Raw genomic sequence first — 144,179 nt, forward strand, 5'->3', positions numbered from 1 at the left:
GTCCTCACAGACACTTTCTCAGGCTGGCCAGATCTTTCCCTTGTAGAACAAATAAAGCTAGAGAAGTTGTTAAAGCTTTAATACAAGAAATTATTCCATGATTTGGGGTACCCTGAGAAACTAATTCTGACAGAGGATCACACTTTGTAGCCCAGGTGGTGCAGAAAGTCAGTCATTTACTAGGCATACACTGGCAGTTACATACACCATACAGGCCTCAGGCAAGTGGACAAGTGGAAAAGATGAATCACTTAATAAAGCAACAATTAGCCAAAATTTGTCAAGAAACTAATCTATACTGGTATCAGGCTCTGCCCATGGCTTTGCTAAGAATTAGGGTAAAACCGAGACTCAAAAAAAATTAAGTCCCTTTGAAATTCTGTATGGAAGGCCCTATGGAACAAACATGAGTCACAATGACAGTGTGGCTCTGGTAGGGCAAAGCTACCTAATACATTATGTAAAGCATTTCGGTCAAAAATTACAATCAATACGCACTACAGTTGTTAATTGTCAACCACCACCACCTGATAAACCCTTTCATAATGTGAAACCAGGGGATTGGGTTTATGTTAAGTCTCTTTCAGGAGATCCACTCCAGGAGAAAATGGGAAGGACCTTATCAACACTGCTGACCACTCATACAGCAATTAAAGTACAAGGAAAACCGACCTGGATCCAGTATACCAGGACCAAACCTGCGCCAAAGCCAAAGTGGGAGGCAAGAAGAACAGGACCTCTGCGCCTTCAGCTACGAAAGATCAACACAACATGATTTGGACCATACTGGTAACATTGATAATTGGGGCAGGTGCATGGGACCAGAATACATACCTTCGATTGCTCAAAGGTGTTGTTGAAAATTTTAATCTAACTGATTGCTGGATATGTTCTCAGCTGCCTGAGAATTTTGCTAGAGGCTTTCCTTTGGTTGGGGCAACATTCCCTAATACAACAGAAATCTATGCTGCACTTAGTACTAACAGGCTTTCACATTATGTCAACATATCCCTAGATCAACTTCAGTGGAAGTTGGAGTTTGAAGAGCCAATACTTGGGTCCTCACCAGTATCCTGTGTGCAGAGGCGCTGGGAAGAATCTGTACCTAAAAATTCAGGAGGGAATAAGACAGACTCCAAATGCGGGAACTTAACATTTATAGGCAGCTACCCCAACTGCTCAGAATTCTGGACCTATGGGGGGGCCAACATGTGGAATAAGAATCAAACAAGACAAGGACCAAAGCCCAAGGGTTGGCCGGTGCCCACAGGGCAGGGTTGGTACTGGATATGTGGTCACAGCGCCTATAAAGTTTTACCCTTAGGATGGCAAGGCCGCTGTGCCATAAGACCGGTATTTCCCCACATTACTGTTGTTTCTCAACTACAAGGCTTGCTCCAAACTTTTATATGGAGGACCAAAAGGACATCAAACCCCTTAATAGATAGGCCCACTAGATTTCACAGCTTTGCCAGATGGTTTATACCGGGACTCGGAGTAAGTGAACTAGAGAAAGCAATAGTGAACCTTTCTGCTACTGTAGAAACCATAATGAATGCCAGTGCAGATGCCATAAGAGCACAGCAAATCGAGATTAAGAGCATCTCACAATTAGCCATACAGAATAGACTTGCATTAGATTTGCTGTATGTCAAGGAAGGAGGAGTATGTACAGTTACAAATACAAGCTGTTGTAGTTATGTCGATTTAGACAAACGAATAGAAACAGATTTGCAGACAATTCTGGAAAAAACACACACACTACATCAGATCACCTTAGATGACACTTCTTGGAGGTTTAAAGAGGTATGGGACAAACTGACATCATGGTTACCCAACTTATCCTGGCTTAAACAATTGTTTGTAATAGCTATTTGTGTTATTGCATTCTTACTTACTGTTTGTATTAGTAGTTACTGTTGTATGATACTATGTACTTGGAATCGCAATGCTTATGCCCAATGGCACAAGCATAAACTTAGAAATAAGATAGAGAAGGGTTCTTACTTTAAAGACATGCAAGATTTGTAAAGAATTACAAATAACCAAAGAAAAGGGGGGATTGAAGAAGGGGCAGTCAATAACTAACTCATGTAAGCACAAGTTAACTATTGGGAGACAGCAAACGTTAGTTCAGACAGAAGATGTTAATTACAAAGCCTGAAAAGCCAAATTCACCCTAATCTTGTCAAGATAGAGGGCACAAGGATCATCTCAGAGACCGCTGAATCATTCCTCAAAGGACTACGCATGCCCAGGGAGAAAGGTGAAAAGTGCACTGTGAGGAAGACTACTGGTTTTCATCAGAAAGACCCCCAAGGAAGAGGAGAGGCCTTCCTCAGCGCGACCACCAGGACACACAGCGCATGCGTGACCCGTATGCTAATGATATTAATGACTTCCGAGAAATAATTTGTATAACCATGCCTGTCCCAAGGAATGTGATGAATATTCATAATTTAACCCTTAATACTGTGTTGTAGAGAGCACCAGGTGTGTGTGTTTGGAGGAGCGATCCCCACACACCCGGCGCGCCGAATAAAGCAAATACCCGCTTCTCTGACTCGGTCTCTGAAGTGTCTCCTGGCCCAGTTGAGGTGTGATTCATTTGTTTCTTAAAAGTAGCAAGAAGCTGGGGAGGGTCATGAGAGATGGGGAGCTCCTCAAAGGCACTAACCTCAGGGCTGCCCCCTCTGGTAGCCTTTCCCCATCTCCTAGAGGTTTTGCCACTTCTGCATGCTGAATTACAAACCCATTTTTTAGGTAAATATAAGATGCAAGGACTGGGTGACAGAAATCATAATCTTTTCTCTGCGTCGTGAACTCATCTAGCCCTCTGGGTATGCAAAGTTACGAATTACATAGGTTAGTACTGCATCAACAGAAGTTCCCTTGAGAAACTACCCTCAATGCCTCAGTCCTGTGTTGCCTGAAGAAGGGCAAGGGCCAGGTTATTCTACATAACAAAGCATAAGAAAAACAGTCTTTTTTTTTTGGCGTGTAAATCACCACTCCCTGAGTCAAGAAGCAAATTGTACTCTCTAATTGCAGGTTGTCAGAAACAAGTATGCTTCCCAGTTCAATGTAATGAGGAATGGTAGTGACTAACTGATCTCACATCTAAAAACATTACTTACTGTCCCCTTTTTCTGACTTTGAGAAGACTGAAAAGCTTGTGTCTTAGTAATATGGCACACTTTTTTAGAAGTACATATTTTTCCAGAATATTTCTTGATTAGATTTCAAGACCACCATAAATCTACATTAGAAAATACCTTGGAAAAAAAGCAGAGATTTGTTTGTACAAAACACTTTTGAGAAATGTTTAGCAATTATGCAGCAAATTTTTTCAAGGACAAAATCAAATCTAATCGAATCAAAAACAATTCACTGGAATTTCCTGGAGGAAAATATAGGCAGCTGGTCTACTTACATGATATCTTTACTCTTTTTAGGATTTTCAGAAGTATGGATGTAACATAGAGATGCTCACACTCCAAAGCCAGAGTGCTTGAAAAAGCCATTTATAACAAAATTTTAATAAGCAAATTGATTACTTAGGAACCTAAATTCCCATTTTAAAAGTGAGGTAGGCACTGACAAGCTCAACTGTTCTAAAAATGTAAGTGACTCAACACCATAATTCCCCAATTCTCATGCACATATCCAGTGTGAATTAAGCTTTTTATCTTTTAAGGAACAGAATTATATCAAATGGCAACTACTTTTTTTTTCTACTGTTACTCAAGCAAATAAAGAGACTGTATACCATCTACAGACTCTATTTTTATGTCTGAATCCAAAGTTATTCCATCTTGAAGTTGGTTAAGGGCAGTTTTTTTCAACCTTCCAATGTGAGAAAGATGTCTTCCATAGCTGTGTGCAATTTGTAGCAGACTGCTCAAAGAACACCAAAACCAAACTAGAAAATACAACTGCTTATGGTGGAAATGTTTATATTAAAAAATATTTTTAGGCAAATATTTTAAAGAGTTATTTCCACCAGAAGGGATTACCAAAAAAGAGAGAAGGTGGCAATACATGTGTTTGCACCTCTTGCTAGCTGGGAAACAGAAAGAAAATTTTAGTTTCTTTCTACAGACCTGTTCTAGGTAGTCTGCCAAAATCTTAGCACAAAAGCCCCATTCCCCTTCTGCCAGCTAAGGGGGCTGCAAGGGAAACAGTGCACCCAAACCCGTGTTTCCTTCCCTTGCTCTCCTGGGTTATAAAAGGTGCAATTTGCAGCTTCCTCAGCCCCAACATAGAGCTGCCTTTTGGGGATTTGCCTTTCAATTTTGCTTTTTTCTTGCATCCAGAAATACCGTCAGTGCCTTAATGTGTCAAAAGGATTTTCTATCAACTGAACATTTTTTGAAATTACCCAGACATTTTCTAACATTCAGCAATCTGCTCAGTTTTGGAAATGATTATTTATTTGAGCACAGATTTTCCATTCTTTTAATTTTTGCACAGTGCTTTGCACAATAGGAGCCTAATTATATTAATGGTCCTCTGCCTCTAAAGTCTGTAACTTATTTCAGAGACTTGGGCATCTCCATTTGTGCCAAGTCTCTAAGAACTTATTATTTTGAAAGAAAAAAACCAATACCCTAAAGCACAACATTTAAGGATCTATCAGATCTCTAAGGATCTACTTGAGACAATGACAGAAATACATTGGCTCACAGAAACCAACCCGGTTCTATGAAATCTCATTTTGTTTCCAGACAGTATCCAATACCTTGTCTAAAAGTACTGCACTCATCCAACCTACACATACATTTATCACACATACACTGTGACAAACTATACCAGCATTCTGGTATAGTTAGAGAGTCATTAGCAACATGAATTTGGAAGATGGAAATTTAAGATACGATGTTTGCAAACTCACCAGGATCACTCAAAGCACTAAGTTACTTGAGGGGAAAAAAATCTCCACAGTATGGGAATTTATACTTCTAAATAAATGTTGAAGAATACTCCTGACAGCAAGTGGGGGGGGGGGGGGGGAGGGGGGGAAACAAAAATGGCTGTCAATAGTGTATTTTAAATCAATGAGCTGTCGCAGTATTGGAATTTGATGATGTTTGTGCCCTTTCTGACAATTAAGTGCTTGCCTGTCTGTGCTTGCTTTCCCTGATGAGAGTCTGTAATCTTTGCTGCTACAATATTTCAGGCTGCTGATGAAACAGCCTGAGGAAGACTGGACATACTTCTTTGAAATACACAGCAGGATTTCTCCAAAATGAACCAACAAAACTTTGAGAGAACTATCCTACAGAACCAAAACCAAGAGAAAACTATGTGTGTTACAAGGGTAAATATAATCTGACATCTGGGAAAGGGTCACATAGGATTAAAATGGAGGGCTAAAAAATAATCAGGTACAGACAAGAGTCCATGCACACATACTGTTCCCTCAACTAAAAATTTTTGTCCTTTATTGTTTTATTCCCCCTAATGTGTATCAATCAAGCTTATACAATGGCAGGACAACTAACCGTGGTTCTTTGCCATGGTCTATATTAGGAGGCATCACATAAATTGATTTGCAGAAAATCACTTGGTGAAAGTGCACATGAAAGTTTTCTGTCTCAGATGAAAGGCTGAAGGTTGGAGTAACAGAAATTGATGATGATCTCAGACTGGTGATTTCATGGCAAGGAGACAAACAGGAATGTAGAGAAATGGCTGAGTGAACAGGGACATGTATACGTGGACAATCCAAGCTATATTAGTGAACTGTCCTTGACTAGGGAAAAAAGAGAAGAGCAACGCTGATGTGGCAAGCCGACAGGATGTTGCGGAGGGGGATGCTGACCATAGAAAGACTTATGTTCGTTAGTCGCGTGCATATGGCTCTGTAACCAATCACTTGCTATTAAAGGCCACGTGAACAGCAGCTGTAACCCAATAGTATGGAGCTTGCTTATGCGTGCTTGAGGAATTAACTATGGGTCTGACAGTAAAATAAACGGAGTTCCATCATATCTCTATGAGAAGCGTGGTTCATCCCGGCAGATCTCTGGCTATTCAGGAAGTCTTCTGTAGCATCATGCTACCAGAAAATTAAGAAATTCTTTCCCACAATGTTTTGCTGATATTTTATTATTGATGAATAACTCTGTGAATACCCTTTGAGCAAAACACAGAGCATTGCACTACAATGCCAGTAATGAAAAGCAATCCCAACTAAAGCTGCTTTCATTTATAGGTAACATGGGAAAAAATTGGAGCAGAAACCTAAACCTCTCCTTTGCTATAATGGAATTTTCTTGCCAAGGATAGTGGTCTAGAATTTTTTCCCTCTTTCTGCCTTTGCCATACCTGTAAAGATTTCTGCCAGCATGCAGCAGTCACTAACCTTGGAAAAGAGATGATGAAAAACCTGCAGTGACAGCAGATAGCTGGAACCAATGATGTAGGCCTGCATTCCTGGCCATAAAGTATTTGAAAAGGAAGCCTTCATATGTTTTACTTATTTTTATATTTACTTAAACAAAAGAAGCTTGAAGTTTCAAGCCTTGTGACCCACATCCCAGAGCTGGATGCCGCACTCCAGATGGGTGTCACATGAGCTGGGCAGATGAGGAGAATCCTCTCCCTCACCCTGCTGCCCACATTGCCTTGGATGCAGCCCAGGACATGGCTGGCTTTTGGGGCTGCAAGGGCAGATAGGTGATCATGTCCAGCCTCTCATCCACCAGCACCCTCAAGTCCCTCTCAGAAGGGCTGTTTATTTTATCACACTAAGCACAAGGCAATCTCCCCTCACAGTCAAGGCGCTGGCATTCCCTGGTGCAAGTATAAATAACCGAGGCCACCGGCAGCACTGCTCACAGCTCTCCTGGAAACAGCACCTGCTCCATAAATGACAGTCAGTGTTCACTCCTCAGGTATAACCATCTCCCTTCTCATCTGAGAAATGTGACAAGATTAGAGGGCTTCTATTAGAATTAGAATTACTCATCATCCTTGAGCCGCCTCAGGCCTTTAAAATACTTTAAACCAAAAAGAAGTGTTTAGCTTTACCCTGCAAAAGGCATTTAATTAGCAGAAAATTTCTCAGAAACCGTTGCGAAGCACTGGCACAGGCTTCCCAGAGAACCAGCAGAGTCACCAGCCCTGGAGGTATTTACCGGGCTAATGGCTGGACTGGATGCTTTCAGAGGACTTTCCAAGCTGAAAGACCCCGTGGCAGTGGCAGCCCGAGCTGGACGTGTCCCATAGGAACGCCCCCCACCACGGTGTCCCAGGGACGGTGCCCCACAGGAACAGCCCCCTCCCGGTGTCCCAGGGACGGCGCACCGCTCCTGCCGCCTCAGCACGAGGCCTTTCCCACCGCGGAGCGCGGGCTGATGGCGCCCCCTGCCGGCTCGCCCCTCACGGCGGCCCACCCACTGTCAAACAGCAGTAAACTCACCGAGGTGCTTTCGGCGTTTTCGCTTTATATACTGTGCTGGTTTCGGCTGGGATAGACTTAATTTTCTTCCTAGTAGCTGTAGAGGGCTGTGTTTTGGATTCAGTATGAGGGTAATGCTAATAACACACTGATGTTTTGATTGTTGCTGAGTAGGGCGTAATGTAAATCAAGCACTTCTCAGAGTGTCATCTCTTCACAAGCCGCCAGGACAGAGCATAGCCAGGACAGCTGACCGCAGCTGGCCAAGGGGATATTTCACACCATGGCCACTATATAAACTGGGGAGTTACTCAGGAGTGGGGCTGATTGTGGTTTGGGGAGGGGTTTGGCATTTATTAGCAGGTGGTGAGTAATGCTATTGTGCATCACTTGTTTTTCTTCAATTTTATCTCTCTCTCCCCCATCCCCCTTTAATCACTATTTTTACTATTATTATATTATACATTTGATTTTACTTTGTTTCAGTTATTAAAGTGAACCCATCGGTTTCACTGGTTTTTTTCGCTAATTCTGCTCCTCCCAACGGGTTTGGGGGGAGAAGTGAGTGAGAGCTCTGTGGTACTTTGTTGCCAGCTGGAGTTAAACCACGACATCTATTCACAGTTTCCTATGTCTGTGCCCACTCCGTGTTTTCCAGTGGCTCCCAGAGCAGCATGTCCATTACCACGTGCATGACCACAGGTGCCAGTGCCAACCATGACAGTGCTCACCCAGCCATGGGAGGGCTGGGTCAGCACCATGCTCTCCCACACTCCTGCAAATGGTGTTTCCTCGCTCGAGTGTTTTGCTTGCGAGGAGAGGGGTTTAAGTAACACCTTATGCATGACTACGGCCGGGGTGCCTGATGGGGATCCTTAGCAGCCAGCCCAGTCCTACCATCCCAGCCAACAGCAGGGCACTGGGGCAGCCCCAGCCTTGGGCATCAGGCACCTCTGTGGGGATGGGCTGAGGCCGGGCTGGGACACAGAATCATAGAATACCTTGGGTTGGATGGGATGTCAAAACTCCTCACACTCCTCTCATTCTAACCCCCTGCCATGGCAGGGACACCTTCCACTAGACCAGGTTGCTCTAAGCCCCATTCAACCTCACCTTGAGCACTTCCAGGGATGGAGCATCCACAATTCCTCTGGACAACCTGTGCCAGTGTTTCATCACCCTCATTGTAAAAAAAATGCACCATTTCTAGGCTACTCTGGTGCCCAACCAAACCCAAAAATGAGCATCTAGTAATCAGAAGTTTTTAGCATTTGTAATCTCATACCCAAATTTATATTGAAAACATATTTTAGTAGTCACATGTAAAACTGTCAGTTTGTTTCCACCACAGATATAATTAAAAAAAAAAAAATATTAACAAATAAAAGCAGGATTATAGGGCAAAACTATGCAATTGGGATTTCGGAAATAGCCCCTTAATTAGTTTATTTAGGTTGATATCAAGCACCTAAAAAATAATACAGTAAAACAAATATTTAAGTCACTGGAAGGTTTGAATTTTGGCAGGACTGCTTTCCCTTATTATAAAAAGAGCAGAACAAATTTCCCAAAATGTTTAATGTCAGTACTTGCAGTTCTTCTTTCACAACAGCAGGAGAAAAAAAAAATTGTCTAATGCCCAAAAATGACATCTGTGAAAAAAAATCTGTACTAACAAGAATTAAAAGAACATCTAGTGTAATTTATTCACAGAAATGCCCTTAATAGACTAAATTTGCATTATAAAATTCTTTTCTAGCCACTTTATATAATAAAGAAAATTACATTATTGATATTAGTGTTAAAGCAGCTTTGCATAGTATAGTAAATCAGACTCATGCTGTGCTCAGCAGATGGACACATTTCTGCTTCGTGTAGGGACTCTATCAGTTAGCCATCTGAGAACATCTTAGCAGCACATTCATCCTTGCCATCTGATTTTAATTTAAGAGCATCACTATCAGTAGTTAGATTTAAAAGGCTGAGAAAGCAATCAGATCACCAGAACACTCTTTTGTTATACAGCCTATCTCAGATAGCCCTTGCTACAGATTTGAGACTGGTGCAGCAGGCAGAAAGCAACAGAGTAAATTCATTCAGAGTAGCAGTCATCTTCCCAGAACAGCATTTGGAATATCACTCGAGAAGGCACATAGAATCAACCAAATTAACATTTTCAGCATTATTGACACTAAAAGATATATTGCTCCCTGTTCAATTTAAAAAGATTCCCTGGGGATATTTTTAAGGGGTGCTTACTTTATCGACTGTTATTGAGTAGGACCATTTGACAGCTTGTAGGGAATGCCTCAATAACAAAAGCCTTGATAGAAAGAGATCAAGAAGCCCCTGGTGACTGATCCGGATGGCATTGATTTGATTTTAGCATGATGCATTTAGTTTCCATTGTTAAAAGAATATCGCAGATTAATTTATAGAATGAATAGTAACTGTAGAGCTGTGACAGAACCTAGAGCCCTACACTGCACAGAGCTCTCGCTCCAGTAAGCAATTAATTTCAGCAAGATTACTATGTACAGCTGGATTACTCTGAGAAGGAAGCACTAGGGCTGAACCCCACAACTTCTACACTTGATATTCACAGAACCACTCCACTAATATATCACAGTGGCTGTGAGGTGAGGAGAGAAGGCAAGATGAAAAGGAAGATTTCTATCACCTTTAAGCTCATGAATAACCTTCTTCCAGCATGAAGAAACCAGGGAACATTCTGGTATAAGCAGGATGTAGAAACAATAGAAGCATTCTGGCAAATATTCACAGGGTGAATTAGAATCAGGTAGTTATGCAATCTAAGATGTATTAAACTAAAAAACACAAGGCTAGCTAACAAGTAACAAAACAAGGTTAAGCACTGATAAGACCAAATCTATTTTTTGCTGAGAAAAACAGAGTCTAAGACAATGGAGACAGGAAAGACTGTAAGTTTAATAAATTCACCCAGACACTAGAGCAGTTATGTAGCTATGTACAGACATCAGCTTCCTTCAATATGCTGAGAAACAGAAATTTTAGAAAAGCAAAAGTGCATCAAGTTTTATGGGATTACATCAGCAGCAGCATTTGCTAATTGCCATAACCCCTAAGTCTCTCATTTAGATGTACTTAGCAGTCAAAAGTTGTATTGCTGCTGACAAAATGGCTTTCCCTTTCCAAAGAAAGCGTTGGTGAATATTCCTGTTACACCAAGAAACAGGTAATGGAGGGACATTATATACTCAGATGCTTGCAGTCATCTTATCTGAAGCTTAAACCAAAAGCTGAAGATTTTTTTAAAAGGCCTTAAATATGCCCTAAATAAAAGTCTCAAAAAGAGTTATTTCAATTTCAGATGAAACTCTCTTTGCTGGCAGGGTAGCAGCTATACATACTCTAGACTGAGAACTGCACTAAGATACTTTTCTACTATGGTTCCAAAAATTCCCTGTTCTCATGTGTTTATTTTCCACTCCCTCGTTCCCTGACAAACATAGAGTTGTGGCAAACTCGTTGATCATCTCTACTATTCCAACCTGCAACCACTGAGAACCTAATATATTACCATATGAAGGAAGCAAAGAGTTTTTATTCAGTCTGTAAGCATTTCAGGGCATATAAAATCTGAACTGTTGAATCCTAGCTGTGTCTTATGTGAATTGATCATTAACCCCACATCTGTGCTACATACTGGTCTTTGGCAAAAAAGTATGCCAGGCAAATATTCACATTATACAAACCAAAGGAAGACTGAAATATCTTTCTCCAAGCACACAAAGGCTATTCAGCAGGAATAGCATGTCTCACTGTTTTTTGACTCATCCACACTTTGCTGTGTACAGCTAGTGTAATTAAACTTAACCCTCTCTGTGTTACATATGCTAATGTAATTTTCTGTAGTGTGCTGTAGTCATCCATAATTCACTCTTGCCATTCTAACAGAAACCTTTATGCCTGTGGGGCTGAAAAACACAGTTGGTTTTCCAATATACCAGATGGATGCCCAAACTGGTGGATTAGAGTCACTTTCCTTAATCTTTACTCTGTTGTCAACAAGTCTGTAGAACAAAACATGTTTAATAGCAAGAGATTCCATGGGGTAGGAGATATTCTCGAGCAATAGCTCTAACTCATCATTTCTGCTGATCTGGCATTTTCTGTTGCCAGGTTAATATCCTTGCCTTACATAATTAACCTTGTGCCAATTCTCTCTTGTTTTGGTCAGAATAGAAGCAATCGTTTTTATAGAACAAAAAAGAGTCTCAAGATCAGCAAACTTCTTACTAAAAGAATCAACTTCAAATGATTGACATCAGCTCTTGAAAATACAGTTGGGCTCCCAGTTTGAATGATATGTCTGTTATTCCAGGTCTGAATCCAAAAAAGTCAGTGACTGTGAATGTCTAAATGGTGGATAAAACACACACAAAAAATATTGCTGGGTGTTCCCCAAATGAGAGCTTTGTGCATCTTTCTAATTAGTTTGTGTCCAGGAGGAACAATTCAAGGGAGCTCCATGAGGTACTGCTGTGCAACTCCATCCCTTCCACACTGCTGTGTGCTGTCAGAGCCAGAAACGAAGCACAAATACTTTTTGGAAAGCATTTACAATGGAGGAAAGGAAGAACACACTTCTTCACATCAAATCAAATCAAAATACCATGTTCCAGACCCTATCTACAGATGACTGAACCTAGCAAATTGGATGATCATGGGTATCATACAGCAACAAGTGTCCTGCAGCCAAGGAGCAGCACCTAAGATGAGCATCAATGAAAGAATGATTGATTGCAAGCAAAGAAGGAAGAAATTACATAGGACAGCATCTTCTTCTGGGGACAGTATTCTTCTTTGTGCTTTTTAAACCCATGACAAAACCTCTGGGAATGTCAGAAGCTAATTTAAAAGAAATGAAAATGATTTCTAACTTGTCATATCAAACCCTTACAGAAAAGCATCTCTGTTCATTGTGCAATGCCTGTAATGCCTAAAGATCTTCTCAATTATATTTGTTTTCCAGTTGATTCTCCTCATCTAAGAAAGAAATGCATTGCTATCTAAAAATAAATGCTTCTGACAAGTTTTTTATCTTTTTCAGTGGCATTATAATAATAACAAAAAAATCTTGAGCCATTAACTTCAGTGAAAATTTTGTCTGAAAAAGGGCAAACTGAACATTTTAGGATTAGGACCATAGAATTTACACCACCATTAGATTCAAATGGATAAATATTTTTTCCCTCTGAATGATATTGTAATACTTCCAAAGGGACCATGCTGGGACCGAAGGATGACAGGATCAGCAACAATCCACAGCAGTCTGATGCTGAAACATTTTATATATTCAAATGTCAAATTTCAAATACTTGCAGACAAAGAGACAGGGGTGCATTCAAAGGTGACATAAAATACTTCCTGATCCCCAGGAGTAAACGCTGGACACCGGGACACTGCTGTGACAGCACCTATCCACTGAACCATCAATCTCAATTTCAGAAAGCAGGAAATCTAGTTTTGCTAGGATGGAAAAGGGAGAATATGTGGCTCTGCAGGAAAAGCAGAAGGCCAGAAGAAGGAAAACCCATTACTGTTACCATGCCCTCATCTCTTTCTTAAGGGAAAAGCACTGGAATTCCAAGAGGAAAATATATTCCAAGCTGGCTGGGAAGAGAATGATAAACAAACATAAGGGTAGGAGGAAAGGCCCATTAGGGGAGGAATGGAAGGAAGGGTGATATCAGGATCCAGTGGAAAGGGAAGGGATCTGGAGGCACGTAAGAAGAGCTAGGCAGCACCAGTGGGATGAGGAGAGAGAACAGAGGTGAAGAAGGCTCTGGGAAGTCGAGTTACATGCCAGAGGAATTATTGGTAAAAATAAGTTTGTGAGTCACTGACATAAAACACTGTACATGATATGGTAGCAAACCTACACGAATTCAGATTATAGATAATTTAACTCTATGTAGATGTCTGAGACTGTAACAGAAAATGAACAAAATAACAGCTGTGAAGTGTGAAGGAAAGTAGAGAGAGAACTTGTTTTCCTCAGATCATATTTTTACATACAGAAAGGAAAATATCTTCATTCTGAAATATTAGGAAAAACAACTAAGAAAAAAAAGTCTCAATTAAAGGAAACTTTTAGATAATATCTTGTTCTGTGGTCTGTCTTTCCCGTCACTTTTCCTTGTTCCAACTACACTTTCAACACCTGAACATGTATTTTAGACGTATATGTTAACAAACCCTAGCTATTAAGTGTGCCCATCACATATAAGAATTACTACCCTGCCAGCTCTGGTATCTAAGTCTCGTTCAGGCTCTGTACTGGAAGATATTTTTATATAAGCCTGTTGCCATCAGAACAAAAGTCTTACTTCTGGTCATGTCGACAACACAGCAGGACAGCTGGAAGGTAGTCTAGAAGCAAAGCTGCTAAAGACCGAGACTGACTACACCACATCAAAGCAGTGCCTTTTGAATTCACAAGAGTGAAAAATCAGAAAAGAATTAGCAGGAGAATAGGTTAGGTTTTTGTATCTGAGTGACATTAAATTGTACATGAGGTAGTTCAGGTTTTAGGATAAGAAGGTACAAATGTAGGTAGGAAGGAAAAACTAAGTTAAGGTCAGGTTACTCTAACAGGAGTTAAATACGTCACTATTACGGACTGTAACATTAAGGCAATTGTAATCCCCTTCCTCTTCATGGTTCCTGCTGGTTATATTGCATTTGAAACAGCAAATCAAGGCCCCAGCCAAGCCATTTGTTTGGATTTGGCTCAGATACGTCTACACCCTGCTGAACCAACTTATTTCACTGGCAAATTGATAGCATCTTGAAATGTATCACTGGAAATAATTTGTTGCACAAAGCCAAGCTCATTTGGCCAAGTTCACAACATGGCATAAAACTGAGGACAGTCTCTGCACATTTTTCATACAGCTCACCCCAGAACCTATTTCCTGACATAGTCCTTACCTGCTAGATAAGCAACTGCTGAAGTGTATTGTGCAAAGACACAGAGCAATATTCCTGTTGTTAATAATTTTATCATTGAAGCTTGAACTGATAGATTATCACTGGACTGTTTCAATCAAATTAATTATGAGTATTGACAAGGGGAACTGTTCTGGAAGAGTAGTTGATGACAATGCTTATCCTGTCACTGTCTGGGCCTGGTTTTTTGTCTGTTTTAAAACCAGTCAGCGTTAGGAATCCACACAGGTAAAGTTTCAAATCCAGCTGCTCACACAGCATGCAGTCATGGTCATTGCACTTGATGCACCACATTATCACAGTGAGGAACATAACTGTGTGTCAAGAGTTTCTTGTGAGAGAAAAGCAATAGAAAGAATTACAAAATTCCAAGCTCTAAAAACAATGAATGACACCAACAAGAAAAAAAATTAAGTGGAAGAATACAGGAGACGTGTTTCTCAAAATGTAAAAAAAGTGCCCATGAAGCAGCATAGGACACTGACCATGCTTCAGGAAAGGACTATATTAAAGTTGCTGGTCTTTGCAGGAGGAAGCTCTCTTGTATGATTTAGTAAGGTGTACCACAGTAAAACAGTACTAATAATCAATTCTCCACTGTCTGATAAGGCTGCTAAAAGGATCAGTGTTAAGAAAGATTGATTAAAGCATGTGCTGCAACTGCTGTTGACTCTGAAAACATATGCAGTTGCACTGTATTAGAAAATATGAGCCCCAATCTAGCAGCAAAGCAGGATCTTGAAAATTAATTCAGAAAAAGATTATCAGATATCTGTAAAAAGCATTATAGCAGAAGAAGAATAAAAGACTTTGAACGTAAGTTCCAGGGCATGCAGATAGAAAAACAATGATGGACTCACAGACCATTAGCATTTATTAAGGGCTGTAGTATGGAGATACTAAAACACAGTCAGAAATATTATTTTAAAATAACATAAATGTTCATAAATACAAGGTAAAGAGAAATGCTCTGCATGTTTCAGCTTTCATTTGAGCGTGACAGTAAATGTGTGGGGAGGATATCAATTTTACAAACAGAAATGGAGGGATGACGCTTAAGAACTTCATTACTTTGTGAAAGTACAAAGGAAATGAAGAAACAAAGGCACAATTAGGCAGGCCAAGGCAAAGTTAGCTGACTCAGATGGTGCCTCGCTTGCTCATGACTGATAACAGCAGCTATTACTGACAGTTCTAAAAAATGTCATTCCATTTTAGTTCTCAATGTGTCAGACTCAGGAAAATTAAATCACATCAGAAGCCACAGACTTATTACTGAAAGGTCAATTTTTATGAAACTTTTCCTCAAAAGTTTTAGTGAAGAGATTAAATAAGCCTACTCCATTAACTTGAGTCAGACAAGTTTTAGGGGAACATCAGGCAAAAATGGGCTAAGAACTATTGTACTTAGAGACACTAAGAGACACAAGGCTTTGCTTCTATTTCCAAAGATTGCTTGGAAATCAAAATGTAAATTGCTTTGAATATTCATCGAATTCAAGACTTTTATCAAAATATGCAGATGTGCTTTGAACTGAAAAATGAGGTAGCATCATTTGCCTTAATTAATGTAGAAATGACTCAGGAAAGCTGGTGTTATCCCTCCTATATAATGTCACATTGACTCCCCTAATGCATCCTTTGGAACAGATGGGGCAGGGGATGAGCAAATTCAGAGCCAGAATCAGCCCACTACAATAGCAAATCTTGATGCTGTAGCTTCTTCAGTAACCCACAGAAAAGCATGAAGGAAAATATGATCACTGACTCCTTGTGCAATTGACTGGTTTTAAAAGCCTGGCCAAAAAGTGCTGTCTGTTTTATACTAGCTCATTTCTTGATCCATGCACAGTTGTAAATTGTGGCGCCCAGACTATGTCTCTGAGAAACTAAGAACCGTGAGAAAACTGAGGTTTGATACAAGAAAATGAAAGGTTATTCTAGACTTAAAGGCCTAGCTTGGGAAAAAACCCAACAGGAGTTCTTGAAAAATAGACCTACTATCATATTTGCAGTACCACAGTTTGTGTACCAGATTACACTTTCTCTCCTTTACAATACATTGGGCTATTAACAAGTACCTGTCTGTTCATCTTTTATGTTTGAAGATAAGGATAAGCCCAGTAATCTCAAGCATTTGACAGGTACACCAATATTTTACACTATTATTACACTACTATTTTAGTAGACTGACTTACCTGAAGATATAACCCAAAGGAAACGATCCAAAAGTATAGGATAAGTAATTAATTCAACAATCACAAAAAATCTTTAACAGTTAACACAATAAGACTCAAGGATTTCAGAATCTCAGAAATTATACAATTAGTAACTACCATGGTATCTTTTGGCCTCTTTTCAGATTTGAACTGGTGTGAAACAGTAGAACTTTTAAAATGAGAGAAACAAAAAATGACGAATGAGACTCTTCCTCATTTATTATGCACTTGAATGGATATCCAAGAAGGAATAGTTAGAATGCCCAACTAGTTTTTCTTCTGCTAAACAATACAATTTACAATTCATGATAAGAACTCATGAATTAATTATGGACAGTTGCAATGATCTCAAGAAAAGAGATTTGACTTTTATTAGAGATACATAGCTCCTGTAATGTATTCAGCCAATTGGCATGAAAGGAGAATTAAGATTCTGAGAGGTAGCCACTGAAAAAATGTTCAAATGGCAAATTGGCTCCACAGATATTACAGAATTATGTGCTGGCCTATTTGTGTTACACTTTGGCTTTCCTATCTGAAGTCAGAGGTAAACAGCAAAAAAATAAACTTTATTGATGGCACTGGTAGGCCTCTTTGAAAGGAGATGAATCACCTTGCATTTTGAGGGCTTTTAGGTATTTCCCTGAAATTTTAAATATATTTCCCAGCCAATAACCATTTAAATTTAATATTACATTTTTCTTATTTATTGCTTCTATTCTTTTTCACTCTGTGCCTCACAGACTCTTCTTTTTTCTGTCTAGAATGTGTACATAAATTATTAGATTATATTGATTTCATCCTACTATTCATACTTCTGATCTTAAAGTACTGATTTTTAGATATTTTTTTTTAATTCGTCACCTTACTTTTTGCTCGATACTTACAATTCTGTTTGATGTGGCTGAGGGTGCTTGTGTGTTTCACGGTTCCTGCTTCTCCTGGATGCTTATCATGTTTGCAGAGCTCACACAACTGATCTGTATGCCCAGGCTGAGCTGTGTACAGGATGGATAGGCCAGCTGGAGCAGCCCTGACAACTCTGCATAATGGTCCCCCTGGGTGGGAAAATAAGTGCTGCATTACTCAGACAGGATCTGGGATAGGGATCAACTATGGCTAGGGACTGGGGAAAGGCTGGAAACCATACAGTCACTGTACCTCACACAGTTGCATGGAGAAATTGTGAAAACAAGAAGGAAACTGAAGGGCTGCAGCAACCAAGACCTGCCACTCCCCAGTTTTATTAGAACTAGAAACAAGACTGTATTGAGTAGAGTGGATCAAGGCTGACATCATCCACTATTTAATTTACCTTCTATGCTGCCTTCCAGCATACTTCAGCGTTTCGACATCCACTGGGGTACAGGCCAGCACAGGCCAGACAACAGCCCCTTGAAGCACACAGCTGTGTTGTGAGATGGTATCAGCCAGTGCACAGGCCCAGGAAGCTGGGAAAACCTGTGTGTTTGGGTAGGGCTGGTTATTGCAGAAACGTATTAGTCACATTCCTTTTTCCCTGTGACCATCCCACAGGCTTCCCTGAGACAGATAGCCCTACACACCTTCATCTTGTTTGCTCTTAGGAATGCTACTTTTCACCTTGTATCTAATCTCCATAGAAAATTGCACTTTTTTTTCCTGGCCCATCTATCTCCACTAATTTCTCATTAGAAGTGTTACCTGTAAACCTATGCCTAGACCACTCTGTAAGATAGAGGCCTTTGCAGCTTCATCTCTCTGCTTTTGCACGGGACAAGGAGAACAGGACTGATGGAAAAGAAGGTCAAAATTGGAAGTTCCATGAGGCTGTAAAGAATGAAAACCTTCAGTCAAGGCATTGGAGTTAAACTGCAGAGTCTACTCAAGAAGATAAGCTGAAAAGAGATATGTAGCTTGATAATTTGATATCCAATACACCAACATGGAAAGGATTTTTCCTTCATTTAAGTTGTTAATAGGAGTGCTATATATGTGCACTGCAGTGAATGGAAGCTTTGCAAACCACATATAGGTCTAACAAATATACAGAATTTAACAGTCATTTATAACAGCAAATGTGAAATATTTTCTTAATGCTCATATTAAAACAATTGCTGTAACTGTCATCTCCTCATGGAGAATGTTATAAACAGCAGAGAAGAACACGGTCACTCAATACTGTCCTTGTGAATAGACAATCATTTGTACTATTATTTCTGTTATTATCACCAGTCTGCCAGCTACATAAGTTGTGCTTGAAAACAGTAAATAGTAACTTACTAATATGCATACTGAGGGCTTTACCTTTTTATAGAATTTTTTACAAAAAAGCTGATCTCTTGATATCATTCAGTACACTTTGTAATAAAATACATAATCAAAGTTTAAAATGAGCATTTATGAGATATGTACAAGTCATTAAAAGCTGTGTACAAGAAATTATAGTTAACAAAAATTTACTTGTGATGACAGAATCTTTGTGTGTATCTCATATGTAACTGCAGGTTTTTCGTTCTCTTGTACTTTTATGGAATCTTTATCACTCAGTTCTGCACTACTGTCTAAGGTGATTACTACACACTGAACGAAACTGATTTTATTAATATTTTTGCTAGAGCTGCTGAGCTTCCCTCATCATTTCAGTGCTCTGGCTTTCACACATCGGCCTCCTTTACTCATTCTACAATCCTCTGTGTTAAAAATAACGTAATTCGACTTTATTTTATCTATTTATCACGTTGGGATAACCAACAGACAACAGATTAAAACGAAAATGAAGCATGAGGTGTCAGCATCCCTATTGTCACAGGAGAAAAGACTATCACCACCAGAGGGCAATAAACCCTGAGAAAGCAAATTGACTATAAAAGGACAAGTGAAAATACTGATGATTTCACCAGGACACAGGAATTTATTAAGATGATGCAATTTCTTATCTTAACATTGTCATTTAAGTGCCAGAACTGATGCAGTGGCCTTTTCCTAACCCCACCCTATTCGGTAATCTGTTCTGTGAGTTTACCTATCAGTGCACAGCCCATTAAAATTAAACGCTGAACTTCACTCGTGTAGTTTAGGAGTAGTATAGCAAAATCAATGGAACTGTGTCCATGGCGACATGACGAGAGCAAAGTATCAAGCCTCACACTTCGTTAGTGAACAGATTTTGTACATATTCAACCATCCTTAAGAGATTATTTCTCTCCACTCCCCAAAACACATAAAAGTATTTTTTTCTTGTAGGATTTTTTTTTTTTTTTGGGGGGGGTGGTTTGGTTTTTGTTTGGGGGGGATTGGTTTGGGGTTTGGGGAGGTTTTGGGGGGTTTCTTTGTGGGATCTTTTGGGAGGGCTGTTTGGTTTTGGTTTTGGTTTTTTTTTTTTTTTTGGGGGGGGTGGTTTCTTTGAATTATCGCTTTAAGAAGGCTTTGATGGCGGCTGTAGACCACGCTATCCAGTTAAGGGAGTGTAACTGCGAGATTAAGAACTAAAATGCCTGTCTGTTCCCGAAAGGGGATCCAGGCTGCCGTTAAGGTTTCCTTGATCTCCAGCAGCTCCCTCCGAGCCGCTGCTGCTCACGCAGAGGGCACAGAGCGGTCCCTGCGTCTCCGCCTTTGCTCGCCCCGCGGTCAGCACGGCTGGGACGCGGCTCGGCTGAGCTGGGACCACGCCCGTGCGCTTTCCTTGGCCTGGGGACAGTGCAAACCGAGTACTTGAGTTTAGTTCTGCTATTGTCAATGTGTCGTAACTGGCCAAGAAAAACACGTATCTGTAAAGTCATCTGTTTGTTTAGACAGCATAGATGCTTATGGCTGTCTGCACTGCATTCCGCAATTTCAGCTGACTGAAAAGTGAAGACAGAAAAAAATGTAGTGACTAATGATGAACTTTTGCATAATTAGTAAAACTTTTTACTTCCTTTAAGAAGTGCTGGCACTCTGCCGCCTCTCAGCACAGCTCTTTATGACACTCCCTTTCCGTTTCCTGATGGCTTTAGGGTAGCAGGCACAAAGGATCAGCTGTCTCTCAAGACACAAATTCACATGCCCATCAGCAAGCCTTGCTGCATTTCTGAGCCTCTGACCATGGTGTTCAAGCAGCCAGGTTTCCCTGAGGAACTGTGTGTAATGGGAAGAGTCAGATCTCAAACAGCCACTGAGTAATGTGCAGAAAGAGTTTGTGGAGCAGAGACTGAAACACTGACAAGCTGCCATCTCCGTTGGGCTTTCTCTTCCAACAGTGGCTATTACATTCTTTTCTTTGCAGCAGCAACCTCCACAGGTGAGCACACAGTACCTCATCCATCCCTGTCTCCTGCCAAGTCGGCTGCTCCCTCCCCACACCTACAGCAGCCCACTGCCTGGTGTAGCAGCCTGACATCAGGAGAGGCTGATCCCCTTCACTCACAGTAGTTGTCCTGTGATCTCCCACTTTAACTGATGTTATTGCCTAGGTGTGTTTGTTTTGCACGACCTGGCTTTTGGTAGGGGAGGGGGGGCCACAAGAGTGGCTTCTGTGAGAAGCTGCTGGAAGCTTACACCATGTCCAGCAAAGCCAATCCCTGATGGCTCTGAAGATAGACATGCCACTGGCCAAGGCTGGCCCAATTAGAGATGATGGTAATGCCTCTGTGATAACATTTTTAACAAAAAAAAATCAAAACAAATAGGAGGCACAGTTTGAATTTGATATAGAGAAGGGGAGGAGGTGAGAACATGTGAGGGAAAACAACAATGGAGACACCAAGGTCAGTGGAGAAGGAGGGGGAGGAGGTGCTCCAGGCACCAGAGCTGAGATTCCTCTGCAGGTTGTGGTCAGGACCATGGTGAAGCAGCTGTGCCCCTGCAGCCCATGGGGATCCACTCAGGATGCTGAGATCCACCCACAGCCCGTGGGGGAGGTGCCCACACCTGAGCAGGTGGATGCCTGGAGGAGGCTGTGATCCAGTGGGAGACACGGTGGAGAGAGAGGGCCCTTGCTCCCAGGCTAGAGCAGCCTGTCCTTGGAGGACTGCACCCTGTGGAAGAGTGACCCACACCACAGCAGTTTTGGGAGGACTGTGTGCCCATGGGAGGGACTCACATTGCAGCAGTTTTGGCAGGACTGCTGTGGCTCGTGAGATTGGAGCCACACTGGAGCAGTTCACAGAGAACTGCCTCCTGTGGGAAGGGACCCCATGGTCTCACAGGGAAAGGACTTCTCTCCCTGAGCAGTGGAAGATCTCAGGTAACGAACTGACCAAAACCCTCATTCCCTGTCCCCTGTGCTGTCAGTGGGAAGGAGGAAGGGGTTGGGGGTAAAAAAAAAGGCATTTTTAAGGGCTTATTTTACTTCTCATTATCCTCATCTGATTTTGTTAGCAATAAATTCACTTTATACTTCTAAGTTGAGCCTGTTTTGCCCTTGGAGTGCTTTCTCCCAGTCCTTATCTCAACTCATGAAGCCTTCATTAAATTTTTTTCTCTCCTTTGCCCAGCTGTGGCAGGGGAGGGCGAGCAAGCAACTTTCGTGGGTGCCTGGCATTTGGCCAGTGTTAAACCATGATAATTTTTTGCGAGAGGTAGCAGGATCAATGCCTGCATTCTGCACGAAAAACTGTCGTGGTTTGACAAGGACAGGCTGCTCCAGCTTGGAAGCAGGAGCCCTCTCTCTCCACCGTGTCTCCCACTGGATCACAGCCTCCTCCAGGCATCCACCTGCTCAGGTGTGGGCACCTCCCCCACGGGCTGTGGGTGGATCTCTGCATCCTGCGTGGATCCCCATGGGCTGCAGGGGCACAGCTGCTTCACCATGGTCCTGACCACAACCTGCAGAGGAATCTCAGCTCTGGTGCCTGGAGCACCTCCTCCCCCTCCTTCTCCACTGACCTTGGTGTCTCCATTGTTGTTTTCCCTCACATGTTCTCACCTCCTCCCCTTCTCTGGCTAGGAGAAAAACTGTGCCCCACTTTGTTTTGATTTCTTCTTAAATCACAGAGGCATTACCATCATCTCTAATTGGGCCAGCCTTGGCCAGTGGCATGTCCATCGTCAGAGCTGTCAGGGATTGACTCTGCTGGACATGGTGTAAGCTTTCAGCAGCTTCTTACAGAAGCCACCTCTGTGGCCCCCCTGCTACCAAAAACCGTGCAAAACAAACACGCTAGGCTATAGAAACTGTGTGCCCTGTGCATTAAAAAAAATCCACACCATAACCCCCCAAAAACAGCAATAAAAAAACCCCAACAAAAAACTGCAAAACAAACAAAAACTATACCCACAAACAAACAAAAAAATCCCACCAAACCCCAAAAATAAGTGAATGGCAGTTTGGGCTATTATAATGATAGATTTGGGTACCTAACTTCCATCTAAGTCTCACTTTACCGTTCTAAGCCTGTTCGATATCAGGCCTCATAGGTGTCCAAATGATTAATTTCTTTCCAAATTACATAATTACTTATATTCTAAAGAGCTAATTGACAGACAGGGGAACAAATAAGTTAGTTCTTCAGCTAGAAATCCTCAACAGCTTTTAACTGGTTGACAAAGCACACTCCTGAAAATATCAGAGGCAGCAACATTAATTTCTGGGATGCACATGTGCTGAAATCTCACAACACAGCAAACACATCCATGGGGTTGTTCAGCCGTCAGTGGAAAAAGAGCAGGTTGAGAAGGCTGGGAAGCAGACACACCACTTCCCTCTTTGCTCCAGTCTCTGTTTCAAACTTATGTTTCAGTATTTCTGATTTGTGTTCACAGTGTGATTTCAAAACTTACTAAATCTCTGAATATATATATAAAACTTGTTAAAGACCTTCTGAAGACTGCAACATGGATATATGACATACATAGCAGAGGGAATCCTGAAAACCTAAGTTATTTGAACAACTTACAGGTAGGTCCACAAGTGGTAAATGCAAAAGGTGTATATATCAGATTCTTTCCTAGAGGACTGATTGTGGTGCTGCAATGTTTTTATTGTATCTTGTATGTTCTTTGTACTCTAATGCAATTAGAATTCGTCCCTACCTTCTCCACTTCTCCTCCCAGTTGGTCTGCCCCAGATCCAAGCCGCTCCCCCGGTGCTCCCAAAAATGGTTATCCCCTCCCCTTGTCCTGGCACTTTCCCTATCAATCACCCAAACCCCTCCCAGAGGTCTGGACTGTTCTGTCTCTGTCACCCAAGCCCTCCCTAATTACCCTAATATGGTCCCCGTCAATCCCCTGAGACCCTGCCCCCTCGGATACCTTCTCTCTTGGAAATCCCCTAAACCTCGACGCCCCATTGGGGCATGTGACCCCTTTCCCTCCACCCCTATTGGACTATTGGTCCGCGTGAATGTCTATCCCGGTCATATCCCTCCCCCAAAGACCCGTATTGGTCCCCTGTCAGGACATACCCACTGCAACACCTCCCTTTATAAGTTGTTGCACGGATCTGGTCTGTGCTTGTGCTCCTTGGACTCCCTCCGGGCCGTAAACCTGAAGCTGTATCCAAAGGCAGGCCTCCCTGCAACTTCTTATCCTCTCCCTCGTTGAGGCTGCTGACGGCCACAGCACCTGGAGCTTCAGCTCCCCTGGGCAGAGCTGAACTCCAGAGGAGCAGCTTTAAAGCCTCGAGCCTTCGGCTGCTCCCCACTCCTGTCGCACACTGCAGGTGCTGGCCGGGCTGAAGAGAGCGGTCACTGCGACAACTGATAAAGAATGAAATTTTTTTTAGAGCATCTAACTGATAGATGCAAAAACTCAATTTTCCACATGATTTAAGACTCAGGTTATATTTTCAAAGATGCTTCCATGCCAAAAGTTTTAGACAATCCTCTAAATAGAATTTTAGAAGTTGGCATCTCATGTTGTAAGTTAGAAATTTTTTTGAACAGTCTTGGGGTATCTACCTGAGACAACAATAGGCACTGAGATATCTTTGAAATCTTGTCCTCCAATCCCACCAATTTTCTGTGTTTAAATAATATTTTTTTTTAAATATGAAGGCCTAAAAATTATGCTTTGAAAAAGGCCAATCAATGGAAAGGAAGACTTTGTAAGGGCTACAAACTACCTGCTGTCCCTCAGCACAAAGGATTACTCTTGGCCACTGAATATGCTAAGTGTATTCATTGCTAGCAGTTCTGGTGATGCTTGCTACCTTTACCCACAGCCTTCTAGATATGTTATTATTTTTTGGTTTATGTATGCACTGTGTTAGAAATAGTGTTTGAACTCCAAAAGCAGAAATATTACGGCATACCTGGCTCCTGTATTAATATTTAAGGAATAAAATGGTCCTACTATCGTGTGGTTCCCCATCTCTTCCTTTATTTTGGTCTTACCTGTAGCTTGCAGTGATTTGTGGAACCAAAAGCCCCAAAAAACCAAACCAACAAAATGATCATTTGGTTTAATAGATTGACATAAGTCATGCATCACCTTATCAGCATTCCCTATTCAGACTGAAACTGGAAGGTGGGAGGGAAAAAAGGTGTGTATCCTTGGAAAGAAGTGTGGTCCTAGATCACTTGGGCAAACTGTGAAACCACCGAGTCAGACAATGGCTGGTTCGACTCTGAATATGCAAGAAAATTCAATGCTGGTATTGCACAGATCTCCTGTGCGCTGCCACAGATCCCTCATTGCAGAAGAGCATCCTTCTGTCCCATCCCTACCACAGGCCACTGTGTAATTTGCACAAAGCCTCAACACACTATCAGCCTGTTCAATTACAGGGGTCAGTAAAATCTCCTTTGGCATTTTGGCTGGGGTAGTTACACAGCTTTAGGTATGGTTGGGTTCACTGCTGAGTAGAGCTGGGAAGCACAAGTGTATAATTAGGAGGAAAACTGAGCAATGACCATGGCAGTTCTTGCTGTTTCTGGCTTTTGTTGAATAGCAACTCTAATTGCATCTTCTGTGGGCATAAAAGCATTTATCCAAGATACGTACTGCTAGGAGGAAATTAAAGGCTTAGATGTACAGCTCTTAAACGGAGCCTTGTGACCTGGTGCACTGTATGCAGTCACAAGCTGTTTCAGGGCACCTTTTGGTGCGCCAAACCCATCCTCTTTGTTTCCACCATCCTGCATTGGGACATTAAAACCCCAACTAAACATTTTAGGCTTTGGAAAGCAACCAGACACATTTTTAGGTCTTGCTCCTGACTAAAAATACACTTCTTGAAGCAGTTATGCTGCACAAATAAAGGCTTAGTTCTGTATATAGATCTGGAAACAAGCACAGCAACTCAACTGACTGACTTGATTAACTTTTTATTAAGAATTCCATGAATTTTTATTGGTCATGAAAGTGGTGTTGTGTTACAGTTGCCCAAGTAACAAAATTCCCTGTCACTTTGGTGCGTAAAATGATTACTCAGGTAGCAAAAGATGAATATACAAAAAGTTAATTTGAAAGAATGACTGAGTTTATATTAAGAAACAAACAAAAAAAATTAAATACATGTGCTGAACAAAGATTGTTGGAAACTGTCTCAGATGATTGAAGGAAGTGATGAGAAGCTACGGCTGTTAGAGGCATGGCAGTGGTAGCAGCTCCAGGAGCAGGGACAGCAGCTGTGAATGGAGCCTCACGAGTTAAGAGTTAAATTTCTTCATTACAGCTTTTATGGGGCTAAGTTTTCGGTTTGTGATAAGAACCGTGTTGATAACAGAGGGCTGTTTTAGATATTGCTGAGCAAGCAGTGCTTGGGCAGCGTCCAGGTCCGTTCTGCTCCTGTGGGTGTACAAGCAGCTCGGGAGGGGACACAGTCGGCACAGCTGAGCCCACATCACGCATGTCATGGACCCTGCTCTCAGGCACACTGCGTAATTTTTGGGGTCGTCCCGTATAGGACCAGCCCATCCCTCGATCTCCTGCTGTTCCCCCCGCGGGCACGGCCCCGCTTGGGCCCCGAGGACCGCGCCCGCTCGGGGGCTGCTCCCGCGGCTCCCCCGCCCCGATGAGCGGTGCCGCTCCGCCTCCGAGGGCAGTGCGCATGCATGAGGGAGGCGGCCGCCCGGCCCGTGAGTCACGGCTCCGCTGCACAGCCGCTCCCCAGCAGCAGCGGAAAGGCGGCCACCATGAACCGCTTGGGAAAGAAAGCAAATGAGACCCTCATCGAGATGGCTCTGTCGGCGGACGGTAGGAGAGGGCGGAAAGGGGGGATCGCGGCTCTGTTCCGCCTCTGCCCCCCGGGGTACGGTAGCGCTTCCCGCCCAGCGGTGACTCGGGGCCCATGGAAGCGGCGCGGGTGGGAGGCAGCGGAGGCGAGCGTGGTGTGGGGCATTGGGGAGCTCTGGTTCCTCCCCAGGGTGTGCAGGCCGGCGTCTGTGAGATGGGGCTGATCCCGGATGAATCCTGACCCCTCCTGCATCGAGCTTTTAATTCTTCGGCTTCCACTTGAGCAGAGCAAAACCACTTTTCCATGAGCATGATCAAACTATGATTAGATCTATATAATCCCCAAATAAATCTTGAAGGTTCTCACATCAGCACTCTGCCAAGAACAAAAGCTAGAGAACCCGCTTGATTTTTATCTTAAAAGACACAGCAGGTACAAATGTCCCTCTGCCGGACAGCAAACTTTCAGCCTCCCCCGAAGCACCAGCTGGGGTCGGGCGCTGGCTTCCAGCAGCTGAGGCTGCCCTTACAAGAAGGATCAGAGCAGACCGGGTCACCTCACTTCGGAAGGTGTGAGCACCCTTCTTCCCCCTCGCTCTCTACCAGATGCGCTGGCACCCTTCAGCTTTGGATAGACCCTGCGGCAGGGGATGTGTGGCCAGTGGATTTGTGTCAGGGCCTTGCTTTTTTGCTATAGCGAGGTTACTGTTTCCACTTCGTGTCAGTATGGTATGTCATTATTTATAATAAATGTGATCATAATAGGATTTTGTAAAATAACATGACGCAAGCGTGTGTTTATCAGCACCTCACCGGGCAACGTGAATCAACAGTCAGCTGTTAAGAGAGCATGTTGATATTTTCAGAATGAAACTGTATAGATTTTTTTTTTTGAAAAGGAAAATGCTGACCTAGAAAAAGATCTCTTTTTTTGGAAATAATGCTTTGCCGTCAGTCCTAGAAGTGAAAATCTTAAAGCAGGAAAGAACCACAAAGTCCTTTTGTTGGCTTCTCAGGTTATATGTTCCCCCTCACAGCTTGACTACACTGTCTTTTTTAGAAAAATATATATAATGCCATTTTAAACACCTTGAGCACTAGTGGCAAATCATGATTTTCAAAATATTTGGCAGTCTTGTTTCAGAGAGGTACGATGGCACTATTGACTGTGAAATTATCCAAAATAAACTCTTTATAGTGACAGCAAGGAGGGGTGTCCAGCTGTGGGGAGGCAGGCATCCATAGCAAGTGTCAGACGAAGGTTTGCCCTCTCTGGGAAGGCCTGGTGGAGCTGGCAGGCTTCTTAGGAACAGGAGCAGATGGATATTACAGCCTCTTGGCCAGTGATCCTATTCCAAAGGGGATGTGAGAGACCTGAGTCATCGTCCATCCCAGTGCCTGGGAGCAATGAAAAGTGCTAGGACTGAGCTGCTCTCTCCATAGGTTGTTCTTCTGAAGTACCTTGAGACTAAAAAATATTTACAGAACACACAAAGTATTCCCATTTAGGGAATGATTCTATGAAGTCAGATTTGTAAACTTCATTCCACAGTATTCAGTTTTCCCATGAGCCTTGTGGTTTTTTAATAGTCATAAATAGTGAATATAAGGAGATTTGAGGAGTTCCAGTGTCCAAGGATGGTTAACGAGGATTTGCTGTAGAGTAGCACGTAACTCTCCATACGAAATCATGTTCTAGTTCAGTTCAATATTGTTAACTCACCACTTTTCTAAAACAGAAACAATTGCATATGGGCTTTTTAAAGTTTCTATTAGTTTGTTCCCCAAAAGTCTCTCAAGGTTAAAAACCCCCAAAACCTTCCTTAAATTATTGTTAAGAAAAGTTAACAGTATGCATATATTGCCAGCAGGACTTCTTGTAGATCTAAATACATGCTTTGTACCTTTAAGGAAAAGCCTCCTAAGGCTCTAGATATCTGATGTGCTCAAGCAGGGCCTGTGTAAGTCAGTAGGAGCAAGGCAGGAGAGAAAACATCTGCTACTTTTTTCCTTAAAGACATGTTTGTACTTGGATAGTACCTGTTTATTTAATTCTGGTTTACTACTGCTTTTTATTAAACTTGAATGCTGGGAAACAGGTGGTGGGGATGCCAAGACTGTACCAGCAGCAGAAAGTTTAAGGCCTGTTTAGAGCCTGTGTGCCAGAACTCTTACCTTGAAGGAAGCTTTCTGGCTTCCTGCTGAATTGCATCTGTGTGAGGTAAAAAATTCCATTTTTGTATGTGTGATTTTGCTTTCTGTTGGAAGGTGTGTGTCATTTACCTCAAATGTTAAAGTTTAAGAAAACTGAACTTGCAAAATTGGAATGTCAATACGAGAGGAAGAAGACTGCAATATGTTGCTAGGATTATTTCTGTCTGCATTCACTTTCAGTATCTTTTTTTTCCCCAGCACGTTAATGCTACAGTAGCTGTGTTGCAGGATATATCCCAAGCCTGCCAGTCTTCTGGAAGCTTGCTTGTTGGCTCCATGCCGTGATTTGAAGTATGCTGCCTTTATACACATGGCTCCTCTTCCAAAACTTCCAGGAGCCTGGTTTGCACTCAAAACGCTCTAAGCGATCTCAATTCAAAGGCTTACTTAGGCTGGTTGTCATCTTGCTTGTTGTAACCTCTGAGAAAGGTGGAAAAACATCAGGGAAAGCTGATGGTGTGACTTGCAAACTGCTTGTGCCAGTGTGTTGGCATCTCGCAATACCTCAGCATTCAGGGCCAAATACTGCTGTCATTTAATAAAATGATACTTCACTTATTTGATCAGAATTCATACCAGTAACATAAAATACAGGCCTCTGTTCAAGACTACATCTGTCTCCAATTACTGTCGCAATGTATGTAGTAATTTCTGATCTATTTGTGGAAACATTGCATGGGATATCATGTTCCCACAGGGCTAAACCAAAGGGGTTGTTAAGAGGAAAGCTGTTTGAAAGTTTATTCCTAGGTAGTGAAATAAAAGGTCCAAGAAATTTAGATAATAGTTCATAATATAAAAGGCAGGGGAGAAAATACTCTCTTAGACCAACCAATGTCTGGTTTCTGAGTGGAATTTCTTTAGTGGCTGCCATGCGTCACTGTGGGGGCACAGTGTAAATACAGGTTGGTTATTGGAAGCTAAACCTCTTTATAACAGAAAACTCCTGTTTGTAGTAGGAAAACCTGCTTTTGGGAACTCATCCCAACAACTTGCATCATATCACTGTATAGCTGTGGTGATTACAGTGCGAAAATTAAAACATCAAACCCATTCCACTGCAGCTGTTAAATATGGATTTTTCTCCAAAGATTGTGTCAGTTTAAAAAAAAAAAAATTGCTCTTGGACAACATTTTCATTTTAGGTGAGAACCCTGCATATGAGATTAAACTCACTCTCTGCAGTTTGGTGAGTAGCAAAGGAGGCATTAAGTCCCATGCATGCCATTTAAACCCAGTAGCAATTATGTGGGATATTCAGGCCACATTTTGGGAAGCTGGGAAATACAGCTGGATTCATAGAATCGTTAAGGTTGGAAAAGACCTCTAAGATCCCTCAGGTGCAGAATTGAGTGATGGCCCTGCCATCACAGGTGAAAGCATTTTAGTCTCTTTGCAGCAGGTGACTTACAATTTCACCTTTTTGCTCAGAAAATGAAAGAAAATGCCCTGCAGCTGTCTCCCCCTCACGACAAGTCCTGGAGGAATGGTTTGGCTCAGTGAGGGGGCAGGGGTCAGAGGTTCTGGATTGTGAATGCCAAGTAAACACCAAGAAAGCCACCATCATCTCTTCTGGTGTAAGGCAGAGTTATGTTCTCTCAGTGATTCCCTCTCCATCAGTTTGCAACTAAGGCACTGCCTGGTGTGCTGTGCTGTTCTGAGGTGTTCTCTACAGAAGTAAACTGATAAATGTATTATAAAATGGAAGTACACTTAAACCTTTATGTACAAAGGCTGAATAATTACTGTGATACAAGGAAACACTAGGATAAGATATAAGGGCACTGCTGAAAATGTGCTTTTAAAATCATGCTTGAGAACTGTTGGCATATAATTTGTGAAAAAAAACCCCCAAACAACAAACAAACAAAAACACCAAGAAAGCAAATGCCACTGTCTTCATATTTAGTGTATTTAAACCAATGAGTTGCATATGCATGTGGTGAAGACAAATAGTCATCTAACCTAAATATGTCATCGAGGTATAGGTAACGTAAAAATGTGATCAGATGTTAAGAGGCAAGGTAATAATGCAGTGAACTTTTGCACTAGTTTTTTATTGTGATCTGGGGGTTGAACCAAAGAGCAGTGTAATTGCCAGGTTATATTTTCTTATCTTGCAGTAATTTTATTGTATTTGGTGATAGCTTTCCACGTGCCTGTGTGTATAAATGCAGAAAGGGGAAGGAAGGTCCTTGAGCTGTATTGCTAGGGATAGTTCTTGCAATTATAACATAGTTATGGAAGGATTTGCAGGTATTTTTCAGAAATTATTTATAGATTAAACCTTGTATGTGTGGTTACACATTGTGTAACACTGGGTATTTTGTTGTAGCAATTATAACATTTTGTGTTAGATTAAACACGGTGTGGGAGGAGCTGAGTCTATTGGGATTTGTTTACTTGGATTATACTATATAGATGTGTGGTTTTCATCAAAACCTGAAGCTGTCAAAGCTGTGTTGTTCATGCCTTTGTTCTCCAGTGGCTCTCAGTGAGGACCAGTAGATGTGGTGAAGTTCCAAACGCTTTTTTTTAGGAAGTGAGTATATCTTTGCGTGAAGTACAGTCTTCTAACTGGAAATACCAAGGGATTCTCATCTTCTTTACTTGGGTCACAAGGGTAAATATGAAATTTGAGGCCTTTGGCAAGACAGCAGAACCCTAGCAAACCATATGGGCATGACTCATGATGCAGATGGTTGTCCTTTCATTTTCTGCACTAGCCCTAAATTAGAAAGGCCCCTGTAGTTTGTTATTCAAAGGAGTTGTCTTAACTGTTGTGTAGGAAATCAGAAAGTCTATGTTTGCACCATTTATAGTGTGCTAGAAATAAACCATGCCAACAAGTAATGGCTAGCAGATGTGGTTTTCAGGCCACTTGGTTCTTCAAACCACGTTGCCTACTTCAATTCTGTTAATTGACTGGTGCTTAAGTAAAAACTTTAAGCGATGGAAACCATAGTTCATTGCCCTGATCATTTTCTTGATAGATAGGAACAGTTTCTCTTTGGGTCCAGTATAGGAATTCCAAAGTTATTCCATCATTTTTTAAGTAATTTGGACAAAAATGCCAATTCTTGCAATTCTTGTAAATCTTACATTTGGTTATAAAACATCTTCCTATACTGGTATATTTTTATGTTGTTTAATGTAAGAAAATTAAATAACTGGTGAATACACTGGCAACATTTCCAGTGATGCATTTCGTTGGAAGCATAACCAAAAGAATATTGAGTGAGGTAGAGCATAAAGGACCAGAAATTATAAATTGGCCATCTGAAATTAAATATCTGGATAACATGAAACTGTGGAATATCACCAGAGGACAGTAAATTCGAAGTGATCTTAAAAAAATTTATTGCTATATTTGCATCATTAGTTTCCTAGTTTGTATCCCTTTTCAGTTACAACATCTATAAGAAAATCTCTCATACAAGGGTAGGAATGTAATGTGTATGCACAGAATGAACAGTGCATTGGGCCCTCCACTACTTTTGGACACTTGTGTATTGCAAATGTGGAAAGAAATTGGAGACTCTGTTGCCTAAGGGTTTACATCAGTGATTTTATTGGAAGTTGGAGAAATGCATTAATGAATGATGCTGTGAGATGTTCAGTGTATCTCTGGGCACACTAGGAAAGCAAGTCTGTGCCTAATACGTCTTGAAGTGCTCATGGTTCCATTGGGCTGTGATGAAAAACAATCCCGCAGTTTCTCTTTCTTCATTTTATCTTGAAGGAGAGGTGAGAGCACCTTGCACTTCCATGGATGTGCAAGGCCGTTGCTGGAGCTGTGTGCCTGCCTCTGCAGTCAGATAGTGCCAATAAAATCTGGCCCTGAATGTATAAATACTCTTAAAGGCAAACAAACACTGCCCTGTTGCTTCGTGAGCTGTCAGAACTCCTGCAGTCTGGTGTTCTACCACTGTTCTGCTGAGGTTTATTTGTCATTCTAGTCCCCCTTACTCACATGCATGTAAATGCTGTGCAGTTTAAAAATACCTGACTTAATCCACCTATTCCTAGTCTGAGCTTTCTTTAAAAAAAAAAAGTTTTTTAAAATGCATTTGAACCTATTAATCAGTTTATGTGTGTCATTCTGCAGAACGATGATGCCTGGAAGGTCTGAGTGCTCACAGCATGCTTTAAGTCTTGTCTGTGCTGGTACATAAAATAGAGTGTTGGTTGTCACCTGAATTGCATTAAAATGCCATTCAAGTTCTGTGTTACAACACTATGCTTGTGGGTTTTTTTGCTAAAAACAGATTTGCACAACTTCTCTATTTAATATATTCTCTTTTTTGCTATCCTGGTGGCTTTTAATCAAAAGAGGAGGTGGTTTTGTGGCTCTTTAAAACGGAGGCAGTGGAGGGTAAACATCCTATTCTGATTTAATATACCCAGTTACTATACTAGAGATTAGGACTTAGGACTTAATGTCTTTTCCAAATGCTAAATGAGATTTTCTTACTGTTAGGAACAGGTTTCCAAGTTTATGCCTATATTAAGGAGTTATTGTTCTTCTGCTTCCAATATGTTGATAAATACCTGTTTTCTGGAAGTGCTTGTTTAATAGTAAAACACATGAAGAAAATTAATATGTCAGTGAAGCAGCCTATGCTTGAATGCAATCTTCTTTCTTTTAAGGGACTAATAAAATTCTTTTAAAATATTTCCAATAGACTTTCTTGGATTCACTGAGAATATTTTCACTGTTAAATAGTCTTAAATTTTTAGGAGCATCTCTGTATATGCATGAATCACCACTTCAGACATTATCTTAAGATTGAACCTTTGGCTCAGCAGCACAGTTATTACTCTTCAGACAATGCCAGCTGGAGTAATAACCTTATTTTGGTTTCTCGGAAGTCAGCTAGGTGGGTCTCCAGTTCCCTGTGGCAACTCTGTCATCCAGCTCAGGAGGCTGTGATCAGTATGTGCATAAGTTTAGTTGATAAGTGAAGCTGCTTTCCTTAGATATGGAAGCACTTGCAATAGTCATTATGATGCTTACTTGGAAGGAGTGACTGATTTCTCTTTTCTGTCAGCCAGGCCAGGTGATCCGTAATGGCGGGGGGTTTATTAAGATGGTAACTTCAAGACATCTAGGAATAAAATTTTCTTCCGTAGCATGTTAAAAATGAATATTGGGAATTTTCTTCATAGTACAAAGTAGCTACTTCATAACAACTGCAGTATTAGTTTCAGGATTTGTTATGGTTTTGGTTGGTTTATTTGTTTATTTTCATTTTACCTGGACCATCAAAATTTTGCTCTAGGGATAGGCATGTGTATAAACTAATATGCCAATATGTCAGACATATGCAGAACAGTGTCTATGGTCTGAATACTCTTTGCTTGATTTTGTTGGCTGAAAAGGATGCTGTTACTGTGTCTAAGAAAATTGTGAAAATAATTGAAAGCAGTATTTTGGAAACAATACTGAAATAGCGGAATCAGTACTAATACTGTCTTAGTGCTGCTAAGTAGCATTACTTACTTTGGAATAACTCTATCAGAGGTCTTAGGTGCAAATGCAGATGATTTTCTAGTTTTAGTAGCAAAACAAAAATTTTGATCCCTTGAAATGTCTCTATCTGCCACCTGATTTTAGAAGCACCTAATATGTAAACATTTTTACTGGTGTAAACAATCTGTCAAGAGCTGTGTTTGGTGCAGATGAATCAGGGTTATAGAAGTTGGAAGAAAGGAAAACTTAAAAGCCTTCTCTTACTCCGTTTTCTGAGGCAGAGCTGCTCTGAACTGTGCCAGGCTGCAGCATCTGCACACCAGATGCAGTGTGCCCAGCTGCACTTCAAGTGCAGTGTTGTCAGACAAGCTTTTTTCTTTGCCATCTTCCAGCAGACTTGGACTTACTGAGGATGCTGAAGTAAAAGGATTGTCATCTTCCAGGGAAAGTGTGGATTAGGTGCAGTTAAAGGGACTAGAGCATCCATGGCTGTGACTATGCTAGTAATCAAAAAAGCCAAGGATTTTTTCCTTGGCTTCCAAAGATGAGTAGCACAGTCCAGCCACACCTGTATGGTGAAAAAACCTTCTCTACCTAGCAAGGCAGACTTCTTCGTATGGCTTTGAAGGCCAGACGCCAGCGTCCTCTGGAGTGTGCTTCTTCTGCATCTACTAGAGTGCTGGAAGCTGAAACCATTCTTCAAAGTGCACCAGTAATTGAGTGAGAAGTCCTGTCATTAGGTCTGTCTTCTGGGCTTTTACTTGCCTAGTCGAGGCACCACTGTTGTGACCAGGACATGACCTGTGACAGGTTGCATTTCTCCTGGAGAACGTGCAGCTTGTTTTTTGGTGCTGTTTACCTTGCTGCAGCTATTATCAGAAAATAGGGTCTATGGGAGGCCTTGATTCACAATGCCATCATTACTTATTTGCAACAGCACGTGTACTTTTACCTTTTCCTAACTCGTCAGTTTTGCCATGTAGAAAAACAAAGTGATTCCGGCACTGTGAACAAATTTAAACTATTATAGAATTTCTAATTGTTTAATTACACAAGAAGCTGTTTTTACTCTTGTTACAGAAATCATAAGATTACAATAATGAAGCTACCTTTTTTGTGAGTAAACTACTTATATTTTAAGAGATGAAATCAGTCTTGATTATATTCTTCAGTCTTCAGTACTGAATGTTGATTTCTCTTGTGGCTTACGGTTGTTGTGATCATTTGGGTCTGTAATTGAAGTAGAAATGGTCTGTAATTCTTAGGGGTGGCATACCAGAAGTTTCTAAGTAGGTTGCCCTGCGGTTGGGTGTACTTTGGGACAGCATATGTTGTCTTACACTGCAGAATTATAGGCCATATGAAGCTTGCTTATTTACAGTAACGTGCACACTGCCAAGGCATACGTGTTTAAGGAGTTACAAATAGCTGTGTGAAGAATTGTAAGGCTGCTGAAGACATCAGTTACATTGGGAAAGAGGCATTTCTTTTAGCTAGGATATGTGCACTCCCATAAAGGCCAATGATTTGAACAAATGCTAAAATGATAAATTTCTGAAAAAATGGTGAGTTTTAATAGTCATAGAGTTTTACTGGAGTTAATTTTGAACAAAAAACATTTCAAAAAGTTTCTGCAATTTAAACAATCAAATTTTATAGTAAAGGGCCACTTAGTTTTGTAAGTGTCCTTGTTTGCTGTTTTTGGCGTGCAGCTATTTCTAGATCTGTTTGTATACATAAAAGCATGTAGTGTTGAAGAACAAGGACATACCCTAAATATGGAATTTTATCAGAATATTATTGTTTTACTCCCATCTTTAGAAATGAAGCAGTAATTTAATGAAGAATTTTAAATTTTTTTAGAATTTTAGAGTTTTCTTGGCTAGTGGAAACTATGATGGTCCTCCCTGCTGCTGATAAGGAAAAGTGGAATCCTTGTTTGTGTTGCTGAATAAGGTGCCTGGACAAAAAGGTGAATGTTGGTGTTCCCAGAGGAGCCTGCACCATGCTTTCTATCTAGGTCACAGTGTCTGGTGTCCAGGGCTTATTCTTCTGTTTTATATGGTGGCTGTATTGTAAAGGATAGAGGAGAATTATGAAATGGGTTCATGTTAATGTGAATTTTACTTCTGGTTCTTACTGAAGTGTTTTTTCCTTTTAAAGATGACATTGCGATTCTCACCAAGTTCAAGCCATCACAGTCAGAAGGTATCGTACTAACCAGTGTTTTACCTCCTCCCTTTTGTCTGTGTCCTCTATCCCTTTTTTTTTTTCTGCTGGGAGCCTTTTGGAAATCAGACTTCGGTTAATTGTGAGTCATTGGTACCACATATGAGCCTTTTGCAATGTGATTTGCAAGTCAATTGTTGGCTATCTGTTGGCAGCTCTCCTGGTTAAGATTTAACTGGGCATTTCCATTGCTGGTGCTTGGTGCAGTTCTGGGATGGGGGCCTCTTTGCACCTTCCTACATGATTTGGGTGTGTTGCTTGTGCTGCTCATGTTCAGGAATCTGATTACGTGTTTTATAAGGAGTGAACGTACTAAGTATGTTGTACTTCTCAGTTAATGTATGTTTAGCGTTTATGTTCTCTTTTTACCTTCTTGTGTGCTGCTCTAGGGTTATTCAGGTTTATTTAAGTGGAACAGAGATACCAAGAGGATTTCCTTCCAGAAGTTGCATATGTAATCAGCTATGGTACTGAGAAAGCATTTAAAATGTGGAACTCTGAATTATATTTGCTCTGAGGTTAGACTTTCACAACTACAGAGAGGATAAAATCCAGAAAAAACCCCACACAAAGGCTGTTACAGGCGATTGAATCAGTTCGGGTTCCCTCAGCAGCACAGAAAATTGAAGGTTCCTGCTGCAGGGACAAGGTGTCAGACTGTTCCTGGCCTGGAACTGGAGAGTTGTGTGACAAAATGTTTGGGCTTTCTGCTCCTGGGCCCTGGGCTCGTACCGTTGGCTAAGTCTGCAGTAGCCACCTGCCTCCCAGGGCTTTAGGCAGCACAGGTAGCAGAGCGTGGTGGGGATGCTCCCATTCTTTATCCTGATGTTCAGATTGTATCTACTAATACAGATTTTCCAAGTATAGTTTGCTTTAGCAGAATAGCATGCAACAATGTTAAGTGTCTTGTCATTTTGAAACTTATTTGTTATATTTTACATACCATTGCCTGGTTTCTCATCACATGTATGGTTATAAATTACAGACTATTTTCTGTAAGTGAACTTAGAAAGAAAAAGAAAATTGTAGGAAATTAAATGCTCTCAAGCTGTGCTTAAGTAGGTTATTATATATTTTTGAAGAACCAGTTTATATCCTGCCTGGATGCAATTTTGATGTCAAATATTTGCAGATTACAAAAAGAAAAGTAGGCTTGTTTTATTGGCAGAAATAGTCTAACTGTAGCTGTCTTGACAGTGGTCCAGTGTAAGTCTGTCCAGTCTGAGCTATACTCAGCAACGCTTCCTTAATGGAGAAAGAAGTAAGATGTATCCTCTTTTCTGAAAGAAAGAGACACTATTTTTAGGTGCATGGTCTAGATTTTGATCAGCTGTTTTCAAAACTGCTTATCCTTTTCCATTGGTGGTGGAGTGATTTAGATGCCTGATTTAAGAGACTGATCTGCCTAATCAGCAGAGAGATGGTTGTTTACAAAAACTTACTGGAGCAGGAGCCTAGCTTATGGGCTCAGAGTTGTTCTCCAAAGGAAAATGGTGACAGTGTAAGTTCAGAGGCACAAACCCAGCCAGTGTCTCGATCCAGTTTAAGATTATGAAGGTACTAAATAGGTTTTTCCTTCTAGCATTAACAATTCAGTAACAGTGTCTTTGGTGGAATACTTTATTTGTGGGCAAGTCATGTTGGAGTTCACTACTATTGTTAAAATGAAGGCAGGGCTTTTTGTTTAGTTTGTTTTATCGTTGTTGTTGTTTTGGAGCTAGGTTTTTTTAGGTTTTGTTTGTTTGTTTTTAAAGAAGCAGCTTAGTAATTAAGTTCATATTACTGTTCTTGATCCTGTTGTCATATCTCCATTATGTGGGCATTTGTAATCTTGAGGTTTTGCACCACTGACCCCTTAGCAAGAAACCACACCCTAATTTGATTTCTAGCAAACACCATAGGTAATTGAACTTCCATAACTGAGGCAGCAAAGCTCTGGGTGTGAGACCCTCTTAGACCTAGCAGATATGTGAGACAAAAAAGATACGTGATGACAACAGACTTTTTTTCTGTCACAGTTGAAAATATATTTCTGTGAATGCAAGGTTACACCAAGGTAGTACAGACTGAGTATATTGTGTCTTGCAGCATTTTTTCCCCTCCAGAGAAAAATTCTTGAAGATTTTATGTATTATGAATGTTATTTTCCATCTTTTGTTTGTTCATAGTTCCATGCCTTCAAGGTCCACATCATTTTCAGATACAACAATATTTTTAAAAAAGGAATGTATTTATGTGAATCTCCTTCTCAATGTTCCTTAGGGGAAGAGTGCAATGGACCTTTAAGTGAAACTATTTCAACTGCAGGATCAGAAATCCCAAGCAGCTCTGAGGTAAGGTACAGTACAAATCGTGTTAGTTAATGTACTACTTGGTAGGAAGGAATAAGAATGGTTGTTGTGAAAAAGACAATTAATTTTCAAAACTAGTATTTCTTTTTAGATAGTCTTATACCTCATTTTTATCCATGTAAAAGTTTTCTTCCTGTATTGTTTTGAAAGAGAAAAACCATGAATATGACATGACACTCACTGAGTGACTAACTAGTGCTAGTGGTACAACACAGTAGTGGTAGAAAACACTATGAACTTAATGGTGTTTTCTGTATCAGTCTTGAAATGAGAATCACATGATCTTTATGTGTTTTGACAATTGGAAAAACATACTGTTTCTGCACCAACCAAACACTTTGTTTTGTGCTGCGTATCATATTGCTGGCTTGCTGGGGAAATCAAGGCACACTGGAGATCCACTGCTCTGGGAACCTTGTGAGAGTGCAGCAAGATTCATGAGAAAGCAAATGAAGATTTGAGTTACTAGAGTACCTCATCATGTGCAATATGAAAAGCATCATCAGCTATAAATTTTTTCACAGTACCTCATTGCTTAATATGTACAGTACACAATGCCTTGAAGAGGTAACAGGGTGTGGCCAGTATTCAGTTGAGAAACTGTTTCAAAACGAATACTGAAAATATGTGATCTTTACAATGGTATTTTATTTTCATTCCTATTGTCTGATTTCTTTACTGTTGTTACACACTTAGAGGAAGATAGGAAGTTTAAGATAGGAAAAGAAACAGCTCTTCTGTCAAAATAGAGTCTTATACTGGCCATGAGCACTGATCAGAAATGATGTCTGTTGAATTGAGTGTTGAAAAACTGCAGCTGTTCTGCTGAGCTTCTTAAAAGTAAAACATGTTCTCAATGTCCTATAATGGCCAAAGCTGGAGATGATCACACAGAGACAGAACTCAGAAGGACTTCCTAGATTACACAGGTCTTTGTCTTCTTAGAGCATGCAGCCATATCATCCCATCATAAATTTACCTGTTCCATTTTAAAACTTATTCATATGTTCACCCTATTCCCTTCTGAATCTGTTGTAGGAGTTGTAATCATCTTTTTTTTCCAGGAAAATTTTCAGTGAACAGCCATATCAAATGCTTCACTGAACAAAGGGTATCATACTGTAATAAGCTGATTCTGAGCTACTTTACTTGTGTCTCTCAGTGGATGGAGATTACCTATTTCACCAAAACTTGGAAGAAGTCACTTCATGACTTAAGATGTATGAAAAGGCAGGAAACATGGGAGAAAGAGTGCAACATGTGTCATATATGTAGAGACATGGGATTTGGACCTTGCTTGAAGGATGAAAGATTCATGATGGGGTGGGAAAGTAGGAGGCTTTGATCCTTCAGCACATTCATGTTTGGGAAAAATATGTCTGGTTATCCTCTCAAAAATTTCTCCTTGGTAACTTCATGCAGCATTTTCTCTTGTTTTCTACTTACATGTTTCCTTACATAATTATTTTTCTTCATACTTTGTTACTAAATATCACAAAGTATTGTCATATTAGCAGTATCAGTAAGTAGTTGATAACTTGGGGGTTTTGTTTTGTTGTTTTCATTGCTCCCTCTGAGACAGCTTGTTTGGCCTTAGTTTGTTTCTGCAGATCAGCTGGTTATCTGATGTTTGCTTACATTTAAGTTAGTACTTTTCTGTGCTTTGCCCTATCTTACCCAATGAACCCTAACACATTGTCATTTATCTGATTTGTGCTTTCTGTGCATTAGCCAGACAGAAAGTTACAGAGTTATTCGTAATCTTCTTGCCCAGTTTCACACTCTTAACAGCCATGACAGGCTTAGTTCTTGATGATTAATGTCCTAGAATTCAGGTTAAGTCTATATTTTAAAGTTTTTCTATTAATTAATTGCAATAGTAAGATAGCCCCTAATATTTATGGGATTTTTTTATATATAATGCTAATCTTTTGTCTTCATGTGTTATCACAGCTTCAGTTGTCTTCTGTATAAACTGGAAGAATTTATTTTCCTTCAGTTCTTTGCTAGGTTGCCTTTAACATCTTTGATGCATTCCTGTAGGAATTCAGCAGGGTCTTCTATCCCAGCATGGTTTCTCCTCCTTTCACCAATGCCCTTCTGAGCTCAGGTCAATGCGCTTTGTTGTTGTTTTGACAGGTAGCACATTTCTCTATTACCTCTGTGATAGGTTGGTAATGTTCTTGTCACTTAACAATGTTTCTGCAGTTAAAAAATATGAACATTTGGAATTCCTAAACCAATTTAAATTAAATAATTTTAAAACAGAAATGGAATTATTGAAAAAAACATTGGGAAAGAGTTAAATGAACTTACATTCAAGCCACTACTTCATTATGCTCAGGCTGTCTTTTCTTTTGGAAGAGGAAAAACATAACATCCAGCAGCAGTATGCTTCTGTTCAGCAGCACAGAAAAAAAGCTAAGGCCTTACTGTTGATTTAGCAACAGAGGAGGGAAAAAATAAATCTAGATATAATATGGAGAGAAGAAACATTACCCATCCATAATTCAGTGGTTGGGTTTGGTTTTTTTTTTGTTTGTTTTTTTTCCTTTCTTTTGTAATCTGCAAAGGAGTATGTGATTTGGATGAAAGGAATGATGCATGTAAAACAGAAGTGAAGAACGATCTGTAGTGAAGCCTGCCAGCTTATATACAAAAGTTGGATGAAGTCCAGGGCTCAAAAAGCATTGGAGCACCAATGAGTGGTACATTTGGTCCTTCTCGATTTTGCATTCTTGCCTATTTCACTCTGGATGTTTTTCTGGTTTTTTAAAACTACTTCTTCTTGAGTCTCCTTATTTTTCTTGTTCTTTAATCTCCCATAGGGACAAAAGAAATAAGATCACTTGGACTTCATCAGCTTTTCATAGTCCAGGACTTACAGCATAAATCATTTCTAGATGCTTTGTCATGCAGGGAGGCAAGGAGATATTTTCCCCAAACAGCAGACTGGAGAAGGGGGAAAAAAAAGGATATAATAGGGATATTTTCAAATAAGTGTTGCAATGGGGACTACTTCAGATTATGTCCTTGTTAAACCAGTAATACACGGACAGCCACTTCTATGAGGGATGGGCGACTGTCTTAAGTGAATCCCTGCATAGAATCTACCTGAATCAGTCTTTATGGAGTTCTTGTTCTAAGAAATACATAAATGCCTCTGAAAGACCTTTCAAGCAAATTGGAAAAATGAATGAAATAAAACCTGAGAATTTGTTTTCCTCTATGCTTTCTATTTGTGCAGAGAGAGCACAAGGAGAATATACAATGGTGTGTCTGCTCAGGGATTGTAATTAGTTGTTCAGGTTACTGAGTAAATGAAGATGAAACACATTGACAAAATAGAGTTCCTGTGCCTAAGAGGAAAGAAGATCACTCCATTAATTCAAGATTGGAAGAAAGGTTAAAAAATTGAATTTGTATTACATTTTCTAATAGTAAAAGTTCAGGCCATTCAAATGGGATAAATGTAAAATTAGTACAGCTTTTGTGCAAAATCGAATCATCGGTTTGTAGTTTATCAACATCTGTAGAGGTCCATCTACACAGAGGACTATTTGTTATTCCAGTTAAGAAGTACAAAGTAATTTAAAATGCTTTCTTGGTGTGCATGTGGGATCTGCCTCATAAAAGGCAGGTGACTGCACTACTCTCTGAGTAAGACTGCAGGAACTGTGCCCTATTCTACCTGTAAGAAGGTAGGAATTGATTTTGCACAGTTATATGTTAAATTTTTACCTTTCTGTTCATTTCACACCAGTGAAATGCTTACTAAAAATTCCTGTTAATCCAGATTTTCCATAATGTAACTTGATCATAAGAGAATCTGAGAACAAGCTGTCTTTATTTAAGCCAGATTAGCAGAAGTAAATTGGCAGAGCTCCATCAAATTTATTAAAGCAGTGCATTTTACCACTATTAGGGCTTGACTGATAGATTATTGTCTTTTTTCAGAGCAGCAGGTGCTGCAGGTGTTCTAAATTAATTGGTAGGATTTTTTTTCTGAAGAAACACCATCATAATGTGCATTACTGTTCATGCTTGTTAGTTTTTCAGTTCAGACTGGTGGATCTTCAAACAGAGAAACATAAAATGCCATTATTAGTATTGCAAAGATGGACCAAATTGGTTTCAAAATCTAGAAAGAAGTACAGAAAGACTTCTTCCAAGTCTAACAAAAACACCTGAGGGCTATTTTGGGAGAGCCAGAGTGCATTAAAGACTTAAGAGAGTGGATTCCAGAGTAAGAGGGACCAGCCCAACACTGCTGCCACAACTGCCAGCCTTCTCTGTTTTCATCTCAACAAAGTTGGATTATTTCAGTTGATTCTTGTTTTGCATGTCACATGTTACCAACACTGGAACCCCTTTGTGCTGTACACAGGCTCTGGCATATAATGAAAAAAGCGGTGTGTTTCTATCAGAGTACTTGAAATGTGCAGGAGAAGGTACGAGCACCAGTTTAAAAATAGTTAATCCTAATGACTTGAGCTAATTCATTTCTGACAGTTATTCTGAGCAGGGTAAGATCCTATGGCCAGCAGGAAAGCATTTCACAGAATGCATAGGAACGTGCAAAGGCCTCTGCCAGCTGTTTGTCTTCACCTCACAGCTTAGTGTTTCACTAAATGTATTAAAATTTTGTCTCTGAGTGAGGCAGTGTGAGCAGTGAGGAGCAGTGGGTGGCTAAAGCCTGTATTTGCATCTAACCATGGAGGAGCTGGTGAGCAGTGAATGGGAGGAGTACGGGATGGAGAGGCTGGATAAAAGCAGATGGAAGGGTACCAGCGTGGATGGGGGGAATGTGTGCCATGGACAGGTCAGGAGCCACAGGGCAGCATTGAAAAGCAAGGCTGTGCTTTCATCGATGTTCAGTTTGTACAGTAGTTTACATGGCAAGTATTTACAGTGTATAATTGGAGAAAAACTTTCCACTCAAGCATCTCAGCCCTTAGTTCTCTACTAAAAGTGCAAGTTTTTCCAGTAGCATCAGTGACAGGAGGATTAACTTCTAAACCCAGTCCAGACTGTCTTACGGTAAGAGCACAGTGCAGCTATTTATATTTGCAGTGTCTCTCAGGGAGATTCCTTGCCAAAAGCCAGATTGATCTTTCTGTTTATTTTATTGCATTCTGGAAAGGACATTTTTGGCTTACTTAGATAAGCAAATACCCAGAAATGGCATCATTAAGAAAGAATGTAAAGATGTGTGTATGTATTACTTGATGTGTAACCAGGACAGGAATGGACCTCAGTGGTTTCTCTCAAGAAAAGTTGTATTAAAAGTGAAAAATATTATTTAAAAAATAATAAACAGTACTTTATGAAAATTGGATTTAGGGTAATAAACTTTCTGAAACTTTACAACTCTAAACCAGTAAATGATACTACAATAATAAAATGTGTTAGTATTCTACTTCTATTGAAAGTTAATTTAATTCCACAGAGAACTATTGCGTTTTCATAATGGACTTGCACTGTTTGGTTCCATTGTTTAATTCTGTCTGTGGTTTGTGGTCAAAGTACACAAAAGCAAAACAAAACAGAAGTGTGATAAGTTATCGACTAACGGAGTTAGATCTTGAGAAACTGCTGAGGTATTGTAAACCATTGTTCGTTCCAATAGCAGCACCTGATCTCAAAACCCATCGCCTCTGCGAGGCCGCGGTGGTGGGCCAGGACCCCAGAGAGGTGATGGCCATGTGTGTAGGATGGCTGTGCTCTGCCATTCTGTGTGGAGTGTGGCCTGAGGATGTTGCAGCAGCCTCCACACCAACACAGGAAAACAGTGAGCACCCAGATCTTGTACAATTAAAATCAGGGTAGGGCCCCACTGGGTGTGGGTCAGAAGCTGGGAAACCCTCACTAGTCTCATTAGGCATAACTGCAATTACTGGTACCAATTTACCTTGTCTGCGCTGTGAGATTAAGGATTTGTCTGCTTGCATTTGTTTTTGTTCAGTGTCCACTGTATAATTTGAGTTTGTATTTAAAAAATAGCCAAGTAAGGGGCAGCACATTTGTTCCAAATGCAAGCACAGCCATCTATGCTGTGTACATTTTCTCTCTTTGCTATCAAAATAAATGAGAATACTATTAACAGTTGTTCTTCATCAGTTTATAAACAGTAATCTGTACCAACTTGTTGAGACTGTATTTTTTCTAATGGAAATTATGAGAAATACTGTTTAACTCTTACCAAAAATTGTAATTATTAATGCTTAAAAATCAGTATGGATCATGTAAAAGTTGGTCCTGTAGGCTAGAGACCAGGCTTGTCTGAGGAAGTAGAGGTTGGTTTAAACTCTTGACTTGTCTCGATTGAAAATCCATCTATCACTCAGAAGAGCTTTTCAGCAACTTAAACCAGGAGCTACACTCTTTCTTCTGAATTAGCCTTTAATTTTAAAGCCTCCTTTGCATCATCGCTAACAACATTATGTTTTTCCCGTGATGCCACTGGCAGGGCCTAAACAGCACTGAGACTACTTTACTCATCCCTGAACATCAAGTGGTAAGCAGTAAGAAGTATTCATGCTTCCTTGCATGAATTTGTGTGGCGTCTTCTATTACAGTATGCCAAAATGTCCCTCACCAGAAAATTTTCCAGTTTCAAGGATGCCATCCTTCTAAAACCAATTTTTACTAGCTTATAAAAATGAATGCGGTTTTGCATTTATTCCTGGTGATGACTTAAAAGATAAATTGAAGCAAATCAAAAGAATAATAGACAAAATTGAAAAGTTAAGATTGGTGGAGAAAACTGGAAAGTTTGCTTTTTTATCATTGTTTTGGTTTGATGGGATATAGGGTGTATTCTGACTCTGGTGTTATTAACAAATGTGGGATTCCTTTTTATCATGATGGCCTGAGGGCTCTGTGAGTCAGCATGATACTCTAAAATGTTTTAAAGAGCAAGAAACAAACACTGACATAATTTGAAATATGTTGCCTCTTTTTTTTTTATTGTAGTAAATAATAAGGAAAGGCTCAGAATAGCCACTTACTGAAATTCACAGACAAGATAACTGTATAAATTCTCAAATGTATCAGAAAACTTCAAATAATCATTATTGGTTTATGGAGAAAAAGTATAAAAAGTCATTTAAAATAACTGAAAAAGTACATGCTGAGGTGTATTAAAACTTGTCTGCTTGCTTACTTTGGGCTCTGGTGTCTTCCATTAACATGTACGCTCTCCTAGCTTACTTTTTATTTTTCTTTGTTATGTTCTTGTCTAATATATTCTTTTATCCAGAGAGGCTTTTTATGTGCATTTATATTTCAGTGCAAGTATCTTGGTGTCTTAAACTGCTTTGAAATGCATGTTTTCAAGCTTTCAGATTTTAATGTGGTTCAAAATTGAAACATCAGTGAAGGCGAAAAAAGCAGCTTGCAAGTTTTAGCTACAAGAAATACATGGGATTTTGTGTTTCTTTGAATGGGAAAGGTTACAGTTCTGTATGCAACCTTACAGCCTGCATGAAGTATAACTGGAAACTGGGATGGGTGGTGTTAAGAGTGTTGTTAATACATGTCTTTAAATTGAGTAAGCTCTTCAGTTGCATGGATTCCTTTAAGGAAGAATAATGATGAGAACTTCATGGAAAGGGACTCTGGTAAAATGGAAACTGAGTGTGTAAACCAGAAATTTGCCATTTTGATTTTCAGGAGAGTACCTGTTTATTTTTGTATGTTCTGTAAATGTATTTCCAGGAACATTTTACTTTTGGAAATACATTTATATCATTTAGATATGTATTTATAAAGTAACATTTAAGTTCATATATATGTATAAATATATATATTCATATTTAGCATAGCAGCACTTAAATCCATGTGTTTTTCCTGCAGCATGTTTTAAGTCAGTGAAAAGGAGGAGTATAGAAATATTCCATGCAAACTGGGGATCTAAGTGAAGGCGATGACTTTGTTTTTAAGCCATTGAATGTTTCCTACCCTTTCAGCTATGGATGCTTTTCTTGTATTTTGATTCAGCTTTCAAAACTTACATTTTTGTCCATTCCTGTATTCTGAAAGTTTTTTGTGCCACGGATTGCTAATACATAAATTACCTGGTTGCTTTTTAATGTAGTTCTTTGGGGTTTTTAGACTGTCTGTTTTAAATCTAACTTGCCTGTGTGATTATCAAAGGTGTGCAGTTAATAAAATAAATATTTTCTTTGTAGACTGTATCTTGTAAGCCAGACAAATGTTTCAAATCAATTTAATGTTACAAATCAATGTAATGTTGTAATTTCAGGTATGTTTTTGCCTGGTAATGTAGGACTGTGAGAATGTAATTCCTTGGTATGCTGATGGGGATCATAAAAACCATTCCATGGTATTAATGTAACCTCTCATCTTTCCTGTTAGTCACAGCTGGAGTTGCTTCCCTGTGCTGTAACTAATGAAGCTAATGGGTTTCTCCATCTCCAATTGGTATTGGTTACTGCTTTGTTACTGAAAATGCTGCTCTGAACCACCTTCCCACAAAAAAGATACAAGATACAAAAGCAGAAGGGGAAGGGTGCTCAGGTCTGAACCTGCAGTCCCAGGGAAACTTTGGGAAACCTTGAGGTCTGAGGCATTGAATTTGGGAAGGGTGTTTCTGAACATAGGCCCTAAGGAACTTGCAGTTTTCTGACTGAATAATAATCTGAAAAATACTGCTCTAGGACAAGTTTCCCTGTCTTTGAAGCATGGACATAGAGAGGGCTGGGATATTTAGTAGCAGAGTGTATTTGGAGGAAGCTCCATGCCTACAAGGTGAGAGCTGTGCTAAGTGACCTGTAAAGACCCATTTCCTGTTGGGTGGATAACCAGAAATAGAAATCCCTCAGAGTTCCATAAAAACCTATGGGATTAAATAATTCAGGTATAATCTGCAAAACATATTTGTTTTTTGGGTACTGTGATACCACTAACCCATCAAGGAGTAGCTGCCCACACTGCCCAAGGCCCACTGTTGGTGTGCCAGGGTGGGCAAGTGAAGCCACAGTGACATTCAGCACAGTGCCCGTGGCTCAGCTTCAGCCCGCAGTCGTTTCTCTGAAGCACTCTCTGTGCCAGCGTTAGTGCTTGCTGCCACTTCCAGCAGCTGCTTCTCTCTCTCCAGCTCACCGTGTCCGACTGTTTGCCTTGGCCCTGGCAAAGTGTCTCAGAGGCACCTGTGGAGCGGGGCAGCCAAGGACTCCTCAGCAGGCATTCAGCAGTGCTGGCAAGTCCTGGTGGATCTGAGTGTTGTGTGGGTCTGCCAGCCAGCATTTACACACTGAGCCCAAACCAGTCTGGGCAGAACCATGAGCTCTTACAGCCTTACTTCATCTTGAGCTGTGCTTGTTTCCTTACTGACATCTTGGTCTCCCCTGTCACCTGTCTTGTTAAGTCAGGTTTTCCTGCTGCAGGGCTTTGGATTGTGTCTGAGGTGAGGATTGCAAGTCTGGGTACTCGGAGGGTTGTTTGGTTGGACATGGTCTAGTACCCCAGCCTCTGCAGGTTGTCTAGACAAAAATCATCAAATATAGGATAACTATAACTATTGATATAGTACCATATAAATCCGGTAAGTTTGCACTTACATAGCCACATGAAAAGAAAATTTGTCTCTTCATGATAGACCATTACAGCACTCAATTAGCACATCTGTCCGCAAGCGGTGAGGTCACTGAGTTTTTAGAGAGATGACTAGACTATTGAGGCTGGAAAGCTATTAGAAGGTAGTATTTGTTTTTTGAACAGGTGGTTTTTGTAAACTTGCTTTGTAGTTGATGGATTTATTCAACTTTTTGAAAGCCCTGGTAAATGCTGAATGTTTGCAGTAACATTTCATAGAATCCTCCAGTGAACTTGCGTTGGAAGGGATCTCTGGATGGCCAACCTCCTACTCAAGGCAAGGCTGGCTTCAAACTTAGGTTAGATTGCACAGTCCTGGCCTAGTTTAGTTAGGCTATGTGATCTCTGAGGATGGAGATTATGCAGTCACTCTGGGCAATCTGTTGTACCCATTCCCTCTCAACCACAGCCTCACATCCAGTAGGAATTTCTCCTGTTGTGACTTGTGGTTGTTGCTTCTTGAGTTTTCACCATACGCCTCAGGGCCCCATCTCTTCTGTAGTTCCTCTTTGGGTGTAACTTAATTACTAAAAAGCTTCAGCTTGCTATCTGTTCTGTGTTGGGAAGTTTTAATTTGGTTACTTGTATTGCAGGAGGAACACAGTTCAGAATATTTTCTGTGATTGGGTGTAGTGTCATTTGATAACTGCAGGTTGTCCAAGATCATTAACTGCATTCATGCAGTTCTGGAAAGAACTGTTAAGAAATAAGATGTACAAATCTGCAATGTTTAAAGATTCACTGATAGAATCAATGCAAATTACAAACTTTTTATATATGTTAAACTTGTAGGTGTGCATGTATGCACAAAACTCTGTGCATATGCAAGACTGATCTTGTTCTCCTTGGGAAATCCAAATGCAGCAAAATGGAATAATTTATGGGTTTAGTAAGCTGGCCTGTCACTAGCCGTAATGAGTAATCCTATGTACAGAAGGACAAGGAACTGATAAGTATTCCCCTTCTAAAAGCAGATCTGACAATGACTACTGCATCTTCTTAAATTGATAGTCAGACCTTTAATTACTGAGGATTCTGATACATCTTAGAAAATGACCAAATTTTGATGGCAATAAAGATAAAATATTTCTTCAATTGTATTGAATAATCTAATTATAACTATTCAATCCAAACAATTTGGGGTACTCCTTCAGCAGGAGCTTTTTTTGAAGTAAGTTTTGCTTATTGTTTTATTTCTTTGTGTATATGAATTTAGTTCACTAGAACAATTTCTGTGCTTATGAAGTCACTGTCTTTTTTAATCAGTGGCTGGGGTGGGTTTTTTTTAGGGCAATTACTAACCTTTTAGGTTGTTAGAATACACTTTGGGGTTCACTTACTGTAATGCTGAATAATTACAACACTGTTGATTCTATACAAGTGTTAGTGTGGTTCTGTGCACTGTGTTAGTTTGATTAACATAGTATCTATACTGTTGCAGTTTGCATGTAGTCACAATTATATTTGCAAAGAAAGACCTAAACCTGTAAGTACAAAATAGAACAGAAAAAGGCATTTTCTTTTCTGCAATTGGATTCCATGATTTTTGTGAGCCTTTTAATCATGCAAGATGACATACTGCATTTGGAAGCAAAAGCATTCTGAGGTAGCTGTCCTGATTTCAGTCATACAAAGTAGTCTGATTGATCTGCCGTAAATATTTCTCAAGAAGATAAACAGCAAAAAACCTTAACAGAATTGCTGAAGAGGGAAGGCAAAGAATGGATGGCAGCATTTTCAGGAAGTAATTTATTTTAGCGTTTTGTGCTGCATTAATTTGCAACAGTGTTTTGTAGCTCCCCAAAGGGCTAGGATAGCTTCAGGAACACAGGAATTCTCCGTAATGCATGGCTGCTTCAAGTATCTGATTTCAGCAGTTACCAGTGTGTCTAATGCAGATGCATAAAGTTGTGCAACACTATGGAACAATAGGATTTTCAATTACTTTTATTTAATTTCAGCCTATTTAAAGATAAACATATGAATTACGTGGATATTATTACTTGTAGTTTTGTCAGCTCTGGAATTACATGGTTGCCATTTGTCTTTTTATGTCCCAGTGGGTCCAACCCGACACGAGTATAACAGAAACATGCATGCACTATGCCTGAGCCAGTGTTTTGGTACCTTTGCTCTACACTCAAAACCACTTTGTTATTGCTCTTTTTAAAATCTGCATGAGTATCCAAATGATGGCAATTAGTATTATAGGATTCATTAGCTTAAAACATGTTTTTACTGTCCAAACGGATTCCAGCCCAGCTTTGCCTTTAATGGAAAATACATGATAGTGATATTATTTGTGGGCGCTTGTGTTTTTCTGGTGGCTGGAGGCTTTTCCTAGCTTTAAAGGACATGGATTTCTTGCTCACTGTGGTTGGGGTGTATGTGCTTGGAGCAGTTGGTTCTTGGAGAGAAACAGTGGGCCTAACTACTTGTTGGTTATTCCAGCAGAGTGGAAGGAAGTATAATCTGTTCCTGAAGCGACGTCTCAGGGTAAAGCAGTGATGAATGCTATTGCAAGTGGCTTGGATGGCTGCAGTAATAACATGCTTCACTGTGTGATGCCTTTTGTTAACTGGGAGCAAGGTTCACAGCTATAAATAAATATGTGCTTTCTCAGGGAACACATGCATCCTTGCATGGTATGAGAGGGAAAAGACAGAGACATAATCCTCTGAATTATTCTGTTTTGTTCCTACTCTAATAAAATGAAAACCCCAATTCAGCCCTATACAAATACACTTCTGCTGATAGGTGTGGTTGAAAAAATAACACCAACCTTCCTCAGCACAGAGTTACATTTAAACTAGAATATTAGCTTCTATGGAGAGCACTTTGCTGTATGTCTTGTACATGATTTGATAGAGCTGAATATTGATATGATAATAAATAATGTTACCTAATGTGAGTTAACTTCCCTAGGAGAGTGGGGTTACAGTCTTTTATTTGCCTAACATTAATTACTGTGGCCTCATAGTGAAAAGGGTGGATGTTGTTACTAAGACATTCTGGCGTGTTGGTAAATTAAAATATGACCTTTAATAGATCAGTTGAATACAAATTACCCTGTTACATTGATTTATTAGGTGTATTTTTTTTTTCCCATGAAAGTAAATATTCAGTTTTGAAACATCACCCCTGTATTTTTGCGAGCTGTTTTTATATGTGGTCATTGCTGGGACAATATGTCTCTGTGGTGGTTGATTTAGTGAATCTTGTTATGTAGAGGAAAATGCATGGAATTTACATTTTGCTACCTGCTTCAAGTATTCACAAGTCTTGCTACACTAACATATATATATATATATTTATACTTCCTGTACCAGTTACTTACATGTAATGCTTGCAGACATATGCAGTTAATTTTGAAATTATTTAAACTAGATGTAGCCCTTGTTAAAACTTGCCCAAGTATATCTTCGGCTGTAAAGAAACTGAAGAATTGTGGCAATATGGGGAAACTTCTTTGCATTCTGTTATATTTTAGAGAAACATCAATACTTGGTTTTTTATTCATATGCCTGTATCTTCTACAGATTGATAAAAGACATCAAAGCAAAGATTCTATTTTCTTCAGGGATGGTGTCAGGAGAATTGATTTTGTTCTCTCCTATGTGGATGATCTAAATAAGGAATGGGAAAAAAAGTTGGTAAGTTTGTCTTTTTGAAGTCCTCTTAATTTTTATGTATAATAAGCTGAATATCAATTACTAACCCTTTCAGATTACTAGACCCATCTGGAATAGAATTTAGCTAAAAATTTTATAGCTGTGTGAAAAGCAATTCCATGTATGGAAATTTCTGTATAATTTACTGTTGTGTGTCACGACCCAATTTTATTAGATTTTTGTGTCTATGTTAATTGAATTGATCTCTCTTTGTTACTTAGGCTGAGCAATATATTATACAATTGAGCAGAGTAATCCAAATTATTTTGCTTCTTCAATTAACAGTCTAGCTGAGACTTTGGAGAAATATTTGTAAATACTTGTGTCTGTAAATACTTTCAAATGCTTATTTCTTCTAAATAAGCAAAGATCATCCAAACAAGATTTAACAATAACTGTTTTTTCGCACCCTTTGACTGTAGATAGAGGAGAAATAAATTCTTAGCTCCAAGACTCAATGCAGTTTTCCGCTAATACTTTTGAGACTCTTGTCTTAATATATACTCTGAGTAACACAAACACAGCATGTCCTCTTGGAGCTTTTCCCTGGGTTTGACTTAGTCTCTACGTATGTGTATTCATTCTTCTAGAAGAATATTTAAAGTGGCTTTGATAAGAGTGCTCCTTATGTAACAGAGCACAAGAAGAAACTTTCTCTAAAATGCTAGTTAATGATTATCCCTGAACCTGCCAGCAAGACCCAGGTGCCTGAAAGGTAATAGTAGGTCAGATGGAATCAGTTAATGACAACTGTTTGTTACAAGCTCACACTTAAACTTGAGGTCTGACTTGACTAACATATAAATTCAAGCTATATAAAAAATTCAGTATTACGAGATGGAATCAAGACAACAAATTTTATATAAAGGACAATATTTTTAAAAAATCTGGATTTCAATTTTTTTTCTCTGTATTCGCTGCCTTCTTTCAGAGTTGGGAGAGGTTACATTTGCAAACTAGTCTCTCCAATATATATAACTCCAAAGTTTATTCACAATCAAAAAAATTTTAAAAAGGAGAGACACCGAAGAAACTTCATTCTCAAGTGAATCATTATTCTGTAAGATGAGGCTATCTGCAAAAAGCTAATTATACCAATCCTTGTAACGAAATCTTGATGAAAACTACTGGTCTGTGAAGCAAAGAACAGTTACCATCTATATCTTGTCATATTAAAGTATTTCGTAATTAAAAATTCAAATTTCCTCTGGAAAAATACTGCAAGATTAGACTGTTTAAAAAAATTGCATTTTGCCTTCATTCTTTATGAAGGAAATACTGTTTTCATTAAGAATTTATGCTGCCTGTCCTTGCATCCAAATACGATCCAGTGTAGAACACAGCCCCTGCATCTTACTCTTCTTACCTTAAAAAATCTAAGAATTTGTCATGTCTCTGGTTGATGCTTTTTCCAGATTAAGCATTTCAGTCAGCTTCGCTCACCTAGCCACATTACAAAGATTTTATTGGGAGACAAGGTTATTTGATAGCTATGGTACCATAGGTTTATATACAAGCATGCTTTTTCAAACTCACCCTGACCCTTTGTCAGGCTGTACTCCTAGCTAGATGCTTTCTTCTCCCATGAAGCAAAAAGCATTTAGAAAAGAAGAAAGGGAAGACTGCTCAATGTAGAGAGAAGAAAGATACCAATGCAAAATTTTTCAAAGAAACTCTTAAACTTTTCCATTAGTCATACTTGAATTATTTAAAATGAGGGAAGAAATTAATACTATTCAGGTGATGTTTCAGGTGGGAAGGAAAATGAGTCAGATGGTCAGTCTAGTCAGTCATATTGCGTGCAGCAGTTTCCTTCTCATTGCTTTATGGGTCATTAGGGGGTAGTAGGAATCTTTGCCAGACTGGAGTCTATGTCCATGGGTATCATTATTGACTGAAGGATTCACGTGGGAAAAAGCCCCAGAGCTAGTAGCTAATATTGCACTTCCTCTCTAAGGTAAAAATGCACTTCCTAGGAAGAAACATCTCTGTCTTGCACAAGGCCTAAATATCCATATTAATTAAACCTTGTGAGATGTAATTCTGTGTATGTCTTTTCCTTGCAAAAGAGTTTATGGCCTCATGGAGGAAGGCCAGTGGCCCTGTAGATTAACTCTGTGGTCACTGCATGAACAGGCATGGAGATACCAAATTTTTTTACACAGTTCCTGGGGCATCTGCATTGGCCCTATAATTATGTTCAGCATAGATGTTTATGCAATTAGTATGTCCATAAATTACTGCAGATTTCTTAGCATACAAGTACTGTGCTGTTTTCTTTGTGGTAACAAGATTTAAATATTGATGAACTGCAGCCTCTGGAGTTCGTCTGACATACACTGGACTTGCTATTGTACAGTTATCATAGAAAGAAATGTTTCTTTTACAGTAGTACAATGATACTGTAAAATGGAACAGCTAAGAATAGAAGTGTTCATACAAAGAGAGTAACAGACGTGACAAAGGGTTTTGTTTCCTTGTCTTAAGGAAACAGCTTTATTCTGCATTTTTAGAATGGGATAAATAACTTCTTTGTGTGTTTCAATATAGCCCTGATACAGATGTAAGAGACAGTCTGTTCATTTTCTCCCTTAGTTTCATGCAGAACAACTTCTAACTTTTTTGATATTCCCAGATACGTTCCAGCTTCAATGCTGTTTTGAACTTGCCTTCTATAAGCTACAGGAATAAATCCAAACCACAAATTTCTCTGAACACAAATTAGGATTACAATTTTTTGAGACAATACTTTCTATTATTCCTTAAAGCCTCCAGCTTTAAAGAATAATAAGTGAAAATATTTCACCACCATATGAAATGTATGTGAACATGAAAAAATAAATAGAATTTATAAAAATATCTAACTAAGTATTGCTATATGACCAGCACATAGTCTTTATTGTCTATAAGTATATTTCTTCACAAGAACTACAGAGCATTAGGACTCGGGGATCTCTGTGCAAAGTAACTCACTTCTATGTTGACTGGAAGCAAAGTCCCCCTGTCCCCAGTGGGGTGTAGAGATACAGAAAGAAATTTTATCTAGTTCGTTTCCTGGTTTTCATAATTTCAGACAGAAACTTCTGCTTTCTTAGAGGTACCAGCTAGGCCAGAGCCATGGGCAGCAAGTATCAGATGCTTGTTGCTGCTGTTAGCTTTGTTTGCAGCTGCATCCCCAGGTCTGCAGGAGTGGCTGAAAGCTGGGCTCAATCCTAACTGGGCACCTCTCCACGCAGCTTTGCAGAAGTTTGGCTGGTAGTTGTAGAGGGAATCAGAGCATATCCTGCCTTGGAAGGGACCCACAACAATCATCAAGTTCAATGAGTCAGCAGTGCCCTGGAGCCAGAAGGGCCAACCCTGTCCTGGGGTGCATCAGGCACAGCATCACCAGCTGGGCAAGGGAGGGGATTGTCCTGCTCTGCTCTGAGCTGGAGCGGCCTCAGCTGGAGCGCTGGGGCAGTTTTGGGTGCCACAATATAAAAAGAGACAGAGGTTGAGAGACTGTCCAAAAGAGGGCCACAGGGCTGGTGACGGGCCTTGGGGGGAAGCCTTTTAAGAGGCGGCTGAGGGCATCTGGTTTGTTCAGCCTGGAGGAGACTGAGGGGAAACCTCATCACAGTCTACAATTTTATTGTGAGGGAAAGAGGAGGGAGAAGTACCAACCTCTTCTCTCTCAGACCAGTGACAGGACCCAAAGGAATGGCATGAAGCTGAGTCAGGGGAGGTTTAGGTTGGGTATTAGGAACTAAAGGTTTTTTACTCAGAGGGTGGTTGGGCACTGGAACAGGCTCCCCAAGGCAGCAGTCACAGCACCAAGCCTGGCAGAGTTTTGGCAGAAGCATTTGGACAATGCTTTCAGGCTCATGGTGTGACTTTTGGGGTGTCCTGTGCAGGGCCAGGAGTTCATAGAATCACAGAATTATAGAATATGCTGAGTTGGAAGGGACCCACCCAGAGCTGGGCCTGCATTGTTACCCGTTGTTGTTATACAACAGGTTTAACCTGTCGTTATCACAGTCAGGTATATGGCAGTTGTCTCTCTTCCATAGGTAGCTGATCATGCAGTGTTGCATTTGCACGGGGCATAATAGTACTGCTGGACTTTGGATCTTGCTTTGTTGATCTTGCTGGGATGGTTCATTACAGCCCAGCATGTGTTAGATAAAGAGTCTGTGCTTATCCCACATTACGTGAGATATCCACATAATACGGTGGATGTGATGACTCGCAGAGCTTCCCTCATCCCTCTTTGACTGCAGAGTGGCATCTAGCAGAGTCAGAAATACATGCACCAGGTATAGCTTATTACATTTGGAGCAAAAAGCTTAAAATTCTAACAAGTACACATTAAAAACAACCAGTTCTGGCCCAAGGATACGTTTTGTCCATTTTAAGCCTTTGATGGAGACACGAGGAAATCCAGTATTTGGGAAGAAAAGGGGGAGGAATTTTTTTTTTTTTTTCTGCGGCAGATTGATTTCCTTTTAAAAATGTTTTTCCCATTAACTGGAAAGTACAGTACATTGCATGGGTTTCTGGAGGGGGCTTATGGGAGAAGAGCAAGGTCGTAAAAAGAGCATAATTTCTCTCAGAGCACTGCAGTTTATCACACTAAGTCTATTGTAAGGAAAGATAAGTAAGACCCTTTGGCTCTGTCTGTTCCCGAGCTGCACAGCTGGTGAGAAGCTGTCTGGTGCCAGAGAACCTTCTGAGCTGACTTGCTTGGCTCTCTTTCCAGTGTTTGCTGGAGAAGGAATACACACCAGCATGCTTTGTTAGGAGAAAAGGTAAATCCAGAGGAGCATGTAGCTTTGGATACTAGTCTTGAATGTCAGCTTTTCTATAGCATTTTAACATGCATTCTTAAATCACCTTTTAGCTGTGTTGTTCTCTATCTGGTTATCATGTCAGCAACCCAGAGTTCTCTGGCATGTTTATACAGGTGCATTTAGGCAGGTTTGTAGGATGCAAATAGTGCATGGAATTGCTTTTGTCCCCAGCATGTGCTAGAACTCAGGAGTTACCATATTCGTGAGTTTATATCATCCAGTGTCTAATCTAATATATAGTAATATTTGGCAAAATCAGATGTGACACATAAAAATGAGAGGCCACTAACACAGGAAAACACATCAATACATCTTTGGGTACATTTGAGGACTATGAAAGCTATTCTTCAGTCTGTATTCATTTGTCTGGGTAGTTTATGCAAACTGAAATGCAAAAATGGCAGTCTGCTCCTCACAGACATCCAGGAAAATAAAACTGGCTGAAAATTACAGTGTTTTGGGTTTTTTAAGTATGTTTGAAAGCTGTCAGTTAAGACTTTTCAATAGAAGAAACATTAGACAGCATGGCAGGGTTTAGCCAGAAATAAATTTGTTGTCTAGCTTGTGCATTTTAAAGAGGGTAGGGCTCAATATTTGGCTTAATTTATTGTTACTCTGGCAGTTCTTCAGCAAATTTTATATAATTAAGAGCATTTTGCTCTCAATAGGAACAAAAGTTATACAGAGAAGGAGAGGAAGAACCACCTAGGAAGTACTTCACAAAATCCAGAATTCAAGAAGAATATCAAGCTCACACAGGTCATGCAGCCACACAAACTGCCATGAGCAGGCGTGTTATCTCTGCATGAAGTCCATGTTGACTTTATGCAAGCTAAGCACACGTGGTGATTTGTTGGTCTTATCTAGTTTTATAGTGATGTTTGTGAAATGCTGTTTGAATTGTCTGTAATCAGTACTTGAATATCTGTATCAGGCATAATTGTATAACTGGTAAATAGATGAGACTGTCAGTCTTCCATGTGCTTCCAGAATTTTTCTTTTCATCATTCTCTTGGAAATATAGCTAAACTTGAACAGACACACACCCCACACACCAGCCTTCTGAAGCCAGAAGTGCTCAAGACACAAAACATCAGTTTCTTCTCTGATGACCTAGATGGCACAGAACAAGCCTTTTCCTACCCAGTAGGTGTCCTGTGGCTAGCTAGTGCAATTCCTGATGTGTTCCCATCACAAAGCTGGCCCTCACTGGAAAGTGGCCTGGTATGCATCGGCTGGTTTTTGTCTGTTTGCTTTTTGAAGGTCACATAGCATTAAGGGGTTGTCATCAGGACAGTTGAGAGAAGTGAAACCCAGGGAGTCATCGCTGAGTGACCAATTAGTTGCTAACTTCATCAGTTACTAAAGTGTCTTTGTTTTTCCTCAGGAAAGGAGAAAAGAATTTGAGAGCAACCTTCAAAAGGCTGGTTTGGAGCTAGAAACAGAAGACAAGAAGGTAAAAAAAAAAAAAAAAAAAGAAAAATTAGGACTAAAAGAATAGACCAAGAAATTAATAAACCACTTTGTTTCTTTGAGAAAAATTATAAATTATGCTCGTGGATTTCAGTGGAGGGTGACTAATTTTGGAGAAACAAGATTAATATGTTTATGTGAATCCTTTTTCCAGATACATTGATAAGAATTGTGGAAGCAGAATAATTTTGATTCAAGAGGAAGCTTTTGTTTTGCTTTCATAATGAAAAGAAAGCCTTTGCTTTCATAAAAAGAAGAAGGCAAAATAGCTGTGATTTGATTTAAATCCACATAAACGGGAAGTATGCTTACAGCTGATTTTAATCCCACCTAACAATGAGTAACAAGTTTAGAAGGCAATGGATAGATAATTTATGCCCACTGGATGTTGTAATTATGAGGAAGGACCCTGATGTAACAACTTGAGGATGTTTGATGAGTGGTACTGTTTGGTGTAATAACTGGAGAATGTGCGATTTTGACTGATGCAGTCAGCGTGCCAGAGGCTGAGGTGGGTAAAATAACTCTTGATGAAGTTCAGACTCTCTAACATCCATAGGTGGGGAATTCATCAAGCCATGCTAAAAAACCCTGCTGATTGCAAACTTCTGCTGTGAATGCAGAGCAACACTAGAAGAACACACATGTTTTGTGAGGCCTGTGACAAGATTATTCTACGTGTTTCCAGTGTAATGAGAATTTTCGGACTCCAGTGTATGGCATTAATATAGTTTGAAAAGCCTTTGTGAGCTTTTAGTAGTGCAAAGATTATTTTTATGAACAGTCAACCACTCAAGATAAGCTTTTCAGTTAAAAAAAATATATATACACACACACAGAGGAAGTCCTTCTATTCCCCTCTCCTTCTTTTTTTTTTTAAATCCTTCAGAAATATGTAAAAGGCAATACATTTTGTATAAAAAATATTCCCATAAATCTTGCAATAAAACACAGTTTGGTCTAATGTCTGATTTAACTTTTCTGGGGCAGGAATCTGAAGATGGCAAGATTTTCTTTGTGAAGATCCATGCACCGTGGGAGGTTCTGATCACATATGCAGAAGTGCTGAACATTAAGGTTCCCATCAAGGAAAATGACATTCCCTCCACGGTGGAGAACCCCCTGGACTGTGTGCTTTTCCCACTCAGGCTGCCTGAGAAGGTGATGCACCCCGAACCGGATTATTTCACGGCACCATTCAGCAAGGACAAGCAGGAGCTGTACCTCATTAATGATGAGAGCACTTTCTTCTCACCGTCCATGAGAAACAGAATAGTACGTATGTGAATTTGGCTACTTAGGTTTACATGTAAGATTTACATGGCGCCATCAGAATATTCATGCAAGGAAGGAGTGAGTATAGAAACCGTGGTAACTGAGGTAAATACAGAGATGCCTGGGTACCTGTGCATCTTGCTTAGAAATACAGAATAATATTTGTTGGAACAGATCTTCTGGATGTCTACAAGGCAGTTGTGCCCTCAGTGTTCTTATAAGGGATAAGGCCTTCTGAGGAAGTACTCTTGCTTTTGCATGTTGTTCCTGCAGATTATACACAGTGCACATCCATGATAGGTTTCTATTAAATGGCCTTAAAATAGGAAGGGTCTAAAATTCTCATCCTTGAATCTCAGGTTAATTATATTCTTACACGTTGCCCATATGGAACAGAAGAAGGGAAGAAAAAATTTGGGATTAAGAGACTGCTAAACAATGGCACCTATACAGCTGCATATCCTCTTCATGATGTAAGTATTTTAGTTTTCTGCTTCCTTGAGCATTTCCCGGTGTTTGAACTCTTTTACCTACTGTGACATTTGCTGTTCCAGGAGATATGAAAATATACTCAAACCTTTCAATTTGTCCCAGTAATTGATTCTGTTTTATAACACACAAGACATATCTGTCAGCCCTACTATTTGGCTTTTATGTGCTGAAATGTTTCTTCCTGTGGGTGAGTTTTTAGAATACATGTCAGTCACACCATTTCTTTAGAGACTTATTCCATCATATTCCTGTAATGTTGATGACACAGACCATGCAGTAGTACCTTAGATTATAACAAGGAATGAATACCTAGAGGAGATGCGTACATTCAGCAGTGTGTGTCTACAGGGTGTGTACACACACATACTGTAGTTACACAGTAGTGCACACTACCTGCAGTTAGAGGAAAAACTCTTGTGATCATACCATTTTTGGGCAGAAGTCAGGTGGGTTGCCTGAACCCTGCAGTTCAGTGTGGAATAGGCACTTGTCCATCTCCCAGGGAGCTTTGGGGAGCAAATACTGTAAATGTGGTAAGGGTAGTAAATACTGTGTTTAGTTTTGCTGTAAGGTCAGTTTTTAATATGACACGTGTGGATTTAGTCCTGAAATTCCATGGAGAAAACAAGAGAGAAATGGGTTACATGTTTTACGTGGGTTTTTTCCCTTCAAATTTCTTTTCCTCCTAACTCTTGTGTTTAATTTGTTGTTTAAATCTTAAATTCTCTCCTTGTTTTTAATGGTTATTTCAGATGTCACAATGCTTTAGTGAACTTAACATGTTTATTTATATCTCTGAATTCTACCATAAGGCATTTTTAAATACTGTATATAGATTTATATTTTTAAATGTTTGAATTTTTTTTCCTTTGAAAATAGAAATAAATGAGTGAATGGACATTCCTTAGGTTTTCAGGAGGAAAGTTTGGCTGATTAGGATCTAGAATGCTAGTCTAGGCTGGCAAGTACTTTATACTGTAGGGACTACCAAAACCACAGACAGTAAAAAGCAGAAATCTCTTCTATACAACTACAGCCAACTTTAAATGCTAAGAAATGTTACAAAAAAATTCTAAAACTTGAGAGGCAAACTCAAAAATCTTTGTCTAAAAATAATTATTTAATCTTTCAGAATATTTTCAAAAGGCAAACCTTAGGTTGCTTAAACTTCTGTTGGTTGTTTTCTATTTAGAAACCAATTTTCATGCTTTTCTTTGTGGTTGAGAGACCTTAAGAAAAAGGAAAACCAAGATCACAAACTGCATAATTGACATAGCCAAATACTTCTAGAAGCACAGTTCTATGGCAAAGAATAAAATTACAGAAGCTGTCAGAAACTGTGGTTATTTTACGCTGTTTGATTTCTAGGGAAGTGATGAAGTTCCAAAATTTTCTTAATATTTGGCAGTTAAGATACTGATGATGACAAACACCACAGTCTTAAGAGGGATGCGTCATCATTACTGTTCATCTCTTTCAATGTAGTATTTGAGCCTGTCGATGAGGTGTTTCCCCCTTACTCTGATTTGCTCACAGTGCCAGTACTGGAAAAAGGCAAGCGACCCAAACTGTGACAGTGAGAGGTACACGCTCTACATGGAGTGGGCCCGTTTCTTGCGCTTCTACAAAGAGCAGCCTTTGGACCTTATCAGGTACAGTACAGCCTGGGGGTGGTTATGTTTCCTTGGTTTTCACTGTAATACAGTGTATATTGATTTGTAACTTCATCCTGCTAGGAAATTTTTACCACTTTTAAGATCCAATGATATTAAAACGTTATATATTATCTAATTATAAATATTATAAATATTATATAATGGCTATTAACTGGGAACTATGTCCTGGGAGGACATGACACAGCTTTCTACTGAGAACTGGAAAAATGCTTCATTTCAAATCAAGTCTCTTTCCATCTAGCCATTCGTCCTGGGGTCAGGTATATTACAGATAATTCAGCTGTAAAGAAGCACATACGTAGAATATCTCAGATTTTTTTGATCAATCTCTGCAAAAAACATGTTAAAGATTTATTTGAAATGTTGAAATTTCAACACAGACTTGAAAAAATACAGATAAAATCAGCTTGGAAGCTTGATTCTTAGTTCTGACCCCAAATTTAAACTCACTTAAGATCTCTTTGATTCAGCTGATATGATACAACAGAATGTTGCTTTGTTCACAGGTTACAGTTCCCTGTTTGTAACACAAGTGGTTGTATTTCTGTGGATTACCTATTTGTTTTAACCATGTGGTCAGAACTGTTGTGCTGTTTCATTTGTGTAACTCATTGGAAAAATCAGAAAGTAAATCTTAACTTAAGCTATCCTGTAGAAAAGAGAAAGAGTGATTTTAAAGTCAGATTTTCTGCTAGGAGGAAAAAAGGGACAAAAGAGGCCATGTGTGTGATCATTCACCTTGTTCATGCAGCTTGAGACCATCACGGCCAGCTTCAGACCTCATTTCCCACAGTATTTCAATGCATTTACTCTTCTGTTAAAAGAGATTTTTGCCAAGTGTTTCACTTTTACTCTGGCCAGTTTGCGCTATTGCAGTTTTAAATTTAGCTTGGTGTTCTGTTAATTGCTTTTTTTTTTTTGTATTCAGAAAGTACTATGGTGAGAAGATTGGAATCTATTTTGCCTGGCTAGGATTTTACACGGAGATGTTATTCCTTGCAGCAGTTGTTGGCTTAATCTGTTTTCTTTATGGCTTGTTTACAATGGATGAAAATATGAGCAGGTGAGTATAATGTTGAAAATCTCCTGGGCAAAAGCTAAGCAATGTGAAATTTTTATTCTTGCAAAAAAAAATTTTGTTGTTGTTACTCAGTAGGTAACAAGCTTTTAAAGCTTGTCAGAGAGACAAATTTGTTCTTCAGCTGTCTATTGACTGAAAAGGTGGTGGACCACTCATGCAGAACTTGTGACTATCAGTTAGTAAGACTCAACCTGTAGGTGAAAAGCAATATTTTGTTGGGCATAGCTTTCTGTGTTGGAGAACCTGCAATATGTAAAGACCTAAGAGTACCCCTTAGATCTCTCAAAATTGTTTAAGTGTTTATCGTTGGCTTAAGCTTATCTATTTAATCTATCTTGCAGAGCAGTCTGACTTTTTGTGCAGGTCATCATTTGTACTAACCAGAAGCGTGAGTAAAAGAGATCAGCATGGTTCTCCCATCAAAGAGGGATCCAGTATCTTAGAAGCCATAGTTTGGGTTTTTTTTTTAATAAGCATAGTATTTGTTTTATCAGAAGTCCAAAGATTTATTGTATTCAGGGATTGGGGATGGGGAGAGGAAAAGAGGGTTGACTTCACTGCTTGCTGTTTTCTATAATAAGGCTTCCCTAAATTTTGAGTTTTAACCATAAAAGATGAGTAACAGGTTAAAATTCTCATCTATTCTGTTGAATAATGTAATTTTGAGACTTGTATTTTAGCTAGGTTAAGAATTCATCCGGGAATACTGCTATACATATTGAGATTTCTCTGGATACTAAAGGACTATCATAGGATTGTAAACTTCACCCACTGTAAATTGAAGTAGCAAATTTTACTGCAGATACCAAAGCTGAAGTGGTATCTCTGCTTTTAGGAAAGGTGTTTTGATGTCGTTGCTAACCTGATGAGAAATAACATGGTTTGTATGTTGCCTGAAAGCAGTGCATGTGCAGTACAGCTCCTGAGAAACTCCTGATTCATTGCTGATAGAGCCAAAAAGCCCATACCGAGGGAATTGTTAATTCTACTCCTTGTAGCAGCTGCTTCATTCTTGGCTTGCCCTGACCAGCCACTGGTTAACACCAGTGAATGTGACAAGATGTGGCATCTTTGCTGTGAAGCTGCAAATGTTGAGCTTTGTACAAAGGAAGCTGCTATTTACTTTTTAAATAAATTTCATGTAACAGCTTTTAAGATGCTGTGGAAACAGATACTTTACAATGTTTTCCTCCTTAGCAAAGAAATCTGTGACCCTGCAATTGGAGGAGAGATCATCATGTGCCCGCTTTGTGACCGAGAGTGTGAATACTGGAGACTAAACACCACCTGCGAGTCCTCGCAGGTCTGTATCTGGTTCTGCAGCCACTTGCCATTTTTGTTCATCCTGAAAACTGTCTGGGTACTGACCTGTTCCTGGGTATTCTGTTGCAGTATTCCCATTTGTTTGACAACGTGGCAACTCTTTTTTTTGCCATTTTCATGGGCATATGGGGTGAGTACATTTGATAAGTTTTATGTCAAGCAATAAGGAGATCTTGGCCAAGCTACTGAGGGACACTGGATGAAGTGGGAAGAAGGGGAATAAAGGCTTCACCATAGTATCTTGCCTCAGATGCAAAAGTGATGAAAGAGTGAAAATAAAGTTACAGAGGAATTAAGACTTAAAAAAACGCAAAGAAAATCTATCATGAATCTAGGATACTGTAAGAATATCATAAGTATTGTGTACTTTCAACTGCTAACATTTGATTCTTTCCTTAGTAATCAGAGCAGCCCATATAAGAGTCCTCTCTGCTAAGTCCTGCACATCATCAGTGTCCCTGTGAGGGAGTGGGGAGCTTTGTGTCCTGTCACTGGGTGGTGGTCCATCACTGCCACTCTATTAGCTGTACTTTTGGGATGAGAAAATTCATTGGGTTCTACTCCAGTGAACTTCATACATTGTATGTTCTGATGATGTAGAAATTGGTGGATTTCTGGCCTCTATAATCATAGTTTCACACCAGTGATACTTGTTCAGACTTTTACGTTCATATTGTGTAGAATACATGTTCTTTTCTTCAACTCTTTGAAGGTTGCATTCAGCATAGCATAGTTATTGTTTCTTATTTCTTTAAATACATTTCACTTGTTTCATACTGTTTGTATGAAATACCATAATTAAATCTTCAACTTGTATATAGATATTTCATTAACTCACAAAGATTCTTGTGTGCTAATAGAAAACCTGTGTATTTGTTATCAAATAAGATTTTTGTTGTATGGCTGTTTTACTAAACTTTTCCTGGTTTCTAAGAACTAGCATTTGCATGACATGGATTAGTCATTCAGGAAGTACCAGCCAGAGAGTTTAGAACTGCAGAAGATAAGCTTTCCTGTGTTTGTCTAAATCATAAAATGTCTCCAGTTCCAATAAGAACAATCAGATTACAAAATGTTTACATTTTAAAGTAGTTTATAAAGGGCTCTTAAAATGTTATATAGTATTATAAATTTTATAGTTGTTTATATATGAAATCAGTTCCCTCTAGCATCTTAAAAATTTCTTAAGCCAGCCCAACTCTTGATCATATGAAAATCCTCAGACATTCACTGTCTTTAAAATGAGCATGATATCAAATAAACATCAAAAAGCAACAGAAATCTTTGAGCATACTACTTGAAAGCTGTTCTGCTTATTTGTTGTAATAGTTATTTATGTGCTGTAGGTTTATACACAGCAATTAGTTGAATTATCAGGTTCTTTTCCTAATTCATGTTGCTTTTTGCATATGCAGAGTAGTTAAACTGTACTTAAACATGGTCATCATAACCATGGAAATACCCATATCTTGTCTTGGCATCTTCCTTGTCATCCACTTCTGGAATTCAGTTAGCTAATAAATCACTGGATCCATATTGTGGTCTTATCTGTGAACTATAGTAGGTAGTCAGTAAAAATAGTTGAGTCACACTGTAAGGATAAATAATAAACCACCTAAAAGAAGCCAGTGCAGATGTTTAACTTGGTTCATGAACTTGTTCACATCTTCCTTGACACTATTTTAACATTTTCAAATTGTAGTTACACTTTTCTTGGAGTTTTGGAAGAGGCGGCAAGCTAGACTGAAATATGAATGGGATTTGGTTGATTTTGAAGAGGAACAGCAACAGCTCCAGCTGAGGCCTGAATACGAGGCAAAATGTACCCAAAAGAAGAGGAATCCCGTAACTCAGGTAATGAACATGCTGAGTTGACACGTGTGCAAATTCAGTTGTATGCTGAAAGTTTCGTAACCTGGAAATTGATACATTAAATCAGGAAAACAAAGGCAAAGTTTATGGCTTTGACACCATTTTTACAGCATCTTTCACATTTCAGGGTAGCAGTCTCTGAAACCTTCATGCCTTTAAAACTACTCTTTCTTAACCCTACACAACATATGAAGAAGCAGTCACCATGATCTAAAGTGATAAGTTGGTCTAGCTGTGGTTTTGCTTCTGATACACAACCACTTTGTTTGGGGAACACCAGAGAGATGAAGGTTGCTGAATTCCTTTCTCTGAAATCTAATTGAGATAAATTAGTGACCCAATTTAACTCTGTTAAACACTCTATATAAATATTAGATGTTAATTGTTTTCATTTAAATTTATTTTAGGTAAGAGTTATTTCACAAATTTAGGGATCAGCTGGTTGCATTCCAACACAACATCTACCACACCCACTTGATGTATTTTTAAATCATCTTTTCCCTTTCATAGAATTGCATATGAATATCTTATTGTCACTAGTCCTAAGTATACTTAAAAAGCACAGTCTTCAGAAAAGAAATAGAAGCTTAGCCAGAATGTGGGAAGAGTCTTTGTTCTATAAACAGTAGCCCTGTCTTTCAGGGCTTGTCTCCTTAATCATAGGAAATACATATACTAATCTTATTTCTCATGAGAGAGGGTTTTCCCCCTTCCACACATGGGGAATTAATTCTGCTGTTGTAACTAGCTCTGAGTACATTGCACAGAGCTCTTTGATAACAGTGCACTCTATGTGTAAGAGTGTAGCTCTGCTGAAGTACTAATTTCTGCACGTCCAGGAAAACAGGTTCAGGTAAATCAATTTTCCTTAGTTAGCTCTACTAATTGAAAACACATGCCTGCCAGTTATGTGTTATTTGCTGGTTTGCATCCCTGTGTATGCTCTGGCTCAAAATCCCCCCTCTTCTGTGGCTGTACAGGGCCCAAGCCCTGCCAGACTGCAGTCTGGGTTGTGCTGCAGCTGAGGGAAAGAGCAGGGAGGTGCTGGCCCTCTTTCCAGCAGGCAGGTGTTGGCCCCTGTGTGCTCTGCAAGAGAGAGTGATCATGTTAGGACAGTGTGGTAATGGGCTGACTGGTTGGCTGTGGTTGTGTACAGCATGGACCAAAACCTGTAGCCAGGTGAGGTGAGTCAGCTGTACCAGAGTGCAGCCAAAGGCTTGGGTGTGCTTGTATAGCTGTCCTGAGAGAGAAGACTCTAAATCAATCCGGATTGCTTAGGTGAGATAGGGTTTTTTGAACTTTATTTAGGAAATAGAAATGGACTGTAATACACTTCTCCTATCTCAGTGCAAGATAACGGCACTCCTCTGTACTTTCTTAGTATGCATCAACAATTGCCATAAAAATTCAATGACTATACAAGCCTTTGTTTTGTGACACTTCAATTTACTGTCTCAGTGGTTTTTCAGAAGCTTTTTTGCAGTAGGGTTTATCAGTGATCCTTATCAGTACCCATTTATAGGCTAACCTGTAGAGGTAATAGTAGTGTAATTTCTCCTATTAGAGCATGTGCTATACTGAACACATGAAAGGACAGTGCTTTCAAATAAGTTAATTCTGCAGTAACCAATAAGGTTATGTGGGTACAGGACAATGACTTTCTTGTGTCCCACAGCTGATTTTGCTTCACTTAGAAAATTATTTCATCGTTATTAATGACTCAGAATTCTAAGTGCACTGAAACTGAAATTGCCATCTCGAGGCTATCAATTTATTTATTCATGGTGCCAAACTGTCTAACTAGATCATAGCTAAAATCTGGGTTTTCTGATCACAGTAGAATTCTAATTTACATAAATAATGAAGCATTCAATTCAAACTTAGGCTCTGTCATTGCACATTACTGCCTGCATTACATTTGGGATTGCACCCATCTGTAGTACTCTGTGACTTTGTTCAAGAGGAGGGTAAGCATTCTACAGTGCCTTGTCCCAAAGATTTATCAAATTCAGGTTATTTTTCACTGGATCTTCTTCCACTGGCATTAGTTCTTAAATAGAAGATTCTGTCATAAAACATGCAGTCTGATATTTTAGGAACTAGAATTGGTTGCAAGAACTTTACATGAGCGTTGAAAATTGTTCATGTGTTGTCTGGGGATATTGGCATGGCTAAGACCCAGTTGCCTGGTGCTGCAGCAAACTTGGCAGCTACATTAATAGCCATTTCTTCAACTAAAAAAACAAATAAAATTTTAAGGAATCTCAGCATGAAGAATTTATAAAACTTGAGTCCAGTTGTGGACTCAGAGCTGTTTGACAGCTAAGCTAGCATTACAGTAATAGTTGTGGTCTGCTCATCTCAGGAAGTTGGTCTTTTTCCTTTAGCTACTGATTGATTTTGGAAAAGTTTAACCATTCTTTCCAGGTACTGTCTTTACTTGTAGCAGTTTTATGGCCACTTCTGTCCTGATCTTTCTGCCCCCCCTGCCCCCCGCCCCCAGCACACTCAAAATTGTGTCCTGTCTGCCATTTTAGAGGGACAGGGTTCTTGATGGTTTCCCTTGAATGTGAGCACTTTTTATACAGCTGGTGAGAGCTCTGTGTGCTGCTAGATGCTGGAGTAAAATGTGGGAATAAGATGAACTGTGCTGTACTTGACTGTTTCAGGAGATGGAGCCTTATTTGCCTTTAACTAGCCAGGCTGTGAGATTCTGCATCTCAGGAGCTACAGTGTTGTTCTGGGTGAGCATCTTTTTGAATCATCGTTTTACCATATGTCAGAGATGCTGATTATTACTAATCATCCCATTAACACAAATAGGTTTTAATTGTGATGTTAACACGTTTTTATTATTGTCCTGCAGATTTCATGCTGTCAGTTAAAGTGCACTTCAATTCTGATAAATTTTTTTTTAAAAAAAGACACTGGAAATTTGTCATTAATTAGTAATTTGATTAGAAAGTTTAACATGGGGATAACTTTGTGACTTATTTGATGTTAAGAGACACACTGAAAAAATTGTAGTAAAGGCAAACAAAAAAAAGAATTCACAATAATGAATGCAGAGTGAGTTTCAGAGTGGACAGTTTAATCTAGCTTGTCCTTTCCATCTACTGTCTATACTCTTCTGCACTTTCTCAGATATTGGCATTATATTGTCTGCTTTTCTTATGCTAACAAAATAATTTTGTTGGTTTTAATGTATGTAATATAACAAAGTGTTTTGCCTGTGTGCTTTGCATTTCCGTGCTGCTGAACTCATATCCACAAAGAATAAAATTTTAAAAATATAAAGCATGATGGTTTACATCTTGTATTTAAAGCTGCATGCATATAGCTATAGACTATAGCTATACCAAGCTGAAAGTGTCTTTCAAATCTCCCTCATTTCCTCAGGTGTCCCTGATCATAGCCAGCATGATAGCTGTGATAGTGTATCGCCTTGCAGTGTACGCTGCCTTCGCCAGCCTCATGGAGAACACTCAGACGCTGCAGCCCATCAGCGGGTTACTGACCCCTCAGCTGGCAACTTCAGTCACAGCCTCCTGCCTCAATTTTATCATCATCATGATACTGAATTTCTTCTATGAGAGAATAGCCATCTGGATTACTGATATGGGTAAGCAGAGGTACTTACTTGTAGGCAAAACTTGGAAGGAATCACTGAAGATTCCATTGAACACCATCAAGGTGTTCTGTGCTGTTGTTCTCAACTCAGGCGCGTGGGAGCTCTGTACCATGCAGTGGCTTGCAGCAATGACTCAGGTGTATCCATGGCCATACAACCTTTTCCTTGCATTTCAGTAGTTCTCATAGCCTAGTTCCTCTTCATATAATGCTTACTTATAATAAAACTAGTCTACAGAGACAATCACAGACCTGAACATAGTTAAAAATCACCTTGTGTTGTATTAGTCACCAAAGCAAGATCAGCCTGTCTTGAACTAGCAGTATTTCAATTAGAAATCCTGTAAATATATTTAAAAAAATAAATCACAGCCATCTTTACAAGAAAAAAAAGACTAAATAACCATACCTCTTAGTCTGTGGGAAAATATGAGATGGGATAGTACATTTTCCATTTTTTTCTGAGCATTGATTCCCTTAGTTCTGGCTGTACAGATTTGGAGTTACACAGATGGAAGGCAGAGGTTGAGCAGGATGAGAAGCTGTGCCCAAGATGTGTTATTGTGGCAGTAGCAATTGATAGCAGTAACCTTGCTCCAGAGCTGGAGGCCCAGAAAGAGTGACTGCTTTTGTCATATATTTTGTGTTTGACTTTTGCTTGCATGCTGAAAATATCCTTCCTGAGAGCTCTTCCTTACATATGGGTTTTTTTTTTTATTTCATTTATTTGTCCTTAATGATTTAGAGATAGAAGTCCCTGCAGGTGTTTTATAGAAAAATAATTGCAGAATGTATTCAGTTTGGGGAGGGGAGCTGAAAATACTAGGTACTTGCAGTTTGTGTAGTTGTCATAAAAACGGTTGATCTTTTTTTGTGAGATCTTGCAAGTCGAGTCAAGAATTGAAGGTGTGTCTTGCAGAAACTTAAAGGGATGTTGCATTTGGTTTATTTTGATTTGTCATGGGCCATCTCTTGTCTCTGAGATCTGTATTCCTTATCTCTCTTGACCAAATCAGAAACAGGACAAGTAATAACTAAAATTGCCCCTAACAAACACAGAAACAAACAGAAAGTCATAATTTTTTTAATCTTTCTTTCTTGAGGATCAAAAATTATAAGTGTGAAGGCTCAGCAGTGTAATTTGGCGAGTTTGCAAGTGTGGACGATTGATTTCTCAAGAGTCAGCACCACCTGGGGTTATGTTACAGGGGAACATAACAGTTCACTATTGTGGGTGGGACTGCTGCCCTCCTCGGGCGGCCGAGGTGGCTGCGCCTGGCCCGGGCTGTCAGGAGCGTGTGCCAGATTTTATTCACTCTTGAACGCCTTGAAATGCTTTGGTCAGGTTTGGTGTTCAGACAAGCAGGTATAACCTGCCTCTGGTGCTCTGAACTTTGTGTGCCTCACATCAGTATTTTAACAGCTCACTGAAAATAAAAATATTTTAGGGAGCTGCAGGCTAGGCAGACTGCCTTACCTGAGTGCTGTCTCCTCTGTCCTACACTCCAATGTCAGGTTCCCAGTAAATACCTCATGTTCTTCTGGCATGCAAACTTACACCAAGCTTGGAAACATCAGTTTATTCGGTTATATAAAGCAACTTTACAATAAGGCAGGTGAGTTCAACACATCTGCCAGGTCCTGAGCAATTCAGAGGGACTTGAATGTTTGTAGTGTATTTCCTTATGCTACTTCCCTTGAATTGGTTGTATGTTATCATTTGACAGGACATTTGACAATAATATGTTTAGGGCTTCCTGCTCCCTTTAAAAATATAAATGTGATAGACAATGAGCAGCAAAAGGCAGCAAAATCCTAAGCAAGGGTTTGGTGATGTTTGGTACCTCCAAGATGCCTGTACTCTCCCCTATTTTTCTGCCCATTATGAGCCTTGTCTTTCAGAGGCACATGGGCCATCCAGTTTCTGCTGATTTTTATGGTATGCCCATACAGCATGTTGGGGAAAAAAATACTGTAACATACTTCTCTACCACAAAGAAAAAAATGACCATTTGTGTTGCTTACAGTGAAATCTTCATCCTACAGGAGATTCTGCTAGTTCGAGATTGATCTTGGATCTCATAAAGTAGTTTAACTTCTGGGGATGGACAAGTGCTAATGGACAGTACAAAGAAGGGGAAATAAAATTTTATAAAAGTTTTAAATATGAATTTCCTTTGCCTGCCTGCATCAAACGTTGCATTGTAAAATAAGGGTAGGGTGTCTGAAAGCAGGAACTCCATCTGCTGAAATGTTTGTAGGTGTTCTTCTTTTCCTTTTTTTTCCATTAAGGTCACTGTGCATGATGAGTATTTGTGAATCTGTATCCTTTTAAAAGGAATAAAGGAACATAAAATTACTGTTTTCTGGTTTCACAGAGATCCCCAGAACTCATATGGAGTATGAGAACAGGCTCACTATGAAAATGTTTTTGTTCCAGTTTGTCAACTACTATTCATCCTGCTTCTATGTGGCCTTCTTCAAAGGGAAGTTTGTTGGTTACCCAGGTGCCTACACATACATGTTTAATCGCTGGCGAAATGAAGAGGTAAGATTTTCGTAATTAAGGTGGATTGTTCCCTTCAACCTGCACAGTCGTAAATTTCCAACTGCAGGGTTGGTCTGAACTGAGCTGGAACTCAGCTGGCTATCCTGAAGCTGATGCTGAGGCTTCCAGTGACTCTTCCTGGTGTTGCTAGACAGGGAAACACCAGCAGTGAAAATCTGTCAGTCACAAGAGTGAAAAATCCTAAAGCTTTTCTTGGTCCCAGTTCTCCTGAAATACCAGTGGGTCTCACCATAGGTCTGAAAAAGAAATCTGGTACTGAGAGCTCACTGAGTGCAGAAGATTCACCTTTTTGGGGCTGAGGGGTGTGTGCTGCACGCAGGTCCTGCTGAAGCATCCCTGAATTACTCTGCCTTCAAATGGTTATGTTGTGGTGTGTGTTTCTTCTCACACTTTAAACACTGAAAGCCCTTCTCTGACAGCCTTCCTGAGAGGGTAGCTTAGCTGGCAGTCCATGTGGAAATTAAGTATTGTCCTTCCAAGTTTTAAGATCTCCTTTCTTGCATTTATACAGTAGTAGAATATAGTTTATCTGGGTGATACCCATTATTCATGTCCATTAACACCCAGTTTGTTTCCACCAGTGCGATCCTGCGGGCTGTTTGATAGAACTGACGACACAGCTCACCATAGTCATGGCTGGCAAACAGATCTGGGGAAATATCCAAGAGGCTATTGTTCCGTAAGTTCCCTCTGACACTGAGATGCCCATCTTATAGCCAGAGGAAATTCTTGGCAGGAGTGATTGCCATATGAGGAAGATAAGAAGAACTCGGGAAATTAAGCACAAATTTTGACATGTAGACTCATTTCATAGAGGCTTTCAGCCTCTTTTGTGGAAGCCATGCTTATAACAGCGTGTTGTATTAAGGAGCTTGCTCAGAGAATGGGAGACTTTACAGAATACCTGAGAGGGCAGGGACCTACAAGGATCAAGTCCAGCTCTTAAGTGAATGGTCCATGCAGGAACTGAACCCATAAGCTTGGTGTTATTAGCACCATGCTCTAATCAAGTGCACCAATCTGATCTGCTTCTCTCATTGTTAACTTTTTCTGCATATTCAGCTGGATTTGTAACTGGTGGGGTCGTCGGAAAGCCAGAAACAATCCCGAAAATTTATACAGTCGCTGGGAGCAAGACCATGATCTGCAGACGTTTGGAGCCTTAGGCCTGTTCTATGAATATTTAGAAATGGGTAAGTTTAAAATTACACATTTGGAATTGAGGACAGGACACCTTGTACTGACACTTTCAAAAGAACATTTTCTCGATTAATTGTTGTGGGTTGATGCCACCACTTTCATCTGCATAACAGTGGATGATTAACTGCTGGAAAGCATTAAATAGGTCAGCCCATTTAAAAAAAAAAAAGCTGTCTTTGCATCTTTAGCTGCTGGGAATTTCACAGAAACACTGCAAAGACTTTTTGTTTTCCTCATTTGAATGAGGAACATTATTCTCAGTGCAGCCAGCTGCCTTAGTGTCTGTTCTTTTCTTGTTCCAAAGCATATTCTTAGCTGATGCCAGTGGAAATTTTAAGTATGGGAAGAGTGCCAAATATGCTGTAAGGATGGGTACTGCAGACATGAGATCTACGAACTGGCTAGAGGAGAATCCCTTCAGCTTTAGTCTTGAACTGATCAGTGCTTCTGTTCAGTCTGTTAGACCAGCAGAGGGAGTGTGGGCAAGGGAATACGGGTTTTGAAAGGCAACATGAGCATGTCAGCATATAACCGTAGTTTACAAAACCTGTGGAACTGAAACTAGAACTGAAGCTAAGCTAAATCTAAAGGACACTTTAAAGAAGTTCGTATTCGGCTATTACAAGGATACATTTTGTTGAAAAATGAACCTTTGTATTGTTTTATTTCTGCAGAAATAGTTTTAAGTGTTCTAGAGATGCATAGAGTTATTATCACTGTAATTTGATATAGGGCTGTGATCTTGTGAAATTAACACACTCAGAGCAATCACTGGTGCCAGCCATGTCCTTGCTCTTCCAGAATCAGAACTGAACCACTATGCTCCAACATTGTCTCAGGGCTGCTAAGCTAGTAGGAATTTTGTTGCTTGTCTAAGGTGAATAATGTAGCACTGAAATCATGGAAGAGGGAATGACTGGTGTATGGGAATTTATTTTTATGCATTACCTAAACCAGATGAAACATTGTGTTTCCTTTATTTGAAATATAGTGGCAGTATTGGTTGTGAATTACCACATTCTGTACTGAGATACTCAATTTTGGTAACAACTGAAAGGATCATTGTATATTTTTTTTGCAATTCTTAAACTAATGTCAAGACTCCCCAGTGGAACTACTGCATATAGAATTGGTATGAATGTTTTGATTAAATCAGTAACAATAGCTGGAGGTAAGGTTGTGAGGTGTGTAGTTATCTGTACAAACTAACTGCAAGAGAATAAAACTGGCCTAAAAGTAAGTGAAAAATTTGATGGATGAATACCTCCCAGTTCCCCTGCAGTTACACACCAGTCATATGAGAACTGCAGCACCCTGAAAGGATTGGTATCCAGCACTGCTGGCATCATTTCAGAGGACGCAAATGCCCATTCCTATGGGTGCTGCAGAATGGCAGCCTGAAACTACTGGAGAAGTCTTGGGGCTGGGGCTGATTGTCACTTAGCTCAGGCTTGAGTAGCGTGGCAGAAGTTTGCCATTTGTCTGGTAGTGGTAGACCCCTGTGATTCTGAGGATACTTTTGGGAGAGCAGATTTTGACACTTTCTTTTTCTCCCTTGCAGTCATTCAGTTTGGATTCATTACCCTCTTTGTGGCATCCTTTCCCCTGGCTCCCCTTCTTGCTCTGATGAATAATATCCTGGAGATTCGAGTAGACTCCTGGAAATTAACCACTCAGTACAGAAGACCTGTGGCTGCAAAAGCACATAGCATAGGAGTGTGGCAGGAAATCCTGAACGGGATGGCCATCCTGTCTGTTGTCACTAATGTAAGTATGTTAGCTGTGCTACATCAACACTGATTCTTCCATGTACTCAAAATTTGAAAAAATAAAAACCAGCTGATACTTATTCTCCTTCATCAACACTGTATCGTGTTAACCTACAAAGATACCATCAAACCATTTAAGTGGTTTGGCTAGTCTGTATGTTGGCAGTGTGCAGCTCCCAATCCACATTTTAGTGGCCGTAATCTTTCATTCAGTTGTGTGTGTTTTCCAGCCTTTTGGAGTGGCATAAACCAGTATGAAGCTTAGTCTGATGAAGCACCCTGATAGCCCAGAGGGAACTGTAGGGGACAGGAAAGGTGGATGAATTCTGTGGGTCAGATGCATTTTTGTCCTTGTCACTATGAGGCCTGTTCTGTGGGAACTCTGCTCAGTCAGCTGCTTCTGGATGCCCCTGTGGGAGCAGTGCCTCCAAATAGTTTTTATAACCTGGTAACTAAATGCTATGCCAGTATTTCATCAGAAGCATATGTAAAGCAGACTACTGAGCAAAAGAGATGCCTCTTTTTAGTGTGTCTTAGGCAACAAACCCACTTGCAGGTACTGCCAACGTAGCACGATACCTCAGCACCTTAAGTATCTCAAGCTTCCAGGCAAACTGTGTGGAGGCTGCACTCAGCATCTTTTACCAAGGTGAAGTGCCCTAATCATGCTTCTCACCCTTTCTTAAAAGATTCTGGGTAATGCCAGAGTCACAGAACAACAACCCCCTTATAAATCTGCTCACGAATTTTGTGTGCCACTTTCTTAATTTCTTTTTCCAATTTTTTTTCAGGCCTTTATTGTTGCATTCACATCAGATATGATCCCTCGTTTAGTTTACTACTATGCTTATTCTGAAAATGAAGATTCACCTATGTCTGGATACATAAACAGCAGTTTGTCAGTGTTTCTAATCTCAGATTTTCCTGAGGGAAATGAACCTAAAGAGAATCCAGAAAACTTTGTCATATGCAGGTTGGTGTAATAATAATTATTTTATCACCTGGTTTAGAATACAGCATAAAAAAATCAATGCAGATCTAAGTAGTCCATTAGAAAATAAATTATGTCATTCTCATCATTCTGAAGTGTGAGAGGTAATATTTAGGCTATCGACAAGCTAATGCTTGAGGTGGTAAGAGATCAAGCCAATAACAAAAGCAATCACCTCAAAAAAAATCACCACTAAGAGTCTCATTGCTAATGTGCATTTTGCTTTCTCTTCATTGGATTTTTTGTTTACTTAATTACACTATTGATTTTTGAGTGAGGAAGGAAATTTATATCCTTGAAGTAGTGAACTTCAGCCTGTATTTTCAAAGATTTTTAGGCTGCATAAGTGGACAAGGAAGCAGAAAAAAGGGGATGTTTAGATTCCAAAGCTGAAAATGAGATACAGTATTTTAAATCAATCCTTATTTTGCTTGATCGGACCAAGAATCAGACCTATCCTGGTTCCATTTAAAAAATAGTCCTTTCCTGCTAGCAGAAGCATTGGAGATTCTAGAATAGTTGGAAAAGAACTTTGCAAAGGGTGAAAGAAGAGTATTGATTTGATGAAAAAAATCTCAAAGCAAACAAAAAAAACCCCAAACCAACCACCCCAGCACTTTTAGAAACAGCTACATTTATTTGGTGGTGTAGAACATGTACTCAGGTCTGTCCTTTAATGAAACCCTGCATCTGTCCAGCCCCTAATCTGTTCATGTCTGTCACATTTATTCAGTCTGTGCCCATTACCCTGTGATACATCCCATCACTCTGTCCTGTATTATTTGACCGTTGCCTGAAAAACAAGTATCCTGTGTACCAAATTTCATGTCTCACATCCTCATCTCTGCTCTGTTGCTGTGTATGTGAGGGTGCTTAAGCAAACACAAAGATAGAAACAAATTGAGAGGCAACCTTTTTCTGCAAAAGGAAACAGATCATTTAAAACAAGAAAAGGTTCCTTAAGTGACAGCTGTACTTGCTTGTAAGTGTCACTAAGCTTGCAGTCTGTCCCAGGCTGACTGTGACATTTCACCTTTGCATGTCTGTCATTCCAACAGGTACAGAGACTATCGATATCCTCCAGATCATGAGAGGAAATACTTTCACACTATGCAGTTCTGGCACATTCTTGCTGCAAAACTGGCCTTTATAATTATTATGGAGGTATGTTCCCAACAAAATTTTCTTCTAACACTGGTACCTTGTGATTTTCTAGATTGTTACTAATGTTACAGAAAACAGAATTGCTGGGAGTATAAAATAATCTGTTCCCTAGGTAATAACCGAGTACTCATGTCCTAAATGATTACTATTACTGGGCCTTTTAACTTCAGCGAGCTGACCTCAGAGTAGGAACAGTGAAAATGGCTGAGGAGACTGCTAATGTTGATCAAAATAATCAGCAAAATAAAAAAAGTCTTCATGCCAGTGTAAGAGATGAAAGCTCCCAGGACTAGCACTTCCACTCATCTTGCTTTAATGAAAGAGCTGTATGTGAGATGACTGTATTCAAAATCCAGACAGCATTTTGCAGGGATGTATATTGGTTAAAAACAGCTAAATCAATAGTTTGGATAACAGGCACTTCAGTGTTAAGCCACTGCCTTGCAAGTTATGAAGGGAAAACGGAGTAGCTAAAGTGCTCTTCTCATCACTTTTCCTGCTGTGTTTCATCAGCTCTCAAAAGCTAAGTGTTATCAGCACAGCTGTGTGAACTTTCTAACAAATCACACAGAAGAATTAAAAAGTGATGGTTAAGATTCAGGCCCTGACACTTTTCTGTTGGGTTTGCTAAATCATTAATGGCTTGGGATTAAAATTTCTGCATAAGAGTGTGTGTTTTAATCTTCATGCACGTCTTAAATACACATTAATTTGGTATATATTGTTCCAGGACAGCCAAATGAAATGTATTCTGTTTGTGAACAAAAAGTGAGCCATTTGGTGACACATAAAACAAAAGGTGTTTCATTTGGTAATGAGTTGTTAATTTTTTTTCTTTTTAGCATGTTGTATTCATCGTCAAATTCTTTGTAGCATGGATGATTCCTGATGTTCCTGCAGATGTGAAAGCCAAAATAAAACGTGAAAAGTACTTAACACAAAAAATCCTACATGAGTATGAACTTGAAAAACTGAAGGAGAGACTGTGCCAAGGTGATAAACAAGCCACAGAAAAAGAGTTCATCGCCACGGAAGGGAGAATGGAGCTATCCAGGGCAATGTAGCCGAAACCCCAACTGTTGGGGATTTAGCTTGTTTTAGCTTTTCTTATCTGTGGTTTGCTCAGTATGCATCATGTTGAAAGCTGTAGGAGAGTTCAACCCTTCTCTTTCAGTCCAAAAATTATAGACTTTCCTTTAAAAGTTTTACTGAGCTTACAAGGTTTAGGAAATCTACTTAACTGTATGATTTCGGCACTGGTTTTTATTTACCCATGACTTTGAATAGTAAATGTAATCTTGTAATTCTAGAATTTGGACTCCGGGTATAGGGGCTGTTAACCACAAAGGGCTCACAGGACATGATAAGGTCATTTACCACCAAGCCCCATCTCTGTGGCTCATTGCAAGACTCCAGGCTGTATCTCAGCTGACTGAAAAGGATACCACAGAGGACCACTGCTGTGGAAAATGTTGAGATTATTATTTTTATTTTGTGGTCACTTAAATAGAACACTCCTGATTGAAGGGTTAAGGTTTGGGGGTTTTTTTTTATATTCACTATGCCTTATGAAACATTGGTTTGAACTTCTATACATTTTGTAGAAGGAATTGATTTTTAAAGACATACGGGCTTAATTCCACTTGGAATTATTTATAGGCATAGAATTCAGTTAATTCATGCTAGTGCAGGAAAAAAAAGCCATAATTTATTTTCATAAAGATACGGTTTACCGAAGAGTTTTCTCTTTAAATGCAGATATTGTAGAATCACCTAATTGCAGGGGGTTTTGAAAAGATGTATATGATTTGGAGAATAACAGTTACTTAATTTCTCATTCTCAAAAACTACCATTGGAAGATTGTGTTTGACATTGGTTTTGGCCAAAGCTGCTCATTTATTTATTTCTTTGGATTCTCAGTGAAATGCCAGCAAAGGGCTAAAGCTGTGTGTCTGTCCTCGATACATGGAGTGTGCCTGTACTCCATGGCAGTGGATTGGGAGCTGGACCACCATATCAGATCTAGCTGAATGGTTTGGTCTTGGATTTTTATCCACAAGATTTTAAGCATGCCGGATAATCTATGTTTATGCTGTTATTGTCCTTATACATAGTAGCCTGAGGCTTGGGTTGGTTTTTTTTCCCGTTTTGAATCTTTGGGAAGGTTTTTTTTTTCTGTTTTGTTAGGTGGCTTTTCTACGAAGTTACTGAGTTTATAAATATATAATAACTATTTATGCAAAGTAGCTTCCAGCTGTTTAAGAATGTGCCATCATTTTCTAGTTTGAAGCAGGTAGGAATTTTTATGGTTTTGCTGTATATTTAAAACATATCAACGCTTCCATGCTTAGTGCCTTGTTTCTTTGCATTTGGAAAAAAGTGTGAAAATGATCTCTGCAGGGCAGTGCCCATTTCCAAAATGTGCTTGCAGGCATCAGGATATAGTGAACCTGCAGACAGAGCTGTTCAGTGTTACCAAGCCATGCCTGCCTTGGCACACTTGGGTTTCAGTGCCATGTGGACTCTTGGAGAGTGGTTCATGCCTAGACTGCAGATTGTCATAATACCAGATTATTGAGTTCTCTCATGCTTAATACACCAGGTAGACAAAAGTAGAAAATTTTGCTCTATTTGCACTTTGAAAGTTATACTTCCTCGCGGGTATACGCATAAAAATCGAGATTTGTATTCCATATCAGCTGAATGATGTACTGTTTACTAGTACCACAACTTAGGGTATTTTGTTTTAGCAAACCTTGCCTGTGTCTTGGAGTACTTGGCAAGTAACCTTAATGTTGTAACAGTTTTAAATCAATGTCCTGAGTGGAGCTGTTGTTATTAGCAAAAGGATTAATATTAAGTGCCTACCTCGAGCACGCATCACATGGTTTGGCTGCCAGTCAAGGAGTTGATACTGATGTACATTTCTCGTTACTGTAAGTTATTTGCCTTCATTCTCTAAGGTTGCTTGATCAATCAAGCATATTGGCAATTCATGTTCATGATGAAGTGATCATGTTCTTGAATATTGAAATATATTTGAGATAATGGCTCTGTTGGAAGAATGCATGTGTAAATGAATTAGCTCTGCTGCTTAATGTGTAAGCCAAAGAAGAGTATCAGCCATCAGTCGTAATCACATATCAAACACCACAATTTGCACAATGAAAGCACTGTGCTGCATCTTGCACATAAACTGTTAATTAAACTGCTTTATTTAGATGGCGTGGGTTTGTTACTGTTTGCAATGCGAACAGTTGCTTCAAACAGAAAGGTAATGAGATGCAAAAGGATATTTCTGTGCAAAATGTACAACCTGACTGAAGCGGAAAACAAATTTGGAAATTCAATGTTAGATGTACTATTTTTGCTTATGGAAGATTAGTTTCTTCTAGTAATAGTGTCCTAATATACTACCCTTGAAAAGATATCAGCAAAATAGGTGTGTTGTGAATGAACTATGCTGTTTAAAAGCAAGATGAAGAAAAATAAGGAAATACATTTGTTTGGGGTACAGCACTGATATGCAGAAGCTGACCCTGAATTTGAATTGATGTTTTGACTCCTACTTCGTGCTTCTTTCAAACTTATTTTTTAGGATCACTTGCTATTTAATGCAGTACAAACAGATGTTTTGTATATGTTGTACCATACAATAGAAAGTGGAAAAAAACCTGGGATCAGTTTATTTAGAAAGAAATGTGTATGTATCTTAAAAATATGTCATTACACTTCATAGCATTACTTCTTCATATACAGAAACTGTTGAAAAGAGAATCTGTTGTCATACTAAAAGCTAATACCACATAAAAAAATTAGTCTTAACACCTTTTTACTTAATAGTTTGCCTTTACTTGCCATTAAGTAAGTATTTTGACTAAAGGTGTCAGTATGGTTGAGTTTATAATGGTTCACATAAGTTTCCTAAAGTGTTCTTGAAAACCTACAAAAGTGAGGAAGGCCTGGTCAGTTTGGAGATGTGCTGATTCTTAATGTTGGAATATTTCATTTTGATGTGATTCAGTATCTAAAAGTGCCCTTTAACCAAAGTGAATGAAGTTCTGTGTTGCAATTACTGTAATTTAAACAACAATAGATTGCCTCATTAGAATTAGTTACACAAAACAAAATTGACCTTTCAGGTGTAATACAATCAGGGATTTTTTTTTTTTTTTTTGCAATTAAAATTTAGGTTTTATACCTTGGGAAGATTTAGTGTGGTATGTTCTAAGCAATGGACTGCAAAAGAAGAATGCTACTATGAGACACTATACTGTTTTTTCTAGAAAATTTTCTTACTATGCTTTTACTTTTTTATGTAATGCTGTCTGAGGCAACAGAATGGAGTGAAAATAGATGGGAGTTTCTGGCTATTCCACATGTACCACTTGTTTGACTTGTACTGTCGTGTAACCGAGTGGCATTTTTGTCTGCTAAGTATGTTGCTGATACATATGATACACTAATGTCGGAATAAATTTTTTAAACATTCTGCTAACGTTTAATATGCACATTTAATAAGATCTAAATCTAGCGAATAAAGCTGTGTTCATTTTTAATGTGCTTTCAACTTGTCTGTGAAAATTCCAAGAATTGAGAAAGGAGCTGAAGTACTAAGAGTCAAATGCCTGGAGAGCCTCCTGGAGAAAAGTATTCATACATATTTCTGCAACTCATGTGTGTAATGTTCATACAGATCCATTTTCAGCCAGGCTGCTTTTCCCTGCGTTGTCTGGATACAGTTTTTATTCCTGCAATGCCAGGACCTGAGGTGACTTCTCAAGTTCTCAGTCACACATGCAGTTTCCACGCGCAGCACAAGTGGTTCACGTACGTGCACTTTAAATAGCTTTGAGTACATATACTGGAAATGATGGCAGAGCTGAAGCTTTCCCAAGGGACTGGTGAAGTCTTACTATACATATTTTAATCTTTCTTAAAACTCACTTCTGGTACCAGTGAAGGGCTTTGGATTAAATCACAGGGACTCTGGGTTGAAGTTTATGACTTGCTCTCAGTAGATGTTTTTACCTCAGCATCTCACCTCTCCTGTTGTACCACGTTGTCAGGACTCTGGGAACAGGGTCACCTGCCAGGCTTGGTAGGTCATTTCCTGTGCAACTTTGAAATTATAGACTAAGACACATGCAATTTAAGCAAATTAAAGAAAGATATAAGATGAATAAAAGAATCTTCTCTGTATTAAAAAAGGAGAGAAGAAAAAAAGACCAACACAAGCAGGGTATAATATATATTATGGTACCACCACTGATAGGGTACTTAAATTAAGTATGAAAATGAAAACTGAGGCATTAAAATGGAGAAGAAATTGGTAGCAAAGGAAAGAGAGGAGTGAGAAAAAATATTAAGGAAGGTACTATTGATATGCAGGATATAGGGGATATTTATGTAATAAGTTGGAAGTTTTGAGGTGCATTCAAGCTTTGTTCTTGAAGGCAAAACCTTGCCTCCACCAAGGCCTGTGGTAAATAGGTAATTTAAAGTTTAATTTGGGGTACAATGTCATCCAAAGCCAATTATACTTTATAAAAAAGAGTAGCATGGTAGGTTGTGAGAAGACATTCACAAATTCTGGTACAAACCTGGCTCTCTGCATGATTAAAAATTGTAGCTACCCTTCAAAAGTCTTAGTTCCTTCATGAAACTTGTGCAGTAAATGAAGAGATGCACCAAAATTCAGTGGTTCTACTTTCTGAATGAGAAAAATAGGTAAGGCATCTATATCATCTACCCAGATTAAAGAGTCTTTCTAAAAATAAGTCCATGTTTATTCTATACAAGGAAAAAAAAAATACAGGGAGCTTTGAAATAGAAGACGTTTTTCCAACGTTTGCATCTCAAGTGGTGTTAAATACATTTTCTTACAGGAGCAGAAAAATAAGTAACCCATTCACCAGTGTATTAGTGGGAAAGAACAGCAAGATCTGGGAAAAACAATACGCCAGCATCTGAAGTCTGCAATTTGAGATGTGTAGGCTCTGAAACAAATAAAATCTTGTCTAATATTCCTCAAAATGTTCAAAATTAGTAGAAAACCAGTGTTTCTCAAAATACTGTCTTAAATGTTTAGGACACACTTCTGGGAGACAGAGGGGAAGGGTCAGGGGTCCTACCATCTGGTGTGGCCAAGATATTGTATCCAGAGAGGGTAGAGGGAGCCCTCACAAAGGACTTATTTAAAAAACCTTCCTTCCCTAAACAGATGGAGAGAAGGAAACGGGGGGGAAAAAAGGATGAGCATTACCATATGAAGGATAACAAAATTATTTCCAGACTATATGAATTACTGTGTAACGTCATTAAGCCACAGCTACTTTTTCTTGTCTGTCTGCCTTGTTAGGGGTGGTAACAACAATTCTTGCATTGGCATCCTTAAAAAGGAGTAGCTAAATTAAATCTCATTCTGGTTTTAAATAATCAGTTGTCTCAACACAACACTTACATCATTCAGATGCAACTCGGGATTTTTTTAAGCAAGTACTGAGAAATCTGCTGGGAGATGATGAGTAGGATGTGAAATTCAGCAGCCATATCAATTTTTGGAAGGTGCATACGCACATTCCCCTGCAATAATTAGTGACTATGCTTTCTCAGTCAGAAATGAGTCAGTCTGAACCATTTGATAAAGGTAGGATTCTTCTGAATTATTCTTTTCAACTCCTCAACAAACCACTGCCATTAGCTTGTCAGAAATACTTGTATTTAAGTTACTGACTGACCTCGCTTGGCCCTTGGGTGTTCAAAGCATCCAACACTACTCAGCATTTCAGTTTTGGTACTGAAAGGTGCAGAGGCCATAGTAACTGCTTCTGTCATCAGGAGGCATTAAATAAATGACCTTTGTTGTTATGTTGGCCCTTCCTTGACCACACTAGGTTTGAAACACTTGATGTTGTGGCTCTATCTGGCCCACACCATCCTTGGCAATGAAAAGCTGCAAAGATAGAAAACCTGGCTCAGATGGCCCCTAGGTCCTTGTATCTTCCACACTGGTGGCTTTTGCTTATATTTCTCAGCTAGTGCTTGGTGAAATGTTAAACAGATAGTGCTGGAATGTTCCAGCACTGCACACTCAATAGCTCTTTTAATAGGTTTTTCAAAAAGGAGTAAAAATGCTCCAGACAGAAGGTTTTAGCAGGGAAAACTGATAGGAAGGCTGGATTCCCTGCCATATTACCTCTTCACAACAGTTTTACTGTCAGATTATCTCAAATAAACATTTCTGCTGACATTAGCCCATTACTAGTGCCAGCAAACAGTAATACAGGTAAGCCTGTTCTCTGGTGGTGGCATCTATATGTTCTTCTTCAGATAAAATTCTGTCTCCGTCTATTCTGATGTAATTTGTACTATTATTTTCAGATGTGGCCAAGATTTCAACATCTCTGCAACAAAGATCCAGGTAAAAAACCAAACAGCTGAAGTAGGTGGGCCAAGAGATTTTATATGCACCTCACCACATAATAGCAATCTGTTAATTTTAAGGTATCTAGAGTTCATGCTGCTCTAAGCAAGCCACTAGTGCATTGCAATCAGGAAGGATTCCCTGCTTTCCCTTTTCACATAGGATTGCTTGCCTCTGTGTCAATGACAGCTTTTTCACTTCCTGAGAAGCAGCACAGGAGACAATGTAGCAGAAAAGTTTCATGTTTTGAGTAAGGGAGAAAGATCCTATACATTTTATGGTAAGCAGTAAGTGCTTTTTCATTAGGTTTTTGTTTGCATTTATCTGGAAATAGCAAATGATTCTGTGGCTGCAACCTGCCTGTCACAATGACTCGTGTTTTAATTAAAAGATGCCACAGTACATTGAGTCATCAGGTATCAACATCCAACTTTTTCATCAACTGAAAGTACCACTCTCTGTGGTACTGGTAAAAGGATGATGGTCTAGTTAATGGGGTCACTGCTGTGATTAGAACTGAGGGAGGTGACACGGGTAGAGGAAATCAAAGCAGAAAAAGAGCCTGCTTCATATTTTGCTGTAAGTTCAGAGTGCTGGGGTTACATGCTGAACGTGTGGAGGGAACTGAAAACAGGAAGGAACTATGAAGTTTTTATTAATTACTTTCTCTTCAGAAGGAGGAAGTTGAATAAACAGAAGTGTAAGGCCTCGTGAACTGGAGAAGACACAAAAGCTGAGGCACAAGACAGGCTTGAGGCCAGCATTTGTAGAGAAATTTTTAATATTCAGCTGCGTAAAAGAAGCCTTTGAATGTAAATGCTAGTCTGTCAGCAGGTCTCCCCTTCCTAGGAGAGGGAGGCCAGTTGTATTAGTAGTTAATACAGGAACTGGAAGGGGGCATCTGAGAGGTTGATTCTGTTGAGAAGGGAAAAGCAGGATTTTCTTTGCTTTTGCACCGGGAAGAAATTAAGTCCAAAGAAATCCTTTGGAGCGTTTGCTTCATTTTCAATGCTGGACAAACTCTGCTTCGAATGTCTACCCAGTGTAACCAGACACTTCACAGTGCACAGAGCAGCCCCCCTTTCTCCAGTGCACACACCACTCATCCCTGATCGTCACCTATCTGTCACTGCAGGGACCAAGCTTATTCCTGGGCACAAAGACAGTCACAGGAGCAAGGCTTTTCCACAGAGCTTAAGTGTCTGATAAGGATGGAGCAAATACCAAGCAAGGGAACGTCAGTTTCTGTTGTGGTGAGAACAAATACAACTTCCTGTAAGGCTACATTGATAAGCTTCTTCATTCTGCAATAAATGCCAATTATTTGGTGCGTATTTGGTGCGCATTTGTCACAGAAATGCACAAAATTCATTCATTCTGAAACTTTAAGCCTCTAACCGGAAAAGGGTTGATACTGTTTAGCATAAGAAGAGAGTGATATCAGATCATTGTCTTTGGTCAGCATATTCCTTGTCACATTTTAAAGCATGGTGGAACAGTAGCTTGGCCTGGAGGTGATCTGAAAGGACCAGCCAAAAGCAGTAGACAAGAATTTCTCTGTTGATTTTGTCTTTGATCAGACCACAGTGATTTATCAGTAAAATGTCAAACACCTAAAATAATGAGGACAGTCCCACCCTAAGTCCGTTGTCAGAACGGTCAATAATGGTACAGGCAATCACAAGACCTTCATGTTAACTGTAAGGCAGAGAGGAGACAGCTGTCAAAGTGGCAACATTATGCTTTATGGCTCTGCATTTGGATGAAAAACAGAGGTAGATTTTGGTGGAAGTGCAGGTGGCATCTTGAACGCTGTTCACAGGACTCTCCTTCCAGGGACTTTTTCTTCATCCCATTTGTGGGGGGCTGACTGAACATCTCTGTTATTTGGATTTCTTCCTCCAGGGGAAATGCTGGAACTCAGAGCAGGATTTTCCCTTGCAGCCTGGTCTTAGCTGAAATCTTCCCTTTCTCATTACCATTGGAGCCAGCTGCACTGTGTCTTTTGAGATTTTTTTGCAAGATCACTTTTTGCAAGATTTCTTACTCCAGTAACATCTGTTTTGTCACATGTGGCAGTTGTGGGTCACTATCTGGCGCTGATACACCTTGAGGCTGTTAGACAGTGATGGGTGATGATTTGCCTCCTCATGTGGACAGTGACTACCCTGACCGGTTTCTTCTGACCCAAACTATTCCATGATGTTACAAAATCAATAGCAAGGCCACATTGTCTTCTCAAGACAGGGTATACTACCATACATGTAGGAAACATACTGACACTCATATTCTGGACTCCTAATTTGGGCAGCTACAGGGATCATGTAAAATAGCTTCAAGACTGCAATAGTCAGCTTCCAACCCAGAATTTTCTATTCTATTAAATGAAACAAGGTAGGCAATGAACAAAGCTGGCAGAAAAACTAAAACCTCGACAAAAAATTATGCTTTGAGATTTTCTTTTTTAATTGTTCTCTGTCAAGATTTCTTTGTTTTTATTTCTTTTATAGCTTTAATACATCCCAAGAAATATTAGAAATCCCGGTGAAAAGAGTTAGCACATTTTGACACACCATTTCTGCAAATGACATTATTCCCTTAGTTTTATTTCCTGGTTGTTAACAAAACTTTTCTAAAGTAGAATTTTTCATTAAAAACAAACATTTATATCAACAGATTTTAAACTGAAAAAGCTTTAATCTTGGAAGGTTTTCTAAATGGTTATTAAGTATGTTTGGGGAATATTTTAAAATATTAAGAATGGAAGTTTTAATTATTTCTTGTTATCATCAAAGGCAGAAAGTTTACTACTTCTTGCAATTCTCAGTCTTTCATCTTGTTCTGCAAGACTAAGTTACCACTTACCACACTCAAGTTGTACTTCAGACACTTGCATGTGTGAGTTGTGTGACCATAGTATCAGACAGATTATATTGTCAACATAATCATATTACAATATATATAATATAATATAATATAATATAATATAATATAATATAATATAATATAATATAACCTATTCATATTACCTGGAGAATCAAACTCAGACTAATTCATAAATAAAAATCCTGAGAAATATCAGGTATTTGAATACAATCAAGAAGAAAAGTTACTGCTCATGCTCAGTTTGCTCAGTCTACCCTCTCAATTCACAAAGAACTTCAGAACCTGATTTGTCTACTAACAAAAGACTACCCAAAAAATGGAGTTGCACTTTAGTCAAGTGTTTATTTAAAGGGTGCTAGCATTGGGCCTCAGTGTTTAGCAATATTATTAACTGGTTAGAATTGCTTTAATTTTGAAGATTACGTTTTCCTACTTATGTCCCTATAACCTTTTGTGAAATAGTAAGGATTAAAATAGGAAAAAGCACGGAGAAGAAGGTGATACAGCTGACCTGTATATCTGCCAACCCATTTGTGCTGAGAAAGGGACATTGCTTCAAATGCTGGGATCTGTAAACTGCTTGTTATCCTGCAGGGAAATGGGGTAGGTGAAGCATGGAGTATTTTGAGAAAACAGTAATATATATGTGAAACAGAAATTGCCTTCAGCCCCCTCAAAAAATCTTAGTGAGGGTCTACTCTCAGACTGATCACCTGCCTGGGGTATGGGAAAGGAATTCCAGAACATGAATAATTTTGAGATTTCCTGCCAAAATGCTAGCACTCGTGAGAAAGTCCTGTTGTATTTAAAGTCCTATTCCTTGAGATTAGGTTCGACTGGAGAAACTTGGGCTGGTTTGTTACACTATCTGACCTCCCCTGTGCCCCAGATGGATTTAAGAGAGAATCCTCCTCTCTCTTTCCCTCACTGGTCATATTTTTCCAACTCCCTCAGTCTGTGTGACTGGTCACCCATCCTTTCAGTGAAGAAGGATTAATGAGGATCATTTTGAAATCTATTAGAAGTGCAGGGCAGCTTTTGAAAGACAAGCAATCAATTTATGAAGCCTTTTGGAGAACACTACACAAGGTACAAGGCATGAGTGAAGGAAAAGATGCTCAGGTAGATGGGGAAAGCATGTGCTTGGTGAAGCACTTGGGTGTAATGTTAACCAGCTGCCAAAGTACCTCCCAATGATTTATGATGTGTTCTGATGATGGAGCACGCACTGATCAGAGAGTGATTAATATTCTTGTCATAAATGGAAAGAAATGGGCAACCTGCCAAGGAAATTTGTCTGTGAAAGCAGAAGACCAACTCAATGCACCAGGAGTGACGCAGTAACATGAGAATGATTTAACACTTGGATTCAGTGGAGATTTTTATTAAGAATAAGATTCCCAGGGAAAGGTGTTTCATAAGCCTGGGAAACCTCATAGTAAAGAATTTGGAAGTGAAGAGGACATGACTGACAGAAAGGATTTTTAGGGACTACTTGCTTTCCAGCCATTCAGTTTGGGGATATGTATTTATTTCAGAGCTTTGATTATTATGTGATTATTCCTAACAGAAAGCCAAAAAAGTATGAAGTCTGTTGTTGTAAAGGCACTAAATCTGGCCTTTGTAATACTTCTGATGTGTTCAGCACTTCAGAAGCCAGAAGATATCCACAAAAAAAGGGGGAATGTATAACTTCATGGTAGGCATGACTTGTGGATGAATTGTCAGTCTCAGACCAATTACTAGACACATCAGAACAAAACAAAGCAAAACTAGGGATAACTAGTACCTAAAAGTCAGTCTATCATGATAAGGAGAAAAAAAAATGATGTGCACAAAAAAACATTCACATCATTGTAACAAAATTTAGGTCTTTTTTTCTGGAAATAGCAACAGTGATTTTATCAGAATTATGTACAAAGTAAGACATACAGTGTGGAAATACAGGAAAATACTGAGAGAAAAAGAAAACAAACAACTAAATTTAACAAGCTAGATGTTGCAAACATTAATTGCCTGGCTGCAGCCCCCGGGGTGTGAGCTCTGGACATCTGGAAAACAGCAACAAAAACTGTACTTACAGCCTCCCTTTTCTTACATATTTATTCATATCTCAGTCTTGATCTTTGCTTGCCTGTGGCATAATGGACATTTTTCATAGATAAAGCAGGCTTAATAGCTAAGAAATACCTCAACAGGGCTTCAGAACAAACAAATGGTATGACAATTTTTTGAGAAACTGGCATTACTTCTGAAAGGAGAGCGTAGAGGATGTGAAAATTGTATGGAATCTTTCTCAGCTGGTAGAATGCCATGGGCACATTTAAATCAGTTCCATACAGATGGGCAAATCATGAATTCCTTTCTGAATATTACGCAAAAATATGCCTCTTGTTCTACTGTGTAGGAATACAGTCCAAGTAGAGACTTTGGCATTTGTCTCTTTCCTCCTTCCAACTGTTATTTTTCTAATAGATTGAGAAGTTTCCGTGGCACTAAAACAGAATAAATAGCATTGTCTTATAAGAGCTTTCTATCTACACTTTAGTATTTGGCTTTGGCAAACAGAGTGGGATCCCTAGATCATACACCACAGCATACAGAGACTAATGGTAGTACTGATCACTTCTCACAGCACACAGGGATAGCACTCGTGGTACTACTGATCACTTCTCCAGCTCTGGAAAGAAAAAAAGCCAGTTAAGAACTGCCCATAAAAGAGTGCCCGTTGGGTAGAAAAGAGAAGCAACCAGCAAACCTTTGCCCTGAGGAGTCAGAAAGTGCCTCAACTATAGAATGAGTTGTAATAATCAGACATAATTCAGTAAAAGTCTGTGGCAAAGGCCCAGCAGATGTCAACTATTAAGATGAGGGCTGTTGGAAAGAAAACCAAAAGACACAAATGCTTGTCCTGGATTTCAGGATGAAAATGCCAGCTTAAGAGACAGACAAGGAAACCCTGAGCCTGGTAAGGAAAGAAGGTTCAGCACAAGTCTTTTGAACTGTTTGAATTTCCAAGTCTTGCAAATAGGCCACTAAATATATAATTAAAATTCACCTCCCCCATAGAAGAAACCCTGGAATAGCTAAAGACACCAGAACTGGTCACACAGAGACTGAGTCACACAAAAATGAATAGACTTCCTCCAGGGGAATCAGTTAGTTGATCTACCAGATCTGTGATGATTTATTTATAACAAACCATAAGAGAAAATAGATATAAAATATTTTCACTTAAACATCAGGTTATAAAATGAAATGCATATGAAATCTGAGCTCAATGGTGACATTTAGAAAAGGTGTCTAAATCAAGAACTTGATATTTTTAGTAACATTTAGAGATCAGAGGTATTTTTAAATGCATAGGTTGAGTGCTTTGGCCTGAAGTAATCTATCTATGTGACATCCTGATCTTCCCCCATCCCATGTGGAACACAATGCAATCACCATTGAAGTCATTAGCAGTGCCCTAAAATAAAGTAGATATTTTCCTGTCATCTTAATTTAAGTGCTGCTCTTATATTTCTGGGGGAGAAGGAACATCTTATGTATTCCACGTATCAACAAGAATAGCATTTCTGTCTTTTGAATCCTTTAAAATCTTTTACAGCCTTTGGTTTTCCTTTGCATCTTGTGGTAAGAACAAGAACACTTGGACTTTTCTACCTTCAAATCCATGGCCATGTTCTCCAAAGAAGGCATCTAGCACTTCTGAAGTATTTATAAAAGAGGCAAGACCATATGGTTTAGAGAAGGCACACACATTGTCCCTCAAAAGACACAGCAATATCAAAGATAGCTTCTGATATCAATGAAACATGAGATCAACACAACCAACAGCATCTAACACTGATGGATTCCATCCTATTTTCTAACAAAATGAGACTTACACTTCTTTTTGTCTGTGTGTGTGTTAATTTCCTTTCATAATCACTTTTGAACCCATTTTGGTCCAATTTGGCAGAAACATGCATGTGCCAGAATTACGAGTTCCCTACAATTTTCAGAAAAGTAATTTACCAAAAATGGTAATTTTGTAGGGTTGTTGTAAAGTGTTGCAAAGGAAAATAAAAGAGGCACAATAAGGAAGAAGGAAAAGGCATATTGATGATATGACAGAAACAGTATATTGACAGAAAAGCATTGGCAAACATGCAAGGGAGGACCTGAGTCCTCATAGATCCTGAACAGGGCCTGATGTAAGGAAAGGACAGTAGAAAATCAGGGTTACTGAGGGCAGGAAGCCTCAAGGAGTCAGATGCATTCATTAACAGCTGGACTCAATTACCTTAGAAGTCTTTTCCACCCTTAATGATTCTATGATTCTATGTTTCTGTGCTCACAGAACAAGCAATATTTGATTTTATATTATGAATACAATAATGGGAGCATTTTTATTAAAATATTAGTCATCTGAAGACATGCTAGCATTGCTAGCTTGGGTTAGTGTTATCTGATGCAGATGCAAACATATGACATAAGAAACCTGCACAGATTTCGTATTTTCCTTATTTGGATCCATATTGGAGACAATGCTTTTATGCTAATTCCAAGGAAATTCAAGACATTAAATTAGTTACATTCAGTCTTGGATTCATGTGATGGTTGTCAGCTTGTCAAGAAATGAAACTAAAGAAGAGTATATGGGATGAATGAAAGTCTCCCTCATATGCAAAACAGGGTTCTTTCTTGGGAAAGCACAACAATCACCTTCTACAGACTCCACTAATGCCAAAGATCAACTAAACACATTCTTCCTCCTTATTTACTTTTTGCTGCAGCTATACTCATTGTCTCAATATCCTTCTACAGGGAAAAGTTATGGTCTAGCACTTGAAAATACCCAAGTGTCCACTAGTAAATTGTATTTGTGGATATAGATTCTAATTACAGTTTTATGTATGTCTTTCTCCTTAGAGAAACAACTTCACATGCAAAAGAATCTACATTCATTCTTTCTACACAGCATTTAATGTATTTTGAGTTAATTTAGTCTATTGAAGAATCAATATTTATCCTAAAGAAGGATAACCAAAAAAAAAAAAATCGAGGCACATTAAAAGTGAGTGAAAATTTTAGGTTGTAATAACAATCTCAGACCCAACATGGTAGTCCAGAGCCTGCTCCACCACCTCAGATGTCAGTTAACTGTTGTACTAAGCACAATTATTTTCCAAATATCTATTATGTGTTTTGTTGAGTTGTTTTCTCCCACCAGGAATAGTTTCCTGATCAAATGATGTATCTGATGTTACTTTTGGTACCTCTTTAAGTGTTCTTCTAGAAAATGAAAACATATAGTAGATTTAAGTCCTGTTCAGATCTGGGCAACTTTTGATTTGAATCAATGGAAATTGCTCCCCAAACTTCTCTTAACAGATTTTAAAATAATGCTAAGAGAAAAGCCAACAGAAAATAAAGGACTACGGCAGCCTTATAAAATCTGTTTCTGATTTGCTAATTCTTGCAATAAAAAGTCACCATAATACAGTCTTCAATTTCTACATTTCTCACAGGGTTTCTCATGCAGTGGAAGGAGCCCTGACTGTCACTAAGACCAAACTGACTCTTGCATAAAAGCATTTTCTAAGATGTTAAACAATCCAGTGATGGTCATCCCGGAATAATAATGTAATGACAGATTAATGATATAAAAAAGATCATTAATCATCATGGTAATAAAAGATAGGATAATGTGCTGCAATCACAAATCCTTGGCTAAATTTTGTTATGGGTAATTGCATCCCACTCACCAAGTGTTGCATAGTTGTCTTGGGTACTGAGAGAATTGTTACTGTGTCTGAGCCCCAGAGGTAGGTGCATTTCTGTCGTGAAACATGACAGATGGCTTCCAGTCCTTTGGGATCCTTTGCATGTAACTCATGGAACAGTACTGGAATTCAAAGGAACAGATGTTCCTGTAATATGTGGGATGAATATAAGCGTCTCCATTTACTTTTAAGATAAATGTATTAAATGCTGTTAAGTTTCTTCACAGATATACCAGAAAAAAAAAATAAAAGTAGTATCATTGCTTTCACGATTTAAAAGGCATTTGCCATTGGGTGGATTTTTATTAGCTTGTTAGGGGTTTTTAACAATCTGTCTGCTAATACTAAATATGAACTAGATTTTAGACAGGAAAGGGAGGATGGAGGAAATAAATGAATCTTTTTGTAACATAACAGAAAAATTTCCAGCCATGGAGTTGGAGTAGTCCTACATAGTAACTGCAAATCATCTAATGATTTTTTTTTTCACTGTGAAATCTGCAACACCAATAGAACATAAAAATTGACTGCGATTCTAGTCCTTTACCTAGTCATTTTACCACTAGAGGGCTGAACGAACAGCTTCAACATGAGATTATTTGAAAATAAGGCACTATTAGAATGAAACTAAGAATTTACATGCTTAGAAACAAGATATTCCTAAATTAAAAACCAAGCAAACAAAACCCTGGAGTTTGTAACATATCTTTAGAATATTTCATCATCTATGTTAGTGCAGAGATCCCTGAGCAATCCAGTTTGGTTTAAAACTAGAAACCACCCCGAAAAAATGAGTGTGCAAGTCCTGTACTCTATCATGTTTCATTTCTTGTGCCTATTAGACTACTGTAAAAGCAATGCAATAACATTCTAGCAACTGAATAAGGGCATCTGAAAGAGTAGCCCAATTTACAAGCTCTAAGCTGCCATATATCACACTTAGATGAAGCAGAGGAAAAGCTACTCAACCTTGCTTGACAAAGTCCACAGCCACTTTTATATTGCCTCTGTGGCCAGCTTCCTGCTCGATTCTTCTCTTTGTCCCTGTGATCGTGGCCCAAAGTTCCAGATTTCTATTTCCAAAATGCACAAACTGGTTGAGAGGGACCATGTGAATGTGCAAGTTCTGCCCAGACACATGCATTCTTTAGCATATTTCAGTCCAAGCATGTTCTCTTTGGGACACAAAATAAGAAGGATAATTGTGTTGTTGTAGAAATACAGAGCCAAGATCAGATCCAACAGTTCAACTTGTGCCATGTTTGTTATGTGACATATAAATCACCAATCTGACCCACAGTTCAGGAAGTTAAGACACCACTCAAGATGCAAGCATCACAGATCGTGAGGAAGCAGAAAGCAGTTCCATGAACTTCTAGTATTGCAGCACATTACAACTATTCCTTTCCACACCACTGTGTAGTGCACTTCTCATTGAAACGTAACAACCACGTTGTGCTCACAACCTAGGTCTGGAGCTATAGGCACAGCCCATTTCATAAAAGACAGGTTTAGGCACTGATGGATAGGCCTCCAAAAGACAAAATTATCTATAAAGTGTTGTCAACCCAACTTCACATAGTTTTAACTTGGATTCAGGAATCTTTACAGCTTGGCATTCAAAATTCAGCACAGACACATCTTTAACATGTCAACACATGGACACCACATCTAAATCCTCGAAGTGATTGTGCAGTTTTTCAAGGGACTTGTCCAGCTCTGGATCATCGTAACTCTGGAGAATAAGACAAAAGCCCACCAAAGTTGTTCAGGAAGTGATCCTTGCAAATTTTCTGGGAGAATGAGAAAATTCCTGTTCTAAAACAATCTTTTTTGTCACATTTTTCTGATTAAGTCAAGGTTTGGCACAAGATTTTATTTCAATATTTTTTTTTAGTGATTGAAACTTTTTTCAATAAATAGCGTATTTAAAAAGAGTTTGCAAAGCTGTTGCTTCATCCAGAAAACCTTATTTCTCGTGGTCTGACAAGCATGATGATTATTTTGGAATTGCTGTGTGATTTTGCAATTCCACAGTCCCAAAGAAGGTAAAAAATGGCTTTGTTCTTCAGGTGACATCAAATTCCACTGGATTTAGTGGATAGCTACCATAAATAGGAGTAATAATTAGATCATAATTCATAATTTTTGAGGCATGTTTATGCTATCCTCAGTACCAGAAATCTGTATTACATACAGGGATTTAATGGCATAACTAAGATTTTGAGCACATAATTTTTTTCCTGAAGATGACACTGTACTATTAAGAGCAGTATTTTGTAATCTTTCTGTAAACAGGAATAACAAAATATCTTAGATTTTGTATGTATGCATATGAATTTAAAGTAACACATATATGCTTATTTTTCAAAATGGATCATAAAATATATGTTCATTTATAAATTCTGCTTGCATGACTCTTGGGAAAGAGAAAACTCATTTTGCAGTGAATCAACAGCAAAGATAAGGTCAAAAATGGAATTTAAATAATTACTATGTTTAAATCACTGGTATGTACCATGATGAAAATTTTACCTTACTGTGTAGTTTTCTTCAGAAAGTCTAAAACTTAGAGAGAAGGAATTTATATTGGTGTATTGAATCTGAACTTCTCTAGAAGAGTTACATGAATATTACTATTCTTAGAATTACTGTAGAAAATTTTGATATCAGATACCTAAAAATAAGAAAAAATGAGCCAAGATCTGTAATTCTTTGTCTTTGACAGAGATTAACTTCTTGAAATAACTCAGTTCGAAATTTGTAAAAATGAACTGTTTCTAGAAATAAAAGGGCAGGTAAGAATTCAATCCTTTAGCCTTCACATGAGCAAAAATTAAAGAAAATCCAATGAGGTGAAGAAAATTCTATTTAATTGCAAGATTTCAGGATGAAACAATAAATCTGCACCATCTTGGATTACATATCATCCCACAGATATTATTAGAGCCATTTCAGAGCCGCATCTTTTACTGGGCAACTTTTGGCTGAATCTCTTTCCCCCTGGTCAATATGTGAACATTTAGCAGTGATCATCTGGACTAGAATATTCTCCATAATGTCCTATTTTCCTTTGCCACTGACACCAGTGGAAAGAGCTCATTGTAATTTCACTGAAGTTTGAGTGAACCTTTGTGAGTGAAGCCTGTCTGTGGCAGGTGTTTATTATAAAAATAATTATTAATAACAATTTTGATTAATGTTATGTGCTGTTTCTTCTAGAAATGGCTTATTCTACCAAGGTTAAATACTTAGTATGTTTAAAAAGCTGACAAGACTGTACAAGTTTTGTAGAACTAATAAGATTAGCTGTCTACTGCTCTCATGTGAAGCCAAACCAGATGAGCTTTATCAGGACATGACTCAGTAATATCTGGATGTATCATCTGATAGACATAAAATTTCTATTTCAGATAGCTACAGCAGCAGAACCTAGTCACTATAGGGTTTTACTGTACCAGGGTTGCTTGCTATTTTGCATATTTTATGCAATTAAGGACTAACTAATTCTCCTCTACTAAGAGAAACAACCAGGAATGTGCCACCTGGACTTTTCTTCTCCATTTTGGTGTGATATGATAAATTATTTATATTTCCCAAATCAAGCATCATTTATTTATTAAATGTTATTATTTTGCTAATAATTATTGCTGCTACTTAATAGCCATAGCATCAAAGCCATGCCAGTGCTGAGCCTTCTAAAAAAAGGGCCCGAGCTCCTTGCACAGCGTAAATAAACACAGCACCCTTGCACTGCAGGCTTTACAGCCTCAAATTCCAGCTCCGAAAAGAGCTCAGTACCTTTCTGAAAGGCTTGAATTACAGAATCCAATCCCATTTAATGCATCCCTGCAAAACAATATTCTGTTCCTGCTGCCTCTCAGAAAAATCTATTAATATGGGTTTCCTTTGAGCATCTGCAATGGCACAGTGGAGCCATGATACACTGGGAAGACGTGCTTATGTAACTGTGCAGCTTTTCCCCTTCTGGGAAAAATCCTCTCAGATTTGTAATGGCAGTGACTATGCTGCAAACCACATCCAATAGCTACCATAATGTAGAAATCAGGGCCGGGTTATGATGCTATATAGCAACATTTCAATTACATATCGTTTATTCATAATTTATTTTCTACTTTAGGACTTTGTAGTTCTTTTACAATTTTGAAAGGAAATATTGAAATTCTACATGGATCAGTCATTATGCAAATTTCAATATTAAAATAATTGGTCTTGTGCAAATGTGGTTTGGCGCTGTAAAACTTCATTAACCCTCCAGCAGAGGGCAACATCTGAAAGAAATATTTCTATAAATCCAAAAAGCAGTTGCTTTTAGGGTACTGCAACTGCAACATATGTTTTCATCAGGGAATCTTCCTTTGAAAATACAGTTTGCATTTATTTACTAACTGGGTAGGTGAAGTAGCTTAATAATTTTAGAACGACTTGTTTAAAACACAAGTTTCAATTTTTTTTTAAAGTAGCACATTACAGAAATTTTAAGATTAAAATGAAACCTAAGAGAAATATAATGGTTATGACTTAGAAAGAAATACGGGTTTTTGCATCTTCAATTTTCTTCAAAGACATAAAAGTTTATTATTTTTAGATTCTGGAAAGAAAAATAATTCTGTTCAGAATATGCTCAGTTCATTCCAGTGCTGTAAATACCACAAATCAAGGTTGAGTGTTACAGGGGCCTACTCAGAGGCGTGAAAACAGAGGACAAAAAAGAGATGGATAAATGCTTTAGAGAAAGCAGTCACCAATGGATTCCTAACATTATCTAAAATAAGCTGTGTGAGTAAACATGGATATAGAAATAAATATACCTTTGGATCGGGTGTTAGCTGTTTATAGCATTACCGCAGCATTATTACAGCTGTGCCCGGTTTGCCCGCCAGCGGGACCGGCTGCACGAAGGCCACGTCCTTTCCGCACACCCGCACTATACGAGGAGCAGTGGCGCTCGTCCAAGGCGCGGAGAGCCCCGCGCCGGGCGCGGCCGCGGGAGGCGCGGCGGGGGCGGGGGCGCGGCGGGGCGCGGCGCTGGCCGCGGTGCTGAAGGGCCGGAGCGCCCGGGGAGCGGAGCCGCGGCCGCGCCGGGGGCCGCGCTGCGCGGGAGGGAGCGCGGGCGGGGGCAGCGGACACGCCGCGGCTCCGCGCCGCCCGTGGGTTCGGCCGGCGGCTCCGGGGGCTTGGCAGCGTCTGCCCAGGGCGGCGAGCGCACCCCGCCCCCGCCAGCGCCGCAGCCGGGGACACGCAGAGCCGGCACTGCCTCGAAACGCTCCCGCACGGAGACCTCCGTCCCCTCCCTGCCGGGCATGGCTCTGCCTCCGCCTGCCACTGCTGAACCCTGAGAGGCCTAGGAGACTTTCTGACCGTGCCTGGCAACTTCGCGCTGCCGGGAACCCCGGGGGCTGCCTGCAGCGCGCTCCGACGCCCCGCTCGCTGCCGCACACAGGCGCGCTCCCTCGCCCTCGCCCCCCCCCCCCCCCGACTCCGCACGTCGTCTCCACCTCGCTCACACACACACTCGCGCACTCTCCCTCTCATTCTCCCTTTACCCGTAGGTGCACCGATAGCCATTGAATGAGGGAGAAAAGTTAAGAGATTAAACCAATATGAACCATCGTTGCTCGTAGCAGTGCTGTATCCAGAGCAGAGCAGTATCCAGCGAGCATCCCCGCAGGAATGGAGTCAGTAAAACAAAGGATTTTGACTCCCGGCAAGGAGGGATTGAAGAATTTTGCTGGAAAATCGCTTGGTCAACTCTACAGGTAAGACTGATATCTCTTATAGGATTCTACTTCCTAGGAAAAAATGAAAGCTTTTCTTAAGCTCCCATTGCTGCAGGAGGTCGAATGCTTTGGGGAGGTCAGCGGTGGCAGGGTTGGGAGCTGTTGAGATTCTGCTGGATGTAATCTAGATCCTGGAAACTAGTGCTGAAGCTGCTCAATATGGCACCCTCGTAACTCCTCTATCTGACTCGTAGATGGTGTCAGTAAAAAGATGTAGTAAAAGATTACCGGACCTTTCTTCCACAAAAAAAGGATCCCATCTTGAAATCATAATCAGGAGAGATCAGCAACCTGTATTTTTGTTCCATCTTAATTTTGCAATGCACTCACAGGATCTTGCCCCCTGCCTTTAACAAACATCAAAAAAAATTCTGTTTTTGATTAGTATTGTCCTTTGTGTAATTCATCGTCAGATGAAGAAAAACATGGAGATGTATAAATAATTGATATCCAAACGATTTTTTTTCTCCTGGAGCTGAAACATATAGAGGAATGTGTTTAATTATTTATCCATTTGCCTTTAGAAGCATCTGCTTGTCCTATTAAGTGATATACAACTGCAATTACTAAACTCAAAAGCATCACTCCTGTATATTTCTGTGTGTAAAGAACATTTCTATCATCGGCGAGCCCTGTGCACACAGATAAATAAGTCCAGATTCTTGCATACCTACGAAGTGCGTGCAGCTAAAGTTCACACATCGTTCTCCATCCAATCTGGTGACTTTAGTGACCTCCACAGCGTTTGAGAATAGTCTGTGAAATTCCAATATATTTTCGATTGTACTGTCTGCTAGAAATTACCCCGAAATATTGGGTTAGGTTTGGTTTTTTATTAGTTTGGTTGTTGTTGGTTTGTTGGTTGTTTGTTTGGGTTTTGGGGGTTTTTTTTTTGTTTGGTTTTTGTTTGGCTTTTTTTGTTTGGGTGGTTTTTTGTTTTGGTTGGTTGGTTGGTTTATTTCCCCCGAATTACAGCTATAAGGTAACTGCGGATTTGTCTGCCCAGGGTAGGTCACGTAAAAATCTTTTTTCCATACCTATGCGGCAGTGCTGGGCACAGACACAAGGCTGTTTCACAGCATGAGTCACAACTCCTGCTGCCATTTTAAGGGAAGGGGACATATCAGTGAAGTGATAAAGATAAAATCAAGACTTCCATTTTCATAGGAAGTACACTATTAGGAAAAGCCAAAAGCAAAATTAAAGTTATCAGCAATGCAATTAATTTCCTACCGTTTTTGGTTATATTTAAGTCATTTTAAATTGTTGAAAATTAATAATAATAAAGGATAATCCAGAATAACTGCTTAAAATATAATTAAGGAAATAAACATTTTCCTTTTCGTTCTTAAAGACTCTACAACATTTAAATAAAACTATTTTCTCTACTGCTTGTAGTCACACAGTAAATAATAAAGAAAGGGTGTTTGCATTTTCCAGCAAATCTCCGTTTGAATTCACACCTGGACTAACAAACGCGCGATTTGCTCATCTTTTTCAGCTCACGGCAATTAAGTACTTTGTTTACTCTTCTTATAATCTAAACAATTTTCTTGCCTCTTACACATTGATTTTCAGTCTGTTCCCGAAGACAAGACGCCCATTCAGGGAGAAAACACTTCTACACTACCCTTTATCCACACGAACGAATTTTGACCATAAACCCACGGTGGTTTATTTTATTCACAACTTTAAGACATTTCTCATTGCCGCGATCTTTAAGCATGGAAATAATACGCCCAGAAAAGAAAAATCATGAGAATTTAAGCTGAGTAGCTTTTGGAGAAAATCCCTGTATTTTCTCCCAAACTCGGATAACCTTTTGAGCCTTATTCTGCTAATTGTTACTGCCGTATCAGCCGGATGAGTTAACATGAAAGAGACACTCCTCCGAGTGAGAAAATACTTCTAGAGCAGAGGTGAGGGCAGCAGTAGTAGAGTCCAGAGTGTGGGCAAGTGGTCGCGTATTTGCTTCTCAAGACGACATAACTGGTTAGCTTTTCTGATTGTTAAGTATCTCCGTGAAGAAGAATATTTAGGGATTCAATATGGACACTTGCTCTATAAACCTGCTTTTTCTGGCTACCGACACAGCATTTTAAAATATTTAAAAGAAAAAAAAAAATATCTAAATGTTCAAAATCACCTTTCATAGTATTTTTCACCTGATTGGAATTAGCTGCAAATAACCATTTCCCTTCAGATTCCTTCAGATTGGTTTCTAGGAGATAGGATTTTCAAGTAAAACCGAGGGAGTGTGGGCAGTGAGATAGTGCTTAAAGCTGCTCCGGGAAGGTTAAACCTGCTCATCACACGCTCACAACGTGTAGCTGAGTACTGAGATCTTTGGGAAAGCCTTCTCCGGAGGTGCCAGTTCTCTGAAGACGATCATGTTTTCTTTCAGTGCATGTGACAGCCATTTTGCAAAACTAAAATAAATAGCAATATCGCCCGCTCCTCCTCCTCGCTCCTCCCTCCCGTCTTTTTCTCTTAACATTTCTCTTGTTCCCAGACCTAAAGCGAGGTGAACACCAAGATCACCCCCTTGGTGTTTCTAATATAGCAAGGAGGTAATAAAGCCTCCAGAAGCCCGTTTCTGCTCCTTCGCCTCTTGGGCTGCCCAACATGGCGCCTCTGCAGTGGTTACAGATGATGTCTTCTTGATGCGTCCTACATATTTAAGCAGAAGTCTTTAATGATAGATGAGCAATTCTCAGCTAGAGCTCCTCCCTGGGCTGCTGCGGAGGGGTGGCGGGGGGAGTTGGGGATGACTAATCGTGACTCCCACAGGTCATTGCTAAAGAACAGTTGAAGGTGAATGGGAAGCAAGGATTAAATCCTCAAATCAACCTCCAAGCCAAAGGAGCGAGGGGAACGGTGAATTTAAGCCTTCAGCTCCGCGAAATTGTTGTGCCTTCAGGCGGCCAGGGCTTGACTTTCCCTTCTTGTGTCGGGCAGAGTCCTAGAGAAGAGGCAGAAGCCCGGGGACACCATCGAGCTGACTGAAGATGGAAAGCCCATGGAAGTGCCCGAAAAGAAAGCCCCGTTGTGCGACTGTACCTGCTTCGGGCTGCCCCGGAGGTACATCATTGCCATCATGAGTGGACTGGGATTCTGCATTTCCTTCGGAATCCGATGTAACTTGGGAGTGGCCATCGTGGATATGGTCAATAACAGCACCATACACCGAGGAGGAAAAATTATTAAAGAGGTGGGAACCTTTCCCTCGTAAATCCCACATCCTCCCAGTACAACTCTCAGTCAAACACTTCAACACAGGTGGGACGGGCTCTGGATGGTTTCGTGGCATTTCCCCCACCTGAGCCCCGATGCTCCGCGGTCCCAGGGCGGGCGGCTCCCCTCCCCCTGCCCGGCCGCGCCGCTGCCCTTCGAAGGACGGAAATCCCGTTCTTGAAGCAGAAACAATTTCTACCAATAATTTCTACTTTTTCATTTCAGTTCCTAGCCCCAGTTTGCGGTATTATTGTGCGAACAATTCGGCCCCTGCCCTGTCTTTTCCACACAGCCTTGAAAAACGCAGATATCTCGTAAAATAAACGTAGGGGATGGGAGAAGGAAGGCGTCGAATAAGGGACTATCAGCGGGTGCACCTCGCCGTAAAGGAGGCGGGGAGGTTTTGCAGGAATGTTTGAAAACACCAGGGTGAATTTGCTTTGACAAAAGGCGTTAAATGATAAGCGGCGTTTTAAATCGAGTTAAAGCGTGATGAGAAAGATGTGATAAATGCAGATGAGTCTTAAACACCCAAACCCACAAACCCCTTACGGCTTGCTGCCCGCACAGGCAAGAGGTAAGTGCGGGCTGTGCGCCCCGGCCCCGCCCGCGCAGGGCTGTGTCTGTGAGCCGGAGTCCCGCGGGTCTCAGGGCTCCCCGGCTCTGCCCTGCCTGGCCCCGCGGTCCGTGCCTCGGTCGAGCGGCTCAGGGCACACGGGGCCCCCGTGCCCCTCTCGTGTCCCAGGGAGGCACGGGCGGTGCTGTTTCCATTGCTGTTACTGGGTTTGTTTTGCTGGTCTGGGGGGCAGTCGGAGTGTTTGGGGCTGGAGTGGAGGGCTGGGGGCAGAGCCCGGCGCCGGCACTGGAGCCCCTTCAATTGCACTGCGGGTGAAGCTGCTGCTGGTGAAAGCTCTAAAGCGGCACAATTACAGCCGTCCTCTTGTCTTTCTCTCTTTCTGTCCCGGTTCCTTGCATTGGAAGAAAGCGAAGTTTAATTGGGATCCTGAAACAGTTGGCATGATCCACGGCTCTTTTTTCTGGGGATACATAATCACCCAGATCCCCGGAGGGTACATCTCATCCCGGCTGGCAGCGAACAGGTAACTGCGGCCTGAACAGCGCCAAGGCGCCGGCGGAGCCCGAGCGGGGCCGGGCTGCGGCAGCGGGGGCGCGGGGGGCTGAGCTCCAGACGGCTGGGGCTCCCCTGCACCCCCAGCTTAAGCCCCGCTCAAAGGCAGGACCTTAGGAAGGGAAGGACCGCTTGCATGTAATCCGGGAACTCCACTGTGATGATGCATTGCTCACCCTCCTTCAAACAACCCCCTGGTTTTGCGGGGAATATCTAATGTTGGTTTCCTTTTCCTTTAAACAGTCACTTAAGGAGGTTGTGGCAATGATATTCAAACAACACGTATTCAGAGGCAAATTCAAAGATCCATTATTTCATCAAAGCTTGAGAGATTTTTTTCCTGTGATTAAATTAAGAATTTTATGATTTTTGTTTTAATGAAAAGGAAAACCATCAGCAGGAATTTTTTCATTAACGCACAAATGAATTTAGAATGGTCGAAAAACATGTTTAAATGAGACTTCCACATTGAAAAGAAAGTGCAGATGGTCCGGGGACTTAAGGACTCGTTTCTATGGTGTCTGGCAATTTTTCAAGCACCCAGGGTGCGATTCTACCTGTTAATTAGATCCTCTGAGTATTCAAGACACATGAGGCTTTCACATCCATGCTTAATGCCACAGGCTCATGGTTTGCAGGGGCAGCAAAGGTCCTAGTGCCACTCTTCAAACCAGTACCACACTAAGTGCAAATGGATACTAAACTCTACCATGTATACCTTTAACTCTTCTCAGGAATGAGCAACATTAAAGGTAGGCCTGGATGGGCAGAGAAGCTTAGCCTGACGAGCAAGACGGCTTATGTGTGCTTGAGACTGAAAGGAAGCAGAGAGGGTGGCTAAAGCAAAAAATGGTCTCCTCAAGATAAATAGCTTTTAGACAGATCTACAGTAGAAATGAGTATATACAAATGCAGAGATGCTCTGTAACTGAGAAAACACTAGTATCCTACCCTTTAAATCAAATAAATCAAAACACATAATTTTTAAATTGGGGTGTCTGTTGTCTTTCTGTTTATAAGTGCCATTTTTCTGATAATGGTTCAGAAATGTAAAAGGCTTTTTCAAATAGCCATTAACAGCCATTTAAAGGGCTGTTTACCTTTTCTTCCTCCTTTAATCATTTTTGCATCTTTACACAGTCTGTAACTGCTCAGGACTAATTGGAGTTTTGATTGAACAAAGGCTACAGAATCTGACTCAGAGAATCAAAAGCAGTCTTCATTCACCCAAACAACATCAGAAAAGTCATTTGAACCAATTCAGATGTAAAGTGATGCAACTACAAAGATTTGCAAGACAATGGCAGGGACACTGCCAGGAAAAGTCAGTAGTAAAAACACATAAGTTGTCATGTGCAAATCAGATTTTTCTCTTCTTCACAATCATTTACATTTAGGACAATAACTGAGGACTACTTCAGTTAAGATAGGTGGATTTTATCTAATTAGTTATTATTAGTTATTATAGTGGAAGCACTTCATGCCTCAGGTGTACTGTGTCATTGCCAGGCATCTCCCTGCCTATATATTCCGTAGGCAACCCAGGTTACTGGGGGTATCTGCCCCAAGTGGTGTGATGAAACCCCCGCTTTTCTTTTTGTATTTTTCACAACCAAGTCAGTGACTGTATCTGGACTAGTGATATTTATCACGTTGGGAGAGTGATGATTATCTGGCTAGAGTTTATGAACATTTCAAAGATTCAGATACCATTATGATACTGCTGAGACTTGCTGTGGTCTCTACATTTCATCAGTCATTTGGGGAATATGTACAAATGCTGATAAACTTGTGGGTACTGAAAGATCCAGTCGATCAGATGATATATTAAACTTTTGGTTAACTCAATTCTGTTCAATATATGGCACTTGAGTGCAAAGTAACATCAGAGAGGGAGGAACTACTCTGAAAAGCAGTCTCAATGAGTGGAATCTTAAGCCATGTGGGACTAGAAACACACCACAAGCTTCCAGCATGATGCTCTACCAAAGTAGTCAGTGTAATCCTAGAATGTTTATTTTTCTTTATTTACTGCAATGAGTGTATTTAAGTCAATGACATTGACCTTGGATTTTTGTGGGTAATTTGGACACATTCATATTAGCATGAGTGTTGAAAAATTAGAGATTGCTTTAGAGATCTTTAATTGCTTCAAAAATGGCAGCATGAAGTGATGCCTTGTGAAAGAAATAGCAAGAACTATGTATTCAGGATACACGTATATAAAAAGATTACTAGGAGGTAATCTGATTCTAAGTATGCATATAATTCCACTGGAAAATTGCTTGGTATAAGTGTATGCTTTAGTCCTCTGGAAAGAGATAACAAGAATCAGCAACTGACAGCCGTACAAATAAAAAAAAGCTTAAATAGTAACAATAACGACTACCCACCACTGGTCCAACCAGAGAAATTATGTGATAGCTTTTTCATTGGGTTTTAAATTCCTATAATGGAAGTTATGTTTTAGCTATTATGAAATGTTTGCAGTAGACCGATAATTAAGCAAAATATAAGGGATAATCAAGTGTTAAGGGCTGTGTTTTTCAGGCTAGATGGCCCTATAACTAAGCACACGATCTGTTTTTAATCTAGACATTTAATAATTTAATTCAAATTGATATTCCCTATTTCACATTCATGCTACTGCAGCTGTCTGTAAATAAACTACCTGCTGTGCTGTCACACACATATGGAAAGGTGTGAAACTGTACTCGGTTTTATCACCTCATCTCAAGATAATTTAAATATTGTTATATTTTAAACTTTGATAATAATATATTCTAGCCCTTTAAATATTCTTTATGTTGGAAATTTATAACAAACCCCTTGTCCTACCAAAAGCAGTACTAAAATGCTGTGGCAGTATATCCTCACTGATTTCCTAAGTGAATTGTTTAAACACTTACTGTAACTCAGGAAAGATTCTTTGAAATTAATAGGGCATTGTTAGATTACACAATAGAAAATCAATTCCCAATGCAGTTATATATTTAAAATAGAAATGCCAGTTTTGACTGCATGTGCCAAGCATTGTTTCAGAAGTAAATCTGCAATAATCACAGACTATTTTTTATAAAACAAACCTGAGTGACCATTTTAGCTCATTTGTGTATACTCAAACATTAGAACTTTCTGACACAAAGAGACACAAAGGGCAGAATTACAATGCTGATTTTTTTTTTTAATTAAAATCACCTGTGGTAATGACATATATTTCCTATTATCTGTCAAAGCTCAAATCCTGGCACTATTCACATTAAAAAATGTAACTACATGACTATATTACATTTTTCTACAGTGCAACTATCTCTCATCTATGCTGAACTCTCCATCACTGTCATTCTAATCTGAATAAAATTATACAAATTAACATTTCACTTCAAATTAATCTTTGTTTCTCAAGTGCCATTCTTCTTGTTATTAAAGGCTAAATTCTTCATCCCAGCAAGTAATCTGATAGGATTATTTGTATGAATAAAATGAATGGTATTTCAGACAACTGTCTGTCATTGCATCTTGTCTCAGAGTCCCACAGATTTTCACTGAAACTGTCATTAGCATGTCAGTGAAATCAGAATCTCTCTAACTCAGCCTTAATGACAAGCATAAAAAATTAAGGTAAAGTATTGGTTTAGAAATAGAAGTAGAAAGATTTCCTAGAAGTTCACATCTTTACATTTCTATTTTAAAAAGAGAAATTTTTCCATTCTTTTAGCGGGTAGGCATATTGTGTGTTTTCTGATTTGCAAACAATGATTAATTCACAGCATGTGTAGGGGATTAGTGGATGATTAAACAAGTGCCATCTTCTGAACTTCTGAGGACTTAAGCTGACCTTGCACTGTGGGGGAACCTCCCCCCCCCCCCCCCCCCCCGCCCCGAGCTGCACTTGCCAACCCCACCTTTCATATTCAGTCCAAAATCCTGCAGATTGAACTGGTCTCTGATCCCTGGCACTGGTGTGGGGCTCATCTGTTTCCAGGCAAAGAAGCCAATATTGCACAAAACCCCCCAAGATGATTTTGTCACCCTAGTGCATTGCGGATTCTTTTAAGTACCAATCTTTACAAGAAGGGGACTGGGGAAACTGGTAGCTGGTACTGCTGCTCCCTCTGCCATATGGTTCAGGGCCCTTCCATTTTTCTGTCATGAATGATGAAGCTGTTTTCACAATTTAATGATGCAACAAGGGATTTAGATGGGGGTTTTGCTTGATAAAAGGGGGCCTCAGATGTGTGACAAAAATTAATAATGTATCCAAGCCCTTATTATACTAGATTAGATGGAGGGAGGTCGACTTTTACATATTAATGCTTCATGAAGGGCTTATAATAGGATTTAGCATGAAGAGCACAGAGACACATCCTCCTCCTCCCACATACACACATGAATGAAAATAACCTGTTTTATCTTGATTTAAGAAAGCCAAATAAAGCTGTTATACTATGGGTTCTGGCCACAGATTGTTATTAAATAGGATCGGTTTTAAGCGATTCTCCTACGAAGCATTTTTAACCTAGAACTGGTGCTTGGGAATAACTGTTCATCTCTAATGGCAAAAGTAGATTATTCTCTCTATTTTTTTGGGCAGCTGAGTTCATCTACCACTGAGATTCATGGCATAATCCCAGCTTTGTTAGTCCTGTGCCATTTTATGCAAATTAAGGGCCCAAGTCAGAAAAAAACTACTACGTTCTGTCTATCATTTAAGAAAACATAAATTGTCAGGGTGAGCATTTCACAGGGATATGTTTACAGTAGAGGGGTCAACAAAGTCATTGGGAAACTAGCCTGTACTAAACAAAAGTCAAAATAGCTAAAGAGTGTCTCCCCATAATGGGTTCAGTTCTACTTAATTAGTTTGAAATACATAAACATAAATAAAAGTTATCCCAAGAAAGGTTATCAGTGTGATTACAGACTGAAAAAGACAACTGGACTAAGACAAATATTATTGGGAGATGAAAAAGTGACATGATAGGTATATAATTTTAAAAAAATCAATACAGGTAGTATAAATCTTCCACGAGTGGCTACTCACAGTTTGCAGTCAAGGACGTGAATATGGAGAACAGCTGAAAAAAATGAAAAAAATTCGCACTATACCAAGCAAAAAAAATCTTTTCAGAGTCAGTAAGAGCAGTGTTTATATACATTGGAAGCAGGTAAACCATCATTAATGGTGTTTAATTTTTAGCTTTCAACGCACCTCGGGTAAGAGCGTTATAGGCTAAAATATTATTTTCTCTAGTACTGAGAAGCAGCTGTATAACTCTACACTGACAAATGTGGAATTTTGGAACTAATTGAATACAGAAGGGCAATAATCCTCGAGATACTAAATGCAGAGAACCAAATTTATTCTTGAGTAATTTTTTCAGGACTAAATATAAGATTTTCAGAATTTAGCCCTCCTTGTTGAGATATAACTGCAAGAGTAGGGTTATGTTTGAAATTTGGGCTTATTTTTGCATTCCATCCTCCATTGATAAAAATCCTTTGAAATCATTATTTGAACAAAATTCACTACACAGTTGACATAAAATTATGCCAGATGCTTTCAGAGAATCCTAGTATGGTTTGGGTTGGAAGAGACCTTAAATATCATCCAGTTAAAACCCCCATGTCATGACACCCCTTTCAGAACAAGCTGATAATGAACTTCTTATTTTTTGGGATTATACCATCCAGGTGTGTCAATGCTGTCAAAAAACTTTGCTCCCAGTTCTCTCCTGGTCCTGAGCCTCCTTGAATCCTTACTGCATTAGCAGTGGTATTTAATAAATAAAACACTCTCTGAAACAAAACCCATGGATGCTTCTGACCGTTAATTGCAGGCGCTCTATGCCACAGGTATCCTTAATCACTTCTACTTGCTTTGTTACTTCACCCCAAAACAATTTGTACACCAGGTATAATGCAACAAAATGTTATCTAGGTTGGTTGCATAAAAACACTAATGTCACTGTCACTTTGGTCTGAAGGAATCTGCCTTTGCTCTGAGCAGTCCTGATACAATCAGCTGTAACATGTGGCCCCTATATCAGAAAACACTCCAAAAACCAGTACAGATGTCCAGCTTTTGAGTCCAATGCATAGTAGCTATCCTCCCAAACAACTTCACAAAACGTTTTAAAATTAAACCTAGAGATGATTCCTTTGATAAGTGTGTTATATACCTCTCCATCGACAGAGACAGTTGAGCCACAGCCTAAGCCCTGCATGTTGGTAAGCTGATTTGAATGAGGTAGTCTTGGTTTGAAACATTATCTAGCAGATTACATATTTAAAGAGCAAGCTGTCCCAAAGCTAATGAGCTAGAAGAAATGAGTCAGAGCTTTCTCCAGACATATACAGATATAATGAGTTGTAAAATGAAACTGCGGGTTTGAGACATTCCCCAGCTGAATTCAGACAGAAAAGAGAGAGGACTGGTAGAGTGAGCAAATGAATGAAGAAAAAAAGCAGACGAGGTGTAGAGGATCTGATTTGCTTAGCGATGTAAAAGAAAAATAGGACTGTGGTTGTGGATACTGAAGAGATTAATACCATTAAAATAAAACAGCTTGGGTAGAAGACATATACTGGATATATGAAGTAAAAAGTTGGAAAGGAAAAACTACTACTGAGTAGGGCAAATGCTTATAACTTCTGAGATGGAACCTGATCTGCTTATGAAAGGATGGTGTAATGCATTTGCTGGTACGAGAACAATCTGAATTTAATGATCCAGGAGTCGTTTACATTCAGCATCAATTGCAATGATGCTGTCATCCAACAGCACCCAAGTTCTTCATAAAATACACATTGAGATATCAAAGAACAGGTCTGAAAACAAGCAATGGAAGGCGCAGCCTGAAAACTGTTTGGGGTGTTGGTATGAGTCAGTGGCATTAGTGGGGTTTGAAGGAGGCAGAAAGGCTAAAGGACTTTGGGTCCATGATACACATCGACTTCGTCTTTGCATGGCATTTCACACCAGTGCTTGATCCAGTCCCTTGTATCATCTGTTTTGCTAAGTCTCATTAATATTTTGGGATTTTTTTATCTTCAAACCTGGCACATGAAACCATAGCAAATCCAGGTCATCAAAATGTACATGCTCTATGTCAAAGTCTTAGAAGGCCCCCATCACACCTGATATGAGTAGAGATATGTTTTGTAAGGAGGGAAGCGTTGTCAATTAACCCCTGAAATTTCTATATATTCAAAGAAAAACTTAAGTTAGAAAGTTGGTCGCAAACTGTCATTGCCAGCAACATTTGCAGAAGAAGGGATTCTAAAAAGCTGCTATAAGCCCACAGACATTCCAGTTAGCTCCCGTCTTGCTCCTTTCTAGACATTATGTTTTACTGGAAAAAATGAAGCATTTAATGCAGCATTGAGCCTTGCAGTTCCTCGCAGACAAAATATTCTTTGGGTTGTATAAGAATACAATATAATCATGTCTATGTTGTGTTGCTGGCCCTTTGCAGTAGAAGGCGTGTCACAGATGAAAGACAGTAGGTAAAGTCAAAGTGAAAGAATAAATTTTACAAATCTTGAGTTGACAAAATAGTCTAAAAAGTCACATTATGTGATACATATTCTGCTGCTCAGAGCTGATGCTGCACTAGGACTCTTCCAAACAAGCACTATTCAAGAAAGAACAGCAAAGGAGAGTCAAAACCTAGCTTAAGTTTTTATACATGTTTCATAAAATAAGTCTCTGTTCAAAGTATTTCATATGATTTCTGTAAGGCAAACCAGCTCACCAACTTGAATCCAAATAAATTTCATTTATTTTATAATGACAGATTTTTTTTCATCTAATCTTTAAACTAGGTTGGGAAAACCTCACAAGAAAACTCATGTTTTCAATCCTCTTTATTTTCCACCCTTACCTAACACATTTGTAACTAAGACTAGGGAAAATGTTTTATCACTGTTTACAAATCAAATACTTGCTCAATACCCATACTTCATTCAATGAAAATAATGTTCTCTAGAATATGATCAATATTCATGTAAAATTGTCAAATGCAGAGGTTTCTCAGAAAAGAACATGGTTACATTTTCCATAGGTTCCTGTTTACAGTCAAAATAAACTAACTTATTTTGAATTTAATTTATTGTAATGGTGCAAAATGCTTTCACAAACACCCCCACACGCCTACACACTGCCTATGATTCCCTAGCAAACTAACAAAATAATCAAACTTTCCAATTCAGTATATAGATCTTCTGGGAAATGATGATCAGTGGCACTTTGGAGGTAAAAACTATGCAGTTACAGTCCTGAATTAATTTTCTATGGAAGCCATTGAATACTTTCTATGCTTTCGTATTTTTCAACGCAAATCTGTTAAAATACATGCAATGATGTTTTGTCGTTGTAAGTGATCAAGACTTACTGTTCTTTAATTATTTTGAATTTTAATAAAATTACATTAATAATTCACTGATACAGCATATATTCACACATCTTAAAACTACAGCATTTTCTTGTTTAAAAAATATTTAAAATTCTGTTTTAAACATACAGTTACTTTCCAATTTTTTTTTAAAGGACAAATTTAGCTAAGGTACTTCCTATCCTTAATAAAAGACACACTTGGTGTCTATAAGTTTCATTTTCTCAGGGTGACTTTACTTATTCAGAGAAGAGAGGCATCGATAATTGTGGAATATGCCAAATATATTAAAAATTAACATAAATAAAAACACAAGGGATTCAGCTTAGGGATTGATTCCTCCACATACACATCTAAAAGGGTCTTTAGCTTTATGAATGCTTTGCAGCACTTTTCATTCCCAGTCACTGGGGTAAAATGATGCCTCCAACCAGGACCCCTTACTTTCAGATATCCTATATGTAACTCGATATGTCACCCATCTGGCACTCAGCATTTGACATGCACTGTGCTCAGCCCACTTTTTGAGCTGACACTGCTTCCAGCTGAGTAACAGTATCTGTAACACACTGTAGAATGCTTGCGTAATGTGAATTGCTTGACAAAGGTAGATGACTAGTGCTGCTGTACAGATGCAGAGATTAGAAATCCAGAGATGAAAATAAATATATTTCTTTCTCTTTAGTTTGTCCCCAAAGAGAAAAATGAGCCAAATGACTTGAAACCCAAACAGATTAATCCCCCCTGCAACCTCATTTCATTCTAAGCACTTCTCCTGAGCTGTCAGAGTAATTTTCTTTCTCTTCTCCCATCCCAAATGTCTTGCATTCAAATATGATTTTGCTATTATTACTACTTGTATTACAGGAGGATTAAGTCACAGTTCATGACCTTTGAGGCCAATGTCAGCAAAACACTGAGAAGATCAATGTTAGATGCTGATTTTGGGGACTGAGTCTACTCAGTCAAGAAACAGAAATAGATAAGTAAAGCATAATGTTTTGTTTCAGGACTGCATCTGGTCACTTTTGAGGAACAGAATTTATTGGGGTTTTTCCCCTCTCCTCAACATACTACTACTGTATTTATTGTCTTCTTCTGTATATGGTTATTTTCTTCTAGATATAGTTCCACAGTTGCTGATTTTGAGACTGAAAGGAATTTTTTTGCAAGACTAGGGGCTGCTGAAGACGTGTCATGGCATTTAAATTCCATCCTAATGCAAGGGCCAAGAATTATGGTGGTGTCATTGCTCTCACCTGCTTTATCTCTCTGGTATAATGCAGTTTTCCCAGAGTTTACCTTCAATCTGCTAAAGCTCTTCATTTGTGCCATAGCCACGTGTTTTGTGGGGTTTGGAGTGTGCCCAGAATGAAATGGATTTTCAAGGATACCTCTGAATGAAAGTGCAGCCACATGGATTTCCTAGGCTGAGCTCAGCCCAAGGGACACCCTGCAGCAAGGCTTGGCTCACTCCAGAGCCCAGCTGTGGAAACACAACTGAAGAAAGGTACAACAGAGCATAGCAGCTTTAAGTCTGTGTGTCTGATAAGGGCCCCACCTCTCCATTCAATGTGATTTTAGAATATCAAGAGGGCAAACCAGTACTTGTATAAAAATGCAATGCGGTGTGGAGAGGAATGAACACTCCTAAACAAGCTGGAAACTGTTTTTCAGGGAGCTATATCTGTCTGAGAATGAACATTAACTATCAATGCATATGACAATGGAAGCACACACACATTCAATTTGCCATGAAAACATAAGAAATCTAAGCTTTCTAACCCATTGTTGGAGTTAACATTGTAGTAAAATTGAGCAAGATGCAGAAATTAAACATAAAGGATCATAAATCACTAGCTTAATTGACAGAAAAAATGTAAGCAGATAAAAAAGGATTATGCAATTTGAAGGTTTGATGTGTGAGTCAGCAAAATAGTTTAGAAATGCCCAAGGAACAATCAGAATGTTCCATTTCCCAATTAAATATATTCAAATGTGAGCTGCATTCAAATATATTTTGATTGAATGTAGCTCAAAATCATTCTTACTTGATCTACATAATAATAAATAGTGTTGAATGAGATATTTAAAGCAATAAACCAGCAAGTTCATACAAAAAACAGCACTATATCACAATATTTTTTTAGGTAGAATTTGGTATTTATGGAAATAAACATAAGAAGATTAAAGGGCACAAAGCAGAAATACTGATGATATTTATGATTGTGCGCTGAGAGATGCAAAGCAAATATAGGAAGATTTATTTGCTCTTGATTAAGGGTTATAGAGGAAATGGACTCACTAAAATAGCCATTCATGACATCGCTTTTAATAGGTATTCACAAAAAGAATAAAAAAGCCATTTCTTGCAAGAATCATAATTTAACTCTAATTTATTCTGCTTTTAAATCATTAGATTTTTGGGGCGAGAGAGGAAATTGTTCTTATAAAACATAGTTCAGGCAGAGAATTGACTCACAAGTGAGGCTGCAGAATTATTTCATCATCTGCACCCTGATGTAACTAAATATTCACCGTGTGTGTCTAAATACAGGCAAGATTTTAATCTGGAAGAAGCATGTCTCTGATCACTGCTTCAGTTACATTTTCCTTTGTCTTCTAGAAGGAACAGACTGAAGGAAACATCTTCTCTTTAGTGAACATGAGAACAGAGGCAATTCTGGGAAACAGCTTTCAGTTGTGGCAAGTAGAAGCTGATTTCAGATACAGGATCAAAAAACTAGAGTAAATTTCCTTGAAGAAACAGTTATCTACTGTAACAATTTCGTAAATCTCATCCTTATAAAGAGATGGCATTTTTTTAATATTCTATCTTCACATGATTTTACAGGACAAAACACCATTGGAGTTTATGTGAACATATGGAGGTATTAAATTGTAAGGAAAAGAACTGCATGTAGTTTTGGAGTAGACACCCATAAAGAAATCAAGAGTAGAAGCCAATTTAGGTCAAAATAATCCTCACAGTGCAACACAAACACATGCTCAGCCAGTCCCAGCAAATGTATTGAACATGCTGACAAGCAAAGCCAGAAATGTGCTGTACAGACAGCTAAATGTTGTTTAACTTGAGATGGAGATCACAGGGAACACAATGAGGAGACAAGATTAAGAGCTCTTCAGCAAAGCTTCCTTATCATGCCCTTTAATATGTGTCAAATAAAAGTGACATATACTCAGTTTGCTATTTGAAGATTAGTTGCAGACTCCGATTCTAAATGCAGAATGTGGAATATTGTGTCTTTGAGGAGAATTTTCATCCTGCTTCTTTAGCCCAAGGTCTGTTTCTCATTGACTTATGGCACTGTACCATTTTCTGAAGAACACAAACTAAGGTCAAAGGTTTCTGTCAAATCAGTTCCACATCAGATACTGTGATGTCATATGTCATCAGATTTTTATTTGCATTACATAGCTTTATACAAAAAAAGACACAATAATTCTAGAAAAAAGATTTTCTCCTACAAGGGGCGGATATTAATTGAATCAAATAAAAATTCAGTCAAATCAGTGGAGTTTTGAAAATGAATCACCACTTCATGCATTTATTTAGACTTTGTAATGTGCTTTATTTGAAGTTAGGATGCTGTGGAATCAAAATGAGCAATTTTCAATGAACAGCCTCTGAAAAAACAGTACTTAGAATGATCTATTTTCTATGGATATGTGTTTCCAGATCAGTTAACTCTTGTGTCTAAGAAAATCCCAGCTCTGTTCGAAATTCTTCCTGCTGCTTTTGACTTGTATCAAAGTGGATTCTCTTCTGCTTTATAAGGAGTGAATGCATGGTGTCACTTTCTTACAATTAAAGCACATGAGAAACTCTTTTACTGACCACTTGATTTAGCAAACCATTTGGAGACAGTTTCTAATTTTGTTTCCAGAGGGGGAAGAATTCAATCAGATTTGGTTGAAATTAGTGTGAAAATTAAAGGAAAGTGGGTGTTTATAGGGAAAGTAATATCTATATCTGTGACTGCATAAGATATATTTCCTTAGGAAATCATGCTAAATAGATAAATACATCCATGTTTGGCCTGGGTCTCAACAGACAGATTATTATACTAGATGGAAGCAGACACTTATCCAGTCCAATTAGTATGTTCCTCATATAAAGAGCACATGTAGGGAACATCTATATTGATATATGAGCATCTGTAGAATAAGTCAATTGGAACAACACTGAAGTTGCTCACTTTCCCTTTTTTTCCACCTTTGCAGAGTATTTGGTGCTGCTATACTGCTGACATCCTCCCTCAACATGCTAATACCATCTGCAGCCAGGGTGCACTATGGATGCGTCATCTTCGTTAGGATCTTGCAGGGCCTTGTAGAGGTATGGAAAAATTATAAAATAACTAGTAAATGTGATAGATGTTTGTTAGCTTTTAACTAGCAATTGTAGCTTTGGAAGGAAAATAGAAATGGTTTGGAATTTATTGTTGATCTTGAGTATAAAGGATTTCAATGTATGAATTATAGCTATTTGATTTTCCTTCAGCTATAAACTTTCATGGAAAAGTATTCCTTGGCTGAGAAGCCAGTGGAATATGCATTTAGCACTGAAGTTTCACTGAATTCCTATACTGCATAAGGCTTACACTGGTGTAATTCTCAACAGTTACTTGCTGGCCAGCATCACAGAATAAATTCATTTTTTTTGCTGGAATGAATAAGAGATTTACCATAATTTAAAAGAGGAAAAAAACTGAGCTTCTCCCCTCCCCTCCCCTCCCCTCCCCTCCCCTCCCCTCCCCTCCCCTCCCCTCCCCTCCCCTCCCCTCCCCTCCTCTCCCCTCCGCTCCCCTCCCCTTCCCTCCCCTCCCCTCCCTCCTTCCTTCCTGACACATTTTTAGTCCTGTGATGGCTGGTTCTTTGCCCCTCAACTTCTGTGTGGCCACACAACTTCTGTTGCATGAACTGCTTTTAACCAGTGTGCTTTATCGTATTAAAAGATTCCAAAAGGGGGTGCAGAAAGTGCCTGAAAGTTAGGTGACTTTCAGGTAACCAGTTTCTTAAAGTATGTGTGTATAAATCTGGATCCATTCCTGGGAAGTGATATGCACGCACAGAGTGTTTGACTGCAAAGATGAGTGGAAGAGAAGCTAGAGGGTAATGAATTACACAGTAAAATAGCTATTGTAGACTCACACATTTCTCTGATACTGTTCAAAGGAACTATGAATGCAAAACATTCCAAAGAAGACTTTTTGGAGAAGGTTCATGATAAATTATGACAGTCTTATGATTATGTCTGTATATGTTCTTAAAAAAATGATAAAATACTGAAATGAGCAGGAAACTGGTTACAGGATCTTCTTTCAAAACAGAAAAAGGTATTTTACAATTTTCTGCATATTGAGGCTCATCATCTCAACATTTGTGAAACCCTCAGTAATTGCAAAAAGATATTAATTTTTCTGCTTTTTGCAGAGGAAACAAAATGTCAGATAAGGAGAAAAGTGAATCTATAGAACCTATGTAATATATATATGGTGTATATGCATATACCATAATTCTTAATCAGGAATTTCATGGACGATTATTGTACATTTCATATAACATCTTCTAAAATTTCAACACTACAGGTTTAGTTTTTCTACATCTAAATTAAAGGCTGGTTTTGAAGAGAGACCTAAAAGGTAGCTGGTTTAAAATCAAGTCAAATAATATCATTCAATTATTTGCTTTACATGCTCAAGGAGGTTCATTAAAGACAAAGAGAGTGAAAAACTTCTCTTAAAATTGTATTTCTAAGCTGCTATAGATATTATATTCTAGTTTTAGAGCAGGGACACTTTAATCTATATTTCCTAAATTATACTTCAAATGTTAGATAAAAAAGTAAAGGTTGGATAAATCAGTCCTGCATTAGAAAGACTTCAGAGAGTCTCTGTTGTCATCCTTTGACTCTGCTTCTTGTGCACTAATACTCTTTAATTATTTGCAATTCGTTCCTGGAAGTGGGAGGGGGAGCAAAAGCAAACATGTTTTATACTTGTTTCATAAGGTCTCTTTAATGATTTGGAATGATATACAAAACCCATTTCATCTTGAATAGATACTGGTTTTTCTGTGGCTGTGCTCAGACTTTGCTATAAAAGGGCAAAGCATTCTCAACTTCTTATTTATAGCAATTAAAAATAAAAACTCATGCAAAGACAATTAACTGAGTGACTGATCAGCATTAGCTAACTTGTGGCACACCCATTCCCCAGGGGGTCACCTACCCTGCCTGCCACGGTATTTGGAGCAAGTGGGCCCCCCCATTAGAAAGAAGTAGGTTAGCAACCACTTCCTTTTGTGGTAAGTAACTTTGTATTTTTGTCTTCCTTTCATTTATAGTGTACAAGTGTTTTGAAACTGATTTTTTCTCCCTTTTCATCCACATGTCTTGTTTTGTAGGTTCCTATGCAGGAGCTGTCATTGCAATGCCTTTAGCTGGGATTCTAGTGCAATATACTGGGTGGTCTTCTGTGTTCTATGTGTATGGTACGCATTTCTGCTCATTTCACTCCAGTATTGTATGACCTTACTCTACCCTTTCTAAAAACGTAAAAGCTATGGTTAAGAGGACAAAAACCCCAGAGAAGTGGGACTGCAAAGCTAAAAATACAGTCTAGAGAAAAGAACAATGAAAGAACAGAATTTAAAGAGAAGAGTATGTAGGAAAGCAACATGATTAAATAAGAAAAGCTAGCTCATGTTGAAACCTTCATCACTTTACCACAAGCAGTGCGAACTTCTGGGCAGACCTATAGTATCTCTGCTCACACTAACATCTCTCACACTGATAAAACTGCAAATTTAGAGTACTTGCCCTGAATAAGTTGTCCTGATTTTTATCTGAAGACCTACATAACTTTATTCCCACTCATTGTGTTAACCTACACTGATGGAAAAGAATGTCCCAAGGGAATACATTCTGCATTTGTGTGAATTAGGTGGAAGAATTATAGAAATTTAATAAACTACTCAGGAAGTGCATTGCTATGTTGAAAGAAATGGCAGTCTCTTCTATTTTGCAGGTAAAAAATTTAGTGCAGTAATCAAACAGCAGCATCTTAAAGCAGAATGGACCTCCATTTACAGTTTGGTGAAATGAAATGGAAGCTGTGTCATTGCATTGCATTGTATAAATTGATGTTAAGATCAGTGAATATTCACTTACAGTGAAATCATTCTGTAAATGAAGCAAAGACTACTTCACTGTGCTAGAGCTCTGCATGCATTTTGCATAAATATTATTCACAGGATCAAATTCTCTGTTGGAGAGTTATCTCTACCGAGATAACTCAGTAAAGAAGCACTGACAACAATTGCCATTTAAATTTGTTGTAATTCTTCACAGATTTTTCTTCCTTGTTTGCTGCTTTACTGTGCATTTCTTTTTAAAGTCTTTCTTTCCATTCCAAAGGGAGCTTTGGTATAGTCTGGTACATGTTTTGGCTTTTGGTTTCATATGAGAGTCCTGCAAAGCATCCTACAATCACAGATGAAGAAAGGAGATACATAGAAGAAAGCATTGGAGAGAGTGCCAACCTCCTAGGTGCAATGGAAGTAAGAATATTCCTCACACACTGGTTTCCAATGAGATAGTAAAAAAACAAACATCCCAGCACCCAAATAAACAACAAAAAATCAAACACTCTCCTTTAAGACCGAAAAGTGTACTTTGAACAATTTGAACAAATGCGTTTCTGGGGGATGGGAAGATCTGAAATCTGCTGGTGGGTTTCTGGGTGGATACTGGTTTTGCACTAAGAGAACACAGGTTCCAGTTCTTCTAGCAGATGACTCATGGAATTTATGCCTCTTTCTCTACTCCAAAGTATAAAAAAGAGGTACAGCTACATTTGAAACTGCAGCTTTATTTAGACTTTTATCTTGAGCTAAACAGTTAGTTTCCTTCCTATATAGTAATTTCTGGAAGGTTTTCCTCTTCCTAAAAGCAAACTGGAGGAAAAGCCCTACTCCATGTCTCTTGAGGTTCCCAGAACATTAGAAAATTCCAATCCTTGCTATTTTATGTTTTGTTTGCCAGAAAGACTGCAAGTTGCAATAGAACATGCTTTGAGATCCATAAGAGCATTCTCCATTATTGCAGTAATTTTGCTGGAAACATGCTATCAAGCCTCTCATAATCTTAGTTCTGTACTGGTTTAGTTCTCAAGAACTGCTAAAAACCATGTATGAACTCAGAATTTTTCAGCCACTGCACACTTCAATCATGCTAACTAATAATCATCGTATTTCTGTAACTGCTGAAAAGCTTTAAAGAAACTATTGCCATGTTTGCTCACTCAGGAAAATAAAAAAAATTGTTTAAACCTCACTTCATCTGCTTAAATTTTTACACCATCCATTCCCAGTAGTCCCTCATTATGTTTTCTATTTGGTCAGAACACTGATTCTTGATTGAACTTAGGAAATAATAATTTCTGTCTTAGTAAAAAACTTTGTTCCATATTAAATAAGGAACTGAAAATATTACAGAGTCACTTCTTTGATAGCTGGCATTTTTAGGCGTTATTGAGGGACTGTCTTAGTTGATATTCAATTGGGTTCACGGTTTTGAAAATCTGATGTGAAATGAGCTACTTTGAAGGACGTTCATACAATTCTAATTTGGACAGTATAATTTCTGTCTATTTTTTATTGTGGCTTTTTAATTAAACTTTTGTTTCTCAAAGTGATTGTCTTGTATCAATAGTTCAGTTGATTCTAAAATATTTAAGCTGAAATTCTTTCCATACCATCAAGTTAGATTTTCTGGCTAGCTTCCCATTAATTAAGTCACTTAATTAATCCTTAGCTCTCACTTCAGTGTAATTTAATAGGTATAGAGGGTGTTGCACATATCCATCTATGGGCTGTTTTTCTTTGAAGAAGAGCCAGTATTCAAATCAACAGTAGACTAAATTCAGCCTGAATTCTTGCTGGAGTGATTTTCAAGCACTTATTTGGGTATGGATCCTGTACTTGGATCAGTGCAGATGGGTGGAAGCCTGGGCTTGTGGAGAGGTGCTGGGACTCAGCAGGACTGTCCATCTGTCTTTCTTTTTTTCTTTATGCAATTTATTTTAAAAATACAATAAAACAAACCAAAAATATATTGACCAAGCAGTTTCAGCTGAGGCTTGATTTAAAAAAAAAAGCAGAATACTGCAATTAAGATTTAAATGATAAAATATGTGTTTGCAATGAATCTCAATGAAGTCATGTATTTACAGTGTCAAATCTGACTGTTGCCTTACATACAGCAATATTGTCTTTTAAAGACGTTATTTTGGACTTATGTCCATGTATGTTCATGTTTATATGGCTGAGATAAAGCACTTGTACATGAGTGTTGTGATACAATTAAGTATCGCTGAGTTTCTCCACTTCTGCATTTTGTAGTAACTTTTATATGCTGTGCATATATGTGCTTGTTGGATCCAGCTAAAAAAAGGGTAAGGAAAGGGAAGATGGATAGTTGACAATGATCAACATGGTAACTGGATCCCCTTCCTATGTTTCAGAAATACAAAACACCATGGAGAAAATTTTTTACATCTATGCCAGTCTATGCAATAATAGTTGCAAACTTCTGTAGAAGCTGGACTTTTTACTTGCTGCTAATTAGTCAGCCTGCTTACTTTGAGGAAGTGTTTGGATTTGAAATAAGCAAGGTATGTAAAAAGAATGTAAAGCTTTTGTCTTAACTAAGTAAATATCAGAACTACATTTATAGTATTTAAGAATAGGAAAGAAAATTGTTATTCATCTTTATCATGGATTTACATCTTAAATCTTACTCATAACAGTTCCTGCTTCCTTGACCAGCATGAATAAGTGAAGTAACAACTATGAAAAAGGATGGGATAGGGGAAGGTGGAGGCAGGATGAGATTTAGTGGTGATCTGTGTGAGGCTACATTGCAAGTTAAGTGCTGAAAACCAGATCACGCTTGGTATTAAAAAGGTATCAGCAGACCCATTACACTCTGTCCCTGATGCCCCAGGGGTTGCAGAATCCCACCAAAACTGTGCAGAAAGCATTAACAAATGGACTTTTCCAGGTGCCTTTTGAAAAGCAGGGCCATCTTGTTCTAGGTAGGATAGTATAATTTATCACCTTTCTCTATGCCCCTTTAATGTGGTGAGAACTGCCCCCCCTTTCTCACGTAGAAAGGAGACAAGATGGTGGCAAAATGTGAGGTATAGGGGTGATCTAAGGTTCCACATGATTCATGTGAAGTTTGGATCAGACCTGTAAGGTAAATATGAATATGTGCATACAATCTATTGGAACAGGCATCACAAAAGTACTATGTCTTATTTTGCTATGTAGTATAGCACTTTGAATATCACCAATGGATATTTAGTATTTTATCTTTCACTACATACAAAGTTTTTCAGACATATCTTTTGCCCACGTGCACTTTGAGGCTTGGTCAGAAATCAAAGGCAAATGGCCATTGTGCACGTGATGATGATCCACAGGGAATCTGTCTAGGCATGTGAGGCTTACCACAAAGCTGCACTAAACACCAAAAGAAATGTAGCAATTCACTGTTACGTGTTTGATCATGAATTTTCTGAAAAGAAAGGACAGGAGGACTATAAGTGAGGGGGGGAAAGGCTTTAGCTTAAATATAAACTATGAAAAGAATCTATAAACAAGAAGTGTGATGGCATCAGAGGTTCTTAAAAATTCTCACTGCACTTCATAAAATAAAATAAAATAAAATAAAATAAAATAAAATAAAATAAAATAAAATAAAATAAAAACAAAAACTTCAGATCAGCAGTTTTTCATTTCATAGCCAAAGACTTTTAATTTTAACACAGAGCCTGACACTGAAAAGAAATAATTAATTAGATGCTGAATGCTTCAGAAAATGAAGAATCAAGGTTTTCTTATGGTTTATACATTGCTAATTCTAATTTTAATTTTAGGTGGGTATCTTATCTGCTGTGCCGCATTTAGTGATGACAATTATTGTTCCCATTGGGGGACAAATTGCAGACTTTTTAAGAAGCAGGCAGATTGTTTCAACGACTAATGTGAGAAAGATAATGAACTGTGGAGGTAAGTTCGTATTTAATTTAAAAGTTTCTTGGAGGGATTTGATGTTCATATTGTGTTCTGTATAGAATAAAGAAACAAACTGAACAGTTGTATGTACTTAGGAAGCAATGCTTTCTGTGTTTTTTATGTAATGCAGATGTTGTTGCTAAATAAAAGAAAATACAGGTGCTCCCATTCGCCATTTTCATATAGTTATTTGGTATTTGGAAAAGCATTTAGACTGTTAAAGAAATAAATGAGTTTTGGAGGGTAATTTGCCTACTCTTAGCTACTTACTCAGTTTTAACTCCTCATCTAAACACCCTCGGCACTAAGAGAGCCCAGACAACTACCTGAGATTACATCCTTGACTTCTGAGGTGTTAAAGCCACATTACCTGTCGTAAGGGCCGGAAAATTTATAAGCAGGTTAAATGTCTATTCCCATGAGAGTTTGCTGGAGTGACCTAACCACATCACAAGTATTTATTTTCATCTTAAAACTGACAGAAAGTAGCAATAAATTAGCATACACAGAGTAAAATAAGGATTATTTGAGAGAGGAAGAACATGTGTTTTTTAGAGATGAAAGAAATACCTGATTATATCCCACTCTGAGGTAATGTTTTATTTGTGTTCCTATGAAATGTCATGGCATCCTAAAGCCTGCAGTATTTGAGAGGGAATTAAATTAGATGCCTGGTTTTATTTATTATTTCACCAGGTTTTGGTATGGAAGCAACTCTTCTTCTCGTGGTGGGATATTCACACAGCAAAGGAGTGGCTATTTCATTCTTAGTGCTTGCTGTAGGCTTTAGTGGATTTGCCATATCTGGTAAGATTATATTACTATTAATACTAAACTATTTTATCTTAAGAGATAGAACATCTAGCTTTGTTTTTATTCATGGATAGTAATTAAAAAGCCCACTCACTTTGGAATTCCCAAAGGACATTATTTATGATCATTACAAAGGAAAGTACGTTTGGTGTTACAGCTTTTATATTAGATTATTTCTGTTCAAATAATTCAATCTTTTCCATATTCATTGAAGCAAATTAGACTCTTCTCATTAAGATGCTAATACACACTACAGATTTTTCTTGAAATCAAACATAGAAGACAAATGGACTGGTATTATACAATGATACCTAAATTTACACATCTTTGTTTAAATAGAAGTCTTTTACTGTTTTTTCCACTGTGAATTTGTTATTGCTTCATTAATATTGTATTATTTTATTAATTTGGGGCTGTTAGTATTATATTATTTTATTTTGGGACCTAATTACTAGAATTTTTTTCTGAATTAAAGTTCAGCTATTCCCCTTTCCTGCTGATTCATCACCCCTTTGTCTTTCCCCTTCCCTAACACAAATCACCTGGCCTTCCCTTGTTTTCCCACTGTGATTTTAGTATCCTCTCCCATGCTGATTCCTTATGTCTCAAACAGGCTCTCTTTCATTTTGTGCCAAACATCTAAAATCTCTTCTAATCAAATCTGTCCTTAATCTCATGCATTCTGCAAGGTACAATTGGGAAGTGCATTGCACTTTCCCTAAGCTGACCATATCATACTGCCTGCGTTTTCCCTTTTACTGTCTGTATCCAAAGGTTTGGTTTCTGTTTTCACTTACTTAAGCACTTATTTTTGGAAAAATTAATTCTGTCCCTTTAGATCATTTAAGTAGTTACTGCCTGCATTTTCAACAGAATTGTGCTGCTGAAAATGCAAGAGAACAAGTAAATATCTATCAAAATTAATTAGTTATTCAGTTAGAGATACTGTCTTTTTTCTCCAATATACCACTGAAGATTAGAAAAGAACTCGCTTCTGCTGGTCTATGTGATAGAAATAAAAATGTGGGCAGTAGGAAAGGAACATGCTACAAACTGGAAGAAGAAATGACACGTTATTTACAGCATGAAATGGTCATGAAAGAGACTATGAAATATGAACTCTCTCCCTGCCTAAATATTTTCTGGGTTCTCTACTCCACTCAGACACTACTGGGAGGTTTGGGGGTTTTCTTAAACTGCAGTTCTGGGAGAAAATTAACCTGGTATCCCTTTAAAATGTACTCTTAAAAGAAAATGAAAACCCAGAGTGTCTCTAGGAATATTTAAGCATTATAAGTCTTACAGGGATAAAGAAATGCAATTAAGCAGACCAAATATGTTGTAGTAAAAATGTCATGTCACTTTTCTCAACTGAAGAACTGCTCTGCTCTTGGTGTGAATGCTCACTGACCTTTCTCTTGCAGGATTCAATGTCAACCATTTAGACATTGCCCCAAGGTATGCTAGCATCTTAATGGGGATTTCTAATGGAGTCGGGACCTTGTCTGGAATGGTTTGCCCTATAATTGTCGGAGCAATGACAAAGAACAAGGTAAATGGAAATACAGTTTTCAAATCTTCCAGTTTGATACAGTTGGTTTCAAGAGAAAGACCTCTCTGTAATACAGCTTGCCAGGATATTCATATTGGAGTCTGGGACTTGCATCCAGGGATACAAATTTGAGGCATGCTTCACTATATGCCCACTAGGTTGATGCTTTTGTGGACTGATAAATTTTTCAAAGAAAGATGGATACAAAAAATTCTAAAATGGACACTTAAATGTTTTAGCTGTGCTGACTTTCACAACCTCAATCTCTAATTTAAATCTTCCAACTCAGAAGAGTTAGGTAAATCTATGTGCTACTCTGATTTAGCGAATTTCTTCTTTACAGACACGTGAAGAATGGCAGTATGTCTTCCTCATTGCTGCTTTAGTTCATTACGGAGGTGTGATCTTCTATGGCATATTTGCTTCAGGAGAGAAACAACCCTGGGCAGACCCTGAACAAACAAGTGAAGAGAAATGTGGCTTTATTCATGAAGATGAACTTGCTGAAGAGACAGGGGACATTACTCAGAATTATGTAAATTATGGTACCACCAAGTCTTACGGTGCTACAACCCAGGTCAATGGTGGCTGGCCTAATGGCTGGGAGAAAAAAGAGGAATTTGTACAAGAGGAAGTACAAGACTCATACAACTACAAGGAAAGAGATTATTCATAACAAACCTAAATATTTGGTATATTTTGTAGTGTTTGTGATTAAATTCATTGTGATTGTTTGCACACAGAAATAAAATGTGGTATAAACATGTAAACACATATCAAACAGGAAGGTCTTACTGTAAAAAAATACATCAAAGTGCAATCTGTATGAGTTGTGATGTTATCACTTTCATTAGGTTATATTTGTACTATAAACATTAGAGTTTTAAGGGTTTACTGGTCAAAACTATAGAGGCAATTAGATACTTTACAGTATACAAGAGCTAAAACTCATAATTAAAGATTAAAGCACAACTAAGCAACCAAGTTGGCACATCTAATGCTCTTTTTAGAAAGCCAAAATTACTTGATCATTAAAAATGCACTTATATATTTGTTACACTGTATTGAAAGAGACTGTGTTAAAGACACACATTTACTCAGTGCAATGTAGGAGTTGTGTGTTTAGTCCAGGACAAGAACTTTCTTGAAGAAGAAAGGTTGAGTCCTAGGCATTTATGAGGATTGATCCAGTTCCCTTAATGGTAATTGTATCAAGCCTAAAGAACAAATAGGGCATATTGTATGTTTATCGTGATTACATGCTGCAGGCTACTCTGTGATAAATAAAGGAATTATTTAGGAGTTTTATACTGAATGTTTGGGCACAAATTCTTATTTCTATTCTTTACAGGACCTCATGAAATTATAGACATTGTCATGTTCTCCCCTGCAGTTATCAACTAATATAAAAACAATATATAATATTAAGTCTGACTTTTCAGGCAGCCTGGCAAATCCCTTTATCAAAAAACAAGCTTTATTATTCTGTTCTTTGCAGTATATTCTGAATTTGTACTGGTGTCTTTAGAAAGAGTAAAAAACCCAATATAACATAGAAAAAAATATAGTCTTTTACAAAATTCCAAAGAGAAGTTTACTATGAGGAAGTAGCCCTATGAAAAAGGATGCATTTGTTTTGCAGAATATTTTGAAACCAATATAAGAAACAGAGAATAATTTAACCCTTATTCTTCCCTTAATAGCTTTCATATTTTTACACATCGTGCCACAGTTGTATACATAGATATGTTTATTGAAGATACTGTAATTATAGAAAATGTTGTTATTTTAGAAATCCCTGAAATAAAAGATGTATTTGTCTTTCGATCAAACCTAATAATAATGGACACTGAATATGAGTAACATAAAAACTCACAACAAACCAAAGTGGTAAATAACTAGTGTTGGGTTGAAAGAAGCCAACAAGCATCATGCTTGTCTTTTTAGCATAACTCAACAGTGACTGCAACATTAGTGTACCAAGCAATAAGTGCAATGCATTATGAAGTGCATAATCTTCTAGATAATGTATTAACCTTCATTTAGCTTGTTGTATATACTTGGGGTTGTTGGGATTGAACCAAACTGAACCAACTGAAGTTAGCAACACCAGACCACTTCTTAATACTCTAAAATGACAACAATGATCCATTTCTTAATTCAATCAAATGATTATTATTGTATGTAATAATCCATTCTGGATTCTTGGTCTGTTCATTGTATTGTGCTAGTGATTGGAAACCCTGCTACCGCAATATACAACTTGAGGATTGTTTTTTTTTTCCTTTTTTTTTAATGCAAATCATACCTTGACCTTAAAAAAAGAAGTATTTTGCTTTGTGCCTCAAAGTGATGTAAAATGTGATCATAGCTTTTGCTGTGTTTAATGAAAAAGATGTGGACTGTGTCACTTTTGTTGCTGCAAAAAGTGTTAATAAAATGCTCTATTTATCCTTTTATATAAAAAGGACCACATTAGTTTCTTGTAATTTTTAGATGTGCTTTAATATAGATGACTAAAATTATAGTCACTGCAGAACAAATTCCGCTATCGACATGGAGAGAGTCTTACAACTGGGAGCTCTGCTCCATACCCAACCTTTTACATTGTCTGTTCTTGCCTCTGACCATGTGGTAGGAGAGGCACCTGTCTCGAGATTGTTTGTTTGCTCACAAGGATGGCTGGCATAGGTGTGGAAGAGAAAGGAGCCGGAGGATCGGTGTGACAGACAATGCAGTGAAACTCGGAAAGACAGACTAATCTGTGTTAGCAAAAAAGCAGGCATAGATCAGCATTCTCTAAAGAAAATGAAAAGCTACGCATTGCTGTTTGGGGAATTTTTCCTTTCTTGATTATGCGACAAGGCTCCTTAACTGAAACATACTACTTCCCACCTATATTTTAGATAAACCCTAAGCAATCAGTAAATTTAAGAAACCCTATATTAAAAATAAGTCTTTTTCTAGTAAAATTTTTACTTTTCTATAGTTTTCTTTCACCAAGTAGAAGAATGTAGAAACATCAGACTGAACAAGAGGCTTCTGAACACTAATGGGAGCAGTAACAGGCCCAGTGCTTTTCACCAACAGGCTGGTTGTCATGAGATGCTGAGTCAGTTAACAGACAAAGTTAATGCTAATTGTTTTGATGGACTGGTGTAATGTTGCCATAGAAACTTCCTGAAAGGTTCAAATGTAGGATAAGTAGGGGTTTCAAAATTACTGTTGTACTTATTGTGGTAAGTGGACAGCTCAGAAAATACAAACTAAATAAAAATAAATTCTTCTTAGTTTTCAGTCTAATATTACAGGTTCTCTATCTTGGAATTGTTTCAATAATTTCCTTTCATTAAATATAGGTAGGGGTTTTTTCTTATTAGCTTGACACCTTTGAAATATGTAGAACAAAGGAGAGACTTTAAGCCAGGCATTAGACACTGCACTGTTCAGCCACCTATAACTCAGTAAGGACCTAACAATTGCCTCTGAATGCTACACTACTCAAGGAACCTCCACATTCTCTTTTCAGCTCTCTGCTTCTGCTTTGACTCCTCCACTTCCTCTTTCAATGGCAGAGCAGAAGAATCCATTCTTCTGGGAAGGAGAAGGAACATGCTAGGTTTTAAGGTTTTTACTTCTTCACAGACTCCTATTCATATGAAAATACAGGAAGCAATTATGAGGAACATGACAGAGAAGGAAGAAGGGGGAAATGGAGAAAATAATTGGGTTCTTCAAGGACAAGCAGCAACAGCTGTGTATGCTTTAGGAAAAAGCAGAGTTGAGGGGACATGACCCTTTGTCTAAACTCCTGTATTTCTTTTCAGTAAATAGGTTTATGTTTTTCCCTTGCTACTTCATTTCTTTTATAAAGTAGCATTGCTAAAATATACCTCTTCAGCCTCTCCTGAACTGTGCCCTTTCTGCTCAGAGCTTTCTCTTCTGAACTCAGGTTCAAAGACTTGCTCTGCAAGCCTGTTGCACATGTATCATGTAATGCTCCACTTTCGGAAGTCTCAGAAGCTCAGATCATCTTGGTTTGTCAATCAGACCCTGTTCACAGTCACTTCATGGTTTTGTCCTGTAACCAATTCCTGTTCTGTTCCCCATCTGGTACTCCCTGCTCACTCATGCTGGAAAAAAAGAAAGGAATGGTTGCTCACATTTTTATTTATTGCTTGGTTATCTTTTCAGTGAAGTAAAAGGAAGGGGCAGAATCCAGGCTCTGTTAAAATTGTTAGAAAATCTTTGCATTTAGATGGGCTAGAATAACACCTTGCATGTTCACCTTCATGTCCTCAAATGATTCCATATAGACAGTATCAGTCAAATTGACAATTCTTAAAATATTTGAATCTCTCTCAGTGGGATCCCTTCTGTTAACACATACCCTTTGTTGCAGAGATAAAGCTATCATAAAGTGTTCTTTGCTTTCAAAAGTGATCATGAAATTCAATTGATCAAATTTCAAAAAAAAACTTTCCTAAGGGGAAAAAGAAAGCCTCAAGGTAAAGGTTGAATAAAAGTTACAAAAGAATATCTGCAAATACGAATGAAATTCTCTTTCAGCACAAAGGTAGGAATAGGAATGAAGGTGGAAGTCAGAATAAATGTCACAGTTCAAAGCCATACTGTAAGAAAGATAACATCACAGTCTCAGTTGCTGCCTCTGAAAGATGAAATGTTTTGTTCCTTTCATGATAAGCAGTGAAGGAGTTTAAAGGCTAGTCTAAGTCTAGACTAACTACTTAACAGCAGCTGCTTTTGTACTTATTTGGAATTTGCGTGAATAATTTTCATTGCACTGAGAGATTTAAGAGTAAATAATCAAAGGACCTACAACTACAGTCAGATATTTTAATTAGGTATCTATGGATATCCTCTCTATCCAGCTAGTGTGTCTCATGTAGCTATTCCAGCTTTGCTTAGTGTTCTTCACTTAGCTGTAACCCCAAGCACAGCAAAGAATGAAATGTATTATATGTTTACTTACAGGCCACTACAGAAGCCTGTGTACTTAGTTATACTGAGGCCAAGCATTTAGACAGTATCTTCCATGTCTGGGAATTAATGTCACGAAATTATTGTTGGCAAGTGTCTCCTTGGTAAAATTTTAACATTAGAAACTTATAATCCTTGCAGTTTTTGTTTCAGGTGAAGACATATTCTCCCAAACACCCCAGGAGAGACATTAGAAAATGATACAAAATTAGATTTTGAGCAACACTCTAAACTCTGACAGGTTTTTATCTATAACAAAGTAGGTGGAGAATAAGTATGAAACAGACGTAATGTCAGACATAAAATATATGGATAAGTTAGAAATTACAGGAAAGAAAGCATTGTGGGAAATTTGAGGAGAAGCTTACAGAAGAGCTGAAAAAATTCCTCACTTTCACACACAGAATCATAGAATGGTTTGAAATGGAAGGGGCAGTGAGGAGAAAAGACCTGAGTATGACGTCCTAAATATCTGGTCACTCTCTCCTGAGGCTAAGGTGGGGTCAGAAGTTGGCTCAGAAGCTGATTATCACATTCTGGGGCACCTGGTCTTGTGTCTAACATGTTTCTCTGGCAGGGCCGCAGGGACACGTAAAGGCCTTAACTACCCTGAGCATTTTGCTCTGGGATGCCCCCTTGCACCCCCAGCAAAAATGATACTTGGAAGCAGAAAACGAATTATGAGAAAGCATGTAGAAGAGAAAGTATCACATTGTTAAGATTGGAAGATTGCCGTTTAATTAGAGTTTCTGTTGTATAATCAATTTAATGTGCCAACACTGGCCAGATGCCACCAATGGCCCTGCACTAAAAGAGTTTGTGAGGAGAGCATGATAATTTTGTTCAAGGTAAACATCAGAACAAACAAGAAAACTGTTTTCAGTTTTAATCTAGAAAGTTCCAATGTTATTTTCTTTTTTATAAATGCTTTGTGGAATTGAGTCAAATAAAGATAAGGTCAACTTTCTTCTCAGTTGTGTTTTCCTGTGGAATTATATCTGGTCTTAGGGTCAATAAAGCACAGTTTCCCCCGCATAGATGAAACACAAAATTAAATATGATGTATGTGATGTATAATACATATAATATGTGTGTATATATATATATATATATAGACGTGATGTATGCATGTATAAAAGATGCTTGTTGGCACATACAAGTCTCACACAGAAAACCACGAGGCAGCACTGCAAGGTGTAGACTGACCATCTAACTCTGCTTCAGGAATCCTGAAGGTAATAGTTCACAATGGCTTTTTCTTGACTGCAAGTGTGATGGGACTATGAAGAAGTAGATTGGTTGTGCTTTGTAAGACAGTATTCTTCATTGCATGAACATGAAAATACTGTTGACATATGCCCTTTAATAACAAAAATCTAATTATAATCTCAGCCAAAACTCTAGAAAAAGACCTAATTCATATAACATGTTTGTATACATCCTCCAAAAACTTTTCAGCTCATTTTAAACAAGAAAAAAATGAAATACATTTAAAAATTAATTATATACATTAAATATTCTTTCAGAATATGTGTTTCAGAAAACATACTTTTGATTATTTTTCCATATATCTCAATCATATTTACCCAATTAAAATAATTTCTCTCTCATTTATATATAGTGAACACATTCAGTTTTGAAAGAGACAGAAATTAAAATCTAAGAAATCAGAATTTCGTTTTTGGCAAATTATTTTAAAGGACATTTTTGTGTGTGTATGTCTGTGCTTCATATAAGTAAAAAGAAAAACTATTTTTCTAAAAAGCATTTTCTATTTCATTTATTTTCTTGCCTTAGAATATTATTATTAGCCTAGAAACTTGCTCATACAATGCCAGCCTTATTGCAACAGTCATTTACTGTTTATATCACTAAATGTAAATACTCCATGTTTATTTAGAATAAAATCTTTTGGGTCATCAGTGGTTTATTTGTTCTTATGCATTAATTTAATTTGAGAGGACACAAAAATGGTTTAACAGAAAACATACAAGCTGAAATAATTTTTGTTGTGTTGAAATAGCAGCACTATTTAGCATTTAATTATTGTCACTCATTTAAGATCTATTCCTTCACTGATACTTTGGTGCACAGACTGTGACACTTTGGAGAATCAAGTGCTATTTCTCTATCAAAATACCCAGTTCTGCTCCCTGTGGAGGCAATGTGTTTTGAAGGCCTTGATGTTTCTACAATGAAGATAAACCAAGTTCCTCAAAATTGTCCCTTTACACCTGTGACTGAACACTGCAAGCACTGAAATTCTGTTCTGGAACAGTCACCATCAGGTAGGAGATTATCCACAGTGCTTCTGCTCACTAAATTCCACTCTACGTTCCCTTTTAACAGAACAGAAGAAATAGACAGAAGGCCCTTACTATATTTTCCTCAAATTCAAAGCTCCTGGCATTTGTTAATTCTCTGTTAAAATGAAAGCTTTATTTTCACAGGACTTCACAGCGAAGTACATCAGCTTGAGAGTACTCTTGGGCTATGGCTGTGGCTGCAGTGAATCAGAGTCTCAGATATCAGTCTCTCATATTCCAAGCAAATATTCAAATCCTTCTGTCACTGAATTGATCTTCTGTAATATCCTATCTCTACTATTTACTTTGCATGAGTTGGTAGGAGTATTTGAAGCAAAGAAAAAAAGAAGTTTGAGTGACACAGAGCAAAACAGGTGAAGGTATGGCTCCTGGTCACCAAGGGATGTATCCATCTCCACCTGCCATGGTGCCCAAATGACAGATGTTCCCGATGTTTTGGTTCCAGCATCAGTTAGGTAACACACCTTAATGCTCACCTAGATTTCTTTCCGTAGTGAAAAAGGTAAGTCAAGCAAGAAAGATAATCCCATAAAATAACAATTAAACAGCCTAGAGAAATGCCAGAAAAAAAACCTCCTGGTTTGACTAGAAGTGAATCTGGAGGTACTGTTTGGAAATGCTTATTTTATTTTTTGTTATTGATTAATTTAATTTTGTAAATATATCACTTTCAATCATGTTATAAAAATAAAATAAGGAATCATATACAAGTTTTTTAACAGAAGCATGTTGGTAGCATGGCTTAACCATTCCCTTCTTTCATTTCAACCAACTTTGGCTTTCTTTTCTCTACAATGAAATCACATACCATGTGATTCGTCCTGGAATAATCTCACAAAAATCTCACAAAGACATGCAGAAAAAGGAAGGTGTGAGAAAGAATGAGACAGAAAAGAACACTCCAGCTGACTAAGGGGAGAGATTTAAAGGGTCACTATCAAAACAGGCTGCAAAACCAAGTATCAGAGAGGACAATAAAATCACTTAGCAAAATTTCATTGCTGATGTTTGAAAGTTAACTATCTTAATAGCAGGGTATAAACCTGTCACGTATTCAAACACTTTTAGGCAGCTTCATTCACTTTCAAAATAAAAGGTCCATGTAATTTTTACTAGGAATCAAAATTTCTTTTAAAACCTTTTTTGATGAGCATGCATTACAGTTTGTATGGACAAAAAGTGTTTACAGAGTAGCTTGAAGCCTGACATCACATTGTGTGACTTTGCTTCTGTTGCCTGAATAGACAGTGCAGGAGCCACCCTGTGACATCTAACGTGAAATGATGTGGATCTCTTGGGGAAAGATACTGGACTCCACCATTTCATTTGGTGTGTGGCCATTAATTTGTGATTAATAACAAAGTACAAGAAGAAATAGAGATTAATTATTGATCTGCTTTTGGGCACTAATTAAAACAGGTTTACAGTTAATCTCTAAAGCACTCTTTACCTTGTTGCAATAAGAAAAACAAATTCAATAAGTCCTCTGTTTTACTTGAGATTAATAGAATGTATGACAACAAATCAGCATTATATTGTTCATAAGGCATTTATGAACAGACATTTTGGTTTCCAGGCATCATTCTCTTTAGTCTCTATCTGTAGAAAGAACAGAGATTGTCAGTAACAACTTTGACAGTCAGCAGGGTTTTGGGTAAATTTTGCAATATCCTAATATTAGATTTGCAGTAGATAAAATGCTTTACAAAGAAAATACAGGCACACTTAACCGTTAGGATTCGTTTTGACTACCCTATAACAGGGCACATAACCAAGTCAGCAATCCTAGACTTTACAAGGTGTCATCTTTCAGCAGGATCCTCTCTTACTAATCTTAGTTTCACAGTCCCTGGAGGTGTGACTGGATGTGGCACTTAGCTCCACGGTCTAGCTGACATGGTGGTGTTTGGTAATAGGCTGAACTTGATGATCTCAGAAGTCCTTTCCAACCTAATTGATTCTAAAAGCAACATATTTTAGGTGATCCTCCACTCTGATACAACATTGAAAATGTGACATTATCTATTTATTCAATGGAAGAAATGAATATGTCTGCATGAAATAACAGTTCTAATTTAAATTTTTAAAACTCTATTAATCCTGGGTAAATTCACCTTAGGAGCTTTGGATTAACATTCACAATCGCCTCACTACTTAGTGTTGTTGAATGTATTATAATTAAAGATTAGAAAATCGTAAGTCATCACTCCTTCTTCCCTTGAGGCTTTAAAGCAAGTTAAAGTCCACAGACAGAAGAATAAACCCACCTTGTTATTCCTCCTGTCTTCTGCTGCCTCCAGATGATGCTCAGACCTCAAATTGAGCATGTGCAACAAAGAGTCACTGGAAATTCTGGTTGCTATTCTGTGTGTGTGTGTGTGCACGCGTGTGTGTTTGCATGTGTGAAGGCTGAAAATTGCAAAGATAAGTACCAGCAGTCAGGAGACATCAGAGTTAGAATTTGCATCTACAACCTTGATCGACTTCTTTTCCACATTCATTATGAAACAATGCACAATGAATTAATGTATTTTTTCATGAGATCTCCATGCCACTCAGTAAACAAAGTAATAACATAAACTAATGAACATGTTTTCTTCTCCTTTTTCAGTGTTATTGCCCCATTTAAATCCTAATTCAAAGACAATGATTATTTTCCTCGATTACTGTTCAGTAGTACTCATCACTACAGTGTCCTAGTACTTCAGATGCTGATACCCATTTCCTCAGCACCAATGTACCATGAGGGCCTTGACTGCATATTTAATAGAAAACAAGATCAAAACACAAAAATTATCATTAACTTATAGGGCACTAATTTGAGAATTTTAATTGTGATTTTAAGAGCAATTGCTGATAAATAAAACTACTAAAGTTTGTAATACAGCCCCCATATCAGCTGCAGTTACAAATGCTCCATTGCCATCAATCAGATGCACCATCTGACCATAACCAGACTTCTTTGTTGTCCCAGAAATAAGAAGTACAGTTATTTAATATCTCTAAGAAGTTAAGTTTTGCTTCTGTTCTTTTTAATAGCTTGTTAATTTTCAGTCTAGAAATTTTGGAATAAGAAAAAAAAGGAAATCACTTAATTGGGGTGGCATTCATCCACCTCAAGTAAAACATCATCCCCTTTTCCTGGTAACTTGCGAACAATTCCCTGCCTCAGCCAAAACACATTTTTCAATTAATAGAAGTAGCTTTTTTTCATCTACATGAACTGTTTTCTGTGTAATAAATTAGCCAAAGATCTTTATGAGAACAGCAGTGCCCAATTCCCAACTTGTGTTCCTTGACTCACTACCTGACAGCCCAAATCTGCAAATTGCCATTACCGGCCCATATCTATTATCTCAGTTTCATTTGATTCCTTAATCCAGAGGACCATTTGGATAGCAAAATTGTTGTCCCTAATCTGTCCATATGCCAATCCTTCTTGCTGTTGGTAAGAGCATCCATAATGGTCTACATTACCCACGGAATCTTTTTTACAGGGATTCCTCAGGAGCTGGAATTCTGCACACAGATAAATATTTGTGCATTTGAGTATGATGAAGTGGTGCATCATTTTTAAAATTTCAGTGGACAAATATAATGATTGTACATGCTACTCTGGAGCCCAAACATTTCAATGCATACTCTGGAAAATGCCAAGGTTTTAAATATAGAATATTGATTTAACTGTCTAAATGAGTAATTATCAATTTCTGAAAGGTTTGCTTCTTACTCTGTGAAAGAATACTTTTATTTTGTCATATATGTTGCAGAAACAGGCAAAAGAGGATGCAGATATATTGATAGAAACAAAGCAACAGGGTTGCAAAGAGATAGTTGTTCAATTTTGGTAGAGCAGCTCTACTGTATTCAGGTGATTCAGGCCAGTTCAAGTGTAAGTGGCCCATACATTTGTCATTTAAATTTTGGAAGATTTTATTTATGCACATTTTTTAATTTCATTTTAATGAAATTTTAAAAATTCATTTGATTTTCAAGCACAATGAATAACAAGAACAAGTCAGGCAAAAAAACAAGTAACAAATCAGTTTGAAAATGCATATAAGGAAACCTCTGAACTACTTTATAAATTACTTCTGTCTCCAAATATTTGGGAGATTTTTCTTAGCTATTTACTTAAGAATCAAAACCTGTATATACATTATAGCAAATGTAGAAGAAAAACCCCTAGAACAAACAGTGAATCATGTGCAGTTTAGTCTAAAAAAGGCAACTCCACAAGGAGCCACTAGAGTATAAGAAATTTCACTTATTTGTGAATTCATGAGAAATACAGTTAGTCAAATCCAGGCAAGGAATTATGAATGGTTCTGAGCAAAGGGGGGAAGTTGTACATACTGTACAACTGACAAAGAACAGTTTGACATCCAAATACTGAGAAAAACACTGACTATAAAATAAATAGTAATTGAGAATATAAAAACAGTTTTCTGTCTCACAGCTGCCAATCTAGTGGCGAAGTATATAGTTCGAAGGTGTTGTCCTTTGTTTAGATAAAGAATGAAATGTTTGCAAGAGACATGAATTATGTAATCTTCCTCTGGTATTTCTGAGTTGCCTGCCCATCATTCAGTTAATAATATCTCTTTCTTCAAACAGCTGTTTTTAAAGAGAAAATTTGGCTATTAGCTCCATTTTCTGAGTATACAAAAACTAGCAGTGTGGCTACTATATTTGATAACATCAAAGAAGAGCTGGCAACATTATGTGCCAAACTCTCCAAAGTCTGGTTGTGTACTTCTAGCTACGCATACTGTTGCATACTTTGACATGTGTCTCATATCCTTTATCAATGATTCCTGAAGGTTGCCAGTCTACCCATTCTATGTCAAGTTGATTAGCTACAGAATCATATGTACTAAGAACAAGCACCTAGTTCCAACAATAGGTGGTTGGAACTAGATAATATTTAAGGGCCATTTCAACCCAAGCCATTCTCTGGTTCTATGATGGGAGCTTGACATGACAAATATTAAGATTTTCCTTCCAGTAAGACAAATTGCTTACAGGATTTTCAGATAGACTACCTTGAAGAGAAATATTTGCCTGACCAAAAATTTTAAACAGAATTCAGCATCAAATACGGCAAGTGTGTTGAGTTTCACTTTTATTCTCTGACAAACACCTGTTTCCTGCTGTATCATAAAAGCTTATTAAACCAAATCTTTCTCCCTTTTCTCCATTTCAAAATCTTTCTGTCAAGACTCTGGCATAAAAAGGCCTTGCAAATAGATAGCAATCTATTTTTTAATCTTCACCACCACAGTTAAGCATGCACATGTGACTTTTTCTCTGTCCCCCCAGTCATATGCTCTGCTCGTATGACAAATCTGGCATTTGGAGGGGAAAGAATTAGTCACTGGAGCAGCTAGGGAGAGCTAAGGATTCCATACAAAAGCAGTGCCTTCAAACCATGTGTCTGCTACTCATCACTCCCTTCACATAAGAATTCTGAAATACTTGGCATATTTTATGGCAAGTTGATTTTTAAAAGTAAAATTATAATAATGTGAACTCTCTGAAAGCTGCCCCAAGGTTTGGAATATGAATACTGGTCCCAGTGGAGGCAGATGAGAAGACAAAGTTCAGGTGAAATGGGGACATGCAAAACATTATTAGCTTGAGACGTCTCCAAAATGCATCTTGGAGATCTTTATGGAATAGCTATTTTGTTATATGTACATCACTGTTTTAGTTTTGTAGGGTGCTCTTTAATGTATAGTACATATAAAACAAGATTGCATAGTTATTATATAGTTTTTAGACCTGAAATAGCATTTAGAAATCTTTAGAAAAAGTTATGAAACACAATAATAAAGAAAATGTCATTAGTGTGTCATATGACCCTGAGAGGAGCTCAACTGGTCAGAGCATGGTACTAATAACACCAAGGTTGTGAGTTTGATCCCCATAGGAGCCATTCTCTTAAAAGCTGGCCTTGATAATCCTTGTGTGCCCCTTACAACCCAGAATATTCTGTTAATATTCTGTAAATATTTTGTATTAGATAGTGGGTTAATTACATGCAGAGGAAAACCTTTGGCTCAATTTTATTTCTTTTGTTAATAAATTATTTTCATATTTACCCAAAGCCTGTTATAAAATCGTAATTTTTTTACTGCAATCTTTGCTTTTCAGGAACAAATACTGAAAGCCACTGGTAATAATTAGCCAACTAGTTCTACTGTATAGACAGTCTGGGAATAGATATGCATAATCATTCTAGCAGCATCAGATATTGTACACAGAACCTGTGAAAAGGCTGGGAGCCACCGTCAAAACTGGGAAATAGGATATGCTGTGAGATCATCAGGAAACATTTCTATTATTCTATGATCTGCTGAAGAACATATGCAAAGCAGCCCATTTCTTACTTAGCTTAGCAAAACACAATTCCTTTAGCAAGAGATTAAGAAAGCTGAGCACCTCTTGGCTCAGGTTAAGCCCCTTTTAGTATTACAGCATACAGAATATGCTATCATATAATTTTTAGTGACAGCAATGTACTGCCTAAGGATTTACAGACCCCTGACACTGTACAAGTTGAAGTCTGCTAAAATCTCACAGTATATGAGTCTTATTTTTTCCTCTAAAAGATACCTGATACACAGTAAATATATAGTAGAAGTGTTCTTAAAAGAATATTTTAATTAAGCACTTGACATTTGGGAAATAGATGAGGTAGAGATGCTTCTGAAATTTCAATGTGTGTATCCTTATGTACATGTATGACAACATTTTATAAGAATCAGTTGATACATTTTGCACTTATTTTGCACACAAAATGTGCAGGACAACATTGCTAAGATCTCTAAAGCTATTTCAAATTCTGCTTTTTCTAATATTTGAAGTTCTAAAAAACCCACTATTTAAACAGTAATTTTACTACATTTTCCTTTTTTTTTTTGCAGTATTTTATACTGATGTTCAGTAAAAGCCCTTACATCCAGAGAAACATGCTTTTATCACTCTGAACCTCCCAAGAGGACCTGCAGCACTGAAAGAGTGATCAACACTGTAGAAAACATCAGACACATGCAACTTTCTTTTTCCCTTTAAAGCATTAGCACACAGGGTATGTAACTTGATGCTCAAAAACTTCCCTTAAGGTCACTATTTCTGACAATTCTTAAGTGGGAGGAGAAGATAAATATTAATAGACTAATATTAATATCTTTTTCTCTAAATAAAATTCAGTACAAGTTTGGAAAAAGAAATACATAGAAAGAAATACATAGTAGAGATCCCTGAGTAGAGCCTGCTACTGTGTACTGTCAGTGAATACTGTCAATATTGCTAATTTCATTACTGGAACTAACTCAAGAGAAAACTCAGTTGATTGTGGTCTTATACAAGGAGTGACTTAGGTCCCTGGCTCAGTACTGGAAAATAATGCAGCCTTGTGGGGCTTTTAAATCTAGCAGGTGGCAGACTGTGATCATGACAAGGAGAAAGACTAGAAGCAAAAAATATTTTATTTTTAATATCAGAATTCTCTGTTCAAATTCAGGCAAGGTGTAATATTTTGTTTTTTCATTTTCTTTGCCCTCTGTCTGTTTGGAATTTACATGGAGGCAATTGTTCTAGCTTCAGATGTGGCAACAATGGAACACGGGAAATTTAAATTTTATTATGACTATTTCTTTCAGGTAGCATATATGAAATTGTGAAAATCCTGATATAAAACACCAGTACAAGCACAAATCACAGTGAATGCAGCATTTATCATCTTGGTTTTCTTCAATTTTTTTCCTCAACACTATTCTGAAATATTCAAAGGAATATTTGAGAAAAATATAAGCACTTCATATTTCTTTACACTGCTTTTAGAAGATGTTCCTTGGGCATCTCTTCCACTATGTGAATTGCTGTCATGTGAAATGGCTGGTCATTTGGCAGGCATTTTAAAGATGGGATGAGGAATGTGCTGTGCTGAGATATCATCAAAGGTACTGCTCCAGCAATCTCACTTCTATGACCATGCAAAATGGCTGATTCATTTGTCTGGGGAAGAGCAGAGAACAAAGAAGAAAGGTGAGGTTGCAATACAGCTTATCTAGATTTTTTTCATGATGTCATCAAAGCTACTGGTTTTTTATATGTTACCTGAGTGATTTCAAAGACATCTTCACAGAGAAAAGAGAGCATTATGCTCTCCTGCAGGTAGGAAAATCCAAGTACAGTAAACTACAAACTGAAAGGACCAGGACATATTTACGTAGCTGGCTATGGGCAGAGCTAGGAACAGTAGCCAGTTTCTAGTGCTAATGTACTATAGAACTATGGGTTTTGGTGAAGAGTTGAAAATAGACCCATACTTGGATTAATTGGATTGAAATTTGATTAATTTCAGCCCAATTTAATTATTGATTCTCACAGAGCACTTGACCCATTAGAGTCTGAAAACTGTGGTTGAACTGCTGGGAAATACATTGAACGATTCTCTACACTCATTTCTGTAAATTTCTGTAAATTGAACAATTCTCTACACTCATTCTGTAAAATCAGGCTGTGAGTACTGAGTATGTTCAGCAATTCACAGGAATTAAAACTCGTTCTAAATAATTTGATGGGGAAAATTATTTCTCTATCTCCCTTTTGGAGGCTCCCTTCTAGAGCACAGTCTTGTTTTTCCACTTATAAAATTTCTATTGCTCTCCTTTAAGCAGTGAATTGCAAGAAACAAGATTTTACTGGGCACATCAATAAACCACTTCGAGCTTCTTAGCTTTTCAGATATGCAGTGACTGAATAACAAATGCTCCTTGAAGGATCAGAACAATTGCGCGTGAATGAGATTACATGCACAGACTGCTTCTGTCTGTCTTGGTAGCACTCACACAAAGGAAATTTTAGAAGATATTAAAATTATATTATTAGGGGCATATATGCATTTCTAAATACAGCTATCATCTCCTAAAAATCAACATCTGTATTTCAGGTTCTATACCTCTCAAAATGTAGCATTTCAAAGGAAAATGCTTTAGCAACTAAGGTAATCCTATGCAAGAAAATGAAATTGTATTGAATTTTCTGCATTCATATTTCCTAAAGAGCATTAAACATGAATTATATATTTTCCTCAAGGGGTAGGAGTCTGTGAATTCCTTTTTTGAGAAATATGTTAATTTCTATACAAATGTTACAGAAGAATACAGAAAGCCTAACAGTTTATCCTTGAGATTAATGAGCAAAATACTTCTTCACTTTCTCTTTCCTAGCTTTAAGCAAATGGGTTTCTCTGTGCCATAAATCACAAATATACAAGAAATCAAATGAATTTTATGATAAAATATGCCTAATTTGGATTTAATGTATAAAATATAAAATTCTATCCTAAGACAACAACAATGCTTTTATCACAGTGAGTGACAGCTACGCAAAGCAAGGGTGGCGGTAACTTTTGTTGCCACCAACTTTTGTAGCTTTTCATACCATCTCATTGTGCTGTGCAATAAAAAATGCATACAAGTAGTTACCATGGTAACTACTGCATCACATGATAGTCATAAACTGCTGCAGAGATACAGAGCATCTTCTTAAAGAAGAATGCATAGATGCACACAGATAAAAGAGGTAATAATTTTTAGATAAATGACCTTGTACAGTACATCTTCAATCCGTTTCAGGTGTGAAAATGTTAGCAGAGGAAAAAATCACATCAAGACTTCTCAAGCTGTACAACTGTAACAGTGAAAACACATTTGCACATAACTATTTCAGTGGGCAAAAATGATTATTTAGATTTTAAAACTTTAGGAGAGAAATTTTTTCTTCAGCAGTGCAAAGAGTATGACACATACCTTGAAAATAAAAATAACAAAAATAGCCAATTATTTCCTTTGTAAAATAATACTGAAAGCAGTTGACAGACATGGTAAAAGGTATCTGCTTGTGTCAAACTCATTCAGTCACAGAGGAGCAGCAGAATGAATCTGATTCTGAAATTCTGGATTTTTTTCAAATATGGAAGTAATAACTTTCATTAGGTAACACGTGTTTTAGTCTTCAACCACAACCTAAACGCCAATGTCTGAAGAAAATATCCCCATTATTCAAACAGAATAAAGTATTTCAACCTTAAAAGTATGCCCTTATTTCACCATCTGAGAGCAAAGCTCTTGTTGCTTTCAAAACAGCTTGTCTTCACCGGTGAAGCAATCTCCCATCAGAAAACTCTCTCTCTAAAGTTCTCCTCTGGGTTGATCTGAGGCCATGCCTGGTGTGTGACCAGGGAAGGACATGCAAGGACAGACAAAATAAAAAATGCTTCATTAAAAGATTTGCTTACATATATGGGAATAGCAAGGAGAGAAGATGAAGGAGGCCACATATTTATCTATGTCCCCACTTTTCCTAATGCAAATACTGAGCTTTTGTGTGGCTCATCGCATGTAGAGCAGCAAAGTCCATCAGGCAGCCTTTTGCTGTTCTCTACAAAGACTCAAGGCTGATATTCTTTGTCAAGCAAAGGTTGGGAGAGAAAAATAAAGCAACTCTAATTAGGGATAGAAATTAACATTATTTGATTCTATGTATAAACAACTGTGCAAGAAATGGAGAACTTCAGCTTCTATTAGCATCTGAAGACAAGGAGAGTCATAAGCACTTCACAAATGCTTTTTCCAATATTTGAAAAAAATTTTTTGGTCATATTTCCTTTGTCTATTTTCCATATCAGAGCAGGCCCCATTTCTCCTGTTTATCACCATAAGGTACTTAGAGTTCTAAAACTGAGACTCAGGAAAATGTCAAATATAATGGAAAAGAAAGAGGAAAAATTATAAAAGAGAAAAACTTGGCAACAAGTTGTCCTGTGGGTCACATTCTCACAGGCTTGGCAAGTTCTTCTGTTTCATCCACTAAAAACATGCTACCACCTCGGCTGCTTCTGCTGCTGCCATTGCTGCTCTGGTGTGTGTCACCAGGGTATTGTCCATAAAAAAAACACCTCCTAAAGCACTGCATAATGTCACTGCCAGTTGGCAATATGAAAAAACCAGCCCTGCTCCTGAAAAACACCACTGGGGGGTTTACCCCTTTCTTTCTTTACCATGAAGCAGATCGTGAAAGAAATGGAATATAATGACTTTGATGAAGAAAACACAAACTACTTACTAT

At 38.6% G+C, this 144,179-nt stretch overlaps 2 protein-coding genes across 11 annotated transcripts; both read left to right on the forward strand.

Moving 5' to 3' along the window:
• Window positions 1-26,590: 26,590 nt before the first annotated feature.
• On the forward strand, window positions 26,591-82,157 carry ANO5 (anoctamin 5). 9 transcript variants are annotated; one of them, XM_069016460.1, is made up of 23 exons: window positions 26,591-26,718; window positions 36,548-36,592; window positions 38,876-38,946; window positions 45,434-45,481; window positions 51,034-51,078; window positions 52,122-52,235; window positions 58,470-58,538; window positions 59,546-59,830; window positions 60,190-60,303; window positions 61,859-61,974; window positions 62,927-63,061; window positions 64,277-64,382; window positions 64,472-64,532; window positions 66,105-66,256; window positions 68,944-69,018; window positions 69,674-69,896; window positions 72,283-72,452; window positions 73,055-73,152; window positions 73,536-73,666; window positions 75,235-75,440; window positions 76,234-76,415; window positions 77,492-77,597; window positions 78,440-82,157. In XM_069016460.1, the coding sequence occupies exons 1-23, from the start codon at window positions 26,658-26,660 to the stop codon at window positions 78,659-78,661; spliced, it is 2,835 nt and encodes a 944-aa protein (XP_068872561.1). In that variant the 5' UTR covers window positions 26,591-26,657; the 3' UTR covers window positions 78,662-82,157. The 9 variants fall into 9 exon arrangements, with proteins under 9 accessions (XP_068872561.1, XP_068872564.1, XP_068872565.1 ...); XM_069016463.1 differs by lacking the exon at window positions 51,034-51,078; XM_069016464.1 differs by lacking the exon at window positions 45,434-45,481.
• Window positions 82,158-99,375: 17,218 nt separating this feature from the next.
• On the forward strand, window positions 99,376-126,388 carry SLC17A6 (solute carrier family 17 member 6). Of its 2 annotated transcripts, XM_069018813.1 has the most exons (13): window positions 99,376-99,461; window positions 99,538-99,540; window positions 102,441-102,693; window positions 103,698-103,816; window positions 116,487-116,601; window positions 118,484-118,571; window positions 118,671-118,757; window positions 119,683-119,825; window positions 121,790-121,939; window positions 123,209-123,341; window positions 124,044-124,154; window positions 125,585-125,712; window positions 126,056-126,388. In XM_069018813.1, the coding sequence occupies exons 1-13, from the start codon at window positions 99,376-99,378 to the stop codon at window positions 126,386-126,388; spliced, it is 1,749 nt and encodes a 582-aa protein (XP_068874914.1). The 2 variants fall into 2 exon arrangements, with proteins under 2 accessions (XP_068874914.1, XP_068874913.1); XM_069018812.1 differs by lacking the exon at window positions 99,538-99,540.
• Window positions 126,389-144,179: the final 17,791 nt, after the last annotated feature.

Source organism: Aphelocoma coerulescens, chromosome 5, assembly GCF_041296385.1.
Source record: "Aphelocoma coerulescens isolate FSJ_1873_10779 chromosome 5, UR_Acoe_1.0, whole genome shotgun sequence".
Classification (NCBI taxonomy): Eukaryota; Metazoa; Chordata; class Aves; order Passeriformes; family Corvidae; genus Aphelocoma; species Aphelocoma coerulescens.

Bases quoted from the DNA above. Each gene is read 5' to 3' on its own strand.
- ANO5 (XM_069016460.1), top strand. From the start codon at position 26,658: ATGAACCGCTTGGGAAAGAAAGCAAATGAGACCCTCATCGAGATGGCT. The intron at 75,441-76,233 runs GTAAGTATGTTA...ATTTTTTTTCAG, and splicing joins TCCTGTCTGTTGTCACTAAT to GCCTTTATTGTTGCATTCAC. The intron at 76,416-77,491 runs GTTGGTGTAATA...TCATTCCAACAG, and splicing joins GAAAACTTTGTCATATGCAG to GTACAGAGACTATCGATATC.
- SLC17A6 (XM_069018813.1), top strand. From the start codon at position 99,376: ATGGAGTCAGTAAAACAAAGGATTTTGACTCCCGGCAAGGAGGGATTG. The intron at 123,342-124,043 runs GTAAGTTCGTAT...TTATTTCACCAG, and splicing joins AAAGATAATGAACTGTGGAG to GTTTTGGTATGGAAGCAACT. The intron at 124,155-125,584 runs GTAAGATTATAT...TTTCTCTTGCAG, and splicing joins TAGTGGATTTGCCATATCTG to GATTCAATGTCAACCATTTA.